A 144,179-nucleotide genomic window follows, 5' to 3' on the forward strand; every position below is an offset into this window, starting at 1 on the left:
TCCTCTTTTGCTCTAATAGAAACAAATTGATCATTTTTCGACCGAAAAGCGGCCCCATAAATCCTGGCTTATCTTTCCAATTTTGCCCAATTCGCGTAGGGGTTTCCACGCGCACACGAATGCGAGGCTTCCGGTTCCGGACAGGGAAGGCGAGAGAGAGAGAGAGGACATCATCGGACCTCGGGTTCATTACTCGACGTTCGGCGTTACGATATCCCGCAGATTGAAAATCGAGATTGAATAGTTGGACGAGTTTGAGCCGGATTATGATCTCATTCCGGTTCAACTCTTTCGCCATCGCGCCGAATGGAAGATTGATATGGTGTCTTTCCGGAAGGGTTTGTTTTTTTTTTAAGTAAACTCCATTTCAGCCGCTGCTCGAGTGGAAGCAATTGTCATAACCCACCGACCACTCTGGTCAGATCAAAGAGAGCAAACCCATCTTTGGTTGGGTGTGACGCAGGAAAGCTCTGCCAAGGAAGTAAGTTGTCGCCCAACAAAACAAGAAAAGAAAAAGCTTCTAAAATCGACAAAAAGCAGTGAGCGGATTTTGAAGAATGAGAACGTGCGACCGATAAGGTTGCATATGTCGAGCAATAAATCTGAGCTCAAACAATCCCTAATGGCGGTTGTTCCTTCGGTGAAGGGACGAAATCGTTTGCATGAAACGGTTTGAATGATGGTGTTCCGTCGGACAAAAATGAACAACTTTTTTTTTCCGACCCAAGCAATAAAAAGCACTTCATCTTGGGATTTGCCCGTTCGCAATATGTTAATCGATGGTCATTGTTGCATGCGCAAAAGTTTAGTCCCTCGTGTTTGGGGAGATGCTTTTCGGAGCTTCGGGATCCCCATCCGACGAGATATGATTTAGAGGAACGACCCAACCATTATTTCCAGGGCTGTAGGTTCAAGTTTTCTTCGAAGATGTAAAAGGTTGTTGCTTATGCTCCACAAGGAGGCTTTTTTCGGCTGATTTTGGATTTAAGTTGATAATTTTCCATACATCGATTTGAATTGAATCCAGGCACTGGAACATTTTATTCCTGTAATTATATTTGTTTCAATATTTTCTATCAACAGATATAGTACATATTTTTGATTGATAAAAACTACGCTGAAATGGTTTTAATGAACAGAATAATCTATTTTTAGTTCATTTATCATACATACATCTAGTTGGACCATACTCTTTTTCAGCACATAGCTTTGGGATCGATGAGAATATTTAGCGGAGAAAATGCATTTGGTCACCATGTATGGTGCAACTGTTGATGTCAGTTGGCCATGCTACACATATGCATATCTCTGTGGTTGCTTTGTTGAGATAGATGAAATTTCTTTCTCGGGCTTTAACGCTTCAAAAGGATCGCTTTTCTTTCAATGAACTTTGTCCCCATGATCAACGGCACTCTGACAAATCCAAAAGAAACAAAAAAACAGCAGTTTAAGCTGTTACCACCGATAATCTATTATTCTCGTGCTGTTCTCAGTGGTGTGAAACCGAGGCTGAGAACAGTAAATTGAGCTGTTTAAATATTCTCGACGCGAAGTGGCATCTTCTGTAGTATCCAGCGCTCCGGTCACTGCTCCTCCGCGCGACGGCAGATTGCACACAAATTTAGTGTTTTTAGCACTGTCGCCTTGGGACGCCACGAAATCCTGAAATCATTCGCGAAGGCGCTCCAAAACTCCAGCTCAAAAAGGAAGACGATCTGTGGCATGCAGCCGCCCGCTTGCTGGTGTCCCGTGCAGCTTCGGTCAATAAAATTCTTTCCATTTTAATAACCAACGCCCTCGGGGAGGAAAAATGAAGTCGGTAGAGGCGCTTGGCAGCAGGGCACAACTTCATAATTTTCCTCCCACCACCCTACCCGCCAAGGCTTCTGAAGTACTCTGCTAACCTCTGCTTCTGGAAGATGCCGTTCAACGAGCCGAACACATTCCATCCGTCGAGATGAGCAGACACACCCTCGAACACGAGCAACAAAAAGAACTGAACAACAACCGGGCGGAGGTTTATAGTTTTATAATCAACTCAGATGCTATATTTATTAATTTTCTGTCTCCATCACGAACGAACCGTCTTTTCACAATCCACTTGTCGCTTTACAATACAATCTGCCTCGCTTTTTGTCCATTTTCAACAGCACTTTCCTTCACTCTCTATTTTCGTTCTTTCAGGTTCACAGCGTTTTGTATGCGCTTTCTTTGGAACGGGGGAGCCACATTTGTGCTCAATACGGATTCCGTCAGGATGTGCCTTAGCTCCGCCATTAACGCACACTAGCGCTTCTTTTTTCTCTGCTGGGGTATTACTCTGGAAATCGTGTATGATCGCCATATGTACAAATGTTCTGGAATGGATTCGTTTTATTTTCCCTTCGTCAGTGCTGAGAGGGCTTTTTTGCTTCACTGGAATGGTTGTAGTGTGTTTGTTTGTTAAATCTTTCATGTGCTTAGCCTAGCTCTAAATGGATTTGTATTATGTTCACGTTCTATAACCTTACCGAGATCGCAACAGATCATTTAAATCTAGCGCCTTCCGTTCGCGTGTGTTTTATAAGTGAGCTCTGTATCCTCAATGTCTTCTATGTACAGGGTTTTCACCACGTTTCCGAGCTCCGGTCGTCGGGTTAGGGATTCAAATAAATATTTATCCTTGCCGCTTTCATCTTTCCCAGGCATGATTGATTTCGGAGTCTTGCTTCTTGGGTGTTTGTTGGTTCTTACGCATCTCCGTTACCGGGTACTGCCAGGGAGGTGTACTTTTTTCTGTTTAAAATGGGATTACTTTGTATTACAGAGCGGTACTATTGCTTCGGTCACATTTGGTTTAAAAAAGTACAAATCTTCTGACAGTGTGGACTTTGGGTTGCGAACGCTCACAAGGGTCATGATTTCCACGGAATGAAACGTAAATTAAGTTCTTCTTCATTATCATTTTGTATCGTACCCCGGCTCGAGGATCGGATGCAATTTCAGGAACGAGCTTACGTTGCTCGAGAAATAAAACCAATCCTAACAACAAACGGGCGATTTGTGTGGCTAGGATTTTTCTCTCTCTCTCTGTTTATGGATTCGTGAATGTAGCTAATGTTGTAAAAACCAACTCCGATGCAGTATTTTGCCATCCTGATACACACGATAGAAACACACCATCATTCCTTTTCTTTACCCATCGTTCAGAGTTACGCTTTGATGGTTTGTTTTTGAGCTCCCAAAATGAAAGGGGAAAAAATGAAATTGCATAAGCGATATGATTTGCTCTCCGCTTCGGTAAAAGCGCACAATTTCTACTCAGCTGGTTGTGGTTTTCATCCAGTAACGATCACTGCCGGTTAAACCGGTACCATTACTGCTGAATGATGCAAAAAAAACCACGATTTGTCTTGAGCACGCACGATTTTCCACAGCTAGGATTTTCTCGTTAGCCAAGGCGGAGGAGAAACATATAAAAACACCACCACACATCCACACGCACGCACTTAAACCTGATACGGAACTTAAAAAATCTAAAAAATAAACGCGCACAACGTGACGGAAGCATGACGCCGGGTTGGCTTCGGTGAAGCCTTCAAAAGGTTGCCCACATCCATGGGTTCTCGAACGCAGCCTTACGGTGCCGAAACCCGATCAATTATTTATGCATCAATATTTCTTTAATGATATTGAAAGGCACCCCGACCACGGTGCTACGTCGGGCGGAGATTGGGTGCACATTTTGGAAATTGTTTTGCCCGCCCACCCCACCCACGTGCCGAAGCCCGGAAAAGGGAAGCCCTGTTTTCCTTTTCACGGGTGGCGATTGTTTTTCCTCTCGTACGACGTGTGCTTGAGTCGGGATTTGGTTTTAAGAGAGAAAGAGAGAGAGAGAGAGCCTGGAGAATTGCGTTCAGAGAAGCTGGAGATGATCCTGCTGCGGAAGGATCCAAAAGCAGTCAAAAGAGTCAAAAGGAAGGAAGGAAAACATTACATTTCACCCATTATCAGAACGCAGCTGTTTACCGACCGTTCGTGCGAAGTTGGGGCACTTTTCGTGTTTTCACTTACGATGCGAGCGAGGAAAATAAGGTTTTAGCAGGAGAGAGAGAGAGAGAGAAGAAATGGAGAATAGATAAGCGAATCGGAAAACCCCAAACATGCCAATGATATTATGATTGGTTTCCACAAATGAGCTGATTATTCACGGGATGTTTTTGCGACGGTCGTTTAAGTCTCACGTTTCTTTTAGCAGCGAGAGGTTTGGAGAAAAAAATTTAATAGCAGCTTGTCTTCATGATAACGCGGAGCCGAAATGTGACTGCAGGCAATACAAATAAATCAAATGCTCATTTTTCGCTTGAAATGTGATATGAAAGGATTTAAAAATCCAATAACATCGATTCAACTGGCTTTTACGCAAATATATCGCAAAATGCAGCCAAGAAATGTACTATCATTAAGGATGGAAATATCATTGAACAAAAAAAGTGATACATGTTGGAAGCTTTGAAAGCTGCCACCTTTGATCCTTTTACATTTGTATAGTTTATTACCAACTGAACGCCATCAAACGCTTTTCGTTTCCCAAACTGAAGCCCGAAAATATTGCCTGCTTTTGAACCTGCAAGTGAACCTAATCTAGTATTCAAACATTTTCTCGGAACGGTGTTGTTGGATGAGCATATTTGCTTTCACGTTTTCTATGTGACATCTGTAAAAGAAAAAACAAAAGGGAACCACACGATTGGTTTCGCTTGAAATATGTGCGAGTAAGTTCTTAATTTACACGATTCATTGAAATATTTTTACACGGTTTGTGATATCGGCTGGACTTTTGCCCGTGAACATGCGCATCTGCCATTGCCTTCAAACAATAGCTGCTAATGGAATTTGAATCTCTATTCAAATCATTGGCATCGCATCCGATCGATCCGTGACGCCCTTTTTTCTCGTTGCATAGCTGCATGCAGTGTTATATCGGAATGTTTTTACAGGCTTGCAATGGACTATAGTTCGCTTGAATTTTATTTACATTACCGCTGGAATGAACGATGAAAACGTATATCTCGATGAAATCCAACATACCGATAACATGTGTGTAACGAGTATCCAAACCTTTCAAACCTCAACGTCCACTCTTCACATGAATTATCTTTGATTTTGTTATATCAATGGCATTCGGTGCTGCCTCAAAACCTACAATACGATTAAAATCTCACTTGTCATCGTTCAACTGTAATTACATGGGTTCCCTTCTGCCGCGAGTAACATTGCTTTTGTATATGTGTTTTTTTCTTCCTTTTTTTCTTCTTCTTATTCATCGGTTTGTGTGTTTTTCGAAGAGAGTGTATTCAGTATGGATTTATTAGTTGCTTCCTGTGTTCCTTCCTATACCTGTGAGTGTAGTGATTATTTTACAAGCGTTTCGGAGGGTCTCTGCTATGGTTCACCTTCAAAACGCTGCCTGTCGCGGTTGTATCCTTTTCCTTAGCCTACGATCAATTTGATTGATTTATCTAGATGCCATGAAATAAATGTTATCAGTAAACCACGCGACAGTTCAAGGACTCGCCCCGGTGGCTTTACTTCTAGCGCCCCGGTATCGAATGCCATTTTGTATTTGATACTTTCTCTCTCTCATTCGGGAACGTCTCGTGTCCCATGTGTTTCGATTCCAGCCACCATCATGGGCGTGGAATTTCCCAACCACAACAGAACGTAAATATTGCTAAGGAAAAATTTGACTAAATTCATTCTCTTGCTCTCTCTCTCTCGTGCAAGACGAGAGGACGGCATCTCATTCGCACCCGCACCAGTGCTTTTGTACCGTTCGTTCAAAGTCCGCAAACTTACCTAGGCTGAAGGGATTTGTTTTTCTTTTTGCGCTACATTTACAACCGGTTTTTCTCTTCCTCTTTTTTTGTTTTCACATTTTACAAGCATGTATGTATTACTTCGCGTACGAGTTGAAACTGAAATTTATCGTATCGCTGGGTTTATTTCAGCTTCCTCAAATTCATTTCATTCACCCCGACCGTGAAGAGAACCGGTATGAATTGGAAATGAAACGGGTTTGAAAGAACGAGGAAAGCCAAAAAAAACGGAAAACCAGCATCCTTTTACCGGTTGAATGGAGAAAATGACAAAACAAAAATCTCACCCAATCTCCTCCCAAAACGGTTGCAAAAAAACCGGACGAGTGTGGCGTTTCCATTCGTCTGGATTCATTTCGCTTTATCGCACCACCGGCACCGTCACCACAAGGGACCACAACATTTGCTCTTGCCCTTCACGCGAACGCTGCCGGCCCAGGAGACACTCTCGCGGGACTAGGAACGGATTTGCCGGACACGCCGTGCCACGCTGGCAGTCCACTAAACCTGGGTGAAGTTTTCCCGACCCAAACCCGGATGCTACCGCCAACGGTGGTGGTGACTCGCCGGAGGGTTTATCATCTTGTGTGATCGCACCGCGCGAACGACCTGCTGTCGATGCTGCACGTCCGTCGGTGGAGCACTCCCGACCGGTGACCGTGGTCATCCTGGGGGATTCGTTGGCTGCAGTCCTGTGCAGGATATCGGTTGGCCACGGTCCAGCTCGATGTCGCTAGGGACGAAAGTGATGACCGCACGGTCCGAAGCAGGAGCCCAAGCAATCCAACCAGCAACAGAACTCGTACGTCCACCAGCCGGTGTGGTGATGCACCGCCTGTCTGCATCGCCTCCGGATGCTCACCTGAAACGACGGCGCGAACTGATATCAGCGTTAATAAGCGTGCCCCCCGTGTGACGTCACCCGGCGATAGGAAGGTGGCTCTATTTCGTCTCGATGCCGGGGCGATTCTAACCAGATTGGCACTTACCGTTGAGGACGTGCACTCGTACGCTGGCCACGTCCGCGTTGGATGGCGAGCAGGAGTACTTGCCCGAGTCGTCTAGGTCGGCGTTTTGGATCAGCAGGTGCGACGTGGTGATGTCGCCTTTCTCCGTGATAACCGAAACACCACCCCGGCTCGAGTCGTAGCTGATCACCTCGTCGTGGTGGTACCAGAAGATGTAGGCCGGCGGTTCCGGGCTGTACTTGACCGCGCACGTCAGGTTGATGGTGCTGCCCTTGTCCACGTGTAGGTCCGGTCCACCGATTATCGTCGCCGTCGGGACTGAGGGGAACAACGAAAAAAAAAAAAAATGGAAGATAAAACCAACCGGGGTCAGTACGCGGGCCTTTTGTGGCTCGGTGTCGGTTCCTCGCTATACTGAGTGGGGTCGAGGCCACGATCAGGATGCTTTATTGAGCGGTTAAACACCTTGGGGAGGAATTGTTCAATGTGCATTAAATTGCGGACCCCGGATGCGATGCGATAGCTCACGTAATCGAAAGGACTCGCACCGTTCAATAAATCGGTTTTGGATGAATTTTTGGGAAACGTTGCGCTGCGCTGCAAAAGCCCATAGAAATTGCGCTCTTTAATGTATCGGCAGGTGTGCGCGATGGGCGCTCTGCAACGAGGCTTCCGTGCCGATAACGAATAATCTCTGTAGCAACAGCCTTTTCGTTTGATCCAACCGGCTCCAGTGAAACAACAATCGATATCATGTTTTCGTACGTCACGATGTACATTGATTGACATTGTAGCCGCGCCCTTTTCCCGGTGCTTCGGAGGCGAAATTCATGTGAATCGAAACACAAATGTTTGCATTGCGCTGGGCCAGATCAAACAACCCTCCAAGCCGCCTGTTTTGCGTCCCGCATCTGGCTTCGAAAGCTGTCCGTATGTTTATGTGGTGCTTGGTTTGACTAACCGCAATGCCCACTCCACCGTCTGGAGCGGCTCAAAGTTGTGCTAGGTCATTACCGACACAACCGGGAGCTGCGATTTCGACCCGACAGGCTGGAAAAGGGCATTACAATTAATTAGCTTTACCACTACAATCTCCCCCACCCGTTCCGCGAGGAGTCGATTCATCCAACCATGTCAAATACTGAACCGCAACAAGTACGAACACGTCGTCCCTGCCACTGTTTTGCATCTTGAACGTTCAATCGGAGTTTGCTCGAGAACCAGCAACGGGGCAGCTTCTCCTTGAAGGCAGGATGAAAAATGAGATCGTCCTTATCTAAATGGCGCCTGGCCAGCAGCTACTTCGAGATGCTTGGAAGGACTCCGGCAGGTTGGAGATGGAGAAAAAGGAAAATAACAAACAAAAAAAATGGAAATAGAAATCACATCAACGCCGGACCGAAGGCCAGCTTCAACGGGGCGTGAAAAATAAAACACCCCCAAAATGGGTAGGCCACCCGAACCTAAACGGTGTCCACGAGATGGCAACGCTACACGCGCAAGTGACATCCGGCTGGGCTAAAATTAAACACCAGCAGCCATTCATCGCTAGTCTCGCCCCCCAGAAGGACCTTCTGGCCTGGGTGGGGTTGTGGCTATGATAGCGCGCTATCTTTCCTCATGGTGGGAAGCTTTCGGACAGTAGGAGTACCGCTGTCCAACGCGAACTGTTTGCTGTACGGCTCGGCGAGGGAGTGTTTTTTTTCGTTAAAGTTAAATTCCTTCATTATCATTATCGTCGTCACGGACAATGTTTACATTATGGCTTTGGTTCCCACCGGGTTGGACATTTTCTACAAGCCTCCAGCGGTGGTGAACGAGGCCGATGGCCATTGTGGAACCAACTGGAAGGACCGTCAACCGTATCGTATGCCGGGAAACGTTGGAATGTTACTCTGCTCGGGCTGAAATCTCGTTCCCGGTTTTATTGGGAGGAATTTTCGATTCGCCTTTCTCCCGCGTTCCCGTAGCCCGTAGGCTTGGAATTAGCAAATGAAACGGCTGGAAAGTAAATTTTTGGGTTACGATTTGGATTTAAAGCTAATGCGTCAGGGAATTGCTGCCCTAGTGGGAGGGAATGTTAGGAATTTGTGCTGTTGCCAGCAGAGATAGGGAGAGAAGAAAAAAACTAGATGCTTTGTAATAAATTTTCCGCCACAGCAAACCACAACAGTTATCTTGTACAATGCGTAGAAATGGCCGAAAGAAGAGAATTACGCGACTTTATGCGGCGAGACGAATGGCGCGCGCCATTTAACTGGTGTAATCTTATTTGTCGTTATTATTTCGATTAGTCAAGCTATGTAAATGGATAAATTCATTCCAACCCCAATTGTTTGCTCTACATGGTGCTTAGAGATTCGATATAAATTTGTATTCATCCAATTGTCTAATAGAAAAGCGAACAAAATATGTTATTTAAGAGATTTGTTAATCTAACAGAGATTTGCTAAACTAACTACAAATTTGATTGAGCTTCCAAAAGGCTTTAGAATGGGTTCCTTAATTATTATGGAAAGAAAATCTTAACCAGTAAACAACATGTCGGTTTCTGGCAACACCACATGAACGGAATGCATGCAATGCTTCAGGTTGCATGTGAGTTGAAAAGTGTCTCCCTTACTTAGAGCCCGTCGATTCAATTGAAAACATAAAGCCCATTTATATCCAGGAAAAAGGCGAAAATACGGTACCACTCTCGATTTGGCTCCTTGCAAGTGGACACTGTTGACGTCGAAACAGATGATTGTACCAACGCAATTACTCAGGGCTTTGTTTTCAACGCATCGAAGTGTGCCACTTTTTTTTAGCTTGGAGAAAACTTTCTCCACTCGAACGACACTCGACGGTAAATTCTATAATTTGCACTAAAACTCTCAAGGAACAGAGGGTGGAAAGTATGGAGACGCTGAAAAACACCAAATAAATCCACTCAAAGTTTACACCCATTTGCACCCATTGCGAATGGTACAGCAAGGACATTCGGTTGACCGGGCAACGATGGTGGGTGCTTTTATCCGTCCTTAGATGGCAAACATGGCACAGCGAGCTCGAAACGAGCGAGGGCAGACTTTCTCACCGTGCACACATTTCCATGTTAATTAATCGAACACTAATGCTTCTACCGGATTTCGTTTTCGTCCTCTTCCACGTACTAGCGGGATTCTTTTCTTTTTTACACTTTGTTTCACCCGTGCTGAAGAATGTAGCTTTTCCCAACCACGTCCAGTTCGAATGACCATTTCGACCGGGGAAAGGTAGTGCAAAGGAACAAGGATTATCCTCTAGAAGGAAGGTCAGTTTTGGAGAAGTTTTTTGTTCCCCGTGTTGCTTTCGAGATTTTTTTGTTTTTCTGCTTCTGTTGGAAAGAAAATCCATTACGAAAGTAGATGAATAGATGCGGGAAAGTAAAACGCTATTCATGGTACACGTAAGTGCAGGTCCTGAAGCTGCGTCGAACTGGAGTGTCTAGGTGTGAGTGCGAGTATGCTCCTTGACAGGTGGATTTTATAACTTTCCCATTAATGAAAGACTTTTTATCCCCCAGATGCTGGTCGATAGATAAAGATATATGTCCTTTGCAATGCAGCTAGTATGCAAGGTTCCATTTGGAACGGAAAATATCAACAGATTTTACACAATATGCTAGATGATTCACAGAAATCAAAGAAGAAAGCAATGGAAAATGTTCATTCAATTCTGAAAATTGAAAAAATAAAAATAGAACGCTAGAGTAAATAGCGAGAAAAGTAGGTGAGAAACGCAATCAAATTGATTCTCGCTAAATAGGATTCAATGTTCTGAGAACTGAAAATCGTCACTAAAGCTGTCAGATTTCTATGGGTTTGGCTATAGGGATTTTCTCAAGTTTGTTTTTCCCAAAAGACAAAGGTTGTTTACAAGAGGTGACAAGAAAAAGAAGATACTCGAATAAGTTAAAATATTTGCACTGTGAGAGACTGCATGCTGTCATTTAAATGCATGGTAAAACTGCTCACATTTCTTGCAAAAGAAACAAGCTTCTAGATGGCTTTTAATCACAACGTTCTGTTTATAGAATTAATGACACCGTTTCTAATTTAACTTTGGTCACTTACATGTCAGGCAGCACGTCAAGTGAATATGTTGTCCATACAGGCAGTCATAAAATGCATTTGACCTTTTGCAGACCGCACGAAAGAATTAATTAAAAGCCTAACGGCAAGGCGTCACGAACGCTGTGGTACGTCAAGAAACAGTCTTAAAATAGAAGTGCTCGTTAAAAATGCATTTTACAAATGACGCAAAGCACATCAATGCACAGCAAGCAGAAACAAACAGAGGAAACGTTACTATATTGCCACGATTTTTCACCAAGTCAATCCATCTCACCATGCAATTACCGGACAAGCGTCACGCCGGTAAGTACCCATGCATAATTCATCGTGGTGTTAAATATAAACCCAGCTATTTTCGAGCTAAGTTTAATTTCCCGATACTTTGTACGCACAGGAGCTAAAACATTGATAATCCTTGTCCCGTTTACTTAAGTTAGAATTGCATTCCTTTTAAAGAAAGATAAATCTAATCAAATCCCATAAAGACAATAAGACTGGAAAATCCACCGGGAAAAGTTCGTCAGACAAACAGGCTGCCGTCAGCGGTTCACGATAGCAAAGCTAACGAATATCCGTAACAACACGATGAAAAGGAAACTCCCCTTGCTGCTTGTCATGGCAGTTTCCACCGTGATGGGTTGAGCCCACCACTATGCACCACGAAACGTTGATTTAAACCATGCGGCAACGCTGACAAAAGGTGGCGGATGGAACCCAACCCACATGCTTTCCGCTTCATCGGTCAATTTCTGCGCCCCGAGCGCCACGCCATTGGCATGCACCACGCCAGCGGTATCGGGCACGGAATTGATTAAATCTAAACTGCATAATTTACACCTGCACGCCGGTTGTCAGCGTCATCGTTGCTGTCGGTTGTGGTTGCGGGTCGACCCGCGGGAAACCTTGTCAGGCTTTTTTTCTCTCTCTCTCCAGCATGCAACTTCAGACACCCCGAGTCGCTGGGTGTTCGGTGGAATGTCACGGACAGGTTGCGGCAAAAAAGTAGAATCCAGTGGTTGAAGAGAAACCAAGCAGCACGGAGAGTGGTAAACGAAGCAGTGGGACAAACAACCACCACAACGGACCACACTAAAGCAAGCGGCAATAACAGCAGCAGTGGCAGTGTGTCGTTTCTTAGTGAAAGCTCCTTTTTTTTAGGCTGCGATGGTGCAGGTGCAGCTGTAACGTTTTTGTAACGTGTCGTTCAAGAAGAAAAAAAATGGTGGATAAAAAAGGACCACGATTAAACACACCCCTGGTGTTGCAAGGTGCATATTAAACAGTGCCATTTCAATCCCCATTTCCCGGTTTCCGTGGGTCCGTGTTGCGGTTGCTTCCCGAAGTGAGATCAAGAACGCCCGATACAATCATCACGTCGGTGCGGTAGCTCATGGCGCGCCGGAAGTAGCAAAAGGATGGGGTGGTTTTTGTAATTACAGTCCAATGTGTTAGGAATTAAAATGCAATTAAGCATTATATGGTGGCTCTGGCAGCTGAGAAAAACTCCACGACGACATGGAATGCAAAAAAAGGAAGGTTTGTCTGCAATGCAACAAAAAACTTTCCACAGATGTTTAGCTACCGCAGGACATGGAGCAATGGTTTGAAGAAGATATAGCCACTGTAAAACGAGCCATTCATGTGTTCGTTATCCTTTCCTATCTCTATTCTTCGGAATTCGCCCATGTCATACAGGCAAATGATCAGTTTGTGATAATCGGCGATTGAATGTTTAGCTTAGAACAGTACGGTACGGTATTAGCAATGATATGGAAAATGCAATAAAGATAATTGAAAAAACATGCAATAAAATCATCGATGACAAATAACGATGAGAAACCAAACTATTTTTAAAGGAAATCTATTTTTAAAACTCTCCTTTTGAACATATAATTTATGAATTGCATAAAAGTAAATTCTTATGGTACACAAACATGCCTATGGAAAGGAGGTACAAATACAAAACTGTACTAGAACCAGCTAATTTGAAAGTTGTTTTTAGCGATAAATGAAGCGTAATTGTAATCCTCCTCCTAATTATTGTTGCATGCAAACAGAAAGAGCACAACAAATTAACATAATTTCTTGGAAAAATCCACTCTCGCCGTCGCTCTCTCTCTCTCTCTCAAAGACTGCTTGGAAAATAAAAAAGCCTTGGGCACCTTCTTAGCTGGAACTGGAAAGTTTCTGTCCGCGGAATAAATGATGCGATACACACTAATGCTACAGTGGTTTTGGCCGGCGCAGGACGTAGTTGTGGCAAGATGGCACCGAAACAAGCGTAAGAAAGCCCACATAAAACACCGCTGAAAGAATGTTCCGGGCATAATTCTCGGCCGCGCGGAATGAGTCGTTTGCAGCTTCGGCTAATTTTGCACGGAGCCCGGGCAGAAAGTTAAGCACAACGCCGATTGCCGGTTCCGGTGGGAAAATTAATTTAATTTAAATCATTGCAAAGTTCATCTTTCGGCCCGGGTGGCACATCCTGGCGGGAGGCATTTTCATCGTCGCGAGTTTCCGAATCGCTCTCCCAAAGCGCTAGAAGCAAAGGTTTCAAATTTCTCATCAAGTGTTCCACAGCGAACCGGCTGGCGCAAGCTCGCCTTCCAGGAGGATGTGCACGTGGAAGGATTTGTACCACGTAGAACGCTCCGTTTGATCGGAACGGCACGAAGTGTTGCGCGGCTGGTGTCATTAAATTTAAATTAAAGCGCAGGCATTGATTAAAAGAAAATTACGCCATTGCATCGTGATTTTCCGGCCGAAGCCCACAGCCCGGATAATTTGCCATATTTAGCGGGCCAGGTCATAAAGGAGACGGAAGTACGATTTGGTCGGCTTCTTCGGGCACGATCGTATGCACTGCGCCTCGGTGCAGCCAGGCATGCATGTTCAATAATTACTGCTTCTTGCAGAGCGCCCGGTACCGAGCGGGGAAGTAATCATTACACCTCGGTGCACCTTCGACGGTGCAATCAGCGGTAGGATAATCGCATAGGGATGGTCGTGTATTAATAAACTGTGAACCTGTGTGCCCATTACGGAGCAAACTGGGTTTAAATATGGCACGAGCAAATTAAGCAACGGACAGCACCGTCGAACGGGTGGAAGCAAATCATGCTCAATCATCACGCAATTGGTGGAAGTATAATGGAAAAATTTACACTTATTCGAAGCTTAAAAAAATGGCTAAATAAATAATGTCATTAAAGCATTGATCATTTGTGGATTTTTTTTGTCATTTGAACAAACTATTTTGGTTTATTTATATAGTTTTAAACATGAATCAACGTAAGAGTGTATTATATTGCGACTACTATTTTTTTAACAAAATTCAATATGATTTTTGTTTACGAATTAATTGAGTTCTTTACCCCAATTAGTAAACGGCTACTTGCTTTTCCAGCACGAGTTTTTTGGCTACTAAAACCGCAAATGCAAGAATCAAGCCGCTTTCCTGGAGCCCCGGAAATGAAGTAATATTTCAGCTTCATGTTTGCTGCCACTAACTTCCGGCTGGCACACTCACACGGGTAAGTGAAACCGGTAGCAACCGAGCAACCCAACCCCAATGATACTTAGTGTGGCAGGTTTCATGCACCTGCACATCGATTCCATGCACGGCCATCGCATTGGGTGGGCAAAAAATAAACATCTTTTTTGTTTGTGGCCGCTTTTCTGCAAGCCTGTTCGGAAGTTTAATTAAGCAATCTTATCCGTGCACCTGCTAAATGGATCATGACGGGGTGTTTTTTTGTTGTTGCCCCTACTGGGTCGTGCACGCCGCCCCCGTGAAACGAAGAAAATATCCCTTTGACACGAATTTCCTTCATTTTATGCTCCACAGCGGCCCGCCCGAGTGGTGCCAAATCGGACGATCATTTTTCATGGGCTATTTTGGTATGTGGGGAGCGAAAGAAAAAAGGTCCTAAAAGAGCGAATAAAAAGAATCCTAACGAAACTAGCAGCACGGTGAGGCAACGGATTCGTGTAGCGTTTAATTACGCCCTTGTTCCGATATGGATATCCGAACCCTTTCGAACGAATCCTTCCTTGGGCTGGGCCGCGAGTCAGAAAGGAAAGGACACGCTCGAAAAGCAAGCGTGGTGTATTTCACCCTTTCTCATACTGAACGCTTTTCTGTATAACGGTGGAAGGCCATTAGAAGGCGCTAGCGGAACGGGGATGGCACGCGAAAAAACCCGCCGGACGCAATATATTCTAGAATTAGTCATGTCCAACGAAAAACGAACATCGGTAGAGGAAGACAAAAAAAAAACGGAACGAAAGACTCACCGCACGAGGGTAGGTTCGATGGTTTAATAAATATTCAAGAATGTTTACCCTCCCCGAAAACCCCCACCAAGGGGGATGAAATCGGCAAATATCTTACGCGAGTCGGACGACAGCAACTAAGCCCCGAACATGGCCGCACGGAGCATAGAGCTTTTGGGGGAGAGAAAAAGAGTGCCCCTTAGGGCATTCGCGGGCACGCTTCTTATGGAGAGTTGCTTTCTTCCTGCACTGGAGCATTGGACCGGTCGGTGGCTTCTAATGCCGTTCTTACCAACTGGCGGCATTATAATGCTCGAGAACCCGCCGGCCATTGTTATCCGTGCGCCCATTTGCCATCGCCGTCCATAAATTATAACTTTCGTGCAATAATTTTCCCGCCGCGAGTTCTGGGCAGCCGGCTCGGTGCCGAGTGTTCTGTTCGGTTTCTAGCGCTTTTGTGGGGCTTTTGCGTTTCGTTTATCGGACTCAAGAAATCGCCCTGGAACTCGACCCATCGAGTCGGGGTTTGGGCCGAAAAAAGCGTCCGTTGGAATTCGCGTCTCCATTTTTGCTTTCGGTGCAGCCCCCGGGGCATGGGTACCGTTTTTCGGGCAGTACGACCCTTGGCCACAGCCACGGGGTTGGTTGGGCTAGTAATTACGAGATTATCATATTTCACGAAAATATTCCTCTACAACTATTTGCATACAATTTGTACGCGATTATCGCGGCACTGGGGACTGGGGCAAAAAATGCCAGCCGCGTGGTTGGTTCTTATTTTTGCTGCGCAAACCTGCGCTTTGCTCCCATTAGCCCAACAAGTGCCCCACTGCGTCTTACGATTGCGAGTGGAAAAAGGGGTAAATAGGTGGAATTATTGTAGTCCGTTAATTTTCACACGAACCACTGGACACCACCGGAACGCTACCGTAACGTTCCGATGAATCGTTGCGCACGTTGGAAAATTAATTAAAATTGCATTTCCTGAGTCCGGAACAGACCAACTACGGTTCGGTGGGCCTTAACCTTGGGTAAGCTTGCTTTTTTTTTAGAAAGAAAGCACCGAAAGAGCTCAGGCGTTCTTGTTGAATAAGCAACAATTTAAAGTTTGTAATTTTTTTCCAGGCTCCACGATGGGAGACAAAATTGGAAATGGTCCGAAGCGGTTGCCTTAAATATTGAAGTTTTGAGCAAACCGTTACTGGCAGAACAAGTTGTGGTGTACTCTTTCTATCTTTCTGCTTCCTATCGTGAGCTTTGCAGTTGGACCATTACAAAAGAAGGAAACTTTTTGATGCCTTAAACCGAAACTTTTTTTGGAGGGAGAGAGCTTCACTGTTCTGTTCTGCAACTGCACGGTTGACGATCGAATTGAAAGAAAGCTGGAGCTATAAATAATTCATAGGTTAGAAAAATGCTGTAGAACTTCATTTATTCCATGGTTTTGGGCGCAGTTACGACAAAAGCACTAGCGAAAAACGGACAGATGTAAAAAAATACTAAAAAAAATCCTGTCCCTTGTTAGTTTTACATTGCAGATTGGAGCACGAAATAATTAATGATAATTGAAAACATTCTGTTGGGTAGAGCGAATGAATGATAATAAGAGGAAGTGAACACCGGAACTGTACGAATTGGACACTCAGTGGCGATTTGCTTGGCTTGAAATGTTTTAAAGCACGAATGAACTAATTAATTGCTCGTGCATAAAACGATAATTTCCTTTCAGGACGAAACACAAAGCTTGAATGTGATTTTTTGTTACGATCTACAAAAAAAACTTACACAACTTCAACAGAAAAGCTCCACGAAAATTACTGTAAAACACTGGCATCAAGACGAAATATGGTAACACTGATTAGATTTACGAGTCCTTGAGGCGGTACTTCATGGGATGTTTTTTTTCCTCGTTCACTGACCGTTATTTGGCTATTAGGCAAACCATCATGGCAGATTTACATATTATTTCAATCCGCGCAACGAAATTGAAACCCAAACGAGAAAACCTTTGTGGTGCAAATGTGTCAAAAATGAAGCAAAGGACATGGCCCGTTGCATTTCGCCGACAGCATTTGGTTGGAAGAAAAGACAAGCTGATGAAAGAAACAACAATCGGGGGAAAAAGTTTGTAGGCACGAAAAGAAAGAAAAAGAAATGAACGGAAAAATTAGAATAAACGCTTCATCAAACGAACATGGGTTTCCCGAGGGAGAAAGGTTAGGCGTGACAATTTGGCGGGGTGGTAAGCAAAAGAAAGTTTTTAATGAGATTGAGTTTGCAGTGGACCGGGACCACACGGGCGATTCATCCCGATTTCGCACATACCGACCGGGGAATAGTCGCATGATCAGGCCGAATTTCGTGCCGAACACATTTGGCGTTTCTCGGAAGCCCTCCCGAGAGTATCAGGAAATGGGATGCCTTGGCGACCGGTCAGGGCAAAGTTTTCATTTGGCGTCAGTTCATTTTGGGAAAACTTTTCTCAAAATTCGCCACCCCACACCGGCCGTTGTGTCCCAAGCGTCTCGGGAAATTTGGGGTGCGAAAAGCAATAGCTTAATTTTTAATTTGTACCGAGCCATCGGCAATTGAATTTGATAATAAAGAAACTGTTTCTTACCAGCTGTGGTTCAGGTGGTTGCATTTGTTTGAATTTCATTTGCTAGCAGCTATAAGAGGTGTCCAGTAGGTAGGAACGAAATGATATTTCAAACCTTAGTTTTGGGGAAAAGAATTCAATACGTTTCTATTAAGGTATGCAACAATACATAGGTATTACAATGAAAATCATGATACCTGTTGCGTTTATTCGTGCAGTTGCTAGCTTTTAACGCATGGCTACAATACATTTTTGATTTTGCTAGGTATAAATGGTGTTCTATACTAATCTTTTGGTTGTTCATTAAAACAGAATAATATAGCAAATAAAGTTCTCGGGTTCAGACGCTAATAAATAGGATTATAAAATACTTCACAATAAATCGAAAAGCACTTGGGATAGAGTTGTAAAACGTCTCGACTGCTAAAATTCAAAATGAATTATTGTAACGAATCAACAAACGTTAAATTTCAAAAAGGAACATTATTTTCTTTTAGGTTCATTGCGTTCAAACCTGCCTCGTATTGTTTTTCATTGTTTGGCTCATTTGCATGAAGCAAATTAGCTTCATATAATCGCCTGACACATTCCCGTGAATGAAACACTGTTATTCGATTTTTACAACCTTATGTTTTTTTTTGCTTCAAGAGGTGCCTCCTTGTTAACCAACATCAAGGTTAACTCTACCTGACTTGCTACCTTTCAGCCGTGATTAAAAGTAATATTATAGTGTATTTGTTTCGACACACTCCGACGAGATGCCAGCGAACGATGAAGCCATAGAAAATGATTAAGAAATTACGCACGATCGTAAAGGTCTTACCCGAGCTTGTTCCACCATGCAGTTTCAGTTAAATCCGAAACGGTCGCCTCCAGCCAGAGAAACGAGGGCAAGGCTGTAAATTAATTGCGTCACATATCTTTACGCCTCTCCACCGGAAGGCCAATGGGTGCTTCCGTGCTCACATGCTCGGTAAAATTTCACTTTGATGTCTCATTATCCTCAACGAGCCCTCCAGCCAGGAGAGCACAAACGAGGGTCGAGCTGTGTCAACTTTACCGGGAATCCTTTGTGGTTTCGATCGGAGTGCTGTATGTGTGTCTGTTAAAAATTCCACCTAATGGCGGCTGACGATGGCAATTAAGCTCATCCCGTCAATTTCACGACAATCGTCACTCACTGGTGGGATGGGTGAGTTCTTCCACCACCGACACATGATACTTTAGTTCACACGCAGAGTTCTGGGTCGGTTAGCTAAGGCAAACATTTTCGTGGGCAAATTTTACGGCCACACCGTGGTGAAGCCCGTGTACGTGATGAAGCAAACGATGCGTGCTTATTATTGTGATTTTGTTCTCTCAGCTCTCGATTTATGCTGCAATTTCATGGATTATTGCACAGACAAGCAACCAAGGTCCTTGCTTTTAAATGCCCGCAAGAGTAATTACTATCTCGTACGCATATCTACGCACAGGAAGTGCGTATCTGAGCCGTTCAGTAAGGCGTCAGAATGGGTGGTTTGCATGCTGGCGGATAATGAAAACCCTCAACCAACGCGCGTGCTGCCCGAAATATTTCACAAGCAGACACCTTCAACCGAAGCACTGCGGTATTGTGGAAACGAAATAGATGGGCATCCGGCTTTCGGAAAGAAAACGATGCGACTGCTTGAGCATTATTAGCATTTGGGATGTTCCACTTTCACTCCCGCTAGACGGAGTAGCCGGATGCACCATTCGGATCACCGGATGCAGGAGTTTTCTCATTAGGAGTAGCCCCGAATTACCATCCCCAACGATTGCACCCGTGTGCTGGAACACAATTAAAGAACGCTTCGATGCATAAGTAACGCGCCGGTTCGTGTCGTGATTGAGATACTGATGGGGATACTGAGAACTACTCTACTCGCTGGCTTGTCATGTTTCAGTGTAAAATTCATTCGCTCACTTTGTGAAGACTTCTGCTTCATTGTCGCCGATTTGGTGCTATTCGCAGAACACGGGATTTTGTGTTGCGGATGAACACTTTTTTTTATTGAATAGCACTTCTCTGTTGGTTATAATTTTCCTGTCGGAACAATCGTTCCAAACGAGAAAGAGAACTCTTTGGGTTCCTCAAATCCCAAGGGCACTGAAGGTGTCTTTTGGGTCAAGACTCTTTTGTACCGATAATGGCGGACTTGATTGAAAAGCATGGCTTAAAGCTTACTTCCGGGAAAGAGAGCGGAATGAGTCTCTTCTCACGGTATTTTTTCAGCATCATACGCGCAGTTTATATCTATTTTTCTTATCTGTTTTATGTGGTGCTTGTTAGGTTTTTGTTTTTTGTTAAACTTGAGTTTTATCATGCTCAACAAGTATTGGATACTTCGGTAATATTTTGATCGCATATAGATTACACAATGTTTTTCGAACAATGATTTAACTAACATGTGCTGGATAGTACTAAACATTAAAGGTAAATGAAAACCCCTTTCCGTATACGAAGAACAATTGCCTTTGGATGGACCAGAATTTGTTTTCAATTTACGTTAACAAATAGCCGTTAAATCAATTCAATCGATTTGGTATTGTTTCAGTACAAAAACAAGACTGCACATTGAGCTTGAAGCTTGCCAGGAAGAGAAATGATTCCGAGCCGGGCAATTTGTTTTCGATTGAGAAACAATTTCCGTGAGAGAGAAATGGGATTGCATTTACTTTCTTGCCATGACGTTAGTCTTGCAGAGTTTTGAAATGCTAAATTAAGATCCATATAATACATTCTGTTGCAATTATATTGTTACAATATGAACAAAAGAGATACTGAAACGTTAATAGATGAAAACTGCATGAAGAATTTCAAAGATAATTAGCGTTTTACGTAGACGATGGAGGCGCCTGGTACTTTGTGATTTCTTGCTCAATGAATTCAAACTAAACGATCGTGTATTTTTCTGAGCATTCTGTTTTGGGATATAAAGATGCCGGCATAAAAAGAAGCTGTAAAGAATATCATGAAAAAATTCTCGCAAATTCACGAAAATTGAATGAATTATATCTATGGTAGATGACCATTTGGCTGATGGAGACGCCTGGTACTTTTTAAACAGAGTACCTGTTTGAAAAGCGATCTTCTAAATTGAGTTCATGCATGCTCAATGCCATGAAAATAATTATCTTTTGTTACTGTGTGAACTATTTGAGCAATATTTGAATTTCCATTCAAAGAAGTTGAATAAATGTTTCCCCAACCGAGTTCGCCTTTTTTTGTTTTGAAAAACGAGATCTTATTTTCGTTCAGTAGCGCCAGAGTTTTCCTTAAAGTTCAGATAGATATCGGAAGTGAACGGACAAGTTTGCAAATCACTTCATAACGTATTCATAACATCGGATCATTCGCCAGATGAAAGTTGGCCAACAAATTTGGTACGAACGATGACGGAGCGTTTTATGAATAAAGAACACGACGCACGTTGAAGCGAACTATTGTTATGAGGTTTGTTTGCAAATGAACCGCGTGTGACAGCTGCGCTTGTTCGCTTGAAGTTTGTTCAGAAACATAGTTTTCACGGACACTTCTAGACAGAAGAACAATGTTAGTTTTGGTTCGCAAACGTGTAACAGAAAATGGCAGCTGAAATCACTTTATCGCACAACGCGTGGAGCGACATTCAAACGCGGAAGCTTATCGAATGCTCATTATATATTTATTCTAAAAGATTTATTGCAATAGATTAGGCATGCAAATGCAAACCAGAAATGAAGCGTGTTGCAAAAACACGAAAGTGGACTGGAAAAAGTGCCACTAATTCATCTGCATATTTGATTATTCATCTCCGATTGATATAAATTAACCGCGCAGGCACGGGCGTTTGGTACCGCGGGTTGGGTGATGTTTGCGTAATTTTGTCCCTTTAGCTCCCTATTGCACCCAAATCCCACAAACACGTCGGATTAAATCGAAACCCTTCGTCTCGCGAGGGCCGAGTTTATTGCGATGTGGTAAATAATTAATCCACCACCGGTTCAAATTTGAACAGTCCCGTTAATACTTTGCCTCGCTAATTGTCGGGGACGAGTTTTACCGGTGCGGGATCCGTTCTTCCGTTGACCATCGCCTGGCCATCGTTCGCCTGGTGCGGGATCGTTTCCCCGGAGAGATTATTGATTGTTCGACCCACACCATGAAACGGCCATCGGAATACGGCTCCATTCCACTCGGTATGACGTTCTAATGGAATTCAAATCAATTCCGATCCAGTTAGCGCGGCGGCACACATTATTTGAGCCTGCCCGTTCTGAAACCCGAGCTGATTGACATAATTACACCATTTCCGGTGCGAAGCTGTAGCGCCGGTGATGGAGCCGTTGGGTGGGTTTGGCTTTCAAAATGCAAATCAAGAGCGAAGCGCGTTTGGCGGTGCGTTTCGTGCAAACGGCACCCACGGGGGATATGTAATCAATCGTCTTCCAGCGTGTCATCTCGCGATCCGTGCCCACCCGTGTTCCGGTGGGGTGGGTTTGACACGGGAGACGGTCAGTGCGTCTAATTGCCGGTTGGAAACAACCTTCGTCCTGTGAGCTGAGCGAGAAAGCGTGGACGCGTGTCGCTCGTGTGAAGGACACCCGTAACGGGCTAAGTGAAGCGAGCTCCATCAGCCGAAGAGGTGAGCGTAAACAGCTATTATAATTTTGCCCGGTACCATTACAGCTCGACCGAAGCGAGTGGAATCGAGCCGAAACTATTCCGGGGCCGTATTTGCATAATTCGGTACTTCAAGCGTACCGTGTGCGCATGATTGGGTCCAAGGCTGCCCAAAAAAGAAAGCTTCTAAAGAAAGTGTGTTGGTTAGGCGTTTCTATTGTAGTAAAATAAGCTTTGCTGCTGAATCAAAAAAAACCCGCTTGAAATGGTGGTGGTTATGTTGGTGAAGCATGATATTGAATAAACTGTATATGTATTTTTGTTACGTTTATTTACAGTTCTTAAACAGGCAACTTAGAGTAGTATTTCCATCTTTTTGATTGATGTGTGATGAAATCAGTCCAAAATAATATTTTAAGGTGCTTTGTTTCGTCAACACCTTTATCAAATGATTAAACACTTTAATAAAACGAGAAATCGATCACCGAACCTTTAAAATCACGTTTTGAATCCGTTTCCCTACATAGTTTTTATATCACACCGACGACTAAACTTACCTACGACGCTCAGCGTGACGAAATAGCTGCGAACTGGCTGCGTCGATATCTGGCACTCATAGACACCGGCATCACGCTTTTGGGCCCACTTGATCTGTAGCGTCCAGTCATCGATGTTTTTGTGGTGCGTCGCCTGGAACCGCTGATCGGAAGTGTACGTGTAGCTACCAACGGTAAGTATGTGGATGTCTCGGTGTCGTATCCATGAAACCTGCCCGTTGACATCAGATTCCGTTCCAGCCGCCGGAGCATTCCATCACCACAGGGCCGCATGAAATGAGAAATTGTTCGTTGAGAGTAAATATTTAATTTGATTATTCAAAACCGGGCTCGGTCAGGGATCAGCCATCGGAAAGCTCGGGAAATGGAAAGATGGCGTCGTCCCACCGGCGAAGGGTCCAAACCGGGACCCTTCGTCATCCGGGAGCGGCTTTGTTTTGGCAGGATTTAATGCGCTTAATATTTTCTCGATGACTCTCCCCCGGAAAAGGGCCCTTCTCAAGTATGGGCCGCTTTTTTTTATGGGCGATCTTTTCGCGGGGTACTAAGAAAGTTTTCTCTGTCGCATACCTTCCGCGCTTTATCACCGGTTGCTCTATGAATACGAAATCTTTGGCCCCTTGAACAAATATCGGCCCTTTTTTGAGTCGCCGGTAGCCCCACAAGCACTAAGAGGACCCATTCATCTTGAGGACTTTTTCGACGCCGGCAACAGCTGCCACCACTGGACACGATTACGCACGTTTTGCGTATGGTTTGCGTTCCGGTAAACTTTCCAACGGTTCATCAGTTGGTATATATTGAAGAGAGCTGTTTTCTAGCGGCGACTTCACTCACTGGTGTTTTTGCTACGCCTTTCTTGCTACTTCCGTGGGATTATGATATGGATTAGGAGTTTTACTTTACGTACCAGCAAAAGGCTCAAACTGTCTTATGCTTCCGAGCCCGAAGGTGGAAGTTTTCCAATGAATTCATTGACGTATTAGAAGGGGACTTTTATGGAGAAGAAAATTAAATTTTCTCTCGATGAAAAAACGAAAAGCTTCACCTGTGCCGGCTGGTGAATAATCCAGCCAAAAGTATGCTCTGCCTTCGAGTGTTTTCGCAACACTCCACCATCCGTCATCGCGATCGCCGACAGCAGCATTGATCATTTATATTCAATTACGGCGGCCGAGCGGAGTCCTTTATCAGAAATGTATAACTTTTTAATTGCTTCTCTTAATTATGATTTATGGTGCGTCCTGCAAATGGCATAACTCGTAAAATTGTGTTCAAAATTCGCTTCTCTAAGCCAGCGTTCGCTCGGCAAATGGCTCGACCCTACGCACGAGCGCCCCACAAATGGGGGCATAATTTTGATCCGATAGAGTCATAAATTTTCCTGCACCTTAAACTGCTATTCTTTGATGAACGCTTGCGGGTGCAAAGCAGCAGCCAAGCGACGATCGAGCCGGTGACCTGCGAGGCTCTTTACGGGGCCAAAGGATCATTAGAAACCGGCGCCACCGAGCAACCGTTTGATTTTATCTACCAGTCGCCTTGACCGTCGTAAAGTTGATAAGCCAAACTGCCACCCGTTTGGCAGTACATCAAAAGTGACGATAGATAGGAAAACCCGCGCTTCGAAAACAAAACCGACTCAGCGGTCATAACTCTTCCGGCCGTTTTAATCGACGCGCGAGCGACCTGTTAATTATGGCCGTTGGAGGAAAATTTACGAACTGCTGCATCCATTTCTGCTACCGAAAGCCTGCAGGCCGCGCGAAACCCATCGCCGGGGAAGCGATGGACCCTTTCGGGGGCATCGTTCGCAATTAACGGGCTGCTCGAGAAAAGTTGGCGAATGTTTATGTAGTCCGACAGTTTTATTCCCACCGTCCGGGTGTTTGGATCGCGCGGGGTTCGTCCGTTCTCCTGGCAGGTTGTTTGTGACCAAAAGTCGGAAAGGAAAGCAAGCAAATTAATTTGTCTTTCCGTTAATGAATGTTTATTTTCCCGAGGTCCGGACGGGAAAACTGTGCCACCCCACACTCCAGCGCCACGATCGACACCCATCACCGGGAGCGAGTTTGGGTGCTGTGTGTGAATGTTGTTGTTTTTTGTTTTGTTGCGTTTCGGTTTTCGTTCCGTGCTCCTGCATTGTTGATATGGTGCGGAAATTAATCGAATTGTAGAAACCCTTTCTTTTCCGCAGCGAGCGGCCGTGGATGGGAACGCATAAATTTTGACTTTTCTGTCGAGTCACCGGTTTAAAATCGAGGCACGCGGGTACGTGTATTGTATTTGTGGGCGGGCGCGAAGTTGTTTGATGTTGAATAATTCAAATAATTACGCATGTGCCCGAAGCCCCGCAAAACCACCACTCGTTTCGGGCGGTGAAAGGGATAAAAGTTAAATAACCACTGGGATAACGCTGACTGGCTCTGACGAAGCTGCAAACCCTTCATAATCAGGAGAAAATAAAAACGCAAAGCCTACTATAGCTGTATAGTGTTTTAAATAAAAGATATGCTTTTTACAAAATACCAATTATATTTTTCAAGTTGTTACAAGCATTTTCGTTATTTTATTTGATATCGTTAAAGATTTAGAGCTCCAAGTTTTGGCCGTTTTAATTTTAAAATATGTTGTATCAATCTATTTACCACACTTTATAGCCTTGTGTTAATTTGAGAATGTTTCTGTACAAAAAATTAATCAATTTCTGACTCTAGTTTTGCATGACAAAAAAGCCTTGCAGAAGCTTGCATGTGAAAGTTATCCAACATTCTATTGTTAGATGTTCCTGAATTATTCCTGCTATCATTCCTTCCTACCACAGCAAACACTTCCTCGTGCATACAAAAGGGTTACAAACAAGGGCCCGTGAAGCTTCGAGCTCAAAGGCCAAACTGCGTTATAACATTATCGGGCTTAGCTTTAAATTGGCACGACGGCTTTCGACGGCGAAATCAACAGACACACGCGACCTGACGCAGTAGGTCACCTGGTAGCTTTGCGTTGGCTTTACGTTTCATTTCCATGACACCACTAACACCCCGGGACAGCGCGAGTGAACGACAGCCTAATCCTTGCTTTCATCGAACCACCCCAACCAACCGTCCACAGGTCAGCTCGTTTTAGAACGAATTTTATGCCATCGCAACCTCAGCACACAGTCGCCTGTTGGAATCGGGATGCATCTTACCGTCTTGTTGCCCAAGCTTCTCACGCGGCAGCTCAGATAAGCGGATTTGCCAACAAGCGCGGTCACATTCCTCGGTGTCGTGTCGTCAAAGTACGGCTCCTCCCATTTGCCACCCTGTGCGAGTGATTGTGGCTGCTGGTGGAGTCCTCCTCCTGCTCCTTGGCTGCTACTCCCGTGGTAAGCTCCTGCCGAGCCAGACGCCACGTACGCCCGCAGATGAGCCGTGCCGGTCTCGAGGAATGATTTATACCCGTCGATGGGCCGATGGTGCTGCATGCCACCGCTGGTGATATCTGCAATTGAACGCGGTGAAAAGAGACCACCGAAAGGGGAAAAAGGGTATCAGTACATCGATCAAGCAAAACCAGACCGGTGGCTTTGGTGGCCGTATGCTGGACCGTTTGCTGGGACGGTTTGTGGTTTATTAGGCCCGAGCGTGCGAGCGTGCGTCCGGTGTCGCGCGTCGCCACGGGAAAATCGTATTTGCGTGCGGTCGATCGCGCCACCGTGTTTATCTGCCCATCCGGTGGTTCGTTCGTGACCACCGCGAGCCCATTCCAGCACTGTGCGCGCAGGCATCGTGCGCCATGAATCTGTTATCGCCCGTGATGGGCATCATCTCGGTCTATCAGCACGACACGGCGCAGCACGGCGGGTGGGCTTGAATTCGGCAAGACGCCACACGCCGCACGCCTGCGAAGATGGATGGACATGTGCTGCCTAGGGTTCTAGCTCTAGCACTTGCTCGAGACACAACCAGGCCGCACGCTTCGCACCCGAACGATGCTAATAAATAATACAACACATTCGGCCGACAATCATTTTTCATTTAAAATAAATGATCCGTCAGAACTGGCCGACGTTGGTATGGGATTAATTTAATTCTTCCCGCACTCGGGGCGCACCGGATGCAACAGGATGCTGGAGGGGTTTGGGAAGAAGTCAAACCCGAAATCGTCGTGGGTCGCGTAACGCGTAGGGATACTTGCGAGGAAATGGTGCTGCTGGAAATTTCACACTCAAAAGCTCACCACAAAATACGGCTAAGCTTGTATCGCAAATATGGTAAACACCCTCTGATGATGAGATAACTGTTTTATTCATCGCATTGCGGTTTGAAATAAAGCCCACCGCTGTCGGGAACCGTGACAGTGCTTTTCCGGCACACGTGGCCAAACCCAACCGGGCGCATTGTGTGGGCGGTGCGCTGAATTACACTTTATCGACCCCAAAAATGACAGTGGCGTACATTGATTGTCCGTAAAATTCCACCCACAATCAACCATAATGATAGGGACCACTCCGTTTAATCAATTACTTCCACGCGAGTGATACATATTTCATCAAATAGCTTCCCCCGCAGGTGAATGAGTTGTATCATTGCGTTTTTTTGTGCCGGTGTCGGCCACGTGAGCTTCATCGGGGTTAATTAGGGTGGTTACGTTTTGAGGAAACCACAATGCGAACGATGAAATAGACACGCAAAATGGAAGGGCTGTATTTAAGCTGGCACGTCCCGATGGGACTGCACCCAGTTTGTGCGTTACTGGGACAGTGGGCGACACGGGAAATGGGTGTGTAATTTTTTATTGACACACTTTAATGGTGGTCATAAGATACATGTAAAATATTGCTCCCTGTAGAGCACGGCACGAACATGGTGTTATGGAAGCTTTGTATCTTGTTAAGGCGGGTTGTTGAAACGATCACGCTATTATGGTATTTTTGATGGCTTTTTTTAATCGGAAATGTGATACTCTCGTGCCATTTTTTATGAACCAGTTATATTTTTATGGAATGTGATTCCAAAACGTTTTCATTTCAAAATTAAGATACATGATACACGCATCAAATAACATTTGGAAGCACTTTAAACGCTTGTTCTAGAATCGTAGTTCCTGTTGTCCTTCGGATCGGAGATCGCTTTGAAAAGAAGTAAACTATCACTAACACCACCAATTTGGTGCGAGTACAGTTATACTGGTGTCTAATTAATATAATTATATAAATTACGTTAGCAAACTAATCTGGTGCTTGAAGCCACTAATAACACGATGGCGAAGCTTCCGAGCGTGCTGTTTAAACAGAAGGTGTCTTTGAGCTCGCGCTCGAATCCTTGTGCCAACTGAATCACCCATGCACCAAAGATAAATACCAGCTTTTTTTAATCTTCTCTTTCATCCGCTTTTCCGCCTGCAGTGCCCAAACCAGACTCTGAATGCACGCCATCCAAAGCGCACACGGTTGGCATTCTGGCGCACGATTAAGCTAGTCGCGCCGATCCCAACGCCATCTTTCCACCCATGGGTAAGGAGTTTCTTTCCCTCGAGTTGGCTTGGAGTTTTCCCAGAGCATCCGAGTGTTTGCTCAGCTGCATCGAATGCCACCGCGCGCGCTTTGGGTGAAAGTTGATTCAGAAGTCGGGCAGGAACGCGGGAGAAACAGTAGAAGCAGCGGTGAAAAAAAAACAAGAAACAACATTTCGGCACATATGTGAACAAGAACCAGGCTCGGAAGCGCGGCTGGCAGGCCCAACAACCGGTACCGGATCCTGCCACCGGATCCTGCGAGAGAGATGTGCCCTTTTTTTCCATGATTCGGAAATATATGTGTATTTTTCCTCCTTTCGACACGCTCGCCGCCTGCCAGCCAGGTGCACGGAAAAGTGCAGGAAAAGTTGCCAGTTGCCTTGAGAACGAAACACACTTCAAAAGCACCACACACAGACACACGCACGCGAGAGTGCCGGTGGAAGCTTTTCCATTCGATTGCAAGGAGCCGTTCCGGTGCGCGATGCCGGCGACGAATGCAATTTCTCTGCACAGTCGCAAAAACCGGCAACCAGCGGGTCCCGAAATTCTTGTTCTATTTCAATAAAGTTTGTGTTTGCCCGCTGAATTATAGCGTTAGTTTTCCATAAATTACATCGTCGCTGTGCTGCCACCCTTTCCATCGGATGGCTCTTCTGGTTGGTGCGCGAGCTCGATTTTTCCAACTACTTACGATAAACGGGCGCTTGTTTTCCCGCTCGTACCTTGGCAGGTACGGCAGGTTTGTTTCTACCGTTCGCTGAGCGTCGTTCGGCTAGCAGTGGAAGGAAATCGTGCGACTGTTCGAGGTGCATGGAGGCGAAAGTTCCACTTCACCCCGGCGCTAAGGGTGAGACATTTCCAGTTTCGGAGACGAATGGCAGTGCCGTAAAATTATGATCCAACTGCTTCCTGCGAGAGGTTTCGCCGGTGTTGAATCGGGTCGCGTAAAGATGAAGCTCGAGTGGAACCCATTCCATTTGGATTTATTTCTCCAAAATAGAATTTACACACGGCTGCACGTAGGTTATGATTTCCTCTTTTCATAACGCATTTGTTTTTGGCTGCTCGATGTTTGAAAATAAGTGCTCTTCTTGTAAAAATGTACGATTTCGGTAAAAAATTTGTTTCACACGGTATTCAAGTAACGGATAGCATTGTGAACTGGATTTTTATAAAAGAAATACTATCGAGAAGGAACACATTTGAAAAATAATGTCTCTTCTCACAATAAATGTTGTCACTATTTATTTACCAAGCTTTGAAGGATAAAATAAAAATCCTTAAAAAAGTCAGCTTGGCTGTGAATTGTAAATGTATATCTCCTTTCAATATTCATCCTGTCCTTAAAACACGTTTCAAACCGTCTCCTGTTGCTTGCATGTGTTCGTCTTTCAACTCAACCTTATCCTGTAACCTTGTCTGACGATAGAAATGCCCAGAATGCGGATATAAAAATTACCACGGCTCTCCGAATCCATCATTCCTATCCCCGACATCGTACCAGGAACAGCTCAAAATGGATTCCAGACTCCTGCTGGTTTCTCCGGCGGGACAACTTAACTGCTACACTTCGACGGACGTGACAAATGAGCCCGCTGGATGTATTTTAATTATTTACCGCTTCATAAACTCTCACTTTATCTCCGGAACCGGGCTGGAGATTATCTGCACCGGGACGAGCTAGGGTCACCGCCAGAGTATCCACGGGTCGAACTAGAGCCGCCTCTCGTTTCGACTTACGCTTTCGTAATAGACTCGCCTGGAAAGGCCCCTTTTAGACCACGTCCGAGAAGCTGCGGTAGACGGCACGGTAGGGAACCGAGCGCATAAAATTATGGTTCCATTTTTCATCGACCCTGGCTGGCTAGCAGGGCACACAAAGGTATGCGAGTCATCCGGTCGTGCCCCACGCCCAGACGATCGAGCTCCATCGGTCACATGGCGAAGGAAACGTGTCGGGTACAAGGAGGCCCGAAACGTTGGTCAGATTTTATTCTCCACAAACCGTACCGTGGCGCTCCGGGAAGCGTTATGCGTTCATGCTTTGCATCTCCAGACGGCCTAATCCACCGAGATCCGCCATTTTGGGGGTTGTTGGGAGGGATTGCTTCCGCAATGTCCTCGACGGCGCACGCCTCGACATCACAAGGGGCGGAAATCCAGGTCGCAGCAGGTTCCCGGTTTATTGCCATAAAGATATATTAACTACCGGTACGCCGTCGGGCGAGGGCCAGCTCCCGGATCTTAGCTCATAGATGGCCAAATATTTATTCACCTTCGCAAAATTGGCCCCGGAATGTCACGGGAAGTTATTTCCTTTGTAATGCGGCCGGTGTGCGGGTGAGCCGAGCTTTCCTTCGTCTTTTTATCTTTCTCTTTCTCTCTCTCTCTCTCTCTCTCTCTCTTACTCACTCGCTCTATCCCTCTTTACGATCGTACGATGGCGCCGGAACTCGGTGGACATTAATCTACCGGCAGACGGCGGTTTGGCGCATCCCACCCGGAAGACCCCGGACAGGCAGGACTTTATGCGGGGCAAATTTATGAGCGTTTTTATCCCACGGTTTGATTCCTGTCCCGGGGTTTGTTTGGCCGCTGACCGCTCGCCCCGCGTCGGCACGTTAACATTGATGCAATTTAAATTCCTCGAGTACACCGCATCATTTGAGCCGAGTCAAATTAAGCTCACCGTCACCACCGGAACCCCAGAGTGTCCTAGATGCGGCTAGATAGGAAAGTTCCGTTCAAACTTTCGTTAGCTTAAAGATGAACTGGCCGTGCTTATCCCGGCGGGATTTACGACCTGGTGCACCATAAAAGATGCCATTGCCGAACGTAATGAGCTTGCCGTAAAGCTTCGAGGTAAACCAATTTTGTTTCATTTTTTGTTTTGTTTTCCAAGAAACGCCAGCAAACAAACACAAACTCCCTAACAAGAGCATCCCTGGCGAGTTTGGTTTCGGGGCTAATAGCATACCGACACACACACACACACACACTCATTCAGTGCACCTTTGGGAGCGTTTTGTTCGTTCGAATTCCAGTCGGGAGCAGATTTTCTCCGCCCAGCCGGATTTCCCATCGGGTTTATTTTTGCACACTCCCCGGTCGTCAGCAGAGCTGAGAAGATTTCCCAGCGCTGGCAGACGAAGTTTCGCAACCGTTCCCATGGTAACTGGCGTTCCGCCGGTTGTAAACAGGTAATTACTTCAATAAAGTTTAATTTTACTTCCAAACCCTCGAGACGCTGATTTTAAGTGTCACCCTCGCCGATTCCGGGCGCCACCGGTGAGAGGACGATGGTTCGGGGACGCATTCGCTCCGGGGACGAATTTGTCACGAGTCGAGTAATGAGATCGTTTTAAGTCGATTTTGGCAACTGTTGCAGTGCTTTGTAGCTTTTCGGTGGGATGCGTTGAGCTTTTTGGTGAAGTAAATAAAGACGATGCGGCGGATGGCTGAGATGGATGGGTGCAACAACACACGATACACTGATTCGTAGGGTAATCAGAGTGCTGATGGTGGATAATAAAAACAGCTATGAAGAAACGGTTTAGAATAACACCCTGATTTATTTCACCTTTTTATTACGTTGCTTAGCAATCATCGTGGAAGCAACTTAAGGACCAAAGTACCGTTCGAATTGTTTTGCTTTTTAATGGAAAAGGTAGCAAACTTATTGAAATGTACAATTTTCTATGAAGTTTTCAGTACCACAAATTGAATGCACTTCAGGGCATATATTCATATAATCAAATATAAGCACTTGTACCACTGAATACTATGAAAATAAAATCCATCAAACAGTCTTCTAAGAAAAGCGTTTGACGGCAATCTTCAAAGCTAGATTTATAAATTATTTTCATTCCTTTTCTCCACTATTCATGCACGTGGCACTTGGGAGTGGATTAGGACTTCATCTGATGGAACTTTCCTTTGATGGAAAAGCAACTAAATAAGGCCCTTTCGCATTTCAATTGAAACCGGTTGAGCTCCTTCCCTTTACGTCAGGCTTGGGACCTTTCTTATCGCGTGGGGTGAGTCATTTTGTGTCGATGGACGCTTCGCACCAGTGACCGATCGTCTGTTCAATTGAGACTCGGTGGAGATGAAAATTAATTCAAATTTATTACGCAGCTCCTACGCTACTCGATGGGAGATAGCTTCTGCAAATGACAAGGTGAGCCAACAATTTTCTGGTTTTAATTCGAAGCTATTCGAATTATTGAAGAGCTGATGGATAGTAGCATTCAATTAATGTTTATGGCCTCTCATAAATATGCCAGCATCTCGTCACACCGCAAGCACTGGTGCACGAGGCACGTGCCCAAAACGAAACCGCCCTTGGGCTGCATCTGACAGATGGCTCTTCTCAAAAACGCCGACCCATAGTCCCCGAGGCCGAAAGTGCCTCTAACGGTATGGTATTTATTGTTATCAGGATAATCTCTTTCCACCGGAGGGTCGCACTCGCTACGAAGAGATCCCATTCAAGAGGAAGCTCGTGCGCGATTCTTGCAATTTGCAAAGTCGGATAAATCCTCGAAAGGTCCACCCAAACGTCTTACGGCCGGGTCGTTTGGTTCTACGTCAGTGGCGAAATGCCGTAAGAGATTTCCAAAATTTCTCGTATCTCCGTGTGCCGATCAATAGTCAATTAAAATTTTATAGGATTAGCTGAAAACAGCTTCAGCGTTTTGGGTCGACCAAAGGTAACCTGGGCGCTAGTATGATTTTACAGCGAGCATCGATAGAGCACCTGAAGGATCTCAATGGCCCATTCCTTTCACCCGTTCATGAGCCTTAAACCAGTGTTGGCAAGTGTTCAATGGATAAATGTTTCACGGAATCACCCTGATGGGCTGAAGTGTATTCGCCGTTCTTCAGGCACACATAAAAATAAACCGAAATAGGCATGAATCTGAAGCAATGAGATAACCTAAACTCAATTCGATTGTGTGTGTGTTATGGATTGAACGGGAGATGCTTCGAGATTTTATTTTCCCAAGATAACTGATCAATATGATCCAGCTACTATGCCGCGTGATGTTGAAACGTGAAAGTGAAGAGCTACATGAAAGCTTATCTTCATCGAAAAGAAGACATCAAACGGTCATTAGTTTGGGGTTTATTATACATTCAAATCGAACGGACAGCTTCAAGCTGTAGACAAAAATAAACTAAGTGTTTCAATTAGCTTGAAATTGTTTTTATATCATTTGAAAAATCATTTGAAAAAAGTATGACTCTAGTATTAAAAAATAAGTACAAAGTTAGAAAAGGTGCAAATTTCATAGTGACAATAAATGAAGTCACAGATTCGTTCAATAGCATATAACCGATGCTAATATCCAGATGCTGCGTAAATATTCGTGCGCTTTTCATTGCAGGAATAAAACACACATCAGAATATGTCCCCGTACGTAATTTTGCACACAACACGGAAACCGTACCGCTGGGAGCTACCAGGCAATCCGTCACAAATCGATTCCGACAGCAGCTGTACGCTCGATAAATCAAGCTGCCACATTTTGCTCCCGTCAGCACTTAACAGGTGAAATTGGGAGTACTTTTCCATCAAATATATCAAACGAGAGCCACCCTCACGATTGCCTTCTACACTGGCTTTGGGTGGCATTCTGAAGCAGGTCCTTCACCTGCGTGAATGTGCATGAATTTTCTTTCGTCCTCCGATCCTTCAGGCACGATGAAGGGACGCGTTAACTGACGGTGCAAATGGAGCATGGAAAATGCTCCCGATCAATTGCGTGTGCCTAAGCACCTTTTCCGGCCTTTTTGTTAAACGTTTCGTGTGCTGGTTTATATCGATATGTATGCTTTGAATACGTCGATACGTCGACGTATTGAAATCAACAAAGATACGTCGCAGCAAGAACTTTATTTACGCTTAATATTGTAGGTGAATCATATCATTTATTTATTGATTTATACTAATAAAACCTAACCTTATTTATTTACCATCGCCAGTTTAAGGATTCATAAATATTAAAACAAAAATAAATCCATTAGTTTCCACAAAGACTGATTGGTGCAGAAAAGCTAATCTTTCTTGTGGGTGTACTGGCTGAAGAGACCGATGAATGAATTCGACAAACCACAGGCTTATAGCATTAGTGAATGTTGATCCTTCTGGCAAATCTTGACATAGCTCGTGACAAGTTTGAGCCTCTTAAATGTCATGGTCCTTCAGTTCAAGAGAAAGATGTACGATGTGTCGAAGGTTATCGAGCTTTTTTCGTGGTATCTGATGCTATTGAAAGAAAATTAAATCATGCTGTGTCTGACGAGCAATACACGACAATACTGTGATTTCCCATTGCCTCGAATGGTTGAACAAACCTTTATCAGACGAATTAAACGACTGAAAGACGTGGAAGTTCCATGATTCTATGAAAGTTCTTATTAAAGTAGTAGTATTTAAGCTCTTAAAAATGAGTAATTGTTTACAAGTGATACTAATCGTTCGATTTCTATACACCCCCATTCATCAAATATTGCTTTTACGAGAACGTCAACATTTCACGCGAAAAGTTGTGGACTCACAGAACAAGTACCGTGCGGGTAATTTTTCATTAATCATTGATTGATTAAACATTTGACGTTAATCGATTACTCGCTATTAACGGGTAAATCAATCAAAGCGGTGATTAATGCCTGTTTATGATTTTTTATCGATTTTGAAATTGCAAAAATAATGCTGGGTAGCAAAAAACATGTACATTGTTTCGATATGAGACGAGACTGATTGGTCATTTCTTTGACAAAATTAGCTAATCGATCAATTTTGTTCATAGCTATTTTTTCTCAACATGAATATTTTCAATAAAAATAACTGTCGGAAAATCAAAGATCAATCAACGATGAATACTAGACTTCTTGCTACAGATCTGTAACTAATTCAAAAGAAGTAACACCTGTCATGCAAGTCACTGTCATAAAAAAAATTGTTTGCAATTTTCCATCCCACAAATCGGGTGAAAAACAACTCACGAAAAAGTTTACAATTGCTTTGCAATTCTAGAAACTTTTCCCACAGACTTTGCGTCTTCTTCAACTTGTTATTTATCTGTCACATATGGTAAGACATTTCCGATCCCGTATCGATGACGAGAGCTATAAATTTGAGTTATGGTTACGGTTCTCCAGACAGATTTGCAGAAAAGTTCAACATTTTTTCAATGCGACTGCCATGTGGAAATTTGATAGGGATGTGAACCCTTCAAATCGGCTCTTCACAAATCGAAAACTCGCAATCGAAGCTTTTACTTTCTACCCGAAGTGGCAATCAAACCAGCTAGCAGACTGTCAGTTAACAAATTAATAAGGTAATTTCAAAGATCTCCGGAAAGGTGACAAACGAAGGGGAAATTTTTGAACGCGTCAATTTAGGGGCACATTTGGGTGCGATATTTACAGCGAAGCTCGTTGAGTTTAGTTGCGCGCAGCGTTACGATTGTAGCAGGTGTGGAAACTTCATTTTCACACATATTTTAAGAAGATATTAAAACGGTAACAGGTGAGAACCCACATGTGCCGGAGGTAAATGAAAGTATTGAAAAGTAAATTGCGTTTGCAAGATACACAAGATACAAACACAATTTGCTCATCTTTTGGAACTGCAACTGATTGTTTCATCAAAACCCAGCTTACGATAGCCAGAAAATTCAGTTGTAGAATATGATATACAAACTCTTTCGTCTTTTACAACACAAACAAGAGCGAATATCAAATTGCAACAAAGAGGAAACTGTTGTAAGGCAGTTTCCAAAAATTATCACGCCATTTAAAGCTAAGCTTCTCGAGCGTAGCACACATTTTTTATCAAACGAATAAAAAGCTCCCCTTTCGTGAGCAGACCCACTCGAGAGCACACCAATCAAGCCCAGTTTCCCATCGAGCGACTTGTTTATGTACGTGTCGGGAATAGTTTATTTAATTAACGAGTTCGATACGAATTAAACCATCTGGAGGCAAGCGCCACGGCCAAACACCGAGTGTGGCATTTAGACTCCAACCGTTCGGTCTTGGAAAATCGTGAACAGAATTTTGCCAAGACGGCCGCAACGGCAAGGCTTCCACAGAACGTATTAGCATAGGTTCAAAGAGCGCCGCAGGCCATTCGAAGGCAAATTAGTCGGAAAGTAGCTCAAAGGGGGCGCCGGCTTTGATCAGCGCTACCAGGCCGAATGTCTGGACGACTTGGCAGGATCGGCACGGGAAACGTCTTGCTGAAGGGAGAAGTTAATTAGTAATTAATTTCACCCGAACCATGCACATCCGAGGTAGCACCAGAACCATCGCACCGACTACGATCGAGCTTTTCGAAACCAATTAACTTTACGCGAGGCTCGTGCAAGTCGCGACCGATACCGCCAGGTGCAGTGAAGTTGGATTGTACCGGCAACATCGGCTCCTTACGAATGACACAATCAGCACCAAGCCTGAAAGCCGGTATCATGAGCCAGTAGAGCTGTACAGGTCATAAATTCAAAATTCAACGGAAAGCCGACCCAGAACGGCTTATGGACGGCTTCGGTGGAGAAAATCACCCCAACGCACAAATGCATTAGTTATCCTGAGCCCGCGTCTGCTTAAACTGGCATAAAGACAGTCCCAAACAAAGCCCCATGCTGGACAGACAAAACCCAAATGTCATGGCGAAACATTCCGAAGGCATGTTTATTTGTTCTCCCTTCTCGCCGAAAGGTTTATTTATGGGTCGGCAGAAGGAATTGAGCCATCAAACATATGGTCGGACGCGAGCGCACACAAATCTCCTTTCAAAACAATGTCACAAACCGGGCCTGATGCTGCTCTTACGCAACAGAAAAGATGACATTTGAAGCGAGATGAGAGGAAAAAAAAAAGCATGCGAGTAGAGCTGTCAAAGCAGCACGGCCTACTGAGGACTACAAGGATGCGACGAACGGGCTCGGTTTATGTACGGTGTGATAAGGTTGTGTTGTTGGGTCGAGCAACAGCAAAAACAATAACACTGCCATATGCACGAACCCGCTCGAATGGAGTATGATGCAGCCAAATATTTTCCCTATCCTCGCAGGCTCCAAGGGGGTGCCTTGAACACGTCACAAGCTCGTCGCAGTGGAACCGAAACATGCTGCTTTTGCGTGGGGTGAGTGAGCTCGATAGCAAAGAGAAGGACAGTTAACAATTGCGTCAACCCTGGAACGGCAGATGGAGCATCGAATAATGGCAACGTCATCACCACGTCAGCGGCAGGAGCACCGAGTGCTATCGCAACAGAAATAGCGGAAGAGCGCATCAACGGGCGGCAAAAGCTGCGGCAACCTCCATTGCTGCACTACGCGTGAAATGTATCCTCGTACACCCCGACCCGAACTGTGACCGAACGAAGGCAAGGGAAATCGTATGAAGTTTTTCTTTTCTCGCGAACACCCACACACGCGCATGTTGCTACTCGGGGCTTCGTGGTACGCGAGCGAGCGCGGAAAATGTTTATTATTGGCAGACGAACGTGGATGGCATGCTGCACGTTTATTATTATTTGCCCACGTGCCTTCTTTCCCGCCCACCAGGAGAAAAGTCGAGAAAAGCGGGCAGGCTTTTCCCCGACTGCCTGACTGGCGGTGACATGGCGTCAGATTCGAACCCACCGATTGCGGTGCCACGAACCCCAAAATCGCTCCCGCGCTACCATCATTTTGGGCGATCTAACGGTGGCGTTCAAAAAAAAAAAGAAGCAACAACAAAAAATATAGCGGTAATAAAGCATGAAGGCTTGCTTCATAATACACCCCTTTCGGTAAGGCGAGTCTTCCACCCGTGGCCACGCTCTTACACAACAAAAGATGGGTCTCGTTTGCCTAGCTAAACTTTTCTGGCATCCTCGCCTGGAGCCGGACCAAACGGGTGGAGCAAGTTTCAAGTTGCAAGGATATCGAAGGATCATCTCGATGGCGCGAAGGCAAGGGAGTACCGAGAGAAACTGCAGCTGAAGGCGTCTTGCCGGGAGTTTTCGACGAACTGTCAGCGCAGTACATGTAGCCTTTTCTCGGAATCTCAGCGACACAGCTTGATCTGTTTGGGGTATTGCGTTTCTTCTCATTTTTTCTCCTAGCCTTCCGCTACGTTACCCGTTTGCGACAGCTCATCGAAGTATGGCACGCTCCCCGGGGTAGCTCCAAGGGTGCCAGTGAAGTGGAAAAACTTTGCCATCCTCGCTCTGTTAGACGCCACCGAGCATGGTTTTGGGACCGCCGTGTGAAGTGTGGAAATCATTTCCCTTCGCTATCAGCGCGCCACTTTGCTTCACGTTCGTCGTGAAGTGGTTGCGGTTAAAGTTTGTCGTCACGATGCTCGGATGCGGTGCATTTGGCAGTGCGAAACGAACGCGTTTATCATCGACGGGTGAAGCGAGTTCGTTTCGGTTGAATATGATAAAATTTTTGCATCTCTCCGCCATAAGTTAGTGCGCTTGAGCGCAAGTTCAGTACGTTCTAACTAGTTCTGGAAGTTGTACGCAGTTTGGAAGGGTTTATTAACTTAAACTTTATGATGAACGTTGAAATGTTTTTTTTTGCAGAATTTTTAAGGTGCTTGACCAACGTAAACAATGGAGCATGAATTTTCTTCACCGTTCAAACACGTGGCGTGTTATTTGGATGAAGTAGGTCTATGAAGTTTCAAAACAATAACTAACGCGTAGCAAAATTATTAAAACTAACTCACACGGTATTTTGAACGGCTCAACCCTAATTCGTGCACTCAAAAGAAGCCCCCACGAGAGCATGTGTCACTAGCGTGTCCTAATTGAGCAATGAATCCACCGCGTGGAATCGCGAGTGCCAACCCAACGCCAACGGGGGCATTCCAGTGTCCACCGGCGTCGTAAATCCAGCAGTGACGAGCTAATTCACTCATGTAATTACCGTGTGGGAACCATTACGCCTGCCCAAAAAGCCGGCACTATGTTCAGCGTTTCGCCGAGACATCACTCAGCGTCGTAATCCCGAGCGAGGCCCGGCCATCGCACATCAAAATCCCATAACCTAACCTAACATAATCTAACCGAATCCCGCCGCACGATGGAACCGAACCGTTGCCATTTTCATCAGAACTGCTGACGTGCTGTCGTGCTCGTCGTCGTCGTGGAGTGCTTGTTCGTAAGATGTTACACTTTACGTCCCCGACTCTGGCTCAATTCTCCGTGGACGGCTCATCCGAGAGGAGTCATCTACCAAACGTGTCAGCTAGCCCTGGCACCCTGCCGATAAGGTAACGTTCAACGTACACACAAACAAAGAAACGGTACCGTTTATCTGGGAACTCGACGCACCTTCTTTGATGAGAGCCTACACCCACAACATGTCTGCTTCTAACGCTATTACATGATAATTATTTCGCAAATAAATTAGACACCCCCACATGGACACACACATACATCGAGCAGCCGGTAAGTGGACCCTTCCCGTACTTCGAGCACTTTGTTCCCGTGGGCACGTGTTTCATATTCGGTCAAACTTGTGGACGTCAACCGACCGAGTGGACCGGAAGTGGACATTTGTAATTGTGCGCAACGCTAACCCATCGGCTACGGTTCCCGATGGGGTGACATGTCCTTCATCAGGCGCACGGCTCTCCCGCTGGCAAGGGTGCTAGATGGGCAAAGATATTTCTTTGCCGAGCCAGATTCGTCACGGGGTACAACGCCGTCGTGCTGCGGTCAAGTGTCGGCAAATGAGAAACGTGCCTCAGCATAAATCTTCGTGTCGGAAAGTTCTTGGCGTTTTATTTTCGTTCTCTTTTCTCTCGTCCCGCGTGGTGGAGTTGTAGGTGAAGTGGTTGTTTCTTCTGGCTGGCTGGCCGGTGTATCAGGATCAGTTTCCAGTGGGGGTACTGCGATCGGACGAATTATCCGAGATACGCTGGCTGGATGGGAACTTGCGCTATTCATTTTTTCTTTTGTGGTTTGTGGCACCTCCTGACGGTGCTTGGGTAAGCTAAAGCGACCCTCGTGTGGATGGGCTCGAGTGCATCCCGGAGGTGGTCGAGAAAAGTGGACATGGATATAGTGAGATGGATGGATAGCATTCATCGCTGTCAGATCGGGCTTGTGAGGCCTGCACTTGGTGACATTTTTGAAACGCCTGTTTGTCCACAGCGCAGTATGCTTTGGTGGCATTCTGCTAAATTTCTGCACCTCTAACAAAGGCCATCCGAGCAAACAAAATATGAAATATTTGAAATTGAAACCGATTCTATGCTTAACGTGGGAATATATCCATATACATACATTTCTAGCACCATAACACTGAAAACACAGTCTGCTAAATCAAATGATATCGTTTCAAAACTGTAACACACAAGCGGTCAAAATAACAGCATGAGATTCTTCACAGTATGATCTATTAAGCGACTTACTTGCCTAGATGGTTCGTTCCTAAGGATAGTTCCGGCATATTCTTTAACTAGCTCCCACATCCAACAAATGGGTCAAAATTCCGGCTATGTAACCCGAGCTAATGGCTTTAAAGTGTCCTATTGTACTGTCCATGCATAATTAGGTCCCTATTATGATAGAGGAAACAGTTTATTGAATGGGCAGAAGCCTCGGGAGAGCTAAAGGCTTGGGCTAGGCTGGCCTTATTATCTGCTCAAAGCCGTAGAATGGTGAAGCGGAGTATAAATTCTTCTCTACCCAGTAGTCCTTTTGATCGAGCTGTACCTAACGAGGCGGAGTAATATTCTTTTCATGGAAATTGTTAACGGTCATTTCGTTACGACCACAATTAACATATAAAATATGTAGCCTACGAAGGGCAAACTAGATGCTTGATGCACCAGAACACTCCATAATATCCGTTGAATAAATTAAAGAGCTTTTAAAATGAGCCTCTACTTCCATAATTTCTATTAAATTACATTGAGTTCGCATTACAACACATAATGAAATTCAATGAGCCTGTTACGAAAATTGCGATTTAGGCGCCTAGTCTTTTGTTCATTGAAGGCTTTTTTATGCATTGCTCCTAACAAAAATTACATCTTTTTAATGAGCATCACCTTACGTAAATCTTAAATCTTTTGCAAAGTGTTTCATATGTCGAAATCTATAAGATTCTGGACAGTAAATATGTATCAATATAGGCATGTGATAAAAATGACTGTTGTGATGGAGGCGCCCAGTACTTATCAATAACAAGTGTGCTTTGATTATAGCAAACAAATATTTTTATTATTTGAGTGTAGATAGGTGTGGAGTTTCAATAAAATCAACATAATATAATGACGTATATAAACAATAACAAAAATAAATATGACATATTTAAAAAATAATAGAAAGAAAAACATCGAACGTTTGGTTCAATGTTCTTCAATTATCACGTCATTATCATCTACCATATGCTTTCTTCAACGTAATCAAAAATATCAAAAGTTCATTAATTCATATGGTAGTTCTATTTATCGGAAAATCGACTCGTTTCGCGATACGTGATTTTACATGAAGGCACGATATTGACAATTCGATAAGGTATCACAGCTCGTGCCTTCGTGGTGTGAAATCCGTCGACAGTAACAAACGATAATGGGGCCACCGATAATGGGCTTGACCGGAAAATTAAAGCCAACCAATGTCAAAGATGGCGCTATGTCATTATAGCAGTGTCACACTGGTTCAACTGCCCGCGTGAGTGCACTCCCTGGTTTGGTGATACCGTTTGATGCAGATTGCATTAAAGTGATTTAGTAGCATCTGTGAGCCGGCTGCTGATGTCACACTTAAATGTGGGGCAATAAATTCCACACATCGTATATTTTATTATTGACTCTATTGCCCCGTTGGCAATCGATGGTGGCCAGCTGGACTCTAGGTTCGTTAACGTTATTAAAAATCTACGCCCCGAGGAACATCACTGCAGTAGTATACACCGGCGTGAATACAATACGAGATTGACTAACTTAATGGTTTAATTATTTAAACAGGCTTGATATTAAACATCGATTAACTTCAAACACCTTCTGGCAAGTGAAAGCTGATCCCATTGGCTTTATTGGCCGACCGGTTCATCTCTCCGAGAACTGAAATGTGAATGAAATTCTGGTGTGGTAGGAAATTAAAATGCCCACAAAACTCACACCGTTATCGCAATGCGCCCATCACTGCGGATGAGTGGCAATAAAAATAATAATCATCCCAATTAATTCCACCGTAATCGTAACACGTCATTTATCGTCATTTTAAATCCAACGCGGTGGTTGGAGTGTACTGATGCGCAAATATGGTTTCAATAATCATGAGCTTTATCGATAAGAACTTTGAGGATGGGGATAATAACGGTGAAAAAATTAAGGCGTCAACATGCAAAATAATGTGTTTTAATGCGCTTTTAGGTAGTATTACTGTAAAGTAAAATACTGAAACACATCAACCATTTATTCGTGCAAAAAAAATGCACGAAAAAATTGAATAAATTTGAGGAAAACACATTGATAAATATGATACCAATCTACTAAAAATCAGTTGACGACGTAATGGAGAGCTAAAATCTGTTGTAAAACATTCCCGCTTGCACGAGATTTAATTAGCCTGATGGTGGGTTCGGTTGAAAATGGCTTCGACCTTCGACCATAAGGACCAAACCGTTTGGAGCAAAACAACACGAAAAAAAAACGTATCTTCCTATAGCAGAAAACCCTTTCAATCCCTGTGAACCCTTTTCACGGTCTTATTATTTTTTATTGTTTCACTTCTTGAAAAAGCGCAATCTTTCCGGCTACGCTTTAAAGTCGGGCAGTGTACGTGATGCAAATAGTAATGTGAACACATTTTTCCGGATTGTTTACAACGTGTACGAGAGAACAACCGATGCGCTTCCTTCGTGGCCGTGAAGAAACCCATTGGAACCATGGGTTATGAACTCAATGTTCAGCGATGCGATAAAATCTCAAATGGAATTCAAGAGAAATGGAAAACATCTTTTTAAGTATCCTATGCAGTGGGCATTTGTTTCCATCAGATACTTTCCGCCACTACGTCTATTTTATTCAATACTGCTTGATACAAGTTTCAAGGAATTGAATTTTATTTACAATCTTATTTAATTTGATATGTTTTTTAAATCATTTTCTATGCATTTTAAATCTTTAAACACAACTCAAATATCAAACACTTCTTGTATTTAGGAGTTTTCACTATAATATCGATAAAAACAATTTTTAAACTTTTTCAAACCAACAAGAAATACACGACCACGGGGTTTCTGTGGGCTTTATTCTGACAAAATCTGCCTACTTTTAGATTTGATCGTGAGTTTAATGGGAAGTGAAATACATAATGGCGTTTCCTTGTAACTTAAAATGATGGATGTTTTCCATTTTTCTTAAGGGTTGCTTAAAAAATGCTTAACCGATATTTAGCTTAGCGATTTGCTAACGTAGCTCGATGTTTCTTTTTGCAGCAGAATCGTTCAAACGAACGCTGGTATACATTTGGAGTGGTTTTAATTTGTCAAAAAGGAACATCTTGGCAGATTATGGGAGGTTTCATGTCAGCAAGCAGGCAGATCAAAGTGAAATTTTGAAGATTTATTTTCTAGGTATGCGTACTGACTGATGCTATGACTGACCAAATAATCTGTTCAAAAGAATATTTTGAAGCACTTTATGAAACACATAAACTTTTCCAAGATGTTATGACCGTTTCAAATGGAATGTCTTCTCTGTTACTAGATGTAAAGTTAATGCATAAATGCGTACTACGGTCAATATTAAAGCCTCGAATGATTTGAATGTCTTTGTTGGCAGGAAAACTCCATTTCATTTCGAAACACTTTCTTTCATACATGAAATATGCATCTCACATACGGGACAGTGCCGTTTTATCTGCACACCCCAAAATATCGTTCCTGAAAGTTTCTGGCACTTGAATTTCGCTATCTTGGCCGCATCGCGTACATAAGGATTTTAGAGCATCTATTACATATCGGCGTCCAAGCACTCTCGAATTCCTGCAACGAATACACGTAACCTTCGTTAGGTTCGGATCATAATCGAGATTCCTGAAGCCACTGGAGCCGATCTTGTGGGGAGCCTTCGAAATAGTTTGTCACGATCCGACGGTAAACTGACGGAACGTAAACTGATGATGATGGATTTTGCTACCGTCAGTACCGGACCAAGTACTTTTGAGTGCTGCTGGCGTTGCATTTTGAGGGATTTTATTGCCAGCAGAATAGTGACATTTGTACATTTTATAGCCATAAGATATCCACTGGCAATGCTCTCATTATGGCTGAGTCCAGCTTGGTTCATAAAACGGGAAAGAGGGTTGTATCTTTTATAACGGAATGTTGTGATCCACTCGCTGTTTTAGCAAAGTGTTGAGAATGCGGCTTTTAATGTCGTGGGGAAACAAAGTAAAATGTAGAAGCAATGTTGCATGAGACTTTAATATCCAAGTTTCCACCAACCAAGTTTTCTCAGCCTTTTTTTTTGCTGGTTTAAATAAGTCGTTATTTTTCATATGAATTAAAATATCGTACCCATCCGTATGGAAAAGGAAAAGAGTATTTAGACGCAAACCCAATAGCGTATCAAAGGTACGTTCTCTAAAGTCCTCTAATCATAGTGAAATGATTCCTGAACGACAAAAAATGCGGTGTCCCACAGCATACTGACAGTTTTATCGAAATTTCCAGCTGGGGGAATAAAAAAGCTCAGCTGCAGGTTTGCTGCGCAATCCCTACACCGCAACCGCATTTTCACCGTTGCAACAACCCACTGCACGACAAACGTAGTAAATTTTTATAGGAATTGGAATTTTATGTACCGCGGAAAATCCCCCGACCTAGTTCGGATTGTCCCTGCGCGGGTACACGTGCAGGAGCGCAAAATGTTGCTTTAACGATCGCAACAGACCAGTAACCAGTGTGGTGTGAAAGCCGGCCATGATTTTGCTAATGGATGGCGACGGATTTCATGCAATCGCCCTTTCGCAACCGGAGCTGTCCTGGTCATGGCGGTGTTCTAGTGCGCTTAGGTTTTTACATCAACTCCGAAAGTATCGATAAATACACGGATAGACGCGCGAAACGGGTCGCGAGGGTACTGACACAACAAAGCTGTCCTCGGTCGGCATTCGAAATGCATCCCCACGATGGTATCGTATTTCCATTAAAAGCGAGGCGGATCCGTTTAAAGGATTTCGAATTTCTCTCAACAATTGGCTGATGTGTAAACGAGACGGGCGCTCGCATCCGCGTTCGGGGGAAAAGTGCCGACGGAAATGCTTGAATCGAAATGAAATATCATAGCGTAATCTCCGGTCGATGGAACGCTGCCGGTTTGTTACCCTTTTGTCCTGAATGCAACCCGCAATCGCTTGCAATAAACTCATGATAGCGATGCAGAGTTGCATAAACATTCGAATTTTTGAGGAAATGTTATGGAGCTGGAATTCATTTAACATTCGATGGTATTACGTAACAGAAACATTGGAACCGAGAGTCGATCAATCATCAACATGAAACTGATTGATGGAAAACTCACTTGTTTAACAGACATTTTAATCTTTCAGCAATTAATAATATTGCTACATCTTTCATCGCTTTCCAAATCTAGCTCAAATAGCCATTAATTATAAATTTTAACATGCAATAACTGTAGTCGAGCACTGAGAAATAAAACATTATTAATCATCCAGCATGTTTCACTTTCTGTACGATTCAAAATGAATAATCCAGACGATTCAATAATAAAATAATGCTTTGATTTGAAATAACTTAGAATAAAAAATTCTACAATTTATTCAAAATATGTTGTAACTTTGTTTTAATAAATCACACAGCTTATTGATTGTGCATCTACTAATTTGCAAGAGCAGTGCTTGGGCAGTTTGGGCTCACCCCTTCACAGTCTTTTAATTTTGAAAAAACAGCGTCAAAAAATTGTCACCCTTTTTTATTTGTGGTTTGGAAAAAAAAACGTGCTCGAAAATTCATAAAATTTAAAGTATTTATTCTTTTTTGTTGGGATTTTATGCTAAAATATGATAATTGGTTCAATGTTTCAGAAAATAAGTTATTAATTGCTTAATTGTTTTCAATATCAATGAATTCTATTTCAAATTATAACACAACTTAAAATTCATCGTAGTTTTCTTTTGCCTGGAACAAGTAATTCTATTAAGAGTCTTCAATATTATTTAGTTTGTTGCGTAGCTTTTACACGCACTTGCTTCTGCACAAACTACAAACTTTGCACTTTAGTTACTTGAGTCAAAAAGATCAACAAAACCTTTCCAAACCTCCCACAAAAGGCACACGAATCCCTCAATCCGATAGTTTTCAGTCATACCAAACGCTAGCTGAGGAGCAACAAATGCACAAAAATCAAGCCCTCGTGGTCTCGTCGCTAAGCGGTGTCGATTCGGCGTCGCATTTTGAACGCCAAAATCGCCAAATTTGAATTCGCTAGTAACGAGAGACCATGCGTTGAAGAGGTTACATGCACCAGCCGGATAACCACACCCAATTTAATGGATTTCCCCTCCAAATGTTATCAGCACATATCGCCGATCTTTCTAGCACATGCTAATCAGCATCCCATCTCATTTGCTCTCGTTTGCTATCGATCGCATCGTTCTACGCACACTGTAGGATCTTATTGAGCGTCTCATCTTACCGGCCATAATTCGGTCGCAGTTTTTTGTCGTTCATAATAAATTGTGTGGCAACGTACATAAAAAGCTTTTTCGATACAAAACATAGCAGCAAACTGTGTGCGATAAATTTCTGTTATTTAAACCATTGCTCCCCATATCTTTGAGCATCTTTTTATCACAAAACTATATGAAAATAGTGGGATAATCAAACACGGTGGCCAACAAGCACGCAGTATTCCATAGTGCAGCAATGTCCACCTCCTAGGCTCGCCTGGTACAAAATATAAGTAGCTTGTCCTTGTTGCGCTCACGTGCTGCTCCCGTTAACCGGAATAGTAATCTTTAAGCACATGGCGCAGGTGCGCAACCTCCTCAACGCATGATGTCTTGTTATTCACAATATCGGATTAGTCGCTTTTGGCGTTCAAAATCCGTCGTCGAAATCCTCCCGATTAGCAGCGTGCGCTACGAAATCTGAAATAATCGTTCGCATGAACCACGCGCAACGACGCCAGATTTGGCAATGGTGATAAAAAGCGTGCGGCATGGGCTTAAAGATTATTAATTCGGATAACATGAGCAGCACGTGAGCGCAACAAGGACAAACTACTTATATTTCGTACCAGGCGAGCCTAGGAGGTGGACATTGCTGCACTATGGAATACTGCGTGCTTGTTGGACACCGTGTTTGATTATCCCGCTATTTTCATATAGTTTTGTGATAAAAAGATGCTCAATGATATGGGGAGCAATGGTTTGAGTAACAGAAATTTATGGCACACAGTTTGCTGCTATGTTTTGTATCGAAAAAGCTTTTTATGTACGTTGCCACACAATTTATTATGAACGACAAAAAACTGCGACCGAATTATGACCGGTAAGATGAGACACTCAATAAGACCCTACAGTGTGCGTAGAACTGTGCGATCGATAGCAAACGAGAGCAAATGAGATGGGATGCTGATTAGCATGCGCTAGAAAGATCGGCAATATCTACTGATAACATTTGGAGGGGAAATCCTTTGATTGGGTAACTCATGAGTACCAAGTATTTTCGGATCGGAATCCTGCTGGTACACGCAACCTCCTCAACGCATGGTCTCTCGTTACTCACGATATCAAATTTGTCGCTTTTGGCGTTCAAATTCGTCGTCGAAATCTTCTCGATTAGCACGTGCGCTACGAAATCTGAAATAATCGTTCGCATGAACCACGCGCAACGACGCCAGATTTGGCAATGGTGATAAAAAGCGTGCGCCAAAGGCTTAAAGATTACTATTTCGGATAACTTGAGCAACACGTGAGCGCAACAAGGACAAGCTACTTATATTTTGTACCAGGCGAGCCTAGGAGGTGGACATTGCTGCACTATGGAATACTGCGTGCTTGTTGGCCACCGTGTTTGATCATCCCGCTATTTTCATATAGTTTTGTGATAAAAAGAAGCTCAATGATATGGGGAGCAATGGTTTGAGTAACAGAAATTTATCGCACACAGTTTGCTGCTATGTTTTGTATCGAAAAAGCTTTTTATGTACGTTGCCACACAATTTATTATGAACGACAAAAAACTGCGACCGAATTATGACCGGTAAGATGAGACGCTCAATAAGATCCTACAGTGTGCGTAGAACTGTGCGATCGATAGCAAACGAGAGCAAATGAGATGGGATGCTGATTAGCTTGTGCTAGAAAGATCGGCGATATGTACTGATAACATTTGGAGGGGAAATCCATTAAATTGGGTGTGGTTATCCGGCTGGTGCATGTAACCTCCTCAACGCATGATCTCTCGTTACTAGCGAATTCAAATTTGGCGATTTTGGCGTTCAAAATCCGTCGTCGAAATCCTCCCGATTAGCACGTGCGCTACGAAATCTGAAATAATCGTTCGCATGAACCACGCGCAACGACGCCTCAGTTGGCAATGGTGATAAAAAGCGTGCGCCAAAGGCTTAAAGATTACTATTTCGGATAACTTGAGCAACACGTGAGCGCAACAAGGACAAGCTACTTATATTTTGTACCAGGCGAGCCTAGGAGGTAGACATTGCTGCACTATGGAATACTGCATGCTTGTTGGCCACCGTGTTTGATTATCCCGCTATTTTCATATAGTTTTGTGATAAAAAGATGCTCAATGTTATGGGGAGCAATGGTTTATATAACAGAAATTTATTCCTCACCTTTTGCTGCTTTGTTTCCTATCGAAAAAGGATTTAATGTACGCAGCCAGATAATTTATTATGAACGACAAAAAACTGCGACCGAATTATGGCCGGTAAGATAAGACGCTCAATAATATCCTACAGTGTGCTTAGAACGATGCGATCGATAGCAAACGAGAGCAAATGAGATGGGATGCTGATTATCATGCGCCGGAAAGATCGGCAATATGTACTGATAACATTTGGAGGGGAAATCCATTAAATTGGGTGTGGTTATCCGGCTGGTGCATGTAACCTCCTCAACGCATGATCTCTCGTTACTAGCGAATTCAAATTTGGCGATTTTGGCGTTCAAAATGCGACGCCGAATCGACACCGCTTAGCGACGAGACCACGTGAGCTTGATTTTTGTGCATTTGTTGCTCCTCAGCTGGCGTTTGGTATGACTGAAAACTATCGGATTGAGGGATTCGTGTGCCTTTTGTGGGAGGTTTGGAAAGGTTTTGTTGATCTTTTTGACTCAAGTAACTAAAGTGCAAAGTTTGTAGTTTGTGCAGAAGCAAGTGCGGGTAGAAGCTACGCAACAAACTAAATAATATTAAAGACTCTTAATAGAATTACTTGTTCCAGGCAAAAGAAAACTACGATGAAATTTAAGTTATGTTATAATTTGAAATAGAACTCATTGATATTGAAAACAATCAAGCAATTATTAACTTATTTTCTGAAACATTGAACCAATTATCATATTTTAGCATTTAATCCCAACAAAAAAGAATAAATACTTTGAATTTTATGAACTTTAGAGCACGTTTTTTCCAAACCACAAATAAAAAAGGGTGACAATTTTTTGACCTTTTTTTTAAATTTGAAGGACTGTGAAGGAGCTAATGTCTTATAAAATCGATAATAGAAGAAAACGCAAAATGTTTACATACGTTTGTACTTTGTAGCCATAAAGCAGTAAAAATTTATTCAGGACACAATGGATAGAAAAGGTAAAAAGTTCTCCGAGGTATGACAAATGCAGAAATCCAATTTATACGGTGCAAATAACTTTTGTACCCTGTATTTAGACGTGTTTAATAGGTAACACGCTGAAAGCAAAAAAACTATAACGAGAATGCATCACGTTTTGTGTCACGGAAGGAATAAATTATACAATTCAATTCCTCGAGGACAGCGGAGGCTTTTTGCTCTGTCAAATTCGATTAGTTTTATGCAAATTTGCTCTTCCTAATGACTTTATTTCTCGTGCGGTTAGCAATTTTCTTGAGAGCTTCTCTTCGATTGGCTTTGTTAAATTTGTAGCTGAACATTAATTATTCAGCAATGGGAGTTTGCGCTTATGCAATTGAAACACTAAATTTTAGAAAACTTCAATATTGCTTTTATTTATTCCGATTTCAGTTCCTAGCGCAACAATATTAACAATCAATGGGTAACTAATATTTTGATACACGAATATTAGTCTATTTAATAACAATTTTGTCTTTTTCCGACCACAAAAATAGTTTAATTATGTAATAGAATAAGTGATCAATTCTTTTCAGGCCTTTGATTAATCCTTGACCCTGTGAAACACTTATTGAACCAACGAAACAAAGATTTCCAATGACTTTACGAAATAATATCCCAACCATATTCAAATCCTTAATTAAACTGGAACTTTACAAGGAGTTCACGCGGAGTTTTAAGAAGCAACAGCAAAGGTCGCACTATTCCGTATCGCTCTACTCAAGCTGACCGAAAGGCCTCGAAAAAAAATGCTTACCGCAAATAATTCGAAGTGCGGGAAAACTAAAATAGTTTCGAAAGAAGCTCACCCATCGCTGGAGGTTGTGATTTTAGGGAAGGAAGTGGAAAATTGCCTTTCTAGCGCAGGCTAACCGACCCTCAGTGCACCTCTGGGCACAGGACAAAAACGTTCAAGTCACAAAATTTTCCCCTCGAAAATGGCCGCGTTAGTTTATTTTCCTGAATTCCAAGAACCACCCGGAAGCCGGTACGCCCGTACAGCGTTGAATTTTCTGAATTGGGACAACGACCTTGAGGTGTCGACGGAGCATACTCGACAACCTACTTGCACACTTAATGGACGGAGACATAATCCACGCAAGCCTAACGTGTGAAGCCAACGAACAAAACCGCGGCGAGAAAAAAATACGAATAAGTGTCATTTTCCGGTCCTCGACGGGATAATTATCTTTGGAAAATGTTGGCGACAGGTTTCGGGGCGTTTTCCAGCGCCCTTATCTTACCCGGCATTGGCCGAAAACTGGCGCGAGGCATCCGCCGAGGTACGGTGCGCTATTAATCTAATCGTTTCCTTCCCACGTAAGCCGCAGGCCATAATCCCGAGTCCATCTGCCTGTCAGGTTCGGGCGCAGATGGTGCTCGGGTTCATCCCCAGCAGGCCGTCGGCCATAATGAGGTTTCGTGTTGCGTCAGTGTCCCATTGCACCTGGGTCCGTGTTTGCCTGCTCGGCTGCGGTTAGCGTAAAATAGAAGAACGTTTCCGGTTCGGTGGAACATTTTCCAGCTGAGATGGTACGGTCGTTTTTTTTTTTACAAGCCTCAGGGACCTCGGACCCGGAGTGACAGAACGACACGCAACGGGTAACGGACCGGCGATGTGTAATCTACAATTCCAGCGCATTTACAGTATTGATTTTTTTTCAGACTTCGTGTGGAGTGGGGTAAAACGACATGAGAATGGCTTTTAAACTAGAACGTAAGAGAACGCTGTCCAGCAGCGAAATCACGGTGAAATAGCCCACGAAACATGAAAGACTGTTTTTTTGTAAGCGTTTTGAGATGAACTCTTTTTCTTCTCTGTTAAAGTAAACGTTACATTTTTACTTTCTTGCGGAAAATGCGTCAAAGTAAAGTCCGCTGGTGACGGAAACTTGATGATTTGCTTTTCCAGTGTCTTCGGGGAAATTTTTAACATTTTCTGCATTCACCGCAAGCGCTGTCATATACTACCATGTTCGTGCCAGGCATGATAAATGAATTTTAAGCTTGCAAAACAAAAGCAAGCGCCATCCTTTTGCCGGTTTTGCGCGACCGGGTTTGTCGTGAGGAAGAGAAGCCCCGTTAAAAGATTTTTTCCGCGCGCAAAACCGAGAATTAATCATGTTCCTGACAGCAAGAATCTCCACCAAACATGCCTTCTTGCCTGGTGTAGTTACACACACTTTTCTTTCATTACTCTTACGGCGTGAGGATTCGGTTGCAATTGGGATAGGGAAACGCTGTCGAAGTGGAACGCAAAAAATCCAAATCCTTCACAGCAGGTAATTATTCAGTGTCGTTATCGTTTGAAGACAGGATGCGGGAGGTTCCGCAATCCGATTAAGACGAGGAAAAGTCAAATCAATCACTATTGCTTTTCTGGTGATGGGTGAGTCGTTAGATTTTTTAGTTTTTTTTTAACTCAACACTCTCTAGCAGCCGACCGTCCGGACCGACCAATTTGCAATAAGTTTTCAATCAACAGTTTCTTTGAAGAAGTTCAAGCTTAATTTATGATGTAATTTTAAAAGCAATGTCGTAATCTACTAGTCCTTTGACTAACAAGCTCATCAAACATTGGCCTTGTTTGATAAACGTCTAGGGCTTGTGTACTAATATTCTCGAGACAATCCTACGAGTGTGGTATTAAAAAAAATCAATACAACAATGCTCTGATTCTGTAGCGACTTTGAAAATTTAAAAACTTTCTCTACGCCATTATTTAGGAATAAACACAATGGTAAAAGAAAACTGTTGCATAAGAGTATAGAATCTCCCTGTAGACACGGTGCGTTCCTCGAATGTATTATTTCGGGACCGGCTATTAAAGAAAATGGAAAACGCTGCTTCGATTTTCCAGCAAACATAGTTTCTTTTCTGCTCCCTGTTCAACCATCGCACTCTCCGATTCGGTGTCGCTCGTTGCGGTTGCCGCGGTTAGCGACAAAATCTCAGCCTCAGCCAGAAAATCTGAAACCATGTCGTTTGTCGTTTGTTTCACCTCTTCACCAGGTCGTTCACTCGGCGTTTGAATGAACCACCTTCTAGCTGTGAAGTGGCTAAGGTAAGAAAGAAACCGAACGAAACGGTGCACTAGCTGGGAAAACCAAAAATTACCATAACCAACTGGTTCCCGTTGTTGTTGCCTATAAATAGTCCCTTTTTCATAATTGAGGTTAATTACCATCTCCACCGTGGTTCGTTCGGTCACCCTCGCAGGTTGCTGCTTCTCGGAATCGTGAAGGGTAGAATCGCATGCTGCCCAGGAGGTCACCACCTACAGAACCGTGTGCGGGTGTCCGGCCGAACAACGTAATGAATTCAACACCCGTTTTTGGGCCACAAATGCACCCCAAACCATCGACCCACGGTATCGTACACCGGTTGGAGGCTTCCTAGAATTCGAGCCGCTAGCCACGTATGGAACTAATTTCTACCATCCTCGGTCACTCGGGATGACCACGACCACCGAACGGCCGCATCCGTAAGCTTCTTAAAGCTGTCCGGGTCCGTAGTAGGTTCCGGGAAAAACGGTCCCCACGCCAGCGCGCTTGTCCCGTAGCTAATTGACGGAATATTACGCAACAGCCTGATCTTGGGCATCTTTTTCGGTCTATCCTTGAGCCTCGAGCGGGCCTCCCCGGAAGGTGGCTATCGCACTGTGCAAACCACAAATCGGTCGCCCGGAACGGTGAAACGAGCCGTGGCAGGTTGTGTCGAGAGCTGTGAGGCGTTCAGGGACGATGGGAGAGTGTCAAATAAATGTCAATATTTAGCACGATTTAGTTTCGCACGCATTGAGGTGGGTAGGATTTGAACACCATCGCAAATGGTGCATGTTGCCAGTCCGACAAGTTAGAAAGTAGGACAGGATAAATACACCCTCGTGAATAGAGGCTGGAAAATGTCAAATGTCCGAGGCAATATGTAGAACTGATTTTGTTTATTTTCTAGCTAAAATAAAATACACCAGCAAAAATGCATTAAATACCGCTGCGAATAACGTTATCTCAAGTAGAACATTAGAAATTCCAATTCCACGCTACCGACAAATCACAAACACAATTCCAAACAATTAGCTCTTTACTTACAAAGACGCTCCATCGAAGGGCCACTCGGAATAACCCAAGGAAGGACGCTTTGGATAACCGAAAGCAATTAAATGTGCCCGGTTTGTCGGCGGCTACAAACTTACGCTCGATGCACGTTGAACTGGGCGATAGAAGGCCCGGTGCTCTAACCGCACCTTCATAAATATGCAATTTCTGGCACTGGCTGGCCCATTAACTAGATTACAAAGGACTCGAGCTGCTTCGGTCTCGGGAATTGGCAAAAGTAAAAGGGACCCCATCGAGTATCCCCCAGGGGACGGCACGTGAACGGGAGTACAAACAAATCCACTCCTTTCGCGCGTGGGAGCTCGGGGAGTGCAGTGGGCAAGCAGCAAAATGGGTAGACTAAAATCAATTAACACAACATTTTCCATCGGCGCACATATGCCACACATGTGCAATCACATCACCACAAAGCAAACGCATTAATGTAAAGTCCGGCTTAAAGGATGTTTCATCGTTAACATCGAAATCATCGAAAATGACCCAAAGATCCCCGTGGGAAGGCAAGGATTGTTTCTCGTCCTTTCCCGCCAGCATCGGTCGTAAATGATGTGAATGGCTCAAAAGTGCAAATAATTGAATCGACTAAGTAGGGATGTGATTTGGCTAATTAAATTAATCCGATTTGATCCATCGGTCCTTTTCTATTTTGAGCACCATGCGCTTTCTCTCGTAAAGGTCCTTTAAAAGGAAGGAAGCGCTGCTGTTTCTCTACATTCCCGTATTTATAAATTTTATATAGAGCGCATTTAAGCTCTGGAAAATTCATTGAATACGAAATTGTTTTTTAGTTATAAACAGGAATGAAAATCAATTTATTTGAACACGTTTTGTATTTAAATGTTTTCTAAACATTATAAAAAACCTTCCCCAAGACCTATTCTGATCAATTTAATATTCCCCACAAGCACTGTTTTGATACGTGACGGTACGTTCGCCTGGCACTCAAGCATCCCTAATGCTACAACAGTTTCAACACTTGAACATGATGGCTTTCGGTCGTTTCATGCATGAGCTTGTCATCTCATCCTTCACGCTATGATGACAGGAAAGCAGAAAAAGCTCCATCCCTGCCCGGCCCAACCTGCGCCAAAAATACTTCAGCAAATAATTAACTTAATAGAGTTAATGGAACGTCAAAAATTCAACACCCTCTCCATACGCTGCAAACTTGCGTGGAGAGAGACAGGATAGTGCTGAGTAGCGATTCATCATGTCCGCCCAGGGTAACGGAAAATTGAGAAAGCACTTACATTAGTGCCCGAGCGGACGAGACGACCAACCATACCAGCTCGAAATGGTAACGAGCTATTAGCCGTTGTCGACACATTTTTCGCCTGCTGGAGAAGAGTTCCGAAGATAGAAAGCTTCCCTGAATGGGTCGACCTCACTTTCCACCTGCTTCGTGAAGGGCTTCATTATTCCCTAAACCCAAACCGACACACACACCTGAGATCGTTTACACAACCCACATCGCACATTGGGTTCCTTCGAGCTGTTGCTTGCTTCAGCCTCTGCTTTGGCTCACTTCAAGGAACCAAAGCAGCGCCAGCACGTCGAAGAATGGTGCGCTAATGAAGTTTACGCAATATTTTCCAATTATGAATATTGAAATTTTTGCCGCATAGCTCCCCGGCGGCTCCTTGAGCCAGATTGTACGCAGTAATTAGATTTCTTTCCTGGGCGCGTTTCCGAACTTTCCCGGTACACGGTTGACGAAACCGGCCCTCAACCAGGGCAAAGGGCTAAAACTGAGTCCATCGGAAAGCTGTGAGAGGGTTCGTGTTTGGCCAAATCTAAATCCGAAGGGCGAATGAATTGTACCGTGCTGCTGGAACGCCTCGTAGAAGCCGTGAACCGTGAAGCGCTTGGTTTTTCGTGTCTAATTGACAATGAATTGCTTCGTAAGGGGAATTAGCTGGACGCATTTATGAGTGGCTAGGTCTGGTCGCATTTATTAGACAGGAAGTTGACGTTATCCTGCGTAGAAATTCCTTAAGGCATAAATTAAATTTCGTATTTTTTTAGCTAACGACAAGACAAACAAAAATGGTGAGAATTGAGCGAACATGGCATTAAAAATTTATCATTGACCTTTATCATCTTGGCCACACTTATAGAACAAGCTTAAATAATGGTTTTTTTTAATCAAAATACCTGTGCATACTCATACAATGCTTCAGAACACCATTTATTTGTTTCTTTCACTTCATTAGCCTGTTTTTATGTCCTATTTTTACTCTCGCATAGTTGCATTTACGTTTGTTTTCTCGTGCAATCGCTTCAATTGAGCATTCTTCTCAAACATTGCTCGCTCCTCTCAAAGGTGCTGACTGCGTCGGGACGTTGCTATAAAATTGAAAATAATCGAGCCATATAAATACCTTTTCCTCCGAGCGCCGAACCGTGTTTCTCGCTGTTGAATCGCTTCCCCTCGAACGTAACACCTTATGATGATTGCTTATTGCAGCAGCATAAGCCAAAGAAATTATGGGAGAAGGCAGCTAATAAGGGTACCTCCGCTACACCAAGCGTAATGATTGCGATGAAGATCGAGATCATTTTAACAACTTAACAGATCGTGCTCATCAGCTGCATTGGCAGTGAAATGGTACAATGAGCCATTCCTGCGGGCATTTTCCAAGATAGAGATCCCGTCACGTCCCATCAGCTGGGCCATGAAGAAGACACGATACCCAACGGTACGTAGCTTTTCCTTCATCGAAAGCTCCCGGGTGGGTTGCCTTCAAAATATCCCCGTTTGCATTCGGGCACGTTAGCATCGGTTCCATTGAGAATGGTTGTAATTTCACGTGATATTGTTACTAGAAACCTTTTTCATAAAGCCACGACCTTCATGCACCCGACCCGGCAGGGGTCGAGTGTAATTTGATCGCAAGCTTCCATCAACACCATGGAATGGTCACCGAGCCGGAATGCAGCCGATGTTAAGTAAATTAAATGGTACCACCACTTATCTCAGCATGCTGCTGCTTGGCAGGACGAATCAGGCAACGTTGAGCAGCCCAACACTTACCTAAAAGAGCAAAAGAAGAAAACAAAACGGGTTTCGCATTAGAAAAAAAAACAACGCTTGAGATGTACGGTTATTGCTGAAAGAAAAACAAAATACAATGCACATTTGAGTAAATCGAGAAATCGCGCCCAGTCGTCACGAAACGGGCGCCTCAATTCGCACCGAAGAATCGAAATGGGGTTATAAAATTTAAATTCACATTACGCGAGGCGTAACCGTTTAGTCCCGAAGTCGTGCCAATTACGTGAAGTTTTGCTAACAAACGCTCGAGCACGATGGAAACGGCGATACGCTGCTTGAATGGGCACGATTCAGCAAAATCAAATCGAAAAAACTGCTGATAGATATCTTTATCCTGATCGCCATTACGACTGATGGTTGCCATGTTTGATCACAAGGGATGGGCCAACACACCGGTACCAACGGTGGATCAGCGAATGTTTTTAAGCAATTTAAAAGCCTTGATTTTCAGGTGCTGATGCTTGTCTGTGTCGCGTTTTATAGTGCAATTAAATTAAACCAGTCAACCAGCGTCTTTCTCCGTGCAGCTGGCGTGATTTCGATGCTTTAAATATCCACTTATCTGACGGTTATTGTAGCATTTTTCGTAAAGGATATGAAGGTTTCTCTATGATAGTGTTGGAGTTAAAAGTGTTATCTCCAGCAATATGGTGAGCTGGAAATAAATTGCTCTAATTGTAGCACCCTCCAGCGGTACGTTCGTTTTGATCGTGCTATAGAGCTCAAGTAAAACTTCGAAACTCGTACTGAGTGGAGTTGCCGATAGAGTGAATGGTAACTTTAAGTTTTCTTTCCCTTTACTGACACTTTGGTGCCATTTTAAAACTCTCAACAACCGTTCCGGGCGCGTCGATAAGATAGACTTTCGAGCATCGTACAAATGAACGGCGTCATATTTTTCTACCTCTCCAGTAAACTTCGTTGCGCGACACGAGACAGTTCCGAAAAACAGCATCACGCGCGAGAGGATGGAAAAAAGCAAGCAAGCAAGCGAGCAAAGTTCACGGCTCATTAGCTTCGTGATGCAGGAAAATGCTCTCCTTTCCTCGACTTTTGAAGCGATGAACGGTGCGGATAGTTTGGCGACAGGAAACGATCCATGTGACCGTCGGTGACATCGCGGGCGCGTAGGGCATAATTGAATTTGTAAGTAAATTACGAACTAATAGAATTATAATCAAACTCCGCGTCACAGGGGAAAAGTTTTCCCGTCTGCTGGGTCGTCGCGACCCGGGCTCGTTACTTTGCCAAGCGCACAAAATTCGTTGACTTTCGTAGGACCGTGCTCCAGTGGTGTTTTTGATATCGGGTGCTCCAGAGAGCGTGCTAAATGGGACAATCGATCACGTCGTCGAATGCAACGTTTGTGCGAAACTTTGAAGCCTTTTCGACTCTGTCACAATTCACCCGAAAGGGCACAAAGCGATTCAACTCAAGCGGTTGTGTGAGTTGGCTTCACAAATTCAACCTTCTAGTGCATTTTGACGCACCGGTGATAAAACAAGGATGTAGATTAGAAACTTGTAATTCTGCACGTTAATACGATAATTTTACGTTCCTTAAAAAAAACGTTTCAACCCCTCGCTGCCACTCGACAGTTCGCAATATTTATCGGCCGTTTGTCGAATTTTATTGCGCGCTATAAATTAGGTACGCACTTCAGGCGAACATGTGTCGGTTGCGTCACAAACCAGCATAGCGACAACATCCCAAGCAACCGGTCGCACTCAGAAACGTCCTCTTTTGTTTCAGTTTTTTTTTTGGGTTCTTTGTGTCCTCCCCAACCAATTCCGCGTATGAACAAAATTTGTAGCACGTCATCAAACGCAGACCGTCTTCTTGCAATATGTGAAAAGTTGTTTGATAAAACATACATAACTCGCTTTCAGCCTTTAGGGGACACGGCGCCTCAAAAGCCTAGAACGACAACAACAACTGCAATGTCCGCCTCGAAAGGACATAAAACATTCGTCCAGCCAGTCAAGGGCCCGGGCAGGCCAGCCCTGCGATCCTGGCGAACATTTCGCCAATATCTCTTCCGAATGCGTCACCCCAGAGCCAAGCGACTGGAAAAGTGATCAAACCAATTCCGGCTTATGGGAGCCGTGCCGTTGCCCTTTTTTTCCAGAACTGTTTTCATTTCTATCTTGTGATTCTTTTTTTTCTTTCTTTTTATTCACATTCTCCCACTCCCTCTGCCAAATGGGTTGGTTGTGATAAAATATTAAAATTTATGTGTCGAACCCGATGGCGACCATTTTTCTTCATCTCGTTCGGCAGTGCCCGTTGAGAATGACAATTTCCAATCTGCAATTCAGTGGCAATTCGGCGGCGTGCGTCTAGCACGCACGGTCGGGCGGGATATTTTGGTTTCAATCTCTTTATTTATTTTTCCGCGGCCCCGACTGCCGGGTGTGCTGAAGGACGAGTGTCCTTCGTTCGAGGGAGCCGATTCACGGATGCTTACTCAGGCCAATTTCCGTCCACACGTCGATGGTGTTTTGGGAAGATGGTGGAAAAAATTTTAATATATTATTTAAAACACACAAGTAAGGATGCGCATTTTGTCTACTGAATTAATCCTAGCATTGAGTGGAGCATAATTTTCAAGGATAATTTTAAAGAGCAATGTACCCATTTAAATGTAAAATGAATAAATTCAAAAATACTATCAAAAACTGATCCTCCTCCACGATGTCAGTGCGTCTTTTCTAAGCCTAGATCATAACACCCTCTGCCAATCGAACGTGGCTTTAGAACATATTTCGAGCTGGAACATGCTTTTCCAGCCACTCGAGTACACCGCAAACAACACGCCCCACGGTTGCCTACATCAAAAACTTCCTAAACTATTCATGACAGATTGGCAATTCAAACATTGTCATCTAATTAGCACAACTCACAACTCGCGCCCCCGCACGAGTGCCTATACGCGTGTGAATGTGTTTATGCTTACGCTGGTATATGCGAACCGTGGGCGCACACACGCACTTTTAATCACGGCCATTATCATTAGCAGCGAACTTTACGGGGGTTGGATTTTGCTTTAATGAACAAACAATGTAACCATCTCCATCAACCTGCCAACCGCCTGGTTCTGCCTCCCTTCGAAAAAGGGTCCTTAAGATGTGCCTGATTGTTTTATGTGCTTTTTTTTTTCCTCCCTATTTCGCGGAATGAACCGCCAGCACGGGGCTTGATAACCGTCCCTTACCTTGATGGAAGTTTGTGTCGGAGGGAGAGAAAAAAAAAACACTCCAACTCCCATTTGTAAGCCTCCTATCGCTTCGCCCAGAATCACCTGCACTCGCTTTGGTTCAAAGTCAAACCCACGCGGAAGGGAGTCTGGAAAATCACTACAAAAACCCATCAGCAGCACAAATAAGCCCGGATACGGTGGCCTTCGCGCATCTCGTATTGCGGTTAATGGCGCCGGTGGAAGGATTCACCGGCGAGCGGAAACGAGACCTCGACCTAAACAAGCAACCGGCACGGTCTTGGGCAACCCGGTAAAGGAACGTCAGGCAAGTCGATTCCTTGGCACCATCATAGAGGTTACCATTAATTATTCCACGCAGCACACAAAGACCACTCTTCCCAGCAGCAGTAGTGGCCCGGCGTCTAGACGGCGCGCGCTGAGTGACGGCGAGCATCAAAAGGCACGCTTTACATGCGGCCTCAGTGGCAGACGCACTACAACCGAGGCTCATCACGTTGATTGCTTCCGCCGGGCTGAGTTTATCACCCCATCGTCGAGTTCCTTTGAACGCTGTCACTCCTCGCGGCGGTTTCCCGCCGGTGGATGTGTTTTTCATCCTTCGTTAATAGTTAAACGGGCCAACGTCGTGCCTTTTGGCGCTTTTCGCGCAGCCACTACGCACTCTCGTGGGCCGTGCTATTCTGCGCATCCTTCCAAACCCCGACGGGTTTTGGGAATAAGAATGCCTTATAAAACCCGACAAACGTCCCGGCAAATGGCGCTCTCGCGCTGAACCCTTCACTGGAATCCCCGTCAATGTTGCACATGATAATGAGTCTGATGAATAGCTAAATGTACGGCCACGGCTCCCGGTTTTGTGGTGATGCTTGGCTCGCAGCATTAGCTCGAGCATGCGATACAGATTTTATCGCCCGCCGGAACCGATCCCCTAGTGTGGGTGTCCTGATTTATTGTCAGCACTCTGGCTTGTCTGCGCCCACGTCCTGCGTGTTATTCCGTTTCGATTAGTGGCTGCTACTCTACGTATGATCCGGATGATACGTCGGCGTCGTCAGGACGAGAAAGGATGCGACTTACGGGTGAGCGGTTTGCTGTTGCCATGTAATTAAAAAGCTCAATTATCAAGCCGCGTAGCCGGAAATGGGGAGTGGAAAGACAGAAAATTAAAAATGCAAGACACGTTTGTGTAGGACTCAAGGTCAGAACATCTATCGGGTCGTTTTGGCGTCACATTCTGATATCGTGCACGCGTGTCTCGATTGAGATATCGCAACCATGAGGGATTTAAATATGGTGGTTTACCAGGGAACGAAAGTCAGTGCCATTAGTACCCATTCGCACACGTTACACGGCACTGAGCAATTTCTGAGGCTAATCTTATGAGCTCACTTATATGTATGATTTTCTCATCATTCTGGCTTTACATTCTGGTTCAAAATTATACGAAATGGCTATTTTTTGTTTTCTTGATCTTCATTAGATGATCAGAAACAGTATTCTTCTTTTTTTAAGTATTACAAATTATTAAAAATTAAGTAAAAAACGCATAATGCAGTATGTTAAACAACTAATCATCGACTGACGTAAAATAAAAGCTTACTTAGTTAGAGAAGCTACCTAAAAGTATACCATATATGTAAAAATTCAATTCGTTATAAATTTATAACAGAAAAACGATCCGAGGAGCAATGTTCAAGAGGTTTGAAAAGTAATTAGAACAAGCTCGACTATCCTTTGTTTTGTAACACAGCAAGAAAGCCATTGTATTAATTTTCCACTAACTCTTGTGCCCCGTGCAGGAAAATGTCACAAGGAGTGTATCATTCCAGAAAACCACGCCCCATTTAACGAATTCAAACTACGATTGCAGCTGCAAGTGCAACGGTACTGCAAACGAAAACTTTTTCCCAGAACGCTTCATTTGAATCGAGAAAGATAGTAATTATAATGCGCTCCGGTCCCCGGTTGGACTGACCCTTTCTTTTTTGTTCAACAATTCAATTCCTCCCAAGGCGCCGGTAATAGTTTCCACTTCCATTTGCATATGCCAGCGCCCCGTTAAGTCGTACGGGCGGGAAAACATCCATTGCCCCGTTTCGGCAGTTGGCATCGCTGGCAGCGGGCAAAAACCCAAGCTCCTTGGCAGCGTTTCTAGGCGGTCGTTCGCCCAAAGGTCGTTGTAATTGTTTGTCTCCTCGTGGCCCGATCTGGGGTGGCTGCATAAGAAGCCGGCTTGGGGAAAAAGCAAACGCCCCGCAATGGAGTGGCTTTGGCAGGGTGGCTTCTTTTGAAGTGTGACTTTTCGAAGGTTATAAATTTCCCGGCGAACGACTCGTTCGGAAAGCACTCGATGCGGCTGCGGAATGTTCTGACGGTATTCGCAATTTGATTAGATGACAGGGCGAGACCTGGCGTCTGCAGTGAGCTAAACAAAAAAAAAAGCGAAAACGAAAGGGCGAATGACACTCGGCAAAAAGGGAGAGCTTCGAGCCGAGCGGGCCGGGCTGGCCGGGACAAGTTCAATGGGTTTGCCCGTTGCCGAAAAGACACGGAAAAAAAAATAAGAACGAAACAATGCGAAAGAAATGATGAAAACCAAGTGTCGCAAGCCACGTCCGGTCCATTTGTTCCGTTTCCGCCCACCCGAATGGGCGGCTGCAGGCGTAAACGTTTTGTGGTTTGGCGGGACGGACGGAGAGTTTCTTTGTTGCTAGCGTTCGTGGGAAGTTACAGCCGAGCAAGATAACGATTTATTGCCATTAATCAAATAAACAAAGCTATAAATCTCTGGCAAAACGAGAGCGGTCGCCATTTCCGCTGGGAAAGTTTTCCTTGTTTCGATTCATTGCGTACGTCGAGGCGTTCCAGACACGATTGGGTGGGTTTCGGATAGAAAGAGTTACCACCGTGGTGCAGATAACGATTAATCGAGGAATTATATTTATATTGGCTGTGCTGTGTTGTTTTTTTAAAGAACAAGGTTTTCCATGAAAATTGTTGGAATTTTCCCTCGAATCACCCTGTACTTGATCCCAACGCCTGTCGTTATGCATTTTGTTTTATGGTGCTAAAGGCGTTATGCTGACTTTAAGGCGTTCAATGTAGTTAGTTTCTTGGTGCAACTTGCTGTAACAAAAACCGGTCAGTTTAATTAACATTCAGAGCTCACTTCATCAACACTATCCCATTACACTTCCTCCATTCAAACGAGAAAAAAGATTTGATTTGTTAGTAACCAATCAATGTGTTTTCGAGCAATGAGTTCTTGAGGTCGTTCTCTTGCGTTTATCTCCTCAGCAATATTGGGGGAGAAAACCGAGAGAAAAAACTGTCAAACTGCCAATCAGTTGCATCGCATTCCCTTTGGCAACGGGTAGCCATATTTCCACAGTGCGACACGGCATAATCCCCAACAATCTGCTAATGCACGTAATTATGTCTTCAGAGGATTTTCCAGCTTCATTGTGCTGTTTTTTTTCTCCTACTTCTCATCCCAAGACGACACCATCGAACGCTGGAAGTCGTTTTTTCCGATAGACGGACAGCGCAAATCTGCCAACAGTTAACGAGCCATTACGTCCACCATCATTCCAATCATTGGCTCAAGCGCAACGGAACCTTAATCCACCTTTTTTCTGGGGGTGATATTCACGGCTTCGTGACCCACTTTTGCGTTTGCATCATCACGAGTTCCAAGAATTTCGGGAAGTTATACAAGTCGGTTTTTTTTACGCTATTAAGTAGAATGGAATAAGCAATTTTACTAAAAAAAAACTCAAAAGTGAAATGTTACTTTGATGAATTGAATTAAGCCACATACACATCATTTCTGATAACATCCCAAAAATCAATTCTCTACCATTGTCACACAATGATCATCTGTATGATGAAGCGCTACAGATGAATCTAAACGAAATTAAGCCTAACAAGCTGCGAGGACGGCTCACGCGGCTTGTTTCCAGCGAGAAAACGACATAAGTCTTCATTTTATTACCACCGGAGGGGTCATTTTGGGCTAGCCGGTTCAATCTAATCGTCTACTTTTGTTTACGATACGATGCGGTGCAGGAAAGGGAGCTTTTTTTGCGGATAAAATAATAACACCTAACTTACCGCCATCCCACCCACAGTAACTGCCCGTAAACTGTTTGGGATTTTCCCGCCTTGCTGGCTCGTAAATACTCGCTAGAACTTAGGGGTTGAGATTGGAAATCCAGCCTCAAGTGCGTCTAATCGAACCCCAACGAAAGGATCGAGCAAAAGGGTCAACGGTCCCACAACGGTGATGCAATATCGAAAGGACACCGCGAATGTCCTTTGAAGTTTTATCTCCTTCCCCCCCCATCACGGTAGAAAGGGCTTGTCGCTGATGGAGTGATTGTATTTTCGGAGAAAGCGTGTGTAAGAGTGAAAGAAAACGTTGGCTTTAGCCACGTGGCACCAAAACAGACCCGTAGATAAGTTAAAGGCTGGGCGCAGGATAGGGTGTAGTAAAAAAAAAAGGCATCATCCATAGAACATAATCTTGATGGATCTGTTCTAGATAGGAGTTTGATGGCCATAAAGGCGAACAGAAAAATCGAAAAGCTCGCCCAAACGGAACGACGGCAGCAATAAGATAAATATCCCGCACCACGACGATGCGGAGCCCCAGACCCGGAACAAGTGCGGAGAATTAAGAATGACACGAGGAAAAAAAAAGGAGAAACCTGATATAAACGGAAACAGCAAGCGACAGAAGGGCTAACATGAAGCCCCACACACAGACACACGAGGGTGGCTTCTAGCGAATGATGTGGTCACTTATGATAAATCGAAAGTAGATAAACGAATAATGAATGCAAAACGTGAACGCATTCGGTTCTCTCGGCGAAAAAGGTTCACTCCCCTTTTGTGGTATCTTTTCGTGAACATTCGAGCTCAAACCGAGCTTTCGAACCAGCTTCCCGAATTTCCACCCGACAATCCTCGGCCATAACGCCACAACTGTTACCCAGTCATTCGTTTTACCCATTCAAGCAGCGCCGAACATAAACCCGGTGACGTTAATAGAAAAAGTTTCGCCCGTGACCACGCCACGTTCACGTTTTGTGTCCGGGATTTTGGCCATTTCTCTTTGGTTGCGTTTTTCTTTTTCCTCGCTTTTTTCCCCACGTTTATGTGTCCATTTTCCATTACGCTTTCCCAACCAGGCACGCTAGCGCCCTAATGGGGAGGGAGTCGTCGCGTAATGATCCAATCCACGATTTGTTCGCAGCTGCTTGGACGTTTATCGATCAATCAGTAACATAAAACGCTGACATGGTGGGGAGTTCGACGATTGGACGCAAAGTTGCATGATTTTGGCCGTCGTGGGATCGCAACGAGAAACGTGGGAAATTAAGCCGAAAGCAAAACGAGACGCTATGAATTTGTGCCGGCTAATTGTTTTGGGTTAGCTGTGCATGCAGGGTGGAACATTTCCAGCATAACTTCCAGCTCTAAAAAAGGGAATGTGAGTTGGCATGTCGAGGAAATGTTGTGACGTGTGACGGTTTACGGGGAAAAATTATAACATTCAATCAATTATTGGCACAACTGGAATGGTTCCGATTAAAAGTTTTCGATTTGTTCCAGTTTCCGTTTCCGTTCACCGGAAACCATAACTATGGTGTATAATCGTGCTTCGAAGAACGTTTCTAAGTAATGGAATACGTTCTTCCGTGCATGTTCTCCTGAGTGCTCTGTCAAACGGCAACGGCTAATTGAAATCCATATCGCACTCCACCCATGGGCAGGGATATTTGATTTCTTGGAAAAAATGGCAACTGATGCTCTCGTCCGATTGCACCATAACCTCCATCTTTCGAAACGTCTTCCTGCCATCGACAGGATTCGATTGGATGCAGCCTGTGTATGCTCGCTTCCAAGAAAAGAAATAGTTTCCTCACGAGAAAGTGCATCCGGATGGAGAGATTTTATCGTCAGCTTAAAATTGGCCAACTACGGACCACGCTGGAAGCACCGAGTGCTGTCAGGATCGATATCGCTGAGAGCAAGTGACGCAGAGCAAGGTCAATGACGATGTCAGCTTCATTACGTCTTCTCGTATCCGTTTTCCCTTGACGGTTTAGATCGCAGATAAATAAGTTACGTTGTAAAGGATCTTAAAGGGCTTCTGTGAATTACGCCGTTCGGTCGTTTCGTTGCGTGGGAGGTTTCTACGAGTCGTTGAAATGGATTCGCGCTTGTTCTGGCGCTAGTTAGGGATGTGAAGGTCAGCTCCGTTACTCAATGCTGTAGTTACAATCTAACCTTCCGAAAGCTGACATCGACCGGTGGAGAATTAGTCATGTAGTACATTGAAACGTTGCGCTTCCGTCCCAACGGGCTGCTGTGCTGTCGCCATGCAAATGAAGCTACCCGCCAAGGACCTGCGGACCATAGTAAGGTCCGTGCGATCCGTGAACTGTGCTGTCAAGCGCACACGCACGGCTTGTTCAGTAGGGTGTGGATGCTCAACCGTAGAACGTAGGGTTGAGCCGTGACAAACGTCTCCGTTGCAGTTGGTGCTTTGATGGTGGTAGAATTTTTGGTCCTAAATTTTGCATACGAACGGATACGAGTAACATCGAGATAAGCTGCTGCTTATTCCCGGCAAGCAAAGGGCAGACGGCAGTCGAATGATGCTCGCTTTCTATTCACCCTATCAGCGAGGCATGGCGCTTATGATAAATCATTTCCAAATCTGTTTTGACAGCAAAACCGTGACCAATTGCGACAACGCAAATTGTGCGTTGTATTTGAATGTGGTAGAGGGCGCAGGCTATGTTTAAGGCTGTTTGCTGAAGAACTTTTACTTCTTTTGGAGCAAAAATCTATTTTTTGCCGTTAAATGTGTTCATATTTGTTCAAATAATTTTCGCTTGGCTAAAGATCTCTTCATGCCTGAATGTATTTCCAGTTTTTAATCCTTTCAGGAGGGCTCTTTAATCATTCACCCGTGTCGTGAACGAACCCGGCAGCGGTTACGATCATCTATTAACACCAATTCCCACCTGCATGGTACACCAAACCCAACCACAAACACGCGTTTACATGTCTCCGAACACATCCGAGTGTGGCTGACCGTCGTTCGAAGACTCCTCACCGCACCGCAACGCCATTACGAGTGGACCCGGGAGAGGAATTCATAATTCACCACGGTCAGTTTGACCTTGACCAAAACCTGATGCCTCCACCGTTCGCTGCCTTCCAGCGCATCGAAATGATGCCCATATTATGTTCGGCATGCCGCGCCATATCACATACGCAATGGCCGTGCGAGCCGCCGGTAAACGATGACGATGATGATTTATTCTCGGCTGATGCGCCATGCCGAACCGAACACGCCTTTTTTCCCGGCGGCCATCCGAAAGCTTCCATTGAACGGTACGATGGTGAGAAGTCAGTGCGAGCGAGCGATGAGAGAACGAGAGACTTTTAGTTTTAAAACATACATCAACGTTAATGGCTGATGATGTCATTGCAAAATGAGAGTCCGTCATCAATTTAAGGCATTGATGGAACTTTTCTTTTTGAATTCACCAACACACAAAAGGATGGGTATGTTTGAATAAATAGAAGAAAAAAACTATTAAAAAAAACATATAACTGCCCCACCAAAAGGTTTAGTTTAAGTAAACAAACTGTCTTAAATCGTGCACAACGGAGCATTGCGACCACTTCCCGAAGGCAATCATGTATGCTAAAACAACACCAACCCTCATGCTGTATTGCAGCATAAAGCAATCGATGTGTGTGATAGCGAACCGTCCTGCTTGGCATTCGCCACCTCTGAACCCGGGCGCGTACCGATTGGCACTCCTTAACGATCGAGCACTCGAGCGTACGTTTGGCGGCGTGGAGGCAAAACACACACACAAAACACAAAAACAAATAAAATACCACCGCGCCACCGTACGATCCTTCCGGTGCCGTTCTTCACACCGGGAAGCCAACAAGCAGGCCCTTTATTCCCCGGTCACGTCGCTGCAGTCGACATTTTTATAATTTTCAATGACAACCAGCCGAAGAGCGACGGTTCCCGGGGTCGGTGCCAGTGGAGGTGGGGTATCCTTAAAATAAATGAGCCCCCAAAGAGCTTCCTGCACCGGGAACGCTCACACTGAGACGCTGCGGAAGCCAACGGCCAACGAAACGGCGTCGACAGACATTTTCCGCAGTTTCAAGTCGCATAATATTGGAAAATCGAAACACGTGTATGGGGGTATGTGAAGACGGCCAGAGAAGAGAGAGAGAGAGAGGGATTTATGTTTAGGTGATGTGCTACAATCATGATAATAGTCGTAGAATAACAACACTTAAGCTTAATCGCACGAAGCCCCAACCCAACGAGGGAAGGCCAAATCGACACACGCACGCACACAATCCAACGCACCTAACCCAACGCGACCGTGTCCCACGGCTGGGTCCACATTCTTAAGCACCCAAACGGTCAACACTTAACCTAATGGGTGGGAAGGGCGAGCGCGCCTTTTGCTCCCGTAAAGCTGAAAAGCCAATCAAATTTCTAATTGAGGGTTATAACCGTTGCCGCTCGAACCCGAAGCGTGATTTTACGGAAAGCGCGTGTTCTCGTTCTGGCCGGGAAAAGCGGTGGAAAAGCGTGGCACGGGTGTGCAGGCAGTCCCATCTTCACCCGGTCGGTTTTCTTATCGATAAGGACACATTATTCCGTTCGGGGGCCGACGCGCCAGGACGACAAGGATATCATTATGGTGACAATGCCACCGGGACGTGATGGAGCCATGCGGCAGGAAATTCACCAAAAACCCCCCGTGCGGTGCATTTTGCCAATAAATTTGAATGTAAATAGTACGTACCCGGTTTTATGGCGTCGTTTCACCGAGCCTGAAATGTTTACGAGCTCAGCGGCTCGAGTGGCTTTTCTCCTCGCGAAGCCTCCCAAAAACCCCGGGCCGTCGTAGGCAAACACAAAATCTCATCTCCCTCGAACGGGTGTGACGCTTTGCCGTGGCATATCACCGCGCACATATCGCGCCCCGTAACGAACCGAAGCATCCGAAATTATGCTCCACCGGTGGGCAAGTGTTTGGAAAATAAAAATCGTCCAATATAAATTCAATAACGCTCTCGAAAATGGTGCGCACTCCGTGTTTTGGCCGCCTTTGTTGCCACGGGTTTTTTTTTGGCACCATTTTCTCGGATCCCGTGCCCGTTGGCTTATTAGTTTTTGTCTACTTTCCTTCGAAAAAAAAAAACGATTCGAGAGTGCCCATTTCCCATGCCCCACCAATCGCTGGAAACAATCAATCTACAATTTGCGCACATGATCAATTTGATATTTTACCCTTTTCTTTCCGAACTTTACGTTTCCGCTCGAGAGGATGCTTTTCAGTTCATGCCAGCGAGCTATCAAACGCCCGACACGTGCCTGATCCTTTGTTACCGTGCTTACACCTTCTTTGTTTCGCGCCCACTTCGAAGATGATGGCGCCGATCGAGGCAAAAGCAGAAACGAAAACACACGCGCAGCTTTGAAGCAGGGGGAAAAAAGGGGGACAGCTCAATGTTGCATGATAAATGATTGTTCATTTTATGCTTCATTTGGGTGAATTTGTTTTATGCCAGGCTGGACTGGTGCTTCCTGGAACCATGCTTGGGACCCCTTCTGTGCCAAACAACAATGAAGAAGGCGTTCGCATGTACGCTCGCTGGCACGTGGAGTGTTTTCCGTCGGCGAACGAAATATGTGTGGTGCGTGGCAGCATTTTGCCACCTCCCTAGAAGACGGGGGTTTTGGGAAGCTTTTTTGCTGATTGAATAATATATTAGACATGCATATGACGTGCCCATCACGGGCGGTAGTTGTTTGCAGTTGTGGACGATGGAGGGCAAATAAATGATCGATTCATGGGGGCAGAAAACATGGCATCGATTTATCCCCTAACCAGGCCATCCTGAGAATCGTACGCAGCAGGTTAAATGCTTGCGTTGCTTTAAAATGTATCTGGCCAATGTGGCATGTTTTCTGCAGTCTCGTATTTGGTAAGGGGTTTTAAATAATAATTGAAAATCAAATGATACATTGTAGGTGATACATATGGGCTCAAATATCGGATCTAAAGTTTGATTGAATAAAAGCTCTCGTAAGTTTTGAAGAGAGCTTTTACATAATGCTTCCGTTTTTGCATGGAGATTCATGTACGATAATAAATATTTAATAAATAAATAAATAAATACATAAATAAATAAATAAAAACACTTCACGTATATTTCACTTCACGTATAATTTATTACAAAATTTTAAACATCGAACAAACGCAGTAAACTAAACTAAACACTGTTATCCAAGTTTGACATGATTGCGGTAAATTGCAACAAAGATCATCTTGAAATGAGTTCGTCTTCCGTATCAGTGATAAAATCAAACGAAACCCCTTGACACACATAAGTGTTAGCGCTTCCTATTGTACACCTTTGCACGATAAAAACAAACTTCCATTACGCTACCGTTCGGCAGGCGTGGGTTTTGCCATATGTACAATGTACGCACGCAATCAACAATAACTCGTAAAAATACATGCACGTCCCTAGAGCAGCCGGTGATGAGATCAAACCCGACCTCTCGGCCATCCATCCACAGATCGTCCATCCTTCTGTCCCGGAGGACATCGCCAACACCGCCGCTTTGACCCAGCAGCATTAAAATTCTGCTCATCCACCGCCGCTCGTGTGTCTGGTTTCGCTTTCAGCCCAGCCCAGGTTGTGCTAGGTTGTGAAGCTTTATCTCACTTAATTATCAAACAGACACGTCGCGCGGGCATGAGCGTGTGTAACCTTCGCCGAGGTACACAACATCCCTTAAGGTCTTGGCCCATGCGACCGGCGCGTAGGTTTTGCGTAACTTGCTCCTTCTCGCCATGGGAACAATGGCGTGGTTGTCATTGCACGAGTCGGTCGGAAGAGACACATGCACAAGCATGCATCCCGGATTCGACGGAATATAACGCAAGCGAAACAATACCGGAGAACCTTTTGCCCGGTTTTGGTAAAGCGTTTGTTTCGTCTGCCCCGGGGGTCAGCTAGCAGATATGCGGACGTGGAACGTCCAGAGGAAAGAAAAAAAAATCACTCTCACTCTCAATTGGGTGGGTTTTTCCCCCCATTTGAAGAAGGCTTCTTTTATTAATTTGACAAAAAAATATGTAGCCTTCCGCTTGCGAAGGGTTGAATTTCTCCAACGACCCCGAAAAAAAAAACCTCTTCACCTATCTCACACGAAGGTGGCTACAAATGGCAATAAAAGCAGAAAGTAATTCATATTGCGTAAAAGGGCTTCCATGCAGTCGTAACACATCGTGATGAGAAATTGGACGCAAACGCACAGTTTTTGTGCACCACCGTGACATCAACGGATGTACTGTAGATAATTTCACGATGGCGTTTCACTTTCGTGAAACATCAATCACGGGGCCTTCGAAGCCTATGAGAATGGGGTTATTTTTTTGTTTGTTTGATTAATGTGTTTGCTTGTGAAGTTCCTCTTCAAAAATATATTCAATTTCGTAGAATTGACACCTATCATTGCTAAAATATGTCACGCGATAAAAATCATAGAACATGCGTCAAATATATCGATTATTCCCGAGCCAGCTGTGTGTCAGGCGAAACATGTTCCCTGGAAAATTGTTCATATCCCACACGAGTTGGCAATAGCTTCATGGACAAATTTCTCATTTATCATAGCCCACCCAAAAAGGGAGTGGCCAATCTGAGCGAACGAACGAACGAAAAAACTCGCCATATTATAAACCGGAAAACATTCCGATCGTGGCGAAGTGTCAAAACATGAGACAAAAAGGGGCACGAAACGATTCACCGTACAAACCAACGCCAGCATCCGGATGCAGGTTGCAACTTTTTTGTTACATCTTCACCCATCGCTATCCAGGGCAAGGAGCAGAACCCAAAACATGACAAAAAGCATGACGGGAACAAATACAAGAGCAACAACAACAACAAAAAACCAGCGTGGCAGCATAACTCAAGCATAATTAATTACGATACAATGGATGCTGCTTGTTTTTGTGCCGTACCGGCTGCTGTGGGGCCTTTTGACTCCGAGGATGACATGGAAAGGGAAAATAATAGAAACCGAGGCTGGCTGGCTGGCGTCGTGAAAGAAGCTGACGAAGTTTGAAGACAGAAAGCCAACCGAATAAATACATTTCACCTCGCAGGGAGGATAACAAAAGGGTAAGATGGAACAAATTTGTACCATAATGGTTCTTGAAAAAAAAAAAGAGCTGCGCAATAATCCCTTCTGTCGGGATAAGGCCACGTGGAAGCAGCGAGGTATAAGCGGGTGATTTTACATGAAGCAGATCTTACGCTTGCTTCTTTTTGCTTTCGGCCCCCGTAATGCCAGTTTGGAAAAGATTTCGTTTGTTCTTTTAACACCTCTGTAAGCATTCACGGTATGTTCCCGAGTGGCTTCTTTGGCCGTACATTGAATACGCATCGATTCCAGATTCAATCGTCATTCAACACGGAGCGAAACCATTCAGTGATGGTGCAGTTCTTTTGTTGCACCTTTGCATTATCGCGATGAAAGACCCTTTTATCCGGTCAAAAAACGTGCGTTACATGTATTTAGTCCGAAATGTACCATTTGACTGTCACGCAGTGAATATTTTCAGAGCTTTCAGAGGGCTTTTTTGAGCTTTTTTTTATCACCCACGTGATTTATTGTGCTGTACATTTATTTTTAATTCTGTTCCACTTTGAGAAGCCCTAAAGCAAGTTGCATAGCCTGTCAAAAAGGCTTTTCTGTACATACTACTAGGCAACACAATTACCATACCTGAAATATTTCATTCATACCGTTATGTATAATAATATGTTAAATACATTAAATATGTCGTCGAATAAATAACACAGATTAAACGTCAGTTTTCCATTGACCTTTGGTTCTAAACATGATTTTATAAAACTGTAGACAGATGCTTCTTCATTCTTCTCAACGTCAGCCCAACAGCTCAAGAACACACAAAAGCTTCAAGTGCTTGGTTTTTCGCCACATCTTCAACCACGTGCCCGTGTACAAAGCAACGAAACAATACTCCCATCTCGCTGGAGATTGATTTCAGAGCCACCCCGCAACGTGTTAACAAGCTGCCACAGTATCAATTGGCAGGTATCGAATGATTTCCTAGACTTTATCATCTTAGCACCTCATCCGAGCCCGCGCACGGAGCGCAAACGAGTGGAATATTATTTTTAGACACTCTAAAATGCACCCGCTGAAGTTAGCATTGTGCCGCACCACAGCTTCGCTACATGCTAATTCAGATTTGAACAACTTATTCGAACCCACCCCGGGGTGCTGAATCGACGCAATTTGATGGGTGATGTAAAACAATCGGCATGCTTGTAAGAGCAACAAAAACTGCCCTTAAAATAACGCTCCCAGAGCCGTGTGGATGGATCGTTGGCCTCATCCACCTTGCCTACAGCGAGACTGGCCACGCGTAAACCACAATCGATTGCCATCGCACACGCATCGCCGACGATCGCAAGGTGAACTTGCGCCCCACCGAGCCTCGATCCGTAAGCGAAGGAAGCGCAAATAAAGCGAACAACTCTGAGCAAACCACACTCGAACAAATCACCCTCTCCCCTTTTCGAAGGTGCCCTGTTGTCGCGAAAAGGCGCTGGATTAAGAGGGCACTCAAAGGCACTTGCGGCCGTGGTTGCGAGCGGTTACGAGAATTAACCGCGGCTTCTTAACGGCCCGGTCGGTCATTCGGTCGTCGTGATCGTCACCGCGCGTGATCGCTTAATACGCGCTCGAGCGAACACCGGTTCCGGACCGTTTTCATGCTTCCGTTCTCGCCGCTAGCCCGCCTCGGTCGTCGTTGGGTTTTGAAAAAACCAGTTTAGGAATGAGTGAGCCAAAACCAGCGCGCGACCCGCTTTGGGCCCCGGGAATGCGCACTTGTGCGCCTTCGCATGCGTGAGTTCGCGTTTCTGTGAACTTGACACCCTGTGGCCGTCACCGGAGACCGTTTGGAGAAGCGTCCGTGTGGTGTGTCCGGATGCGCGCAAGGATACCACGGTGCTCTGTTCGGTTTCCGTTGGTTTTTGCGATAAGCGTGCGGTGTGGAGGACATTCCGAAAAGGGGGGGGGGCATCCAGGGCCGTTTTGCGGTATAAGCAAATAACTGGAAAATAATAAATACTAGACAATTTTGGCATCGAATAAATCACTTAAAAACCAACACCTCATAAGAATGAAAAATGAAAACTACCAAATATTTAAAATTTTCCAAGAGCTAGCAACATTATGGGTAACAGCAGCAATCACAGCTCAAATTGATATCAATTTCATAAATAAAAAAAAACAGCATTCCGTCCTCCATTGTCACAACTGGTGCGTGAAATTTAATCACATCATAATGCTCGATGCTTTGTCGAATGTTAACGCCTCGTTGGTCAGTTATAACGAGCCCGGGCGCTGGCCGCAGGGCACCAACACATCGCGATGCGTCCCGTAAATTACTTTTATTTATCATACCCACCATGCAAAAGCAATTAATGAACGAAACTGCAGGCTCGTTTGTTCGCACCGGTGTCAATTTGGTTCATGCGTTCGGGAATGGATCGTGGACGATAGGGAGAAAAAAATCGTCCACTCCATCCTATCAACGTTTTATCACACTTCGGTATCGTGATGTGGGTCGGGTTTTAGGATCTCTTTTTTTTTGCCCACCCCCCCCCTTCGGTAAGATAAATTATTCATCCATGAAAACAAATGATTTCGCGCACGGTTTCCCATCACAAACCCACGCGCGGATGAAGGGCACGCGTGTTGCAAAAAGGAGGCAAGTTTTAACGGCCCATTTATGCCGTCAGATGACCGTCGTCGTCCTGGAAGCGAGAGTCACGGTCGGTACCTCATCAAACGCGCAAACACAAAGTCACCGCACGATGGCGTTGGAGTTGATGGAAAATAAATTCAAATCAGCCCATCGGGTCCCTCCCGTGTCGCAGGTGCGCAATATCAGCTTGAGCCTGATCAGTCCCATGCCTTCCATTTGATGGCCACCGTACAAAGTGCGCGTGTGCGGTGATTCCTGGTTGAAGGCACACCCGTCGATGTGCTGGGCTTCATCACCACCCCACGGAGGGTTGTAATTACGGCAACTCACCGCGAGTCAGTATCACGAACCGTGTGGCGAGCCGATAAAACCCTCCGTGCGTCTGTTCGATCCACGGAAGGGTCCATCTGATAGAGACCTCCTGTCGACGTCGGAGGTCTATCAGCTCGCCATCCAATCGATCCGTCCAGCTTCCGGAGGCGAGTCATAGACAGGCGGCTTGACAGACGACGTGATTTAAGGCACCGAACTGCCGACGTCAGCTGGCGCAAAGTTCCATCGAGAAACTAATGTAGTTTGTAATTACTACCCAACGCGATGACGATTCACTGAACCACACATACACACACACACACACATGGTTCCCGTGCGCACCGCAATTAGTTACACTGATTTAGTATTCATGTCATGAAAAAACTTATACTCTCGCTCTCTCACCCACCCAGGAGGACCCGGGACTCCAACTAATATCGAACCGTGGGAATGCTTGCCCGCGTGCATTATATAATCTTCGTAATGAAACGCTTCACGCGGAAGCTGAAATCACCTTCACCGTGAATCATCATCGGCACGGGGAGCAGATATTCTAAGTCGCGCCTGGCCGATTGCATTATTCTGCCCGAGGGCCCTTCGAAACGCCGATAAAAGTCACTCACGTAGCGGTGCTAATGAGAGTAGAAGGCGTCCTGCCGTACGCGAGTGATGGTATCGTAAAACCATAAAAGTACCCGTCGATAAACACGAGCCATCCAATTCGTCCAACAAAGTAATGTCAATTTCCTTGTCCCACAGTTGGGGAGATGCTTTTTTCTTTTCTTTGTTTGTCCGATACGGTACCGAAAGCACTGCCGAAATACCTTTCCATCGAGGGCTGGATATCATCATCGCGTTCTGGGTGGGAACGTGCATTGTCGAACCGACGCCATTGATGGATGAGAGCCATAACGCGGCATCAGCCGTCAGTCGGCCCCATTTCAAGGAGCGCTGATGGTGGACGAGAACCGTACAAAGGGCGGGAGGTGCCGATGGACAATTTACGCATCAAACGAGACATCAACCGCAGGCCAAACCGCGCCATCAATATGGCTGCTTGGGGGTGAGTTTGGGTGGAACCGACTCGTAATGGCGACTCCATAGACTTAAACAATCCGACGCACGTACGGTGGGCCAAGTTTGTTGTTTGCAGCACGCAGCTAGGCGTTATAAATGCCCCCATCGAGCCATGCTGGCCACTGTACCTCAATTAAATAACATCCATTAAATTAATGGCTTGATTTTGCGCAAGTAGTTTAAAATAGGTACAAAAAACATAATACATAAGTTAGTTCTACGTGTCGCCTGATAAGGGTAGAATAAAATTACACGACAAGTTGACGATCTTCTCGTACTTCATAGTGCTTGCTTTTGATGTTCGCTCCCCTCCACATCGATCGCCAGGGTGTGCAGGGTGTTATTGATCGTATACAGCGAAATAATTGAGACGCAGAATGGCTTTTAAACCTTTTTCGGCTCACCAGGGATCGCTTCCGTCGACCCCAGCATGGAGATGGATCTCGGTTCGTCCTCTCTGCAATCACGCGACCAGCGTGGAAGAGTGAGCGAAACCGGACGACGAAACCACCCCTTTAAAGCGACTCACTCGACTAGGGTCTAGTGTATATCTACACCTCGATATCCGGCGATGGCGCTCAGTTGACGTTTGGATGATCTTGCAGCAGCAGCAGCAGCACACACGCCGTGTGACATCCCTCAAGCATTTTGGCGGCAAGTGCGATCTCTAGGTGTGGTATTTAGTGTGCGTGTGTGTTTGTGTACGTGTGTGATCGTGTGTCCGGTACGCCCCAACGCCCCCAGCGAGGTTACGCGAGCCGGCAATTATTGGGGTGGTTTTTTTTTTGTTTTGTTTTTCGGTGATACCACGCGAGAAGGTTGAATTTTTGGACCCGCCATTTTGTGCCGTGCCCCCGAAACCGTGATCGGAAGTGAGCTAAGTGATGTTGGCCGTCGGCTTGACTTCCGGTGCGGCCTCGGTGGTGACGAAGGCCAGACGCAGCCAGTGCAAGAGACACTCGGAGGTCGCCCAGTGAAACGGTTGGGCGAAGAAATTCGAACCACGTGACGTGAGGCGTGCGTGCTCGCGCATACGCACCCGCGGACTTGCGCAAACGGGCGCTAAACTAAACAGAGGCGAGAGAGAGAGAGAGAGAGAGAGAGAGAAAAGTGTGCGTTTGTGATGTATGCGGGCGGCTTAAAGGCGGTCTTTGATGAAACGGATGACCCTCTCCGAAGCAACGGGGGTGTCCATTTCCTGCCCATTTTTAGGGTGAAGCGTAGTGAAAGCATCACCATTCACGCAGTGGAACGCGTTTTTAGGGTCGGTGTGGAAATGAAAACAAGCCCTACCCTCGTAATAGGGGTCGTAACTGAACATCACACGTGCCCGAAGCACGGCGTGACATCTCCCGGGAACGGTCTCTGAGTCAGCGAGCGCCTCGAGGTGGCGATAGAAAATTTGCATCCAGCCCGTGGAAGTGATCGCATTCGCGACTGTTTCCCACGATTAGCCCCGGGGTGGGGCGTGCTAGAATTAATTCCACCCCACCACCCACGGTGGGAACCTGCAATCGACGTGTGAATTAATTGTTCGCGAGTCGTTTCCTTCGGAGAGTAGCGCGGCTAATGATTACGAGATGAGATCAATCAATCAGGCGCTTGGGGGAGCTCCATTACGGCTCGGTACCGAAATCGATCATGATTGTTTGCCGGTGACCGTGTTAAACGCTCCGGGACGCTTGAGATGGTGGGGATTAGGCGATGGTGATCACGGCGAAAACAAATCACCGTCGGCGTGACACGAACCATCGGGGTTACGGGCGTTACGGTTCATGATTGCTATTGACGGGTGCCCCGGGTTGGCGTACCGGCAAATGGAGCGTCGGATTGACACGGAGCTTGAGCAAATAATTGCATTCCGTCGTGGTGCAGCTCTCTTGGAGTGGTTTGAATGATATTAATAACGCGCTGTTGTGGAGGTTAATTCGTGCCGATAGGCACGTCCAACCGGATGCAGGAAGCAGCAGATTGCACTCCGGCTGGCATCTTCATTAGCTAGTGCTGGAGGGAAATGCTACCATCAAGCGAGTTGTCAAATACAGACCCACTCTGTTCTAGCGGCAAACAGCAAGCTATCGATTACAACACCTTCGTGTTCTATTTAAGTTCACTCACATAAATCGAGCAAACCGATGTCCTCGATGGCTTTGCATTCGCACAACTCAATTAACTCAAATCAATGTGCTAATCGACGGTTTTCCAAACCCTCGTTCACGGGAGATCATGATTTTCCTTTCTTTTTTTAACGAGTTTTTGCTCAATCAATCGTTTTACGTCAGCCCACCCCATCGTGTGAGCTCGTGCTTGGCACATTAAGTGGACCGTGGGTTGATAATAGAGCTGTTGTTGTTGTTTTGTTTTGCGGCTTTCGTGGAAAATGGACAAAGGTGCGCAAAAACGCCCCCAGCTCCAGTGTCCTTCGAACGGGCATTCTCCCCCCATTTTTGGCCCTTTGTTAGATATCAACGCAAACACGAGCACGAGGAATTTATGGGCGCTTCCTTGCAGCCTGGTCGCGATCGGAACCGAACCATACCTAAATGATTTACCGCCGATAAACGGGATCGGGAACCGGCGCACCGAATGCAAATAATGGCATAATTTAATTATGCAAATTTCAGCTCGGTTAACTGGCGCACTCTGTCATTCGCACCACCCGCAGGAGGGTGGCTTACTCTCGTCTCTCTTTCTCGCGTACAATCGCTTCCTTTTTGGAATTCGGTCCAGTGAAGCAAGTGCAACGAACGCCTTCATTTTGATCGTCGAACGCCGCTCGTTTCATCAACGCGTTTTGGGGTGAGATCAGAATGAACTTCTTAACAGGCGGCCACACGAAGCCATTCAAAAGTGAGAGGAAAAACCCACAACTACCCTTACTCCGGGGGCGAATAAAACACGAGCACTACCAGGTCGGTTTCGTGCGCAAAACTGTTTCCCATTAAAATAAGCATAATTGCGATGCGAAAGTTGCAATTTTTGTTGCTAGACCTCTGGCAGGAGAAAAAAAAACCCCCATGTTAGGAGAGGATACAGCTCGTTTCGAAAGAGCAGGGCACGGTGTTGAAGCCTGCCCCCGGGTTGACCGATGGGACGCGCACGCGAACACGCGCCTTCCTGCCACTCCGAGGGGGAGAGCTTTCGAATCGGCCACATTCCGGAAGCAATAAAGTAAAATGAATTACAACCCGCCGGATGCGAGCGTCCCGGGAAATTGTTTTAAGCCCATCCGCTTGGAGCACAGGTTCAACGGAATTATGCGCGAATCGGACGAAAGGAACATTTCAACGCACGGAAATTCATCGCAATTTCCCAACTGGCACCCCTCCGGGGGGGGGGGGGGAAAGCTCGTAATTAATTAATTTTCCAAATACCTCTCGGGTTGGGGGTTTTCGGTTAAATATCTTAGCTTTCGTTCTCCGGAAAGCACCTTACGCTGTCATTTCCTGGTTTTCCCTCGTCATCCTTCCTTCGGCTGGTGGAAAATTCGATCGATCAGCTCCACCATCCCAAAATCACCCAGTGGGAGTGGGAAAAGCGACCGAGCTCGAGTCACAGCGCTTGCTCGTGAAGATCGCGTAATTATTGCAAATTAAATTAACACCTTCTTTTTTTTTCCGTGGGTTTCCCGCACAGCGCTCGTGATATCGGTGGACAAGCGCAGTGAAGTGATAATTGACGCCAACCGAGCGTGTGTACACACACTATGGCCGGCTAGTGTTCGGTGCCGGGACAGACAGCACCATCGAACCAGTGTCGAACCGGCGCTCATCGCACACGGAACGGGGTCACCATCACCAGGCTTCACTGCTAATTGTGTACTGACCAGTGTGCGGGGTACTAAAAACCCCCCGAGAAAGACAACCACACCGCATCTTCGCGAAGGGAAAGGCACCACCCAACGGCACGGGGAGTGAATTTTTGGGTGGACAATAATTTATAGCCGCATCGTTGTCGCGTCGAATTAATTTATTAAAAAAGCGACCCGTTTTGAGGTGACCTTTTGCCCTTGGGCTGCGAATAAAAAACGATGGCCACAAGAAGGCAATTGCTCACGCTGGTGCTAGTGATCGGGTGCGTGATGGCGCAAAGTGACGACAGTGACCAGCAGCGACCTCCAGCGGATGGTCTCAGCCCACCAACACCATCCGTCCCGATCGCACCCGGTGAACGGCAATTCCGCGTGGTGTACGAGTGGAATGTGCTTGATTTCGCTTTCACAAACGAGGACGAACGGGCGCACGCCCTATACGGTGGCCATTACATCCCGAAAAACGTGCTCATCTCCGATTGCAAGCCGTTCGCGAACCGACTCTACCTAACCGTGCCCCGGATGCTGCCGGGCGTTCCAGCAACGCTTGGGTACATCGTGCGTCCGGAGAACAATGGCCGCACCGATCCGGAGATCGTCCCATTTCCGTCCTGGGAGATGAACGAACGTGGCAACTGTTCCGCGTTTCAGTTCGTGCAGGGTATCGCCATCGATAAGCACGGCATCATGTGGGTGGTTGATTCCGGCCGCACCGAAACGCTAACACGTGGTGAGTACACGTGGTGAGTTTGGCTTTGCAACACGGGCAATTGTCCTGATGTTGGGTGTTTTCCTTCCCCACAGGTACGGACCATGTCGTGTGCCCTCCGAAGCTGCTCCTGCTGGACTTAAAGCGCAACGGAACGATCGTACTGCGGTACCAGTTCCCGGAGTCGGTCGTTCCCGCTGGGAACAACTACCTCAACAAGATCGTCGTCGATGACGCGTTCGGTGGGTTCGCGTACATCACCGACAATAGTGGGGCCGATCCGGGCATTGTCGTTTTCTCCCGCCGACTCATCCGCTCGTGGAAAGTGCGCGAAAACAATTCGATGCGAGCCGCCCGGAATGCGGTCCGATTCGCCGTCAACGGTACGGAGCTGAATTTCTCGATCCACATCGACAGCATCGCGCTTGGACCGTACTACAACCCGAACATCGGTTCGGACCAACCCACCGCGGGTCAGGACACGCTCGTCAACAGCCAGAACTACGAGCGGAACGTGTACTACAGTCCACTGTCGAGCTATCACATTTACTCGCTGCCAGCGTCGCTTTTGCGTGATCCTGAGTTCAACGCACGTGCAACCCCCAGGGACATCCTTGAGGCGGTTGTCGACTACGGGCAGAAGCAGTCACAAACGGATGGCATGTTCATGGACAACCAGGGCGTGCTGTACTTTGGGTTGCTCGGTGAACACGCCGTCGGTCGGTGGGACAGTTATAAACCGTTTACGGCTCGCAACCAGCAGATCATCGCGAAGGATCCTACCTTCATTCAGTGGGTGGATAGTATGGGCATCGACCACGAGGGATACCTGTACGTGGTGGTGAACCGGCTGCATAACTTCGTCGCTGGCCGGCTTAACCCGATGGAGGTGAACTTCCGTATATTGCGCGGGAAAACGGGCGCTCTCAGCTACGTCTACACGCCGGATAACCTGTTCAACAGCGACGGAAAGTATCTGTACTCGGGTGCGTCCGGTGAACCGTTTGCCGACAATGGGCTGGTGTACCAGTACGAGGGAACTACACCGGCTTCGAGTCGACTAGCAGCTGCCGGTATCCTTGGATCGGGCAATGACGGGTCAAACATGCTGCCGTACATCACCGGACTGGTTCTAAGCGTCGTAGCAAGCGTCATCGGGCGCCTGACCTGGGCCTGGTGATGTTAGTTTAACCGAACAAACCGAGAAGGTCACCATCGCGCGTCACATCCGATCCGGTTGCGACACCGGAAATGGCCGGATATGGAACGCGCGAACCGCGCGATAAGGTAACCGTTAGCAATTCTTCCGTATCAGTATTTGTATATAGTCGAGCTTAAGTGTAAATACGCGACGCGTGTGCTACCCGTTCTTGGATTTCATGTTGATTTTAACGAGCAACCGCTTCGGACGAATAAAGATTGTTATTTTTTACGACAACCGGAACCGCGTGTGAGTGTAGGAGGCCACGCCACGCTTATAAAGCCACGTTGATGACGTGCAATTCATCATCGGTCCTAAAGGAGAGCGTTATGAGTTCCTGGAAGCGACCGCAAACGTTGAGAAATTAATGAAGAGAACGCGGGCAACCGTGCCGTGAAAGCTCGCACCCTCAGCAAGGGCAGGATTTTATGAGGCAGCACTTCCACGAACCGGTATTAGAGCATCGATGGAAATCGGAAATCATTTCCGGGCACCCCGATTTTAATCACCTGCACGCGGCAGCGCGACCTCTGATCGCTGATTGCGTGGTATTATCTTTCGCTAGGCAAACACGCCCCGCGGGGAAAGGATTTGCCCGGTTTTCCCCGTGTGATCAAGATTTATGCCCGTCCCTGTCGCGAAACGGTGCGCTTTACATCTCGACGCGGGAACGCCAAATAAATGTAAATAAATTCCCAATTTAAGACCTCGAGGCGCGGGAACGTACTCGAGCATCGTGCATCGTCCTTTACCGGCGTACCGGCGGATATCTGTCGGATTTTTTATTTGTATGTTCGAGTTTCGCCAGGGCTTACGTCGTCGTCTCAGAAACGACGGAATAGGGAGACAAAAAAGCCAAAAGAGCCAGAAATCTAGAGCCGGTTGCGACGCGGGTCGGCACAAATTTGTGGCTCTCTTAGGTCTCGTTCTGGGCCGCTCACAGCCTCGACGTCTGGCACAATCCGTAACCATCATTATCAACTAAGCCGCCGGTTCGTGAAGAGCCACCCCGCCGGGTTGCGATTCGGCAAATGAAAAAGGCTTCAGAAGTACAATAAAAACTCATCGGAGGCGCCCCCCGACCGGGTTGAAGGCGGTGCTGCAAAATTTATTTTCCGTCCTGCGGTGCCACATTAAACGAGCACGCTTGTGCGCCTCGGTGCGGCGTGGTTTTTGCTTTCGGGCTTTCCACGCGTGTCCTCGTTACATTTCCTTCCACAACCAAGCGTTCGAGTACGTGGCACCGGCTTAGACGAGCGTGACGCACGTGAGTGTGTGTGTGTGGAAAGAAAACGTATGCAAAAAAAAGAGAGAATTATGGCTCTTCAACGACTCCGAAGCTCGTGCAATGACAAGTTCGCAATTTTAGAGTGTGTGTAGAATTTTCCATTGCCTGTGGGGAGTGAAACTGAAATTTAAAATGCAAACCGGCGCCACCGACTTCTTCGCAAAACTTTCAACTGCATTCATTAAATGGAGTTTTCTCTTGCTTGTCTTCTGCTTGTGGTGGAAATGTAATAAAAAAAAAAGCGGCGATGAATAAACCAGAGAACTGCCCCAGCACTTTTGACTGAAGGACATTAAGATAATTTTCCATTTCGGCGCTACTCACAAGGGTAGTTTAATGCGATTGGCAATGTCCTTGTGCACAAGAGCGTGCTAGGAACATCGGAATAATCTGCTCGTACTACAAGCGTAGTATAATTTTTATTACCCACAATGGATGAAGTCCCAAGTAGGCTACTTTCACTGTTTGCTGTGTGATTGGAATGTGGGTTTTAGCAGCAGAAAAAAAAAAACAAACCAATTTTTGGCTTTTATCCTTTTCCGGTAGATAGTTTAGAAAATGATTACAAATTTGAAAATCATCACATTGCAGTTAATGCTAAGCTTGTTAGCATTCTATTTATTCTCTGCTTCAAGTGCTAATTCAGGGAAGTAGAAAAAATATCACACTTCTTAGAAAATAGTTCCTGCTTTGATCGAATAAAACTACACTCCCATAGCTCAAGTGCTAAACGAAGCGCCCGGAAGGTTGTTTGCCAACTCATTAGAAAGCGCAGCACCAACGCTGCATTTATGACGCGCTCGTTCATTTTGCGCAGTTGTGCAACGGAAAATAAGCGCTACTTTGTGCACGCCAGGACGCCAAAGTAATCATTCGAATGCTTGTTTGCTCACCGAATGAACGGTGGGAGCATCACGCGCCCGCGCTCGGACCCAGATCGTTCTTAATCGCACTAAGACGCTCGGTACACAATCAATTAGGGGCGATGAAAATGGCAAAAAGTATAATTTTAATCGCAAACGATACGAGCTGCGCAACACAGGCTAGGAAAATGAAAGCACAACACCAAACGGAGCTTTCGGGGAAAAGAAAAACAGCATCCCTATTTTTATGGCGATCATAAAAACCGTCCTAGACCCATTCGCATTGCAGTACAATTGGCTTAAATTCTATCCACCCCCGTACGTCCTCTGGTGTGAGAAGTGCAAAAATTTTCCCCGAACAAGGCGTGCGCTTCCCAAGGGTAATCAAAATTTAACGCACCACCACTGATTATTCCAAACAAGCGGACATTTCTGTTGCACATAAAATAGCAAACGATCACGCCCGGTGCCGTTTTTGTTAGCTCTCTTCTCCTGGGGACGTATTTACGGGCCTTTTTTTGTTGCTCACTATTTTATCATCACCAATGATGGTCAGTTTTTTTTAACGATCATTCCCCCCGTGCCGGGCTGAAATGTTTTAAAAATCCTCCCAAACGACGTCGTGCGTCATGTTGAATGCCATATTCTCTTTTCCTTCGCACGTCGACCGTATCCCGGAGAACCCGCCTTTACGAGGAAAACGGCGATTGTTTGCCGATCGGTTGCCGAGGACAATCTCGATTCCTGATTTAACCCGCCCACGGTGCGAGGGTCGACGCCCACGGTGAAAGGATTCGCTTCCGTTCCCGGTGGCCGGATATTAAATCTTACCACCTCTTCCGGAACGGGTAGGCCAGAGCCCGATGGTTGGGTCATCGATCGTACAGTTTGTTTTTCGTAATAAAACACAGGAAACCCAGCACCGGAGCACATAAAAGCTTGCATTCGGCCTCCTTCGCTAACAGCTCCTGGATCATACCCGCGAGGACGAGGATTTGAGTTTCATCGAACGTGACCTTCCGGGGGGCGCATTTGCAATCGTGAAAAGCGCGAGCTTTTCCGAAAACGAAAACATTTGTTTATGGGAGTGTTTTCTTTTCAAACATCGCCGCACGAACCGGAACCTGGGTGGGGAATGGGTTTTTTTTTTGTGCAAACTCGCTTTTATCGCACTGCTGGAAAACGACAAACGAAACGTAGGAGAAAAAAAAAGAAGTAAAACCCACCAAGAAAATATCTCCCGCTGAATAAATTATACCACCTCATCATAGTGCAAACATTTGCTATCTTATCACACAAACAATACGAATGGAAAATCCCTGTGTGAACTCCCGTGCGAAGAGCGAATGTGGGCGGTGAGGCGATTGCACCCAAAAAAAAAGACAATACTTTGTGCAAACAATTGAGCGCAAATGATAGAAAACGCACCCTCGAAAAATCCCCTTCCGAGCCGCTATAGCAGCTCGAGCAGCAGGCCGACCTTGATACCGGGGTCAAATCACGATAAAAGATAAAAACGTGCTTGGGCACAATTTGAGGCTATCTTGGGAAAACTCTTCCGGTGGGTGAACGTATTTTTGCATTGCTTTCTTTTTTTACCTCCGTTGTTCTATTTACCCGTCCCACACCTGCGCGAGCGGGAATGGAAAAGTAAGTTCTAGTTTTCCACCGTACCGTCGCGGTTACACCGGATCAGGTGCAGTAGTGCCGTGGAAAAGCTCATCGCCATTCTTTCGCTCGCTATCAGCCGTGAGACGCGTTCTGTGAGGACGGCAGCGTGGGCAAAATGGCAGAAAAGTTGCTTGAAAGTTGCCATCTTTTTTTATGCTGTCTCTCTTATTCTTTCCATCCTTTAGAGCATCGATAAGGCACAGAAAATATGCACGTACTAGTTAACATTCTGAGGGGTAAAGCCCGCTCTAGACAGCCACCCACAAAGCACGAAAGCAGGCCAGAGCAGAACAGATTCCACTTCCAGGAAGTCACCGGGGGGAAAAAAAACAGCCCAAAACACCATCTTTTCAAGGGGAACTTTTTAAGTATTTCCATTCCAACCTGCACGCTTTGGTACGATTTTGTGAGGGGGCGAACTCGAGCGCTGATAAGGCGTAGTAATTTTCGACACCTTCTCTTTCCCCGTGGAAAAAAAAAACCGAAACGCGGGGTTCCGGAAATGTCCGAAATGTCCGAGATTAAACGAAACGCTAGCAGAGGGCACCAGGACGATAGGGTCCTTTCCAACACCAATACCAGCTGGAGCGCAACATTAAGAAACAGGCCGCGGTTTGTCCTCGTCAGCTGTAAACCGAAAGCATGAATCGATTCACGAAACGTGACAGTCGTTGACACGAACGCAAACTTCCTTCCACAGGAACTTCGTAAGGCGGGCCTTCCGGTGCTTGTGACACTAAATGAATCATTCATAAATGATGTAATTTTCTTATTTCGCTACGATATGGCGGCTGCTCTCTCTCTCTAGGTGGGTTGCTTATCTTCTTGAAGTAACCGTCAGAAAGAGAATTTTTAGCGGCGCGTTCTGAGCACATCAACCATGCCCGCACGAAGCACGCCAACCTAGCCGGTCTAAGGACGAAACAGAGGCTAACTTCTAGCGCGTCGTAATGAAGTACTAGTTACGAGCCTTCGGCAGCCTTCCTGACTCACCAAAAGGTCAGCTCGGTCAGCGCACGACCTACGAGAAACGCCAATCCACCACGACGCCGTGCCGAAATCCTGCCAACGTGCATAAACATCCTCCACGAGTAACGATTGTCATCAACGAAGATTGCTTGGTAGCAATCGAGAAAAGTAATGACATTTTCCTAGCAACGGAACAGCAAACGACACCAACGCGCGTTGCTGGAACCGTGTTCCGAAAAGCCCCTCTGAAAAGGGCTCCGGCAGTACGTCGACAAATTTGTGACCGTAATATAAACTCGCTCCCTGCACCCGACTGTTAACGGTACCACGTTACCCGGGCTAGGGATCGCGCACGCGGGCACGAAACTCTAGAGAGCACGGAACATATTGCTTCCCATTCGCTTTCATCTTTCATCCGAACTACATCCGGAAGCTGGCGTCGCTTCATCCCTTTGACCCGTGGTACGTGATTAACCTTGATGTGCTTCGCGTTCGCTACATTTTCGCCGTCCGTCGTTCGCCCTAGGAAAGTTTTACAGCGCTTATCAACTAACCGTTCGAGTCCGTGCCTTTCGAAAGCTCGCGAGCACGAGAGACTGCGGTATAAATCGCTCCATTTATTTCCATTACCGGTGGTGCAGCCACAAATGGGATCACACAGCGTTCCGGGAGCACGGACATGGTGTGTTGGTTGGGAGAAGAAAACGAGCATTGGAGAATTTTGCCGTTTTCCCGAAAGCCCAATAGAAGCCCGGCTTTAAACGAAAACTTCATCAAAACGCACTCGAGCGTGATCGACTCAGAATGGATAGAAAATCGAATAGCTAAATGGATTTTGCTTTCGGCGGAAGGACAAAATTCGCTCAGATCAGAGGGCCAATCGTGATTTAAAAGCATCAATTTTTAAACGGACATATAAATCATACAAAGAAGCAGAAACCCAGTGGCCCATTTGTGGTGCTAGCAAAACTAGCCGACGTCCTTGGGCCCCTTCATGTAGAAAATGAAATTTTATCATCGTTGACCTTGACCTAAACCACTGCGAACTGTGTGATTTTATTCGTCCTCGCAATCAGAAACATCTCATCACATTACCGCAAGGGCCCGTCGCCGGTCGCGATGTACAAAATGCTAAGCTCTTCTAATAGCAGCGTTTACGTCAACGGAATGAGATCTAAATCGAACGATAGAGATCGCTTTTCCGGGCCCGGGGACCGCACTGCAAGGACCGGGTCGAATTCAATTTACACTCGATCAAAGCGAATCTGTTTCCCTCCGTGATATGGGACAGACGCTATTATCGCGAGAATCAACATCACGCAAGAAATGGTCTCGTATCGTAACAGCAGCGTGGCCATTTTCCATTTCCCGCTGCGCCAGCACGCCATAAGGCATCGGGAAAGTTTTGCATCGAGAGAGTTCTGGTACTGGTCCGCCCGGTTCCCTGGGTGTGGTTGGCTCTGGTTTGGCCAGCTCAATTGTCACTGTTCTCAGCCCGGAATGACCGACTTGATTGGTGGTATCGTTCCGCCCAAAGTTTTCGGACGTTGGTGGCGGGTTGCGGGAAATCTTTCGATGAAATTATAACAAAGGTATCAAATCCCGGAAACCCGGAGCGTTCCCGAACCGTGACCGCAGTAACAGCGGGAAGTACCACGAGCGGGAAGGCAACAACAGTAATCGCCACGGCGACCATTGCCAAAAACGACTTTCACTTGTCTTTTCGTTTATCGGACACAATTTTATGGCAAAACTTTGCTTCATCTGAGAAGAGCCCGCACTCGAGCGGCATCGGAACATCCGGCAGCACTGAATAACTCCGGCGTAAACGGGGCGCATGTGCTTGCACGGGCGTTCAGAGCCGCATATTCACCAACCAAGGAAGTTCCGACCTCAAGGGCAGATTTCGGAAAGAGTTGGACGGCATTGGTTCGTTAGAGGTTTCCGTTTGCTGCGCTCGGTTTCGTGGAAGACCGGATTTGGCGGGAAAGTGGCATGGTTACGATTACCGCACATCAGCGCCGCTCGGGAGATCCTGCTGGAAACAAAAGACGTTTTGTGCAGCTTCTTCGAAACCGGGGATGGAGTGCTATTTGGTAAATTGCACACACAAAAAAAACTTATCACTAACGAAGTTTTCTCCGCTTGTGCATCGCTTTTGGGAACAAAATGGACCAGATTGGTGGGACGGCAATGTTCTTTTTGGCCATTTTCTTTGCGAGACACCACTGACCATGATTGAAGATGGAGCAAAATTTCCGCACTTTCCGAACATCCGGACACAGCGTGTCATACCGAGCGAATGATGCCCGTTCCATACGGGTGGCATGGAAACTAGTTCATCTTCTCGGCACGAAATACGCCTCATCGAACATCAAACAAAATAAGTGCAAAGCACACATGTCTTTTTGCGGTTATCGTACTAGTTTGCTTCCCTCGTTCCTGCTCTCCTCACATGCATCCGATGAACAGGAAAGATGAAAGTAGTCAAGCAAATGATTACAAGCAATTTTCCTCGTTTATGTTGCGTTTTATTCCCCTTTTCATTGGTCTGGTAGATGAACAAGAATCTGTAGCCCGCGTTCAACCCATTGATAAAAATCTACTAAACTAAGCTTAATCCAAAATCCGAAACACAATTACAGTGCAACCAGCTAGTGTGGCTTACTTCGGTCGCGTTTCTTGCTCGCTCACGTACCGCACGTAGACGGTCGGTTCCGGGTAGGGCTCGGGTGGGTTTTCCGCCTCGTCCATGTACGAGCAAGCGATCGCCAAGGCGCTACCGTCGTCGCTGAAGCACAAGCTGGATATCGAGCTGTCGTACATGTGGAACTGGCACAAGCGCTTTTTGTTAAATCCGTCCCATATGTTCACGAAGCCATCGGAACCACCGGTGGCGAAGGTGTGGTACACGTTGTGGAAGCTAATTGCATTAACCGGGTAGATGCGCTCGATGTCGTTTTCCTTCACCCGGTGGCACTTGAAGGCGAATTTCTTCTTCTGACTTTCCGGGCTCGGGTCGAAGTACTCCAACGCCACACGGCCCTCAATCGAGCTCATCACGAAGCCTTCCTTGTTCGGGAAGCATCGGACGGTGCGTGTCTGGTACTTGAGTGAGGATTCGCGCCGCGCGATGTAGTTGCCCATGTGTCGCAGGTCCCAGATCAGCACCTTACGGTCGGAGGTGGCCACAACGAGCCGCTCTTCGATGCAGCTCATTGCGTACACCTTGCCCGCGCTTTGGTCGTACGTGCCGACGCATTCCTTACCACGTGCGTCCCACATCTTCACCGTGCGGTCCCAGCTACCGGTGAGGATGCCATTCACCATACCCGCATACTCGACGCACTTCACGGCGGCATCATGCGTGCCAAGGATGCTCTCGTTGTGCGTGTTCAAATCGTACAGCATCACCGAGTTGTCCAACCCACCGCTGACCGTTTTCACGGAATCCTGAAGCAAACCGATTATCAGATTTGCAGATCCAGCAGAGTGGAACAGGGGAAGATGAGAGAGGTAAAACATACCATGAATGTGCAGTCCAGCACTGGCGACGAGTGGAAAAATTTGTGCCGCAGCGTATTGTTGACAACATCGTACAACCGGACGCTGGTGTCCCACGACGAAACGAGCAGGAATTGGTTCGTTTTGGGAGCAAATTTCACCGCCGAAATTACGTCACTCGGTGGATTAAGAATCTGCAGTTCCGGTTTACGAGCCATGTTAGCGTATGTTCAGAAATCACTGCTATTTGTTAAGCAAATTCCCAGCAAAACAATATCTTTAAATTCAACGGCAATGAAAAATGACGCTCTCCACCGTCAGCTGTCAAAGTTTGAAACTGTCAACACGTAGCTGTCAGTTTACAGTCAACCTGGCCATTTCAAAGCAGCGCAGCAGGATTAAAATGGCTCAGTTGCATCAAAACGATAAGTTTCTAGATATGCTTTAAATATAATTCAATTATGACAATTTTGATCAGTTCCATACGCCATATAATACAAAAAAAAGATAAAGCTATTTTTCAAACATTTAGAGTTAAAAATCACCCAATACGATCGAACAAACATGTTTGACGCATGATTCTTCTATTCGATACAGCAAAAGAGCATTGTTAAACTGGTGGCAGTTTCGTCTATACGAATTCTCTTGGTAAAAAAAACTGCATAATCGTTCCCGTAAATCCACACGAAAGATAAGCATTTCCTCACAAGAGAAGCCCCGAAGGATAGATAACGTTTTATTTATCTTCTTTGTTCTCTTCCTTTTTCCACCTGCAAAAGGGGTTACGTTTCAAAATAAAAGAAACAGAAACGTCCGAAATTTTATCGCACGCAACAAGATAACAGCCCACGAAAAGACATCCCCCCGGGGCATATTCGTGGGCGTGCCCTTTCGGGACCAGGCGGTGGAAAATTCATTGTGGATTAGGCATTCCTTTTCCCCTTGAGACGGCATTATTGCGTGTGCTTAGGAGTAAGTTCCACGATCACGTGCCAGGTGGTGATGGCGGTGACGGCCACAGGATCTCGTGGGTAAAGTTCTTAACTTCCCACCGGAGGCTTACGGTGGTGGCCACGAAGCCAACATATCTGCGCTTTCCACAACATTCACCGCCTCAAGCGTTTTGGGGGAGTTTTAAAAACCTCCGCTTGTAGCTCGCTCTTTCGCGCCGAAAAGGAAAGCTTCCTTACCTTCGCCCGTCAAATACGCGCGCGCCGATGTATTCTAATCTTTTAATTCGTTCATTTGCACGCGCGCCTAAGCATCGCACAGTCGGCGTGGAAAATGTACGCAAGCTTAAGAAGCTTTCCTTTCCTGAATCCGGGGAAGCTTGCGTACCGGCTGAGCAGTGAACCGGAAGAACGGCGCTGAAAGTTGCGGCCAACTTCAGCCGACGGGCGCTCACTCTCCGGGCCGCATCAATTCTCGCTCAAGTTGGCACGCCGGCTGGTCTCGGTGGGTTTTATTTTCCCACCCGTCATACCCGTTGATTTGGCCTGGTGGCTTTCCCATCACCGGTTCCAGAATCCCGAACGTACAATTGTGCCCGGCCGGTATATCCAGGACGGAAACCTCGACATTTACCGGCGAAGGAAACGAAATCCCGTACCGGTTCGCCGACGGGTTTTGGGGGAAAACCCAAATGCCAGAAACGGGTTGTGCTTCAGACTGTGGAGTAGAGAGGCGGGTGGGTTAAATATTTTAGCCCCACCGTTTTGCGCTCTAATGATTTTAATAAGCCCACCATAATGTGCCACCGCTGTTGCCCGTGGCGGGTTTAACGTATGGCGTAGGGTTTTCCACACGCGCGGGTTCGGGTTTATTCGCGCGAACATCAAAAACTGCAGGCGCTGCCTACATATCACGAAGCCGGAAAGGCTGTACGACAGCTTCTGGCAACACTTCTCACGGTCTGGCGAACGAACGGTGCCGGCTCTTGGCTCATTGAATAATGCACGATAACGCCTTCATTAGCATGAGCTGCTGCGGCCTGCGTGGCACCGGGCGCATGATAGTGAATTTCGGTGGCACAGTTTGCTCACCGGCAATTGATTTGATTTAATTTAATTAAGTGCAAATCATAATTGAAGCGACGTCAAGTGTGTGAAATGTACATCAACCGCTATTATCCGCATGGGTACAGAAGTCATGGGACTTAAAAGTGTTGCAAGGCGAAAAAAGCTCGCTGAAAAAGATACCCTCCAGCTCTTAAACCATGAGTGAAGCTCTGTTGATGAATCAGAGCAAAAAAAAACTCCTATTGAACAACTACGACCTCATTCAGGACGTAAACCGCGATTCCAGCAGACATCAGAATCCACAAGGATCGATAGATCAGCTGCATTGGCTATTCAGCATCCGGCATAAAGCTCGCTCGTATCCTTGAAGCTTTCATAAAAATAAAACCCCAACGCAGACACATTTTCAAACCCAAATGCATCGACGAATAGTCCGCAAACGTACACTCTACAGCTCGGAACACGGCCATGGATGGCGGCTTTTGCAACGCCACCGAACCATCCGCTGGTTTATAGTTAATTACTTTTTTTTATGGACATCAAACACGAAACGTTACCACTGGCGCTCTTTGCCGACGATGACGGCAGCGACTCGACGTACGTGGCACACATTGAGCCAACGGCAGCCATCGGGCTGTCATTAGCCGCGCTTGTGTGGAATTTATAATCTGCAAAATTTACGACCCCGCACAAAAACCCCAAACGCAAACCACAGCCACGGCGTGATATCCTACCCGAGGTCCGGCACGGTTTGCGACAATATATAAATATACGGATGTCCTCAGCCGGGTTGTTGAAGTGGGAAAGAAGGAAGCCGGCAGTGGTTGAGCCACAGCATCGATTCCGTATGCGGGCCGCTACTCCCCTGGACTGGACAAACAAAAATACGGCACAATGATCCATTAAAATGTCTCCGAACGCTGGAGGTCCTTTCCCGTGGGTGCACTAGGTGTCATCGCCGGCGTGCTGTCACCGGGTTGGTGTAGGCCCCACCTACCGGCAGAGGGCGCTACGCAGGACACGTTTCCCATGGCCGCCATTTTGGTGTCATTATTGAACATTTGTTTGCACAGCCCGATGCTCCGACACCGGTCGTTCCGGGGAGGCGTTCCGGAATGGCCCCATGAACGCAATATGATACCGAGCTTGGCCACACGAAGCATACGCCCGCATTCTCGCACTCCCAATGCAGCAACTGCAGCAAAGCATCACACCACTAGCTCTGCGACCATCTGTTGGGGATTGGTAGCGTGCCCTGTACCATTTCGCATTCGTCCTGTCACTTCTGGCAGAGATAAAAAGCGAGGGGGTCTTAGCTGTGGTGCGAGATTTATACGTTCCGTTGTCGGACGGTGTGCCTACACACGGCTAATGTCCGTGTGCAGCTACTGATCCTATCGGTGGCAGAAGCTACGACCAGGAGCAGTACCAGACCGCACCAAACGGGAGGGAAATTCTACGCGTTTTCTTCAAGACGCTCCCGACCGTTGGGTAGGCCTTTGGTGTGCTGGTTTGCGCTCGGCTTTTTCTGACGGTTAATTTATTGCCCTGTAGCCGGTCGTGTCCGTTCACCGGGTGGCAACATGGATCTCTGTCCGGCCGCTCCCACTGCGACCAAAGTGCCGATTTTGTAGAACAAATTTCACCCCAATGTCCCCGAGCCAGGCTTTGTCGCCGGTGGGTTTTCGTTTCAATTTATGGTTTCTGGGAAGACACCGGTCCTTTTTGGGGGTTGGTTCGGTTGGGTCCCGTGCGGAAAAGAATCCAAACCGGTGGCGAGATCAAAAGGGTATCCCAAAATGGGGCCAAAAATGGGGCCACCCACACTAGCCGGTGTGCGGAGTTTTGCATAGCAAACGTGCCGTTTAGTGAGATTTCCATATCAAACTCCGGTCGGCTTAGTTGGTGAGTATGGAGAGCTTTTCCCGAGAACCTCTAAACCGGGGCGTGGGTTCATTTCAAGCAGCTTCAAACAGGCTACAAATCAAACAAACAAACCCACGCACGCACGCACGCAAATCGATCCATTTTTCGCGGGGCCGGAAAAGCGGAAGCTTGAAAAACCGCCGCCAAGGGAAATGGCCCACGTTCCCGGTCGGGCGAAGCGTAATAAATCGAGCACCAACCGAGCAAAAAAAAAAAAGGCCCATATCGCCCCGAGACTCATTAACGAGCCCGGCAGGGCGGCTGGCGCGAACCCTAAATGGCGTCAATTAATTTCCCTCCGAGCGGCAATCATTCATTCGCGCTCATTGAAATGCTCATAAATCGTCGCGAGCGAAGATCGAAAAATAAACTGCAATCCCGTCGGGGGCCGGGGTGGTTTATGATTGCTCACAAAAGTGAACATTAACCCCGGTTCGGTGATGGCGAATGGCCGTTGCGGTGTGCTGTGCTTGGGTTTTAATCGATGCATCGAATGGTGCGACTGCATCATAAACGGACAAAGCTCTCAATCATATCGGACGGTTTTCATTTCCCCCGGCTAAGTGCGGCGTAAATGGTGCCCGATATCGGACGGGGCATTTGCAAATGTCTTTTCGTTCGCAGTTGGTGCACGTGGGTGGAAGAAAAAGGAACAGGTCCTTCACCCACAGCCAAAGGACTCGCCAGTAAATACTCTCTCTTTCTCGCGCACATGTTTTCGCTCTTATCGAAAATCAATCTGGCAGTGTGTTGAGCTTGATGCGAGGATTATTCACTGATGTCCGGCCAATTTTTACTGCCCAAGCTATCAAATCCCGTTGACAGCCTCGCCATCGATGAGCCGCCTGTGCGCCTCTGCTAGAGGCGTCGGTGCGTATTTGTTTGGTGGGTGCAAACGGATAAACAAAGGTATAAATCCGTTTAATGCGGGAAATAAAATCCAATCGCATTACGGAGTCGCGTTACAAAATGATAATCCTCCCGCTCATTGTACGTTTTGATGGAGCTAATCTTCGATCGGGGAGGTTGCACGAGAAGCAAATAAGGAAATCAAATGTACCATTTAGCGGGTTGGAAATGGATCCTCGATGCTTTCACGTCGCTGCTGTTTTAGCGGAAGGATTCCACTGCATTCCTGAAGCGCTTTCACGACGAACGGTAAAAAAGGGGTACGGTTGTTTTCGTATTGCAATCTCCCTGGAGCTTATTTGGAAGCTTTCCAGCTCGCGATGAAGGCCTAAAGAGCAATCAGTTGTGCTCTTAGTGCCGATATAGCACTGCCTCATAAGCGATATTAGAAACCGCATTCACTACAGCCAAAAACCTCCTCGAAAGCACTCGCTTCTCATATTCGCTATCTCGATCGAGCGGCCTCTGGTGAGGAAGCAGAGAATTATTATTCCATTTTTCCCCGACAGGAACAAACAAAAAAAAAAGACCCCACAGTTTTTCCACAGCACCCGAGATCGATAAGCCTATGCTGGGAAAACCGTTCCAAGTCTCATTACACCGAGCCACCGAGATCGCTCCCCATCAAGCGTAATCAATATATTTACGAGCCTCGGGGCTAGTGGGTGATTTCCGGGACCACAGCGATCACGAGACCGACCGAGCCGCCGGAGCCGATAACTTTTGCGCCATCAATACGGTGTTTATGGCGATGGCAGTTTTATAACACTCTTGTAACGGCCAATTCACTTGACCTCCGGCACTGTGGGTCGGTGATCGGTGAGCCTCTCATCGCTCCAGCATTTCAGCATGTCAAGCAGCACGTGGTTGGACGAAAATTGAAAATTCCTATCGATGCACCCAGCAAACCCTTAGGCCCCTGGCCACCGTCAGGCCGGATTTGGTATCTATCTCACGTGGCCACATAACAACAAGCTATAAAACAGCCATCTCGTGTAGGGAATGAGGCAGACAAGTGCGTCCTAACGCATGGTTACGAAAGTTCCCAAGGTTACCGGGCTCGTGTGGTTACACAAGAAGCCATTATGATCAAAACTTTCCAGCGCATGGTTTAGGAGACTGATTTTCAGCTCATGTAGGCTCGTAAAAATGAGGTCGATTGGCGGGAGTAAGATAAAAGAACGAATCGCTAACAATTTGCAGCATTCGTTGACAAATCCACACGCTTTAAGAAGAATGATTAATTTATAAACTAAATAACGATAAGAAACTGTAGCTAGAAATCGACAAAAGCTCCTTAAGAGTCAGAACGAACAAAATGGAAATAGTAAAACGTAATGATGCGTAAAAGAACAAATATAATTTTGCTTCGCAATGTATGATTCAACAAACACTCTGTGGAATACGAAAACGAAATTAAATATCGGATAAAAAGAAGGCACCATTCCTCGCAAACGACATGTCCTCTAGCGTGAGCATCGCACGGTCCGCATTCAAGCGCCGTACCGGCTGTAAGTTGAAAAACTTCCAATAAGAAACCGATTAGTTTAGCGAGTGCAATCGAACGTATCCTGCCTGGCCGTCAGGCAGGACACAAAAGGACGATCGTCCCGGCATTGTCGCAGTCACGAAAAGCCGTGCATGCGTGGCCAGCCGACGACCGTCGGTCGCGGATGTGGACAATTGTAGCAACTTTTCAATTTTATCACCAGCACCAGCAAGGAATCACCAAAGCTGGCCGCTTCCCGGGAAATCCTTGCCCGTGAGAGCGAGACAGCGCACGAATGAAGACGTAATTGAGCCATACAAGCCCCACACGGGGTTGGACTGCCGGAGCGTAACGAAACACCGATAAAGTACTTAAAAATACGCTAGTTTCCTGTCTTCGGAATGCCATCGATGTCGGCGAGTGGCGAACTGGGCAGCCACCTAATCGCACACGCCGTCCGCGTATGAAGCGCAACGAGTCCATCCAATGCGCCATTCGACGTTCACTTCCGCCCTGTGGCGGTATTGATTTCGCGTTTTTCCAGTAGTAAGCAGTTTTTTGTTCTGCTTTTTATTTTCCCCCTCAAGTGAACCGGTTCTTCTTCGGGCCGTGTTCTTGAGCCGTGTCCGGGCCACGTTTGTAAGCCTTTCGTCGATTGCTTCTGGGACCGGGCGGGAATGGGACCGGCTCCCAGGGGTGGCAAATGGAAAAGTACTTCCGCTCCCACCCCCCGTTCACGCCGTGGAGCAGTTTTCTTTTGTTTCCCGATTTGTCTGCAAAATAGTGGGGTATGAAGAAGAGAAAAAAAAAGCAGAGGCTCAAGTGAAAGAAAAGGACTCTCCGCCCAACGAAGCCTTGAAGCGAAACGGGCGACTGAGGGCGACTTGTCTTACACCCCACCTCCCCGGGGGTGGTTTGAGTTTTTCACCGAATGCATTTGCAGTGCAAAAGTGCAACGAAAAATCACTTTCCAGCGCCATTTCGACCGCCATTTCTCGAACGGTCGCCCACTCTCGCGTGCACCCGCCCTTGGGAGATTTATTTCCATTTGCGTCGAAACGAAGCCATCGGAACGGAGGTCATCTCATGCGGTGAGGAAAGAGAGCTGAAGAAAAATGGCGAAACCGAGCGACTTCTTACTTCGGCGGCGTTTTGCTTGTTTCACTGTCAACGGAACGATGTATGTGCCAAATGTGTGCCGCAGCAGATTGAAAAAGTGCACCGAAAGAACGACTTTAATCGCTCGAATGCCTTTCGCCATCCCTGAAGAGAAGAAAGATGCTGTTCTGCGTCCGTCCGGGATCGTTCTTGAAAAGTGCCTCGAGCTGCAAGGAGCTTAAGCCAATCGCCAAAGCACCAACGTGCCCAACGACGAGCCCAACACATGCCAGCCAGAACGGGAAAAAGCTTTTCCGGGTGCATCGATACGCAGCCGGTGCATCTGCAGCGTGCAGGTGATGAAAACAAATGGCTGCCCTATAATGGAACGGCGTGCGGTGCAGTGCTTTTAGTCTTTCTAATCCGAACCATCTGGGGATGGGAAGTTTGCCTAGCGAGGTGCAAAAAAAAAAAGCGATGCCAATTTCTGTTCAATCTAACAGGCGACATTTGTGTTTTATTTCCCCTGGCTAGTTTTTTTGTTGTTGCTCCTTCTTCAGTGGAAAAGCTAATTCGAATGCAGGTAGGTAAGATTTCAATATCCACGAGCGACCTTGGAGAGCGTAAATCGGAAAGCTGTGACAATGAATTGCTCTCAGGCTGCGCTGAATGACCCAGCTGTGAGGGCAATAAGTCACAACTTTAGCGATTAGTTATAGATTTCGTTCGAATTTAAATCATTACCTGACAAGAATGCTCACAAATATGGAAAGAAAACGCAACCTGTTCGTGTACTTTTGATTGCAATTTAAATTGCAGCTAGAACGTCGAAAAGATAAATGAAAAAAATCGTGAGGTTCTCGTTTTTCGTCTTCCAGAGCGGGACCGTTCATTCGTGATCGAAAAAGAATGGCCTATTAAACCGGTAATCAAATTTGAGCTTCCGGAACCGAAACGGGTTTGGTACTGGACAAAACCGAAGGTTGGGAATTATCGTTAGTGGCGATGAAACCGGCTGCGGTAGAAAAATCAAATTAAATATTTAAACCCGTTTAATGGAGCGATGCACATGCATGTTAATTTTTTTTAACAATTCCGCTGCAATGTTTCGATGTTCTTCCCCGCTCGATACGGTTTTTATTATGTTTTCAATGCTGAGTGCTAACAACATTCACTTTTATGTCATTTTTGCATTTTTGTCATTTTTAAAGCTTTCATAAGTATAAATCAAACCATGGCAAACATAACAAAACATGCTATTTCTGTCATCCCTGGCCCCAGTGGAGCTTCTTAGGTATTGTTCCCAAAAGAAAAAGCATAACTTAGCACCTCCATAGCACTGTCAGGTAGCGCGCCGAAGTTAGGTACGTGTTCCCATTAAACTAGTTTATTACTTTACGCTGATACTAGGCAATAAATACACCGAGACCTGTGACACCGCGCGGCAAAAATGCCGGCCGTTTCCGCACGGAAAGCGAACGAAACAACCGCCGCGTAAATCATGGCCGCCACTTACCTAGCACGTACGCCAGCAGGATCCAGATGTCCAACGTAAGCCGCCTGTGACACTTCATGGTGATTGGGTTGTTATGCTTCGGTGGCCGCAAACAGCGACTTATATACTTTTTACGCTCTTCTTCCTACGCCTCGGGTCGCCTAAGAAATCGCTCGCAACCTTCTCGCGCGTCCGAGGGTGCGACTATTTTTCGCCCGTTTCCGGTCGGCACCCGTACCGCACCCGAATGCACCCGGCGGAGCGATGGGATGCAATTTATTTTTCGATGCAACACTCACTCACTCCCACCACACTCACTCACAATCGCCGCAGGGTGCTTTTAGGAGAACCGGAACTGGCTTTTTCTTCGCTATTTTCGCTCTTTCGCTTTTGCTACCCGACTAGCGCACAAACAGGCCCACACGTCACTTCCGACACACACACGCACATAAAGAAACACACACACACACGTGGGAGCTTTCCCTCCACTTTTCACGACTCCAAAACTACCTTCTCCTTTTTTTTTTGTACACACTCACAATTTTCTTTCTCGGCGGGATACGAAGCGTTATTTACACCGCCTAGCCCATCCACAATGGAAAATGCACTCTCTCTATCGCTCTCTCTCTCTCTCTCTCTCTCTCTCTCTCTCTCACACACACACACTTGTTTCGTGCCAGTTGCGAAGAGCGGGAAATCGGAATGAATTTTCCTCCCAAGCCAAAGGTGAATGCCCTTTAGCGTGACCCCCTACTGAGCTGCCGCCAGGGGACGGATGGCAACCGGAAGAGCGATCACATTCCCACGCGTGGGCCACTTGCCAAACCGCTTGCCAAGTCTTCCGCGCAGCTGGGCAAAATTCTCACATTATTCAATCTCACCCACCGAACCCGGCCAGGCTCGCGGTGTTTTCTCGTTACCACTATTTTTGCAATTTTTCCCAAGGCGTTTTTCTGGCGCCTTTCAAACGCAGCCGCTCGGCAGTGTTTTCGTTTCCCCGTATGCCTCGCTCACACAGCTTTCCTTGGGACCGGTGGCACACGAAAATACAACCGAAACCCTTTGTGGCCCGGCAAGCGGGTGACCGAGGGCTCAGAGAGAGAAACCTCGGAGCATGTTCGGTTTTTGGGTGAATTTATGTTATTTTTTACCACCTTCCTGCACTACTTTTATCGTCACTTTTCATCGCCAGCTGGCAGATTTGCTTCTCGCTATTTATTCAACTCGTTTTTTCTGTCGTGTAGCGGAGAAAAAAAAAATATTCGCAAAACACTTACTCAGGGCGGGGGCAAAAACGAGAACAGCACACCAACAGAACGTCTCTATTTATCGCCAGCAATCGGGTTTTAAACGACTACATCTAGTAAGCCATGACGAGCGCCCGTTTACGGGTGACATTTTGCTTCTTTATTTATTCCGCGCGCCAGCAATCGGTTCTGCCGATCCGGGCGAATCCTGATGGTTTTGTTTTGAGGTCGGGAAGGGGGGAAAAAAAGCAAAAACCGGGAAAAATAAATAGCCTCCCTTGCGAGCGCCCACGCGGCGTGGGTGGAAAGTTTTTGGCGTCACTTCCGGGCGACCGAAGCGTGAGCCTGCAAATCACATTTATCTAAATCACTTTCGTCCCCAATCACAAACCCCCTCACTGGCCCGGTGGTCCTGCGTTTTTCCGCGTTGTTTTCTTTTGTTCTTTTTACTGCCACACATTCCCTCTCGAGGGGCGTCGTTGCATTCACGCACCGGAAGTGACGCTCCCGGTCCGCGGTATGATGGATTCGTTCGGCATGTGGTGACGTTGAATGTCCTGCCTTGCTTTGCGTGCGTTCAGTGGGACCGTCTGTGGGTGAAATGAGAGGAAAATTGATCGAATTAGAATCTGTTTTTTTTCTCTCTCTCTGCAAGATCCTGCGAAAAGCGGACATCAGCCCGGCGGAAGAATAGAAAATAAAATTTCATTGTTGTAAAATGCAATCAAGCCGCGGTTTATGTTGGCATGCTTCCACCCAAAATTCTCGCCTACCGGCGGCGTTTGTAATAAATTTGAATTGAAATGGAAACGATCCCGGCGAACCGTCGGTGCCGTTTTTTGGCGCGTGCTGTGTCGCCAGTTTGTGCGTGGTTTCTTTCCTTTTTTTTGTTTGCTCTTCGTTTCGCGCATCTTCACGATGACTCCCGTAAAAAAAGAGGCTCTTAAGTGATCGCCTTTTTTTGAGTTCTTCCGTCCCGTTTCCCACTTTGTTCGGCAACCGAGGGCAAGCAATCGCCGTTTGAGGTTGAAAAGCTCTCTCTGCTGTTAAGAATATCTAAATGGATGAAATGGAGTTGGGAAATCCTGTTTAGCATTCGTGTGTGTTTGTGTGCCCCGTTTGTGCCTGTGTTGCTAGATTCTTGCGCTGTTTTACTACGAGCACTCGTCCGAATTGATGTCGGGATTTTCGGAGAAAATAATAATAAAAACCTTACGCCCCTGCCTTTCTCCCGCATTCTACCGTGTGACCCAAAGCGGAGCTGCCATTGGGGAGATTCACTCACAAAACACAGCCTCCCCTAGGATCGGGCGACTCCCGATGGACGGTTGAGGACTTTTCAACGTGCTTTTGTCTATTTCGCCCGTCATCACTGGGCCATTTCCGATTGAAACCGACAAACTGTTGAGCTGGCGAAGCGGCACACTGTTCCAGTTGGATTATGGGCAGCTGACGCGACGCAAGGTGGCGAAGAAAAATGGAGAATTTATTGTAATTTAATACATGGCCTTTTCCGCCCGCACCGCTGCAAAAGCTTAACAAAGTAACGCGCCCAGAGCACTGCGCAAATACTACGTGTTTTTCTATATGCGAGGCATTTCTGGCGAAAAATTAATGGTCCTTACTGGCACGCTTTTATTGGAAATGGAGTTTCCGTTCTTTTTTCCTTTTAAAACTCAATATATTCATTCTTCCGCCAAAAATGTTTGCTATTGACACGGCATTTCTTGGGCGCTCGACTTTGAGCCACTGATTGATGGCACTTACTGCGTGATCTTAAGCGCAATGTCGGAGGTTTGCGGAGTTCAGGAATAAAAATTTAGTCTCTGATTGCTTTCATCGCTTGCAGGAGTTCTATTAATAAAACTAGATTAAAATAAACATAATTGATATTAACCAAAAAACCCCACTCTTGGTTTAAAGTGAGTAGCATTACACCACGAAAGCTGCTACCCTTAACCCAACAGCCAGTAATTGAATATATTCTAGCGATACACGCATGGGCACCACCCAGCTGCCCTACGCTTCATTAATATAGATTGACCATCGAATTACCCGTGATTCAACCCCGCAGCTAGAACTAGCGCGACAGCTGGCGGGAACTTTCGCTAGTTTGCATTATTTAACAAAAACCGAGCCCACTCTGGTTATGACGGACGCTTCCGGAGTACCCGGACCCGTTGGATCCACTATTTGCGTCCTGTTGAATTATGGACGTGGAAAATGGGGCCGGCAACCCCACGAATAGCACCGTGAGTGTTGGCCGAGGGGATGATGCGAAACTTCCGGGCGTATGAAACACGGGCCGGAAGATGACGATGGCCGGTCGGTACGGAACATGTGATTCAATTCATTTTTAATGAGAAACGTTACCGTGGGTCCAATTTTAAACTGTTCTATTTTGCTCCGCAAACCCCGGTTCGCTTGTAAGGGTGAAATGGATTTTTTGTTTGCTGTCCAGCCCCACCGTACGGTCTATGAATGAACTATCGATCTTCACGGTACTGCTAGTTGGCAGGATGTACCAAAAAAAAAGGAGCACTCGTTGTGACCTAGAAATGAGTTTCATGACATTGGAAAACTTTCCGCGCATTGTGGGCACGAATCGGGGCGCTGAACGATTTAATTTGTTTTTAAACCATAAGCAAACTTAATCGCAAATAATGTTCACTTTGCTAATCGAATTTAATCCTGAACGCCGCGTTAAAATGCAAAACGTTCAACGGTCCTGTTACAAAATGCATGCACGGTGTTCTCTGTATGAAACTAACCGAATGTTTCTAGAAGCTACAACATGCGCTGTTGCAAAAGCGTACCTTTTCGTGGTTGGAACCATGGCAGAGAGGTAGCCTGCAGCTTCAACATTATGCACGTGATACGAAGATAATATTAAATTATGTGCCGTTTGGGGGAAATGGTCCGAAAGAAAGCGCAGCGTAGCCGAGAGCTTTGCAGCAATGTAACAATGCAAAAGACCGGTAGGTGGAATGACAAAACGCAACACAAAACGAGAAAGACAGAGAGAGAGAGAGAGAGAGAGAACGTTCTGGTCCCAGGTACAGCACAACAATAAAAATACAAATGCAAACAGCATCATCATACGCTGTTCGTAGAAAAGATCATCCATAAAACATGAAAATGTGCAGCTACATGGTGCAAAGTTTTCCCTGCTGGTCGTCGGCATCTCCTCGTGGTTCTCCTTGCTGTGTGAGAGAGAGAGAGAGAGAAAAAGAGAGGCATCCATGTGACCCAAAACGGCAGCCTTGAACCATTCGACCCATTCTAGGTCTTCTAGCATTCGGCATTTTCTAAGGGGAAAAGAATTTGCATTCCCAGCGAGCACGTGTGGGAGACACGAAACGAGACGTCATGCTGGGCGTAATAATGGGACTGTTGCAGATTGCTTTTTTGTGCATTCATAGAACCAGCGGTAACCTTCAGTAGCAGCTTTGGATGCTTCTCCTTATCGAGCTAAATAAGAAGTGATGTTGAGATTCTCTGACTTTGCATAAATACTAAAACTAAGAATGGAGGTATCACTACGATGGCGGGAAGTGATATAAAACTACTTGACTATATCCTAATGCCTGAAAGAGTTTTATTAGTTTGACTCGTTTAATAATATAGCATATTATTGCTTCTTTTATATAAAACATGATACAAGTAGGAAACTACACTTTACATTATCCTACTAAATGAAAGCTATTACTAATGAGTTTTCCCTTGAATTTTCAAATGTTCTCGGTTTAGCCTGCTGCAAGCGTTTTCTTTCCAAGAGCTACTGCACTATCAATCATCAACCCACCCTGAATGCTCCCAGCTGAATACTGATTTTCTTTTGAAGTCCCGCTTGTGTTCTGTACCAACTCATCTCAACTCCGCACCGCAGGCAACCGCTCAGTATGTACCGTTTGCCAAAGAAAAAAGTGCATATGCATTCTTCCTCCTTTCTTCCGCACGTTTGCAAACATGTGAAGGACCGCTGGGAGCACGGTGTACCAAATGCTGCCCGGCTCTTTCACTCGAGACGACCCAAAACGAAGAGCAGTTGTGGTTGGAGCCACCATTAAGGGAAATGTAACCACCATCAAGTACGATCAGTACACATACGAATGCGGCAGTGAAAAACCGGGTCAACAAGGCAACCTTCAGGCAATTGAACAGCACCTTTGTGGATGCCACCAGGACAATCCCAAGGGAAAGCGAAAATAGAAAATGGGCACGAAATTTCCCTACCACTGTATGAGAGAGAAAAGGCGCCGTGTTATTGACCTTGCGGTACACACTTTGCAAAGACCAGCGTGCGCCCGTCCAGAAGCCTGTTGTTTCGGTTGTGGCCACTGGCCCAGGGAGCGATTACATCGACGCTTTTATTGCATTTTGCAAATTGAACAATTTTACACATAACATGCCCGATAAACATTTCGGCCATCGCTGTAATGGCCATCGAACGAGATGCGGTTCCCGAATCGCTTGGCTGGTCATCTCTCGAACAAAAGGGCATCTCGCCAACAACCCAGCCAACGATCGATGGTAGCGTCCTGCTGATATTTTCTCTCTCTTTCTCACTCTTCCCAGCACCACCCATTGGCCAATAAATTATCCTTCACCGTTCGTTCGGTTCACCCGTGGATCGGCTTCGGTGGCACTTCAAAAGTTTATTTATGTGACTGGCCACGGCTCGGTTCGGCATCGAGAACCCCTTTGTTGGTAGTGGTGCTTGATATAATTTTCATTTTGTGCCTTTTTTTCCCACAAAACCCCTCTCGCTCGTCTGATCCTTCAACCGACCGCCCCTGCTAGCGGCCCGGAAAAAGGCTCGCAACGTCCGGGGTTATCCCCTTTTCCCACGATTACAGGACGGATTACATGATGCGCTGACGGTGAAAGAGTGTGTGACCCGAGGGCTGACCTCGCTGCCTTACGCATGCACCAGTTCCTTCCTTGTGGGGTTGGCCCCACCAAACAACACGGCAGCGATGGAATGTTATAAATTAAATTTTGTAGATGTCAGGCTGGGACTGGCACGGAGTTGGGGCTCTTTTCATGCTTTATGCTCGCATGGCCAGTGTGGCCGAAGCTAAGGAGGCACGGGTCGGCGAAAGGCTATCTAAGTTTTCATCCTACCGAAAGGATCGTCTAGCAGAAGCTAGAAACTTGTGAAAAGGACCTCTTTCAAACTGCAAGAAACTAAACAAATCAAAAATGAATACCAAGCACACGCGAAGAATTGTCTTTGAAGATTTGGGTTGCTTTCGGTGGAGTGTTTTTTTTTAAAGCAACGAAAAGGAGGAAAAGTTTTAGCGAGACGAACATTTTTCCCCATATCCCAGCATGGCTGTGATAAAACGACGCAGTTTCGATGATTAAAGCTGCCGATGATTTTACGTGACGAACATTTTTGTTTTGAAGATGGTACCCCGCATAGGCATTTGAAAGTGATAAATACTTTAAATAATCTCTTCATCCTTTCTCTCACTTTCTCTTTCTTTGTTCTGTCTCTCTGTTTCTCTGTCTTTCTCTCTATCTCTTCGACACCGGAAGTTCATCCCGGAAGGTCATTAAAAAATGAAATATAATTCTCTACAATAAATAATTTCACACAGACTTCATAATAGGCTTACCGGGTGTGCAAGAATGATGGTCCGCAACAAAGCAAAACTAAAAACAAAAAAAGCTCTGCTCTTTTTCCAGGAAAAGGGGTACCATTTTACTCTGGCGCCCTTGTGCGTTGCATGCACGCACAATTTCTTTATTTCCCCGGGAGCCCAATCGGCGAGGTAAATATTTGCGGCTCCATTTAGGTGCGATCGGAAAAATGGGTGCCCATAAATTTTCTCCTATCAAATTTTACAGGACCAATGAAAATTTATTGCCGTTGAGTGATTGCAGTGAGAGAGAGAGAGAGTAGGAGAGTGCGAAAGCATCCGGAGGCTCGTTTCCGGGAAAGTCACACGCATATTTGCACACACAAGCTTGTGCACCGGAATGGAGCGTTTATTGTGGAACAGGCTAGAGTAAACAATCATTCGATCCCGATTCCAAGCCTTTGACCAGCGCTAGAACCGGGTCGGAAGCCTTTTTCCCGGGCGATACTCCGCGCCGGTGCGAGAAAAGTGAAAAGGATTCTGCCCGGAGGAGCGCTCGAAACCAGTTGACAAGGGCCAAAGGCAAGCAGCCAGGTCGGGCCTGTGAACGATCGATTAATCTTCGTTGATTTGGATCCTGGCGTGTTAAATCAACAGAAACAATCCTGCAGAGCACTGCACAATTTATTTGGAATGCTTGCAAGAGGTAAATTGATTGATAAGTTTAGAGAACAGGCTTTTTTAACGATCCGTATTTCTTATTCAAAGAGACTATCATAAAAATAATTTGAGAGACATTTTATGAAGGACAAAAAAAAGTTAATGTAACTTATATCACTAGGAATGTTTTCTTTTGATTCTATATGAAACTATGGTCAACCGATTTATGCAACTTTTAATCAACCCTTTTCAATATCATTTGCATTTATATTATAATGCATTTGTACAGCTCCTTTGAACCATCTCTAGCGTTTGTTGATAAAGGAGATTAATTATAGCATAATCTAGAACTTAATTTTCAACAAATCCTTTATCGAATCAGCCGTCTTTCGCTCGAATCCATCCTTAAACATGCAGCATTCTTTCATTCGTATCAGCCCATGCCTCCTTCACGCTTCAAAATTCCTCACAAAAATTCTCCCACCCGAAGCAGGGCGTACTTTTATGGTTGATTTAAAGTTTGGCACCCACGGCCACAGCATTCGCATGCTTGCGTTCGAACAAAGAAATGCGCCCCCGAAATGTCAGCGGTAAAGTTTTTGGGTGTACCAGCTGGACACGACGCCGGCCCTTGCGTTCCTGCGGGCAAAACGGTTGCGATGAATGCGATGCCAGTGGTGGGAAAGTTTCGCATAATTAGTACCCCAACCCTAGCGACCCTGGTTGGTCCTTGCCGCGAACATTCCAGCCGGCGTGGTGGATTAAGAGTCGAGGAAAAGGCGAAGGAGCTGGAAAGTTTTTAAAAGAGTCAAACGCTGGATCGCAAAGCAACCGTCCGAGCTAGGGCGGTTGTGAACCGCAGCAACTGAATCATACTCATTAACTTATATAGATTGGTGGTTGGAACAGCGGCAAGAGATATCGATGGGGTGAATGGAAATGGGAAGAAAACTAGCAGCTAAAGTCCAAAGTGTTCGCTCTACAAGCACTTCGCGTACCAGCGCCGTTAAGCATGGCGAATTGAAAATTTGACGATGATGATCATGGATGGACTTGCAGGATGTTGTAAATTTGTCGATTTTACGGTTGGCGTGGCGGGCGGAGCTTCTTTATGTAGAAAAAGCAAGGCGGTTTCAACATATCGATTGCGCTTCGAGAGATACTATGTACTCCGATCGATCAACGGTAGCCTCTTTGACGACTGCTCGCCTGGTAGCATTCCTTCTCGTTTTAACCTTAGCATCCAAGTGAATCCAAGCGATCCGATTTCTTAATGTATTTTGCGTAGAAGCCCCCATGCGCTACCTCTCGACACCAAAGCATGTGGCGCACTGAAACGAATGATCAAGAACGGTGTATGATAACGGAGCATCCTAGAACGAGAAGGCGATCTACAATTCAACTATCAACACGCATCGTGATTGGTCAAAGACAATCTGCACCGCACTATGGAATTCTCTAAATAACACTATTTTCGTTAGACTTGTTTTGATTGAAAATCACACTAGTGCTCGATGCAAGGTACTTTTTGTCACAACAAATAATTTTTTCCACAATAAAAACATCTTTTAGGAGTATTTTTCATCAATATTTACTAGTAAATACAACTTTATCGTGTTATAGATAATATATGATGTGCGGTTTATTTGGCCAGTAAGTAAAACAACCACATTTCATAGTGCGCGTAGCAGTAGCCGATCGAGTACGAAAGAGATAGCATGCTATAAATCATGCGCTAGAAAAGGCGGCACTATGTGTCGCTTTGTTATATACTACATTTGCTATGCGTTAGAGTGAGACAACCGGCTACATTTTACGATCCGAGAGCTAGTTTTTTTACATAGCGAGTAGTAACCTCCTCGAGGGATGCTCTCCTGGTATTAACTGCACGGATTTGGTTGAAATTTGGCATCTGAAACGCACCGAAAATCGACGTCGATCGCACAGGGTGCCTCATTAACGCAAATGATGATTTTAATTTTTTCAATCGCTTACTTGCAAAACAAGATACAAGACAATTGTTTATCTAATATTGTTTCATGCCATTTAGATTTATTATCAATATCAGATACAAATGGGTATATTAACCAAACGGTCTATTTAACAAATTTCGTGATTTATGCCTCGAAACGCTATCGTTTCGGTGAAAATTCGCTACATAAACATTTGTCTAGAAAGTAAAATATCCGACTGGTAACCGAACCTTCGTCCTCAGAATCAAGTGGACACTGTTTGTTTGGCCAGGCTGACTCCACTGTTTGCGTTGCTACCAGCGTTCGGGTCGTTTTATAAATTTATTCCAATAAATTTGCCTAATCTCAAGTAATTTTTGGTACCCCCCAAACTGGCCGTGGGATGAAACACCGAAAATCGCCCACTTCCTCACGGCCAGCGAAAAGCGACAAACCGCTTTCATTTGGTCGATTTTCCCAGTCCCCTTTCCCCGGATGGTGGCCATCATCCATCCATCGCGACCTGTCAACCCGGCGTCGGCGACCGGATATTTATCTTCAATCATGATCCGGTGGAATTAATTATCTTCCGCTCGACAAATCATATCGACATTTTTATCAACCCCTACGCGATTCCTCCGACAACCGTGGTCAGCAGACACACCGCGTGACGGGGGGGTTGTATTTCAACCCTTTGCGTTCCATTTCCAAGAATCCCAGCGAAAAAGGGCGCCAGCAAGCGAACGGTCCTGGCAGCGGGCACCGGTAGCAAGAAAGCAGCATAATCGAGGAAAACTTCTTCGCACCGAGGGAAAACAGCCCCCCGGGAAGGGCGGCATCGTTTATATTTGTGGAAAATAAACGACGCTCGGCTGTTTTGTGTTCCGGATGGCAGGAGTGGGGGCGAAAAAAAAAGAGGAAAACAAGATCGAATCGTATCGATCATGGCCACGACGCTGGTAATGATGTTGATGGAACGTAGGCAAAGTTTTGTCGCCTCCGGAGGCTTCATTTCTCTAGATGTTCACCGAAATTCATTTATTTCCAGCTGCACGAACGCTTCCCACCCCCAGGACTCACCCCAGCCCGGTGGGTGGTTGGGAAGAATTATGGCGAGAAAAGTTTTCATTTTCCCATTCTTTGCTGCGGGAACCTGCGTCCGGGTCCAAGCGTGCGGCCGCGTGGAAAACTGATCGTCCGGTGGTGTGGGATGAAAATGTTGGCTCCCCAAAGTAAACGCTTGTTGCGAGAAAAAGATGCAAAAGGACATCCCGGTGCGGTGACAACTTTGGTAACAAATTAAATTGGACAACTTTCGCAGTCGCTTGAAACGTCCAGGAACGTGTCCCGGTTGGTGCCATCGGCCGGAAAACACATGCACCCATCGAGCCCATTAGCATTATGGAGGGGTGCCATTCTCACTTTTTTTTCTTCCCACCGACAATGGATGTTTTGAGAGAAACTTTCCGTAGTTGTGGTGCCGTTTTTGAGCCCTCGCCAAGGGTGAAACAAAAAGCTCTCGCGCTTATGAACCACCCCCGGGTAGTTCATACCGAACGATGATGAATTGTGTTGCCGGGCAATCAACGCAGCGATGGATGATTTATTCACGAGCTGAGAGAACGATCCACGGGAGGAAACATGTCAAAAAAAAAAGGCGCTCCCTTAACCGAACGCCACCATCTCGCTGAGCTTCGTGGCGGTGGAGTGACAGTTTGAATAAATCACAAAATTACTTCCCGTAGCGCTCCGAGCGACCGAGAAGGTGGTTCCGTTCTCTAATCGCATCACAGGAGACGGACAATCGAATCATAAATCGCTGAGTGCAAGACGAGCTGTTTGTCATCTTCGTCCTGTGTTGGTTCGATCAAATCTGACGTCGAGGGATTGCAGAGTCCTTTCTGTGTTTTTTTTTCACTCACTCACTCTCTCTCTCTCTCTGGATCACGAGCGTCTGAACTTTATTTGCGGGTATTTCTCCGTAACCGGCTTCAAACCGGACACCGGAGCCGGTTGACAGGTTTTCCGCATTTTCCGCCGCTCTCGGCGAATGTCCTTCCCTCCCATGGAAAGCCATTTATTGCCGGTAAATGCAATCCTTTCAGCGTGCCATCGACACGAACTGGTTCAAAGTTTGCCCGGCGCGTTGAGGTGCCGAAACGGGGACGGGTCAAGGTTTCCCTAGCTTCGAGCTACCGCGTTTTCGAGCCAAAGCCTTGTTCGTGCTTATCGAGCCCGGCATCCCCGGTGAGCTAGACGCGCTGTATTTCTTCACCTCGACTGCCGGTTGTTTGTTTTGACGTGTTTCTCGCCGTCCCTCTTAAGAGCGTTAGGATGGAAACGGAGAAAAAGGGTGCGAGAGATCCTGTGGATTAAGCACCGGTCAGTCTAAAAAAGGGGAAATCTCCTTTTCTGCGATGGACAGCTAAAGAGACCGGGGACATCGGTTTTGCTGTTTGGTTAGAGCTTCTTTTTTTTTTAACGCCTCCTTATCGCTTCCGGTATTAATTTCGTACCGCGACCCGGTAGCTCCGATTGTGGGTGGGTTTCGATTGAATTTTCGATAAGTTGTTTACGAAAGGACGATTGGACGCTTTCCAGTGAATTGGGATTCTTTTCCTTCAGGTTCGGGTTTTCCAGTAAGGACTCGATTCGTTTCAAAAGCGTAAAAAAATGGAAATGAATTTCGTTTTCTTGAGAAGTAAGCTTGAGTGTGATAACTATTTCGATCCCAATATAAGAATGTTTCAACGATTGCAACTGGACGCAAAATAAGGTTATCATTCCCAAAGTAAGCTCGAACAATGGAACGTCGCTCGTTTTCTTCACATTTACCGCACTGTTCATGAACTTATCACGTACCTGTTCATGAAATCACTCAAAACAACCCCATTTTCTATCGCGCGCTATCAGCTGCTCATCATAATATAATAACTAATTTAAGCATCGCTCTGCTTGAGTCATATAATGGCGCTGTCAGTAAACTATCCGTAACACCAGGCTAGAGGAAACATTACTTTCCAACTCATCAACAACAACAAAAGCGTCGGTCTGCTGTTCATCGCCATGCTGTTTCACATTTTCCTATCAAAAACCCATCGACCCGGCACGTTGGTGCTGTACTTCGGAATATAACGCCAACTAAAACTAAGAGCAGCTGAAGTGAAACAACTAAAAGAGTGCTAAAAGTACGGGATTATGGATGCACGAAAGGTTAAAACCTCTCAGCAGTGGGATGGGTAATTCTAAACGGACTTGCCTGCTTCGTCACATTTTCGTAAGCCTCTTTGACTTGAACTGGGCACTCACATAAGCACAATCGAAGCTTGCAACAGTCTGCCAGTGGCGGGAGGATGTGATAAAGCCGTGTTTCTTCCACGTGCTACTCGCACAATTATAAGGAAAAATTCCCTCGCTTAAACACCAATACACGAGGATTAATTTTCTGCATGTTCGTGCTCCGTTCGGATGCAACTTCAGCTTTCGGTAATGTTTTTGAGGCGTAGCGAATTTTGCCATAAACTCTGGACAGTGTTTGTCATATTTCCTAATGCCTGTTGTCACAACCTTGCCGCAACCTTCGCAGCGTACCTTTCATGCGGAAAGGCATATATTGACTCATCGATTGGTGGTTACACACGCTTCAAGAACTACGGAACCACTTGCCGTTTGCATCCAAGAACAGTGGAACGTTCGCACCTCAAGTTTACCAAGTCTCGCGAGCCACTTCAGGTATTTAAAGCTGACCAGTGTTAATGTGAGAGGGTAATCACCATAAAGCTGAAACCATATGGAAGCACATCTTGGATAAATTCCATGAAAAAAATGTTGGTTTCACGGAGGATGTCTTTCAAAAGAAAATAAATATATATATATGTATAAATACCGGAAGAAACCAAACACTGAATTGCAGTTACTCAAGCAACAACAGCCTGTATACTTGCGAAACAGGTGTGATCAGCTGCCGGTTGATCTTAAAGGCAGAATACCGGCTGACACAGTGGCATTTGAGCTCTCACTTACCGCAGATCTTTCACAGCATAAGCATCGTTAGAATGCTATCTCTCAGCGTTGCAGTGGTGCTTTTTCTAGGCAAGTTTCAAAGTGAACTAAATTCAATTGAACGTTATAATATTATCATTTGGTTAAATTTCGCAGCAACCATTTTATTCCCTATTGGTACGTGCTCCGAAGGTGAACTCAACGTGAACACTTTGATGCCGAATACACGAGAATCATTAGATGGTGAGAGCGAACAGTGCAGACTATAGTAGCAGCAATGATTCATAAAAACGTCTTTTCACGCAGATTGTCAGCTAAGATTTTACAATCAGGGAAAAATAGAAAGTTCAGGCTTCGCAGCATTCGCCATTCCTGCATTTCTGACTGAGTTTGCACATCTCGGTGCTATCGGATGGACCCAAAAGGACGGTGGCATCAACTGGGGCTGCGGTGGATCACTGATATGGGAGAACTTCCTCGTAACGGCTGCTCACTGCATCGTCAACGATGAGTAATGATTGCAAAGCTCGCGATCAAAGTGGTTCACGAGTGATAATGGCTTTCTTATGTCTCTCTAGAAATGTAGCTCCGGACGTCGTTCGCTTCGGTGATCTTAACCTACAAAATGACACAGATGATTACTTCGCGCAACAACTGAAGATCACGGGCATCTTTCCTCACACGTTGTACAAATTCGGGTCGAACTACTACGACATAGCTCTCATCCGGCTCGAACGCAATATTACGTACGTACGCCTTTTTAAAGTTTATGGTAATTGAACTCGTAAACTCATTACTCTTATACATAAAGTGTGCATGAAACCGTTGCTCCTGCATGTCTCTGGTTTGACGAGGAAATGCGATTTCGAGTCCTTGAATCGGCCGGATGGGGCAGAACTGGATTTGGTAGGATAAAATGCCCTTTACTCTGTGTCTTTGGGACCTTTTATAACTGCCATTACATCCAACAGGTGAAGATCAATCACCCATTCTACTGAAAGTGAACTTAAAACCGTTTACTAACGAAGAGTGCAGCGACTATTACTCGGCAAAAACTGTGCGTGGGTTACGAAGTGGGCTCGTTGATCATCACATATGTGCCGGCGATGAAAAAATGGACACTTGTCAGGTCTGCTAGTTAAGAGCGTCATCCATCTCAAGAGACTCACCCGTTATGCTAATCCTTATCTTCAGGGCGACTCGGGAGGACCCCTGCACGTGCGACTGCTGGACTACAATCTAGTTACACCGTTCATTGTGGGACTGACGTCGTTCGGAGGACCATGCGGACAATCCCTGCCGGGTGTGTACACGAAGATCTCACCATTTCGATCTTGGTTTTTGGAGACGCTGCAGAAGAATGGCGCTCCAGAGGCAACAGACAGTCAGTTTGAGCCGCAAGCTTGCGCAAAGCGCTACATCAATATACGGCAACGCTTCGACTCACATGTGGTAGCTAATGCGTCTGGTGTGTTCGAGCGATTCAATAACGACGAAGAATACATAACAAGCTACTACGTTAAAGAAGTGGTACGGATCAAGTGGCCTGCAACGGTCACCGAAGCAAAAACCAACTGCATGGGATCAGTCATCGATTACGACACGGTAGTCACATTGGGCGATTGTGCTTCCAAAGCTGGGTAGGAAGAAGTCTTCAACCGTTGGAATGCGTCCTGAGATCTCATGATTGATTTTTATTCGGTTTAAGTATTTCTCCAACTCAGGTGGTGCATCTTGGATGGAAGAACTTTCAGCCCCATGAACGAGAATACAAAGTGAAGGAGATTCACGTACATCCCAATCATACCAGCGGTTCGTACTATAACAACATTGCCGTGATGAAAATCGAAGGATCCTTCGATTTTCCACCGATGTGCATTGCTAAAACGGGAAACTTGTCTGGCCAGAAAGCTCAGGTACTCAGCTTTGGAAGAGACACAACCACTGGTAAAGTATGGAGATTTGTTTACTGGTGAAACGGTACTACAAGAATCTTAACATTGACTTTTCAGCAAACAACAATGTGCGAATATTTCCATACGTAAAGCTGTATGAGAACGATAACTGCACATTTCCCAACCAGTACCGCGAGAGCCTGAAGCAAGGATTGCAAAACCAGCATTTATGTTTCGGAAACGATCCGTTCCTGGTACCACAGGCATGTGATCTTGCCAGTGGAGGACCATTGCAGAATTTTACATACCAATCCAATGGCTGGTATCGTAGCGTCTACGGTATAAGCCTCTTCGGAAGGGATTGTGGCTACGGTGAGCCGGCAGTAGCTGTGCGACTCTACTCACACATGGCCTGGTTGCAGTCGGTAATGCTACCCCACAAAGGAGATGATCGAGCATCGGCTCGAGACTTGATCCATTACATAAATCCTGACATGGAGCTGCTCGATAGATGTGACACGTACTACGATACCCCTGGACTTTGTGTCCCTATCGATCGTTGCCGTGGAGTTCGGCATCGTTTACGGAACAGCGAAGGATTCATATTTTGTACCAACCAAACCGTTGTTTGCTGCCAACCAAGCGACGTACTAGACGACGAACAGCTTCAGAGCGAGGCGCAGGAGCTAGAGAATTGCGAGGATCTATATCGATCTTTTCGTAGACAAAACGTACTCGGCACTTCGGAACGACCAGATCCAAAGCCTTTTATGGTATGTAATGATCTATTGTAGGACTTCGTGTGTTATTTAATATCAAATTCAAATCCGAATGTTCATGTTCACCTTCAGGTGCAGCTCTTATGGAGGAATGAATCAACACGCGAAATTCGTTCTTTATGCTCGGGATACCTAATAACGACCGGAACGGTGATTACGAACGCGATCTGTACTCTGGTTCCGAATAAAACCCTCATCGCAGTAAGGTTAGGTTATCTCGACAAGCGATTTGAGGATTCCGAGGCTTTCGTACGCATTGGGCGCATTATTTCGCATCCTCAGTATGACGATAAAACGGGAGCTAATAACATCGCGCTGGTAAAACTTTCCAGTCCGATCCAGCCCACGATTGCAATCCATCCCGGATGTCTGTGGAGAAGTGAAACTCATACTCCACTGATCTTAACCCTACGATCAGTTCGTGAGTTCAGATGTGCGAAGGTTGTTTTTGGGAACTGTCAAACTCATGTACATTCTTTTTTGCAGAAGGACAAATCGCCATGGAAACATCCATGCATCCCCAGTATCTTGCCGACTGTAGTTGGATCATAAAGAGACCCATGCTCAGTGGACATCAGTGTATGTTTCCGGTATGGTTGTTGACGAAAATCTGTCCTCGTCCGGCCGATCCGATCGTATGGCGCCAGGTTGGAGATGATGGAGTACCGATTGAGTTTCTCGTGGGACTGTACAGCCAAGGTGGATGTAACAACACGGAGGCTCCCATCATCACCAGTCACATTGCGACGTACTTCTCTTGGATAATGGAAAACATCTGACGTTGCAAAGAAGTGCTTTCAAAGATGTGCTTTCCTTAAGCCTACGATACAAATAGGACAAGAAACAACCAATTCTATCGTAACAGTCTAAATGACCCAGAGATTTCAAGCCTGCAAGCAACCTTTACCATTAAAGCAATACTTATTTCAAACAAAAACTGATCGCAATCTGTGGTTTTACCTCATATTTGTAAAGAAACAATAGGGGTATCCCAATTTACTATCGCTTATTCAAGGGGGGGTTGCGTTGAACTTAATTGCTGCTAGATGGTAAGCCGGTGCTGAAACCGGTTCCGCGGTGACTTCGTTGTTAGCAGCGATGATATCGCTTTGAAATGATAGAGAGAGTGAAAACAAGTTGCGAGAATGCTTTAGAGAGAGTGAGAGAGAGAGAAATCGCAACGAAAACAAAGCAGCGAATAATCAGCGTAAAGTAGATGATCTCTGGTATGCCGGCTCGAGGTAGCGATCAATCTCACCCTTGACCATGGATCAGTACGCTTTTAGACGCCAGAGATAATGAAGGGCAAGTTAGCACAACTCGGTACCCTCGCGGCCGTAGTGCTTCCGTATTGTAGGTCAACGGTTTAATAAGTGGGATGGAAGCACGCTCTATATCGGTGGTTTACTATTACAGGTTTTGCCACACTGTACCCCATCCACACTAACCTACGACAAGATGAGGAAGACATGATGTTACCCTACGACAAGGTGTCACTAGACGGTGAGTAAGAAGCTTAGAATTGCCGCAAACAAAGCTGCCTTGGTACAGAAAATCGGTTGTGCTTTTCGACAGATTGTCACATGCGAAACTGGCGAGACGGTTTCAAAGGGTTGGTTGCTCCGGCCAACGGGAAACCTGCATTGTTGCGCGAGTTCGCCCATATCGCTGCCATTGGCTGGACGGAAGCCGACGGTAAGGTGGTGTGGGCCTGTGGAGGATCACTCATATGGGAAAACTTCATTCTCACCGCTGCACACTGTGTGGTTAACGATGAGTAAGCGCGAACCCAAATGCAATCGCCGCAAAATCAATCAATGCAGGCTTTAACGGCTTTAAAATGTACGATTCCCTCCCGTGCAGAGGCGTTCCACCAGATGTGGCACGGATGGGCGATCTGAACATCTACAGTGACGAGGATGACGAGTTCCCCCAGCAGATACGCATCGTGAAGATCATCCGTCATCCGGAGCATCACTTCAGCTCGCTGTACTACGATGTGGCACTGCTGCAGCTCGAGAAAAACATCACGTGAGATTACGTGCAGCTGCTCAGGTGGCTCGATCATGGTATATGAATCTCATTCCCGTTCATCTCACACCTAGCGTGCACGAAACGGTCGCACCGGCCTGCCTCTGGCTAGAGGACGAGGTGCGCTTTCCAAGGTTGTTCTCCGCCGGCTGGGGCATAACAGGTTTTGGTGAGTAGATCCCATCGTCGCTGTTGTGGCTACAAAACAGGAAATCCCCGCAAAATCTCCTTGTTAACGATGCACGCGTTTCGTTGTGGAATGGTGATCGCTAGGTGAGGACAAAACTAAAATACTCCTCAAGGTGGACCTGGCGCCGGTTAACAAATCGGAGTGCTCGCGCTTCTACACATCCGCAGAGCGTGGGCTGCGCAATGGACTGCACGAGCATCATCTTTGTGCTGGGGACGATCGAATGGATACGTGCCCGGTAAGGACGGTAACAGGACTGCATTTCTGCATTTCTATTCAAGCATCTCACTACTCCCGCATCAGGGTGACTCTGGAGGTCCGCTGCACGTGAAACTGCTGCACAACGCCAAGATGACACCGTTCCTCGTCGGTGTAACGTCGTTCGGGAAACCATGCGGTCTAGCTTCACCGGGTGTGTACGTGAGAGTGTCCCGATTCGTGGATTGGATCATCGAAACGCTCCAAAAAGAGGGCGAACTGGCGACGAAAGAAAAGTTCGAACCGTGGTCCTGCGCCCTACGGTACGTGCACGTGCGCGAGTACGAGGACGACGTGATCACGTCTAGAAGAAACAATTACGAGTACTATAACTCCGATAACGCCCATCTGGTGAGTGGTGACAGTCTGCAACGTGTGGAGATACAATGGCCGGATTCTGTTGCACCGCGGCGAACCAACTGCTCAGGAACGCTTATCGAACGGGATGCGGTAGCGACGTTAGCCGAATGCGCCTCACATTTGGGGTACGAATGGGACGGTGAACAGCTTCCAGATCGCAGCATCTCACGTTTCTATCTTTTACCCACACTTACGCTCGCAGGGTGACACCTTCTAGGGTGATATTTTCTAACGGAAGGTTCATAAATGTCAACAAAACCTTCGTGCACCCACGGTACAGCCCAGCGGAGGGTCGTTACTACAACAACATTGCGATTCTAAAGCTGGCCTTCCCGGCTACGATTCTGCCGGCGTGTGTTTGGTACAACGAATCCATTCCAGCACCCGAATTTGAGGTCATTGGCAAAGGCCGTGCAGATCTCACGCCATACAATTCAGATAGAATAGTGAAAACATTGGGTAAGTAACATGCAACTTGGGTGCCTTGAAAGGATACACACTAACTGCTGCCTATTGAGGGTAGATCCTCGCATTATTGCGATCTCTCCACGGGCCACCGTACGCTCCAATCACGAGTGTCACCTAGCCGACCAGTACCGAGACTTGCTGGGGCAGGGACTTAAGGACGAGCACATCTGCTTCCAGAACAAACTCTTCCTGGTACCGGCGACCTGCGAGCAAACGTACGGTGGTCCGATCGAGCGGGAAATATGGCGTTTTGGTAAGTTCTTCAACTACGTCTATGGTATGAACCTGTTTGGTCGTGATTGTGGCTTCGGTGAACCAGCTGTTGCCGTGCGGTTTGACGCACATCGAGCCTGGCTCGAATCGATCCTGCTGCCGGAAGCGATCACTCAGCGTAAAAGCACCGCAAACCGATCCGATCAGCTGGGAGTCATCGATTCCGATCTGCATCTTCACGATTCGTGCCGGGGTGGATCGGGCGTATGCGTCTCGTTGCAAAACTGTGCGAATCTTCACCAACTACACCCGCTTACGCTATGCTCGAATAGCAGCGTTGTGTGCTGTCCGCAGGAGAACGTAAAGAAGCCCCCAAGTGCGATCGAGCGAGAGTTTAATGAATGCGCTGATCGCTATCGATCGCTTCGAGTGCAGCGTCAGCAACAGTGGGAAGGTTTCCGGCCACTCAAGCAAAGATTATCCCACACCGTGAGTAAGGTCATTTGAAGGGCACCAGCAAGTGATCAACTAAACCGGTTTCGCTGTCCTTTTGCAGGTTGAAATAGGCTGGGAAAGTGGTTCGGAAATTTCGTTCCGTTGTTTCGGATACCTTATCAGCACGCGCGGAATCGTGGCGGCCGCTTCGTGTGTGACATCGAGAGAGTTCGACCCTAGCATCGTACGGTTGGGTGGCCTGTGGTCCACCACAGAACCGGATATTGTTCTCATGACCATCGACAGTGTAGAGATCCATCCGGGGTTCGATGAAAAAACGTTCGCACATAATATCGCCCTGCTGAAGCTTAACTCGCCCGTAGAACCAACTGTGACCGCTTTTCCGGGGTGTTTGTGGCAAAACGCGACCCACAGTCCGGTGGAAACTGAGGTGCTCTCTACTGGTAATGGTAGGTAAAACTAGGCGCTGTTGATTTGGAGTTGAGATCACAATTCTGCTTGAGCGTTATTTTTTTCTTGGCAGAAAATTTCGAGCCCATCTTTCCGGTGTATCTGAGGGATTGTAACGCGCGCTTTGTTAGACCGTTCACAAACACGAACATGATATGTATGATCCCTAATGCGTTTAAGGATGTCTGCTACAGGCCGGGATCTCCCATCGTGTGGAAGAAGGTCGAAGAGGAAAATCTCTACACCGAATACCTGGTCAACATCTACAGCCACGGAGCGTGTAATGCTACCTCACTGCGCATAGTGCACCGTGTCGCGTCGTACATCGATTGGTTTAAGGAGGTGCTTAAGTAAGCCTTTGATAGTTATGTATGTGATTTGATTCAAAGAATTGTAATTATGAATATGAACTAAAAGTTCTGTCGAAGAGTGAGAAATCGAAGAAACATTTTAATAAAAAAGTAAGAATTTTTCCCATGAATAGGTTTTAATCATGCTTCGCTCTGTTTCAGAGAGATATGGAGATGTTCTGAAGGAAAGTCACTTCAAATTCACAGAATTTAAAGAAAAAGAACCAGAAGTACAAACATGGCTACATGGTCCGTCGCTAATAAACATCTCTGCGCAAATACGTACACATCCTCATCAGTCCTCAGGCTGTTCAGGGATAGCGAGGATTAGACGACCTTAATCTGTATTTTTTTTTCCGCTGACTAGCTTCACTCACAATCGGAAGAAGGAAGGACATACCAACCGTACCACGCGGACGTAAATCCGAGACCCACTGAAGCCTCCAAACGGGCGCCGCTCGAGAACTTCCCGAACGGAAACGGAAGCCTTATCCTTTTATCCCAGCCTCGCCGTTCGCCGAGTACCGGGAGTGTCTTTTGTGTTGGCCGGTTCCGCTGGCTGTGAGGCCAATTTCAGACCGGATCTATGTTAGAGCCCCCGACGAAACTTGGGACGAAATTGTCTTGTTACGCCGAGCCATTCGTACGTTCGCATCCTTCCGCTGGCGCTTTTCTATGGTGGCGTTGTTAACTAACGAACCGGATCACCGGCTCCACGGCGTTTCGTGATGAGTTGCGCACGGGCGTGCTTCCTATTCTTCGATCCACGGTACTATCGAACTAGCCCCGGTCGGTGCGGTAGAGAAGGTAAAAGGCTTTCGCTTCGACAATCATCCCGACTCAACCGCCCATTACCGGGCGCGCACCGGCTTTTTTCGTGACGAGTTTAAAGGACGCGGGTTGCTACACGATGAGCAGGTTTCAGATGGATGTTGTGGAAACGTAGAGCCCAGTGGTGGTTCGGAAATGGCACATCAAGGCTCGATCCCTCTCTCAAAGCTCAAGGATGGAATTAGTTTCGTCTGATTGTGCGAAAAGGTGAGGCCTTTTTTGCAAAAGAGACATAGGGGTTTTTTTTGGCCGTTGTTTCGGATTCATCTGTTCCTTCCCATCGTCAAGAAGCGACCCTGTTTATGAGCTTTTAAACTTCGATTCTTCGTTGATGGCGAAAAAAGTTGAAAAGCACATCCCCCAGGGTCTAGGTGAGTGAGAAAAGCAAAAGGTATAACGATGAGACAGCGTCTGTAGCCATTTTCGTGGGAAATGGAATGGAATATTCACAGCCAGAGAGAAACACCTCCCCACTCGGTACTAATGTAGCAGAAGCCGAACGAAATTGCATCGTCATTTGACTGCGAAGGCACCATCTCCGAGCACTTCTCGTTGGTAGCATTGCGGTGTTCCCTTTCGAAAGGAAACACATTAAAATCCCATCATTCTTTAGCGTGCCTATTGCCGATTACGATTGAAAATGCAGGCTCAGCATTCGGAGGCGTTACTTACAGATTGTATCGCACAGCTTTCTGGAGGAAAAAAATGTTGCAGAATCACCCTTTCGAGCGATAATCAATGCAGATGCGGAAAAGTTGTATGTATTTCTAATTATTTTACATCGATCAGATAATCATATGTTTTGTTTATGCTGAAAAATCGTTTTTGGTTGTTGATTAAAAGGGTTTTAAATCATGAATTATAAACACTAAGATCCGCTTGCTATAGTTTCTTCTCAATGTGATAGTAATTACAACACAAGCTGTGAATTCCTCGAAGAATTATCCCAAAAATTCACCTCACCCATGATCGATCATCGATTTTCTACTCCACTAAAACCAACAGCCACATACATAAGCTATCGTTTCACTGTGTTGAAGGAACAGCTTATGAACTTCTCATCAAACTTCCAAAATCGACAAGTGAGAGAATTTCAACAGAGTACAAAAAACACACGAAACACCCCCTGATAAACAAGCGCCCCTAAAACGTTCCCATGAATGCCGGTGTTGATTCAAGGATTTTCAGCACATTAGATGAGCAATGAGGTGAAAAATCTCCAATCACGGGCATCGAAAATGAGCCCTTACGGGCATTCCCCAACCACCCGACGAGGCTATCGAATGGCAGCGGTTGACATGTCTCTTATCGATACCGATGACGAGCGTTCGCGCCTTCACGGTTGCGTGTTTGCCAATCGACAAGAGTGGCATGAGAGCAGCGCTACAAAAAAAAATCATCAACTCCGACACTCAAGGGAAAGGATCCTGGAACGCGAACACTGAACGGTGCCTCGAGGCACGGGGGCTTGTGGCATGCCATTTTCGCTATATTATTAGTTCATTATGCTGCACGTCGGAGCGTGGGCAGCCCGAGGCTGAACGTGGGTCATTGACAAATTCTATTAATAAATCAGTAAAGAAATTGGCTCATTAGCGATGCTTTTGAGGCATGATCCTACCATCCGAGCATTCGCTTCATACTTCCCCGAAGAAACAGTAGTTCTACGGGGCGGTATTTGTCGATACTTTATCGATACAACAAAGCTCCTGTCAACCATTTTATGGGGCATAATATCAACACAATAACGCCCGGTATAATACGACCGCTTCTGTTTCAACCTTTTCGACACTTTGGTTCCTATTTTTCCTGTCGCATTTCCGTTCAACAAAATGAATTTCTTATAACTTCGTTACACATAGCGGCTGCAATGAACCTCACCATGCTATCATGTCATTTGACTGCGGTTGAAATTAAATTGTAGTAATAGAAATACTGTCATGCTTGTCGAATTTTGAGATCATTGCTATCTTTCGTACCCATTATACCGGAAATCGTTGGAGGCATAATCGTGATCTGCGGTAAATTGAGATGTTTCCGGGAGCGTGTTGACAGATTCTAAGAAGTCCAATAAAATGGTACTAGAGTTTACTTTAATTAATTTATCGCTTTCCTTCAACTGAAGGAATGAACTTATACTTGCTGGATGTCATACTTTGATATGATTGTCCTTTTATTGTCAGTGGGATCAACAGCTTTAGCCTGCTATATCTATCAATTGATGTTTTTCATTCTCCCAAGAAAAACTTAATTCGGTAGCGATCCTATCCGTATCAGCTAGAGACGTATCGTTCCTGGTGCAATGTAACTTCAGTCAACTTCCCACGCTGACATTAATTTTGTTGAGTGGCACAAGCGATAGTAAGCCAACAGGAGGCTATATTTATTGTTTAGACTGTTTTACTCACACAAATTATATTATTAAAATAAAACTCTCGATGGTTCAAAAGTTAGAATGAGCTCGATGGCTGTAGGATTCGTCGTGAAAATAGCTACCCCTCTAGAGATGGAAGACTTAAGTCTTATTATGGTGACACAAAACTGCGGTAAATAATTACTATGCAGATTGATATTTTCCAATCGATCTAGTAATCCAATAAATCCCACAATTTGATTTGCCAGTGATATTATCTGGTTCAGTAACGATAGAGCTTTAGTAGTCATTCCCTGAGCCATGGCGATCATATTTTTTTTAAAAAGATATCTTATTCTTGTATTTTTTAATTTAATTAAATACTCACCACAAAACCTATTGATGGAAATATGGACCAAAGCGAAAGGATCTATCATTCAACCTAAAAAAATATAGAAATAAATAATTGTTTATTTATGTTTCCAACATAAATATGATATTTTTCAATACACAGAAACAGCTTTCAATATTTTAAAGGCAACAAAATGATTCTATTTTTTTTTCAAATGAGCATTAGAGCAAGCTTATGTGAAAATTAATCTTTAGGCCACAACTTTTTCAGAAACGTAGAATTTATTGAAGTATTTCCATTCAAATTCGACAGTACATAAGCAAAAAAGCAAAAGTAGCGATCGTAAATCGGAATTAAATTTTGCTTCACTTTGTTATCAATAGAACACCAAACCGGGGCCCAAAAAGAAAATATAATGAAACATTTTCTGACACAAAAAGCACCCTGTTGGCTTCTCTTTAATCTCCACGGCATTTTCATTGGCCAAAGGAAAATCCGCTAAGAAATATTACCCTTTTTTTCCTAGCTTCAATTATAACCTCTCTTGTCTTCATCGCCGCCCGATCCTGCGCCCGACAGCGTACGGTGGTTCCTTCTAAATTTCGTCAGTTTGATTTAGCCTTATTAATTTTGCCGAAGCCATATAAATTTCTCTTTTTCCTTCTTACTTTTAATTCCGGTCACAATCGGGCGAATACGCTCATATACACAGACACATACACTCGAGCAAAAGGCTCCCGTGGAAATGGTATGAAATTAAACAAAAGAAAAGTGCCTCAAGTCGCCGTGCCTCTAAAACCGTGATGCATGGCGGGCGTACGAAAAGTTTCCCTCCACAGAACGCCTTATTCCAATTCGGGAAACGCTTTCATTCGCCGAAAAAGCGATTAAAATTTCCTCATACACTGAGCCACGGCGAGACGACCGTTGGGCCGAGACGAAGCACGTGAAAAGTTTGCTTTATGTTGAAGCTGTGTTGCAAGAGAGAATGAGCTTCAGCGTCTCAAAAAGTCTGGCAGGGAGGCTGTGAGCAAAGAAAATAAATTTATGTTGTTATAATTCAATTACCTGCAATATATTTAAACTGCTCACTCGAGGCTAAACCTCATTCAAACAAACGTACACGAACGAACGTGATTGTAAGTCTTTCATATTTAGTACCGTAATTTTCCTTTACATTTTTCGTTATACTCTTCGATCGAAGCTGTTTTCGATTCAAACTGTCATATTCTATAGCTAAAGCTTCATGCAACAAATTTCAGAGTGTTTATTTGTAAAGCATATTTAATAACAAATTAAAGAGGTATTGTTTACAGAAAACAACATGTAAAGGTGAATGTCCTATTGATGTGTTACGAGAGAAAAACAACCAAACTTCATACAAACCCACTCGTCCTTGATAAGAACGGAAAGCGTCGTGAAGCGAGTGCAACATTAATGCGCTCATTAAACGTGCCTCTCACCCTTTCGATGGCAGACGAAAACACCGTGCAGTGAGCACCGACGTGCTCCGGGAGGATATTTCCAATTTCATTTTGCACCATGCCATGAAACTCTCCTGCTGCGTTCCAGTGTCTGCGGCCGTGGGACAAAGTATGAAGTGATAACATTTTCCAATTTGCTAAATCACCAACGATTAATCCATTTTCCAATTTCACTCTCAATTGCACTTGTATAGAGTGCTGGAATGAACCATAAAAGTTCTCTTTCGAGCATGGTTTAATTCATACCATCACATGTGACCGTTTGCTATGATTAGTGCGCTAGTGGACAGGAAAAAAAGGAAAAATTGTGCAACGTAAAACCATTTTGGGAAAATCATCAGTTTATTGAGTTAGTTAAACATGAAAGAAAAGATGAAAAGCTTAAGGTATTGTTTGAAAGTATATCAACGAATATTAAGACACTGCAGCGTATAAAAACGTTCAAAGGCGTTGTTGATCATATTTATTTTATCTGTTGGATTCGAATACGCTACATTGATTAGTTAATTCCAATCAAATTGACCAAAAACAAACTTATACAAAAAACAATTGATGAGTAGCATTATACTCTTCATGAATTTTAGCTTTACATACTTCAAGCACTTTGCTTAAAAGCTCTAATACCTATTTGAAAATATTAATACCTAATTGGAACTACCTATTTGAAAGATCTTAATATAAGAGGAACATCAAATGCAGACAAACATAGAAACATTGCTTATTAAAACGGGAAAAAAATATACCCTCTTGACTTGATTCCGGAAATATTTTTCAGCCTCGAAGCATGTATGAAGCGGCAGCTCGCATCGGCTGCAACTCATCCCAAACGCCATATTCTTCCGGGTGAAAGGTTCCCAACGTGATTCTATTTCCCTACGCTTCTGCAAGCGACAGTCCGTTCGCTATCACCACCTCCGTTGGCGCTGCATAGAACCATTCGGTCTCATTTGGCAGTGATTTTATAATTTTGATTTATTCAGGCGCTAATCATAAATCTGCCTTCGTTTCAGTGAGAAAGAGATGAACTGAACGCCGCAACACCAGAGGCACAACGCAAGGTCTTGAAGGAACCGCAGCGACCTCCGTCAAGTGCACCGAATGATAAATAGATTTATGGGCGCACCGTATCGATTTGTAGTTTTCATTTCGTGCTGTCGCAACGGTTCAGCGGCTCTCTTGCTCGACGTTTCAACGACGGATTCACGACGGTCTCGAGAGGGACGAACGCACGGCCAATGAATGTTAATCAGGACCTGAAAGCCCTCCGACCACAGCGGCGCTGCCAATGCAGCCGGAAAAACGATATCGTACGTTTGCGCTCATAAGCTTATTAGCCGCAGCCGGTTCGTCATCGAAGCGAGGGCATATAGATTTGTTATTTTCTCCGGATCGTGACCAGTCCGTGACCATTCATTCATTCGCATTCGGTGCATTCGTGCTGCTTTCAGGATGAATGTTTGCATCGACATTAGGTCGGAGTGGCTCGACATTCGAAATGACAAATCGACTTCGAATTGCAGTGATAAGCAATTTATTATCTATCGATAATAGATGTCCGGCTACTGATTGCGGTAATGGGGTCAACTGTTTTGCGAGCATTTGAGATATTTGTACAAATTGACGGCCGTACTTGCAATCAGTTTTGTGATTTTTGCTATGCTAAAGTGAGCATTTATTATCAAAGTACTTGACAAGAGTAGACTTGTTTCCGCAAGCTTAAGCTTTATTAGCATTGAACTAATACAACCGTATATCAAATCAGCTTGAAAATTGCAAAAAAAAAACAATCACTATTTTTCACCCACGTTGTTGCATATCCATGCAAATCCGTGAATGAGAATTTTATGCTAATTAGAGCTCCCGCTACACAAATATCCCATCCGGCCTATTAGTGTCAATAAAATAAACCCCACCGATATTTATGCCGTTATGGGCGTGTTTGCATTTTGTTGCGCGTTCACCGGCACGTCACCGCGGCTGCCTGCGAATGCCACCGGCAGCTAATGACACTTGACGCGACCGAAAACCGAAGCCCGTTCCCGGAGTGGACGTGAACTCAAATCGTTACCGACAGACCCGAGAGTGGTCCTTGCTGGCTGGTACACGAATAAATATGCTGAAGGCTAAACAGCGCCGCCATTGTCGGATGGATGTTGCCAAAAACAACCGTCCAGCTCGTATCCTGCAGCCCTTGGGCGCACCTGGCCCCGATCGTGGGAGGAAAAACACGCTGCGATGGGCAAAAAATTACATGCCCACATGTCAGGGCTCATTAGGCCTATTTCCAGTGTGCCTAATTCTGACGGGGCTTTTTCGGAGCAGACCCGACGTTGTTTATTGCAACCGCGTGGGGAGCTGAACGAGAGCTGAAACTGGACTGTGGAGACTGGCTTTCTTTGGCCTCGTAGCTGCCCGATGGCCAATCGAATTAAGGCAGGTAATAGAATTGAAACCGATCAACCAGCTGCCGGCCGGGTTGCGGCTAATGTGTCCAGTTCTATTTCCAGGGCGCGGGAGCTTTTTTGTTCATAGGACGAATTTTTGTTTTCATCTGCTGCTTCTCACATCGAGCGGCCAGCCGAGCCAAAGCTAGGAACGAATGAATGAAGATGGCAATCGGCATCGAGAACGAACCGATATTAATCTACATTAGACGGTGGTTGGGCGCTGGAAATGTGGTATCCGGAACCGATCTATCGCAGATTTCTGGTATAATTAACATCCATTTTCGCATCGCGCCGTTTCACGGAGCTCAAAGCACAACCACACCGGGCGCAATCAATCAATCAATTAATCAAACAATCAATCAATCAATCCAGAGTGAGAGAGGGACCACTTTTTCTGCTCTTCAGCAAAGGTAGGGGAAAAATTTAATCGGATAAAATGACGATTGAGCGGAATCGGATTTTTCTTGCCGCGAGGTGGAATTAGAAAACTACCTGCTGAATAATGTAAGGCGATCTGGGGGCGATAACATCTAAATTCAGTCGTTCTTTTTTTTTCCCCCCCCGGGACCGCAGTAAAGCGTCCTGATTTAAGCTCCACTTCCGTGGACATGCTACGTTCCTTTCAATGTATAAAAAATGACCGTTCCAGGATACTTTCGCTCACCACGGGAGATAAGCTTCGGATTCGAAACCCTTTGCGCTTTCTCTACTTGCTATGCATCCCGCAATATCAAGCGGCTTAAGGAAAAGGGTTTATTTTTTACTTTGATGGATTTTTTTTTGGTCAATGGCTGTGAAAAAAAAACCACACCTCTAAGGTTGGGGTTAGAAGGGCATGCACGTAGCATAAACCATCCCTTACTTATACTCATGAATGGCTGGATCTTCATAAAACCTATAAAATATGGACTCACTTTCCTCTTCCTTCTGGACCTCTGGAAACCCACTCCAACAGGTTCGTTGTTGTGGCTGGGTCACTTCCGGCACCGGATATTATGATGACACCACTGCCGCTCCGAGCTGCTGCTTGTCATTACCTTCTGGCGCAGGAATCGTAAAACGTGTTTCAATTGCATTGGCGGTAGTCAGCACACCAAACACACACAAAAGGTGCCCCAAAAGAGGGGCCTCGGGATTGGGATTTTATCGCGATCAGGTACCTACACCGCTTTTGGGCACGGCACGTAGAGAACCTGCGAAAGTGGGATGCGCTGTGAATGTGATTTCCGTGCGGAAAGCTCCATTACCTCGCATGATGTGCTTTCAATTGACCAGCTTTTTGTCTCTCTCTCTCTCTCTCTCTCTCTCTCTCTCGCTCTCTTTCTATATCTTTCTCGCTTCTCTCCACTGTTTAGCGCTGAAAATCCGCAACAGATTCAATGTACCTTTTCACTTGTCTCTGCTTTTGCGTCTTAGGGAAACAGACTTGCGTTTGCGATTCAATTTCTCTGAAAGCCTCTCTGCAGCGGATTGCATGCGTCAGCGTTCAGCTGAGGGCTGTTTTCATTTGCTCGAGCCAAGGGTGCAATTTTCAACGTCATGAATGCTGATTTTGTTTTCATTTCACTCGCCTTCCCGTTCACTGCATCTCGTTTGTTTCGCGTCGTTCTATGACGAATGCAGTGTGAACGTGCGAGTAATTCGTTATTCAGTCCAACAATTTTCGGCGTCACACACCACACCGGACCGGGAGGATTGATGGGCGTTATGAGACGCGCGCCGTCACCCCAACGACAAGACTCAATTTCACACCGAATAAAAGATTCATTCAAGGCGCGAGTCCCTGCCACTGAAGCCGAACGATACAGCAGCCCGACAGGAACATTGTTCGTCCTGAAGTCACTGGCCTGCCCGTCCGGCGTCCGGTGGTGGTTCCTTTTAAGATAATTGAATTCCGGTCCATTTAATTTCAGACAACGTTTTTGTGTGTGATTCCGAGGATCCTGGTAGCCTTCACGCACACACCCGAGCCACCATTTCGACGGGTTTTCTAGGGGTGGATTTTTCGCACGAAGATCCAAGCTGCATCTCGGTCCGATTTGGGTGGGGATTATGCCCACTTACCTACCTGAATGGTACGTCTGGCTGGTAAGGCAGGGTCGCTTTAGACCTGGCGTCGTGAATTTGTGTCCTCTCAATTTAATTAACTCTCAATCTGAAGGGTTTTGACTTTCTTCCTGCCCTGGGATTTACTTTCGGTCACCGAGCGCTGGTGATATCACATTTTCCGCGCAAGACACAAGGTTATCATAGGTTTGCATGGCGATTAATCTGGGTTTTGGTAAAGCTCTCTTTCATCTTCCATTTTCGTGCTACTTATTGGTTTTGTTTCATGCAACCTTCAGCTTCTGAAATCTTTCTGACCTTCCTACGCATTATTTCAGATGGCTAATTAGCGATATTACAGCATCATTTTGCTTGAAAAGATAAGAAAACCGGTAGCTGGAAAAAAAATATCTTCAATTATTTCCCAGAACAAAGCAGATAGGTCGAAGTATAGAAAGTCGGTATAGGCTCTTGTCTTCCAAACGAGCTGTGCTTGGCAAGTCAAATCGAGCGGAATAAATTCCCAGATCGACGCGAGTGGCAAAAAAAGCATTACCAATTCAAGGCCAAAATTGGAAGCACTTCGTTCTCCCGCTTCACGTTCTTCGAGCTGGTTCGAAGGGTTGTGCTCGACTAAAGTGGTCCGAAGAGCGTGTCACTTGACGGAGTTTGTTCGGCGCTCGTCTAAAGTGGTCCACTTGACGGCACGCCGATGGAAGCAGTGGAGAAAACGCTGTTGCAAGCAAATGGAAAGAACACCAAACAGATGAATGCCTTTGAAAAACTGTGGTGAAAAGATACATGCTTTACATGAACCGAGAGAAAAACTACGAATAGGTTGTTCGTTCAATCTATGCTTTTAATCAAGTCATATTTCCAGAATGTAATTGTTGAAGTTTATACTTAAGGGCATTATTCAATATTTCATAAAAAAAGAAAATGTAATGAAGATAGTTAGTCATAATTATTGAAATTGTATTTCATGTGCTACTAATGGAGGCGCCTGGTGTTTAGTTTAGTTTTTAGCTCTTTCGTTGATATGTGTAAACATGTGTTAAAAACATGGCCCGTAATGTCACTTTGTTTCAATAATTAAGAATGTATTAATCCTATTACTTCAAAGAAAGAAAAACATGAGTAAAACTTGAATATTCACTTCAACGGGGACTGATGGAGGCGCATGGTGTTTTTGAATACGTTCGATTTTTAAAATACATCAGCATTGCTTTTATAAATATTAATTTCTTTTTCACTTCATGTAAGTTATTTTAACATCTTCAGCTATTTTACACAACCTCAAAAACGTTTGAGATACATACAGTGTTTTTTTTTTTAAATTTTATCAACATGAGCTAAAAGGGTTTGATGGAGACGAAAGAAATAAATTCTTTTCAATAATTTGGGAGACTAAAGGCATATCAAACACAAATTCCAATTATACTATTTTATAACTATAATACATGAACCTATTTGTGTACTTATTTGTAAAAATTTACATATTTTAGTGGTTTCCCAGATCAATTTTTGACCTAACCGTATACCGACCGAAAAATAAGTGATTGACCAGCGAAGCGATCAAAATACGTTTGCTTCCTTCAACAGCCTCATCCAACTTAGCAACATCAATGACATGCATTTGCCCTCCTGCCACATTCGGCGAGCCATCACCATCCAAAAATCACATGCCATGTCACAAAAACCCGTACGTAGCAGCAGTAAAGCTCGAGCCCACACGGAGGCAATTTTATGGAGCCAAATATTTACACTTCATCGGGTTAACATCTCCTACCGATAGAAGGATAACGCAACCTTTTCCAATGGCATCAGTTACCCAGAGCGACGTTCCTTGGCATTGCCAGAGATTGCGTACATAAATATCCCGTCTATTACGGCTTGGGCCCCCATGTGTTGGCATGTTTTATTTTGCTCTTAAGGCAACCCGCGCGGAAAGCTCACCAGCCTGCTTTGCGCTATCTCTTCGATGGCTCCGTTTCATGGGACGCTTGAGTCAAGCGTTTGAATGAATCTCCCTCGTTGACGATGGAAACGGAGAAGTGCGTGGGCCGGGAACAGATAAACACCTTCCACGGTTTTAATACCTGAACGCACACCTTCCTCTACATGCGCTGTTTTAATCTTCTCCACCATTTTCAAAATATCTCAAGGTTGGTCGTATCTTCTTTTGTTTTTTTTTTTACAGTAAGCTTTTTTTTCTTTTTTTTTGCAAGCTCACAATACTGCTTGCTTAGCTCATCGGCACGCATCGACACGTCAGACAGCCTGACAGACACGAACACACCCGGTGGAGGCAATCGACCATTATTGACTCACCCGTGCGCCAAGGTCGTAAATATGGTGACGAGGACGACGACAACATTATGATAGCTCCGAGGTAATGATGATGTTTCGCAATAAACCAACCGCTCTCGAACGCCAGCTCGGCGACGAGTGCGTGCACGCGCGTTTTATGCTGCGCTGATGGATGATAGAATTGCGATTACCGGAAGGAATAATGATGCGGGAAATGGATTTTTTCTCGCACCGACCATCGCCCCGCTTGGTTGCAGTAAAATCTGGCGGTGTGAAACCTCACAAAACGAACGAATCCCCAAGCGTACCGCGGGGTAAACGAAACCGAACGTGCTATGAAAGGGAAGCCATCGGGAAAACGGCCCTGCGAGCGGAACGTGCCATTAGCCGTCACAGCGAAAATGGGACAAACGAGCCTCGGAGGAAATTTAAAATCCTATCATTGCGGAAGAAAATCCTTTCCGTCACTGACGACTGGGCCCACCGTGCTGGAATGGCGTTCGTTTTTCTTTCTCTCTTTCTGGGTTTTTTTTCCGTTCTGTTCTATTTGAGAGGCAATTAATGTCAAGCTCGATGACAAACGGTACCGTAACGGCGGCATCCCACCGTCCCGAACGAGTAAGAAGTGCTTCACGGTTAAAGTTCTACATCAACGTAGGGCCCGGTGAAATGAAGCGAAAATAAAAACATTGAAAACAGCGAGGCCCACGAAAGGTGAGGTGGTATAATGCCATTAAAAGAAAAACTTTTTTACATCCTCCATAAAAGCGCATCAAAACGTGCGGACACCAAAGAGAAAAGTCGTTAAAAATGAAGCAAAAGCACTAATAATGAAGTTCGAATAGGCCGTGTGATGATTAAAATATGACTGAAAGAGTTACCACTGCTGTTTCAGAGCGATTTAAATCGAATCGACCCAATGACCGTAGTGTTTACTAAAACGTTGTTTTAATTTTATTGAGCTTAACGCAGGTGTTTCAGGCACAGTTGATGATTGTAGAGTTATAGATTGTACGAAAATTGCCTAGTTTATTGTTGGTAGATTGTGAAACTTTTAACAACTTCATCCCAACAAAATAGTCGTGATGTGTATGATACAAAATATTTATAAATGGGTTTCTATTATGGTTTTTTCATTATGAAAGTATATTTAAATAAATTGAGATATTTTGGATCAACAGTTTTTTTTTTATTAAATTTTATTCACCGATTAAAAAAAACTAAATTGTTAAATTCAAATCTATGTTAACATTATGCTTGTTCACAGTATGAATATTCCAACTAAACTAAAGTAAGAACTTCATATAGGTAGAGCAACTTTTACACAGAACAAAAATAAGCATAAGCTCAGCATCAGTAATGACCCGAAATAATTCCACCCAAATGTAACGATTTCAATCAAATTTCGCCGCCGTGAATACACGTTCTCATGCTAGCTTACGTACACGCATGCCCAGGCAAACAAACGGATCATAAAAAAACGAAAATCATCCCGAAAAGTGGAGACGCAGCGGCAAGATAAATTTTCCAAACTTATTACACAAATTTTTATTACCATTTGCACCCGACCATACACCGAAAGGGCACCCACCGATACGTTCGCCGTCACGCCTGACATCGTACGGACGCATGTTGCTCCGTGACTGATAGCGTTTCGTGCGAGTGGCAGCAGCCACCGGTAGATCCTTGCGTCCACCGCAGGAAGCCACATACCACGGCAAAAAAGGATCGCACCGACCTTACGGCCTTCAAGACGCGGCCCAGCTCAGGCTACGTGCGCCAACGCAATCCAATAATTCCTGCCCTTTCGCCACCACGGTGGCTGCACCTGACGGCACGGATTCTATCGGGTCCAAAAAGAGAAGCAAAAGAAAAACGTTCTTCGTCTCTCCGACGATGCCACGTGTTCCGTTACTTTTCCGGCTCAAAGTGCCAGCTCGGGGTGATGAGTATGCCGTTCACTGACGCAGGTGAAACCGCTTGAAGGATGCTTCCGAGGATGTGAGCTCGAGAGGATGTGAAGAGATCGCCACGAAGATGGAGAAGCAACAACCGACACACACCTGTACGGACTCCCATGGCAAAATACTGAATGGAACTGGTCGCTCGGTGAGCAAATACCACCGCGTACGTGCACGCGAAGGATCAAGCTGCCGGCTTGTTGTGGATGGATGTGCTTTGATTGTACGCAGCCTGGCCGGATGGGTACTTCTTTTTTACATGACTTACTTTCTGCTACCGGGCGGCTTTCAACCACCGTGAAAGCGCACCGCTTCCGTGTGCCAACGATTTGTTAAATACGAATAGTATGAACCTGCAACCTCCATTGCAACCTCGAGCTCAAGCGTTGCAGGTGGAAAAGTGTGCGTGAGTTCGAAAATAGATGCCTGGAATTCGACCTCATCACCCGGGGCTGCTGCGAGAAGCGAAGGAGCATTAATCCTAATGCAACACCGTGAGGTGATTGGAAACAAATTCCTCAACACCATGATGTGCTGCGAGCTGCTTGAGCGATTGAGCACACACGAACGGAAGATCCTTCTGCAGGACCATTCATGCAAGGTCGATCGATTCAAGCTTGCTCGCTGGACTGTTGTGCGTTTATGTTGCCTTTATGTATACATGTTTTTTTCTTCTTCTACTTTCTCCATCGACCGACATAATTTCATTAGCGCTTCGTTTTTTTTTGTAGTTTGCTTGCCTAGCCTCCGTTCTTTCGGTGGCCGTATTTACACATAGCCGGTTGCCTAAAAACGGCCTCTAAACCAGCGCGAATCTGGAAGGCCGCTTCTCGTTATCGCTTCGCGATCTCCATAATCAATTACCGGCGACTCGGCTTCGGAAAAATGAGACGGTAGGAGGAAGAAAAAAAAATGAAGTAGAAGTAAAAAAAGTAGACCGAAACCCCCAAGCCGACTTCGGACGCTTTGGTAAGCGCCCACACGCGCGCGCGCGCCCGCCTGTTCCGAGATGGTGCTTCATTTTTATTTTACTCCCGCTTTGCCTTTCAAATTGCAAACGGCCACTCGTTTAGCGCCATCGTTAGCACCCGGCTTAGGGCTCTCGAGGAATTGAATGACAAGGGTGAGGAGAAATAAGATGGCACGAGCGAAATAGGATGGCAGGATGGCAGGTTGGTGAGGAATGCCAGAAGGGACGTGGTTGTTGCCGGTGTTGCGTCACGCCCTTGAATGGCGTTGATGTAGCCAAAAGGACCAGGTCCGGGCTTGGGCAGAGGAATTATGAAAAGAGTGCTACGTAAATGGTTGGTCCTTCGAGTCAGAACGGTCGATGCTAGGAGCAAGTTTAAAGCATATTCTTTTGTGTATTTTTCTGAAGCGCGATGGATTTATGTTTTGCAAAGCAACATAAAGTGAAGGAATGACATACAATGCAGGCAAACTTTCATCTCAATGCCGGTGAGCATTAGCAAAGGAAAAGGTGGAAAGGACACAAAATGCTACAATGTTTACTGTTCGTCGTATGTTAAACGAACATTGCCAGAATATAGCCCCAGCTAAATTTGTTCACTTATTCTTCATTGTTCACTGTAGCAAGGGTTTGGATATTAGTTCCAAAACTCATTAGACACTCGTTGAGTTGAATATGAACAAGAAACGTCAATTCTCAGCATCACACACAGCTTCAATTTCCGGTTTACTAAACTATTTGCACGGCTTTTCCGAATCAAACCCGCACCGATTGGCTTGCACGGAGCTTTATTTAGCAATTACTTTGCCGGCGTTACCCAACCACTGCCGGAAGCTACCCGACTTCATCCATTTCCATCACAAACTGGGATGCGTCGTGCGATGTTTTTGAATGTGGAAACTTTCTCTCGTCTCCTTCCCGAGCTAAAGCTTGAGGGTTGTCTGACACAAGTTCCCACGCCGGCGACTCGCACGTGGCATTCTACACAGCATGCTTCACGATCAGCACATTCGACCGCACATCCTGCGAGCTCGATGAGGTTCCATTTTCTATCAATTTTAACCGCCAACGACCGCGAGGTGACTTGCAGACCGCATCAAACGACGCCCCACCGTTGACAGGGTAATTGAAGTGCGCTTCAATGGAATCCTGTCAAAGGACTAGACTCGCGCGCGTCGTTGCGTACCACGCGGGTGGCCTTTACCTTTTTGGTGCTCACTACAAAGCCATTGTCGGCGATGGATCGTTCGCTAGGGCGCGCGTTTAATTGCCCCAAACGGTGGGACGTGCTCGGCATTAATAGACGAACGAAGGCCACGTTCGCTTGCCCAACTAGCACGCAATGATGGATGTATCCAAAATCGAAACGAAATCTGTTAACGAAAACTTTCTCACACCAAGCGCGTTCGAGAAGTTTTCCCTGCTGCTAATTTCCACCGGCTTAATTGAGTGTAATGAGTTGCTTCAGCAATAAATGGTGTGTTTATCTTCTCAATTAAAGCGAAAGCGTGGCCGATCAAATGACCGATGGCGCTTCATCGATACAACGTGAGTCGGTGACTATGGATTTATTGTTGATTGGTTTGCTGGAATGTTTCACTGGCTCTCTGATACAGCAAAAGAGCTTTAAGCTAAACCTGGAGCAATGATTTCTTTTCCACGAACGCGTGTATTGTAAACGAAACTATGTTCACTTCAAGTTTCAATTGGGTTGTACAAACCACCAAAGTTTGAATAAAAGTACGGCACAAAAGAGGTTGTAAACCTTTCCGAACCACATCCAACCACTTCTTCGAAACCATGACACAATGCTCGAACAATATCACACTGCAAAAGGAGCCAAAGTTTTTCATTAGTCTACGAATGTGTCAAATGTGCAACCAGCAGGGGCAACTGTTGCCACAGAGCAAAAAGAGCTACCGACGCTTTCAAGTATCCAAAGCTTAATCACCCGTTGCAAAACCACTGGACCATTGTTTCGAAGTCATTCCGCAAAGTGATTACGGGCGTGATTTAGCACTCAATAATAAACTAAGAAAGAAGGGCGAGAATGAAAAAAGAAACAATTAAAGGACGCTTTATAACGGTATACATTTCCAGCCAAGTGTTTGGATTGGATCAACATACTATCATCGTTGATTTTATGAAATGAATTAAATTTTTAAAAATCTATATGAGAATTTAAATTTACGTAAATTGAGCAGTCAAAGCATATTGAAAAATATGGAGCAAATGTGATTAATGTGATCAACGGATGAGCCGTAAAATGAATCGCACATTAAATGATGATTCTTGAGTAATCCTATGTGGAATTTTGATACAATAAAATATTACACGAACAAAAAAAAACGGCAGGTACAAGCCACAGCCTTTTTCAACGGAACAGCACCATTGTATGGTTTTTCTACCGCAGGGCTACTTATCGCGGTTTATTTCCACATCAGGTGCTAGAAGCCTTATCAACTTAGGACGAAAAAGCGCATACACTTTTGCAGCCAACAAGCAACGTTCCGTCGAATGGGGCTTAATGTTCTCTAATAGAACGCGGGAACATAACACTAACGAAGATTAATGTAATCCCACGGTGTGGGGAACGTTTTCATCTCTATCAACATCCCCGATGCCACGGGCCACGATTGCAATCACACAAATGAACTGAAAAGACCAACCTTTACATGCACCCGCATGCCGCGGGAGAAAGGATTTTAGATGAAAAACGAGCATTCAATTTGCTTTTTCACCGGGGGCAGCTCACTGCCACGACCATTTTCCCAATCACAACTCCCGTGTGAGTGCACTTTTGCTTTACGACGGCTATCCCGCGGGCATAAATTTACTCGCGCAGCATAAGCCAACATGTTTCGAGCCCTTCGGCAGGATGCTGGCACGTTTCAATTGCATTTATCCACGGACTCAATCATGCGTTGAACGCATGAGCTGCAACGGGCATAAGTTTGCACAAAATCGCACTCGGAACGGTGGTAAATATTTGATCGCGCTTCGAACGAGCAAAGATGAAACATTTACTTCAACAACGAGGCCAATGATATAGTTGTAATTCATTCCAGCATGGGTTTTCGCTTTTTCGTTGCGTTCAAGCCATCGGCCAAAAATGTATACATTCGGAAGGTAAACGGTAAATTGAGTTTGCCTTTCATCGATTGATCAGAAGCGTGTTGTTTGGGAGCTTTTCGAGAGCTTTTTTAAACTGACAGTAACAAGCATAAGATACTTTATAAATACCAGCTGATGAGTAAATAAATGACAAAGGATGAAGAAAATAATATGAATTGTTTTCTACAGCTGGTGATTTTGGCTTCAAGAATTTCTCAAAATTCAAAAAGGCTTTCTTTTTTATTTTGCCACTGCTACAAGCTCTCTGCAACGCCATTTTGAGAATTTTCTTGCTTTTCATCGTCAAAAGTCTACCATTTCCCCCAAATGCAACGATTCATTTGCATAATATCTAGCGTAATGAAACGCACCGAACAAGCACACCGGTTTGCGGAATTAAGCACGCAAAATGTAACAAAGTTCAGCTCGCTGCACAATGCTAGCCAAAAATAATTCACATTCCTTGCCCACGGTCGCAAGTTTGCAAACGTCAGCGGGCACAAAAAACGAACTCAACCGGACAAAATGCGCCCGCGAGCGTGCAAAGCTGCAATGTTGCAGAAAAAAAAACCCACCCCCCAAAGATATGTTCGACCCTCGTGTTTGGCGCACATTAGCGCATTTTTATTGCCCCGCTGAGTCCGTCTGGTGCTGCGTCAGGGCGTCTCATGGTCTCACGGAACACGCTTTCCAACCCATCGAAGGTGTGTTCTATTTTCTTTTGTTTAATTTCCCCCCACGGGTGAGTAAAGGGCAAAAGCTCCAGCTGAAAGCAGACAACATCAGCAACATCTTCGGAGAATGTAAACCCGTTAACATGCACCGTCAGCGAAACTCGTGCTTTCGACGCAACTCGAGGCGGATAGCTTCGGTTAACCAAACCACCGCAAGCTCTTTCGAAAGGGTACCGGTCGCTCCGGTTTGCCTTTTCCACGGTTCCTGGCACCTTACCGGGAGCCAAAAAGCTCGTCTCAGCTCGCACACACGGTGAAGCAAAAACCTCCAACAATCACTTTTCGAGCATCCTGCAGCGGGCACGAGCACCGGAACAACTCGTACACTTGACACGCAATTAGCGGGCAGCGCTTAAGCAGCGCTCTCGGGCATGCAATCAGGTTGATTCCGGTTTCCGCTTCACATCATCGGATTCGCGAAAAAGGGGTGGCTCACGTTGGTGGATGAGTCCAAACGCCCCCCAAAACACGAAAGGTCAAAAGGGAAGCTCCGTGTGTATGTGTGTGCAAGGGACAAATTTATCGCGCATCTTGAAGGTGCTTACGTCAACACCCGCGGTGCGGCCAAAGGGTCGAAGATTTGATCAAACCCACCACGAAACAACCTCGAGAAGCAAAACATGGCGAACGTGAGCTCCTGCGTGCTCACACAAACACACGGCAAGATAATGGGTTGTGTAACCCCGTAGCCCACAATTATCAACGCTCTTCGCATCACCCACATACACACCGCTGCTAGGGGTTCCGGAAGTTCCGGCACCCACAAACGGACACGTCCCGGTTACACGAGCCCCGTGCATGATGAACTCTCGCCCGTAGGTGCTCGTCTTGGAAGCATCCTTTAATTGGATGTCGGTGCACGACCGGTGCCAAGACCCGGGTGGTCGCATTCTTTCCCCGACGATACGGCACCGGAGATAACCGTGGAGCAGGAAAGGTGGGACCTCCGATCTTCTCATTGCCACGATGTCACGATCCAATCGCACCGTGTTACGGTATTTTCCCCATTTCCGCACGTCAACAGTGTGCAACCGGCGGCTGGGAAGTCGAGATGATACGCGAGACTCGAGACACAAAACTCTCGACTCGAAGGTGTGGAAGCACCCGGAAGTCGTTGAGTCGTTGAGAAGCGACTGCAAGCGACACCGACACAGGGTTGTGTCCTCTGGGGTGACATGAAATGAACCGCAACCGGGAGGAAAATGCACACGAAAGGAAAGCCAGTGCCCTTGGTTTGTTTGCACCGAGCGGCCACCATTTGGCGAACCGAACATTCTCCCGAGCAAAGGGTGTTTGGAATCGAATTAAGATAAAGACGTGCATTGATTTTTTGTTAAACTGAAAAACTTCCCAACAGGCGACTTGTGATTCGATCCAGATTGTAATGCAAATCGGGAAAAGCAGCTCCGGAAGGACTTACCGGACCGCATTATTGATCGAAGCCGGTTCGCACCACTGCAAACGTAGGCGAAGAAACGAGGCCTAGAATGCGTCAATGCACACGTGTCCACAGCTGGCCGGATTGCTTATCAATTTATCAATCAGCTCGGTTGGGCTTACCAGGCCTTTGGGACCTGCTGGACCGATCGGATGGAGCTAATCTTTGTGGCGATTCACACGTGACAACCTTGATTGATTAACGGCACCATAAAGCTCTGTGATGCAGGTGGTATATTAGCTGTAGCGATTATTCTGTCTTTGAATTATGAACAATGACCAATTTGCTGCATGAGTTGTTCTAGCAGGTAGAGTTTAACATGGAAAAAAAAGAAATTAATTTTAAATATTGTGAAAAATTTAATGTGGATTGCAATGAGATATCATTTCTTAGTAAAAATTTTTGTATATTTTTGGTCTAAAATAACTCACACATTGCATTATAAATGAATTTTAATGTTTAAATGAATCGGAGAAATAATTGTAAAACAAAATTAAACCCACTCATTTTGCATTCATTTATTGATATTCCCTTTAAGGTTAAGCCTCTTTAAGCTCTCTTTAGGCTCTTATTCTGCGTATGCTTTCCATAGGTTCGTAAGCCTTCACACACCTGACACCTACATGTGATTGATGTCACCAACTTTATTATAACTTTGCCTTTGTTTCACCTTCAAGGCGATACTTTCGTGAAGCATTTTACTTTCCACGCACCAAACATCCGTGGCATGAGCTGCTTTAACGCTCCGCTAAGAAAGTACCAGCATCTCTCGTACCCACACGCACAACGACGACCACACCAAGGCAAAGGCATTGCCGTTGTGAAAAAACAAAGAAGAAAAGTGAACCAAAAACGGTGACATAACCGTGTACGGGGAAGGAAAATGATTGGCACAAAAAAAAGCTGAAGGTTCGCAGCAGAAGAATCGCAATCCCAACAGTGTCAGGTGCAAAGTTTATCCACCCTGCTTCGTGTGTCTTCTGTTGCTTCTCATCAGGCTCCTCCGACAGGTCGTGTTATTAAGTATAATTTGATTTATTTTCATTACCACACGCGTCAATCATGTACTCACCTTGAGAAAGAAAAGGAAGAGAACAGAGGAAGAAAAAACCAGCCCGTCAACAAGTGCCGTGAGTGGGTTAGTCCTAAAGTTAGGCCCCGTGAGCTTTGTGTGGAAAACTTCCATCGCTTCGTTTGAAGCGTTAAAGCACTCGCGAGCCATTTCCGGCTTCCACACATAGGCCTGCCATGTGGCTTATTTAGGTTGCGCTTTCCGTTCCCGGTGCTGGCTCAAAGCGGCATGTGGGCGTGCGTTATGGGAAAAAAATCCAAAATCACCCACACCAACGTGGGTTAATCGTAGCGTTGTGTTTTGTTTTTTTTTTTCGCTCGGAATTCCTCCACCCGACTTTGAGGTAAACTCGACCGTACAACCGTGAAGTGCGGCAGCACTAAGGCAACACATCAAATTAATAGAAACGGCGCATTGCTTGCTCTTTCATTTCCGGGCCGCGCTCATTTCGAGTGCTCAGTCCATTCCCGAGCCCAACCCGCAGGGAACGGTCCTGCTTTCGAGCGGCTTTCCCATCTGGCAGCCCCGAGCGCATCTGACACACCCCTGGGTGGCTGTATCTCACTCTCTGGAGGTGAGATTGCGCGCTGGCACACGTCCAAGCGCGCCCAGGGTTGCTGTTTATTCGGCAAAACGGCATCCCGAATGCTCACATTTGCACGCTACACCCACATGGTGCAGCCTGCTGGATGGAATGCAGCGAAACGGAATAAGCGGATAAGCCTTTGGTTGAAAACGCGAAATAAGTGGCGGCGAAGCACGCGCGAAAAACCGCCTTCGGTTGGTTCCGTTCCGAAAGCTTCGCTGCGGTTGCGTGGGGAGCGCAACACCGGCTGGGTGTTTAAGTAATTAAAAGAGGAAATCTCGGAACCCGTGCCGAGCCGAGCGCGCTGTGAGGGTGCGAAGAGTGGTGATTTATAAACGGCTCTTCAATGTGATCCCGTATCGTGGGCACTTTATATTTAAAACACCGCTTACGGGTCGGGTCGAATAATAAATGTTGCTCCTGAATATGCATCTTGTACGGGTGGTGGGCTTTTCTATCCATCCAGCAGCCAGCCGGGGCTTGTCGTTATCTCCGTATTCTGAGGTTTTCACAAAACTGCCTCATTGTTTCTTTTTTTTTCATTACAATTCGTGTGATTGATACATTGTTGAGATCCGAACTTACAAAAAGAGCAAACGAAAGGCCACTCATACGAATCGAAATAAAAAGAAACCCTTTTAAATTTAATTGTTTTTACATTTTTACAAGAAATCTTCCTTGTCTACGAGTTCGTGAATCACGATTACAAGCATAACAAAATTTCCACAATCTCCAAGATGAAAAGCGGTTTTTTGTATGCGGTTTTTGTAACTATTAATGTTTTGAATCAATCATATTTTTGTAGCGTTTCGAAACAAAAGCACCGATAAATACTGCGCAAGGATCATTACAACAAGAGTACCGGGAGTTAAAAATGACTTTATTTACAATTTATTTTCCCTTTGCGCCCCGTTTCTTCCCAAATAGAAATCCTTCCGAACATCTTCGACAGAAAGTGGCTCATAAACCTCCCTGTAGTTGAACGTCGGCGTGTCGGTTGTGTCGCCATTAGTGTAGAACTTCAGCATATCAATCGTGACGCGTAATCGACGCACCTGCACGAACAGTCGATGATACTTCGGAAGGATGCGATTATAGTTCCCGATGGCCTGCTCTACGTGCTGCAACGCTCGATCTCGCCGACCAGTGACGTACGCCTGCAAGCACAATCCGTACGCTAGATCACCCTGCGCAAGTGACAGAAGAAGATTCCGCGATCCGTACAGCTGCATGTAGATGTGTTGAGCCTCCGCGTACACGTCCACGCTTTCGCCAACTTGGCTACGCGCAAGCAGAAACATCGCCAGCTCCTCGAGTGTCTCAGCGTATGGGGCACTAGTCCTTCCGAAGTCTCGCATAGCTCGTGCAATGGCTTGCTCGAGCAACACCTCAGCGGATTCGAACAAACGCTGACCAACGGAAGCCCTCGCAAGAAGCCGATACACGTCCACCACTAGCCGGCTGGGTGATCGTTCACCGAGCCAACTTAACGCGTGTTCACCACACTCGAAGCTTTCGCGAAAGCTCCGACTCTCAAAGTGGAACAACGCGAACGAATGCCACACACTGGCGAACAGATCGTGCAGCCTTCCGGTTTCAGTCTCAGGCAGGAGCAGAATCCACCGTTTTACC

At 45.7% G+C, this 144,179-nt stretch overlaps 5 protein-coding genes across 5 annotated transcripts in view; 2 read left to right on the forward strand and 3 right to left on the reverse strand.

Annotated features, from left to right (window-relative positions):
- Window positions 1-4,630: 4,630 nt before the first annotated feature.
- LOC128728569 (kin of IRRE-like protein 1) lies at window positions 4,631-100,029 on the reverse strand. The gene is made up of 6 exons (XM_053822201.1): window positions 99,972-100,029; window positions 26,172-26,464; window positions 22,982-23,192; window positions 6,848-7,144; window positions 6,665-6,738; window positions 4,631-4,696 (listed from the first exon to the last, which is right to left on the reverse strand). Exons 1-6 carry the CDS (start codon window positions 100,027-100,029, stop codon window positions 4,631-4,633), a joined length of 999 nt encoding a protein of 332 aa, XP_053678176.1.
- Window positions 80,723-82,957, forward strand: LOC128720544 (protein yellow-like). Its single transcript, XM_053814219.1, has 2 exons — window positions 80,723-81,540; window positions 81,615-82,957. Exons 1-2 carry the CDS (start codon window positions 81,030-81,032, stop codon window positions 82,697-82,699), a joined length of 1,596 nt encoding a protein of 531 aa, XP_053670194.1. The 5' UTR covers window positions 80,723-81,029; the 3' UTR covers window positions 82,700-82,957.
- On the reverse strand, window positions 90,079-91,233 carry LOC128720545 (mitotic checkpoint protein BUB3-like). The gene is made up of 2 exons (XM_053814220.1): window positions 91,039-91,233; window positions 90,079-90,964 (listed from the first exon to the last, which is right to left on the reverse strand). The coding sequence occupies exons 1-2, from the start codon at window positions 91,231-91,233 to the stop codon at window positions 90,176-90,178; spliced, it is 984 nt and encodes a 327-aa protein (XP_053670195.1). The 3' UTR covers window positions 90,079-90,175.
- Window positions 100,030-117,371: 17,342 nt separating the features above from the next.
- LOC128728581 (uncharacterized) lies at window positions 117,372-120,923 on the forward strand. The gene is made up of 11 exons (XM_053822212.1): window positions 117,372-117,426; window positions 117,490-117,576; window positions 117,649-117,850; window positions 117,937-118,104; window positions 118,179-118,273; window positions 118,378-118,532; window positions 118,598-119,037; window positions 119,115-119,371; window positions 119,436-120,082; window positions 120,150-120,492; window positions 120,573-120,923. Exons 1-11 carry the CDS (start codon window positions 117,372-117,374, stop codon window positions 120,851-120,853), a joined length of 2,730 nt encoding a protein of 909 aa, XP_053678187.1. The 3' UTR covers window positions 120,854-120,923.
- Window positions 120,924-141,007: 20,084 nt separating this feature from the next.
- The window catches only part of LOC128728592 (amyloid protein-binding protein 2-like), a 3,798-nt gene continuing 626 nt past the window's right edge, over window positions 141,008-144,179 (reverse strand). The window contains exons 1-2 of the mRNA XM_053822223.1: window positions 143,489-144,179; window positions 141,008-141,052 (exon numbers count right to left, since the gene is read on the reverse strand). The exon at window positions 143,489-144,179 is cut by the window's right edge and continues 626 nt beyond it. Coding sequence (XP_053678198.1) covers window positions 141,008-141,052; window positions 143,489-144,179 — 736 coding nt within the window. The remainder of the gene's footprint in view (window positions 141,053-143,488) is intronic.

This window comes from Anopheles nili, chromosome 2 (assembly GCF_943737925.1).
Source record: "Anopheles nili chromosome 2, idAnoNiliSN_F5_01, whole genome shotgun sequence".
In the NCBI taxonomy this organism is placed as follows: Eukaryota; Metazoa; Arthropoda; class Insecta; order Diptera; family Culicidae; genus Anopheles; species Anopheles nili.

Coding starts and splice junctions, on each gene's coding strand:
- LOC128720545 (XM_053814220.1), bottom strand. CDS start 91,233: ATGGCTCGTAAACCGGAACTGCAGATTCTTAATCCACCGAGTGACGTA. Junction 90,965..91,038: donor TGCTGGACTGCACATTCATG/GTATGTTTTACC, acceptor GGTTTGCTTCAG/GATTCCGTGAAAACGGTCAG.
- LOC128728581 (XM_053822212.1), top strand. CDS start 117,372: ATGAAGGGCAAGTTAGCACAACTCGGTACCCTCGCGGCCGTAGTGCTT. Junction 117,851..117,936: donor CACTGTGTGGTTAACGATGA/GTAAGCGCGAAC, acceptor CCTCCCGTGCAG/AGGCGTTCCACCAGATGTGG. Junction 118,105..118,178: donor CAGCTCGAGAAAAACATCAC/GTGAGATTACGT, acceptor TCTCACACCTAG/CGTGCACGAAACGGTCGCAC.
- LOC128720544 (XM_053814219.1), top strand. CDS start 81,030: ATGGCCACAAGAAGGCAATTGCTCACGCTGGTGCTAGTGATCGGGTGC. Junction 81,541..81,614: donor CACCGAAACGCTAACACGTG/GTGAGTACACGT, acceptor CCTTCCCCACAG/GTACGGACCATGTCGTGTGC.
- LOC128728569 (XM_053822201.1), bottom strand. CDS start 100,029: ATGAAGTGTCACAGGCGGCTTACGTTGGACATCTGGATCCTGCTGGCG. Junction 26,465..99,971: donor CCTGCTGGCGTACGTGCTAG/GTAAGTGGCGGC, acceptor GTTCAATTGCAG/ATATCACCAGCGGTGGCATG. Junction 23,193..26,171: donor GAAGCTTGGGCAACAAGACG/GTAAGATGCATC, acceptor GTCAACGGGCAG/GTTTCATGGATACGACACCG.